Source organism: Pogoniulus pusillus, chromosome 32 (assembly GCF_015220805.1).
Source record: "Pogoniulus pusillus isolate bPogPus1 chromosome 32, bPogPus1.pri, whole genome shotgun sequence".
In the NCBI taxonomy this organism is placed as follows: Eukaryota; Metazoa; Chordata; class Aves; order Piciformes; family Lybiidae; genus Pogoniulus; species Pogoniulus pusillus.
The window spans coordinates 11,463,032-11,602,123 of record NC_087295.1 but is presented as its reverse complement, the minus strand read 5'-3'; the positions used below and the strand labels follow the sequence as shown (position 1 = coordinate 11,602,123).

General features: G+C 47.6%; 2 protein-coding genes across 6 annotated transcripts; one reads left to right on the top strand and one right to left on the bottom strand.

Moving 5' to 3' along the window:
• Window positions 1-29,276: 29,276 nt before the first annotated feature.
• EZH2 (enhancer of zeste 2 polycomb repressive complex 2 subunit) lies at window positions 29,277-73,031 on the top strand. Of its 5 annotated transcripts, none has more exons than XM_064169685.1 (20): window positions 29,277-29,368; window positions 42,772-42,895; window positions 44,136-44,264; window positions 48,256-48,372; window positions 51,405-51,543; window positions 54,459-54,602; window positions 55,126-55,228; window positions 56,846-57,009; window positions 59,690-59,781; window positions 61,398-61,638; window positions 63,079-63,248; window positions 63,657-63,751; window positions 65,034-65,074; window positions 66,193-66,318; window positions 67,430-67,608; window positions 69,649-69,744; window positions 70,705-70,786; window positions 71,726-71,806; window positions 71,893-71,977; window positions 72,685-73,031. In XM_064169685.1, exons 2-20 carry the CDS (start codon window positions 42,779-42,781, stop codon window positions 72,743-72,745), a joined length of 2,262 nt encoding a protein of 753 aa, XP_064025755.1. In that variant the 5' UTR covers window positions 29,277-29,368; window positions 42,772-42,778; the 3' UTR covers window positions 72,746-73,031. The 5 variants fall into 5 exon arrangements, with proteins under 5 accessions (XP_064025755.1, XP_064025758.1, XP_064025757.1 ...); XM_064169688.1 differs by lacking the exon at window positions 29,277-29,368 and adding an exon at window positions 37,801-37,891 and having other exon boundaries at window positions 44,136-44,237; window positions 51,405-51,525; XM_064169687.1 differs by lacking the exon at window positions 29,277-29,368 and adding an exon at window positions 37,801-37,891 and having other exon boundaries at window positions 44,136-44,237.
• Window positions 73,032-75,821: 2,790 nt separating this feature from the next.
• CUL1 (cullin 1) lies at window positions 75,822-133,952 on the bottom strand. The gene is made up of 22 exons (XM_064169681.1): window positions 133,850-133,952; window positions 114,477-114,764; window positions 103,861-104,035; window positions 102,021-102,188; window positions 101,005-101,055; window positions 99,617-99,707; window positions 98,078-98,241; window positions 93,418-93,580; window positions 91,621-91,751; window positions 90,694-90,801; window positions 90,492-90,598; window positions 89,247-89,295; window positions 87,745-87,876; window positions 87,115-87,232; window positions 85,086-85,162; window positions 83,826-83,957; window positions 82,120-82,212; window positions 80,421-80,468; window positions 80,242-80,324; window positions 78,958-79,063; window positions 77,337-77,450; window positions 75,822-76,432 (listed from the first exon to the last, which is right to left on the bottom strand). The coding sequence occupies exons 2-22, from the start codon at window positions 114,614-114,616 to the stop codon at window positions 76,352-76,354; spliced, it is 2,331 nt and encodes a 776-aa protein (XP_064025751.1). The 5' UTR covers window positions 114,617-114,764; window positions 133,850-133,952; the 3' UTR covers window positions 75,822-76,351.
• Between the last annotated feature and the right edge of the window lie 5,140 nt (window positions 133,953-139,092).

Sequence of the window (139,092 nt, the reverse complement as noted above, 5' to 3'; positions counted from 1 at the left end):
ACAACAAGGTGTCCTTGGAGCCTTCTCCTCTCAAGCCTGAACAGCCCCAACTCTCCCTCTGCATAGGAGAGGAGCTCCAGGCCTCTGATCATCCTCATGACCCTTCCCTGGACATGTTCCAGCATGTCCTGATCTTTCTTGTAACAGGGATTCTAGAGCTGGATGCAGTGCTCCAAGGAGGGTCTCAAGACAGTGGTGCAGAGGTGGAGGATCACCTCCCTTGACCTGCTGGACACACTTGAATTGATGCAGCCCAGCATCTGCTTGGCTTTCTGGGCTGCAACTACACACCAGTAGCTCATGTTGAGCTTCTCCACCACCAGCACCCCCAAGTCCTTCTCCCAGGAGGCTGACAGGACGTTGCAGACAGGTGGGCTTTGGACTCTCCTGCCTAGTAAGAAGGTAGGTGGAGAGGATATGGTCCCAGTTTTGGCAGAGGAGGTTTAGGTTGGAAATTAGAACTAGTTCCCTGCTTTTCCTGGAGATCTCGGACCTGGATGCATGGCTCCAGCTGTGGCCTCACCAGGGCAGGGTAGAGGGGGAAAGAGACCCTCCCTTGACCTGCTGGCCACAGTCTTCTTAGTGCACCCCAGGATACTGATGGCCTTCTTGGGCAGGAGGGTACATTGCCCATCCCTTGCCATGTGGTGAAACTTGCTGCAGTTCCTTTCATTTATGCACTCTTTTCTCAGCCACACCCTTGTTAATGCACTCCAGAGCTTTGGCTTTGCTTTTGCACCTACCATAGTGTTCCACACCCAAAGCTTACCTCATACTTGTTAGACAAAACTTATCCCAACACCTGCAGCATCAGCATCTTTGCTGCTGGCCTGGAGACTGGGAGCTGCATCCTGCCTCTCCTTGGGGTGGCCACAGATGTGGCAGGACTTAGTGTATGGCAAAGGGTAAAAGACCTTCAAGCTAGAGGAGCTTGGGGGGGTCAGCAGAAAACCCTCAGCCCTCTCTCCTCCCAGCTGCACAGCAGCACTTTGTGACCCGGCCCTTGTACGTGCCCTGCTCCCCCAGCAGCTCAAGGGACCCTGTGTGTCAGTGGCTTTGCCTGGGGAGACCAGAACAGGCCACAGGAGTCCCCATGCAGGCTCAGAAGTGCCAAATGAGGGAGGAGAGCATTGTCTGGGTTTAAAACATAGGCAAGTACAAACCTTTAATGAAAAGGCTGTGCCCAGCAGCAGCCTGTGGTGCACACTTGTGGAAAACTCATGGAAGGCAATAATATCAGATACATTTTATTGTCCTTAGTTTAATTTGTGGGTTTTTTTTTCTGTTTGGGTTTTTGTTTCTGATAAAAAAGCTGGGGACAGACAGACAGGTTTGAAACTTAAAGAGAGAGATCTAGACTGGAGAGAAGACTTTTTTTATGCTTAGGGTGGTAAGATTCTGTCCAGGGTTGCCCAGAGAGGTGGATGATGCTTCATCCCTGGAACCATTTCAGGACAGGTTGTTTGGGGTTCTGAGCAGCCTGCTGTCGTTACAGGTGTCTCTGATGACTGCAGGGAGGTTGGACTAAATGGCTTTTAGAGTTCACCTCAACCCCAACCATTCTATGATCCCAATATCCACACTTCCAACCAAGTTCTCAGTGGTTTAGTGTCTCTGCTGCTGCCACCAGAACTCCAAAGCACAGAACAGTGCCTGCTAATGTGGACAGCTTGGTGAGGTGCCTGTCTGGGGACCAAGGTGACAGGATGGACAGGTGTTCGGCCACCAAGGTCTCTTGGCTTCTGGCAGTCACTGCTCTGTCTCATGCTGGCTACAGGAGCCCACTCACCTGCTGGCCTTTGCACCCCTTTTCCCAGGTCTGTGCATGAGGAATGGCTGAGAAAAGAAACAACAGAGTGCCAGTGCCAAACCTGTCTGTGCTGCAGGTGAAGGACTTCACAGGTGTCCTGCTGTGAGCCCAACCACTGCTGACTGCTGCGTGCTGTGACAGACAAACTCAGCCTCTGCTCAGCGAGGCACCTTCTGCAGCCCAGGGCAGGTTTGCACAGACACTGGCTGGTGTTAGCAGTGGTGGCACTGACGGGGAGACAGCACCAAGTGTTGGGGTGCAGACAAAGGGCACTGCTACATCTTGCGTGCCACCTCGGGCTGCAGGGAGGAAAAGGCTGCAGCTAGGGGTAGAGAGGGGACAGGACAGGTGACCTCTGCACTATCACCAACAGCAGCTTGCCCAGGCTCATGGTTTTCAAGTGGGTTTGGAATCTCTCCAGAGAAGGAGGCTCCACAACATCTCTGGGGAGCCTGCTCCAGGACTCCAATGTTCTTTTCCTTGTGTTCAGGTGGAATCTCCTAGGTTCGACTTTGTGCCCATTGGCCCTTGTCTTCTCACTGGGCACCATTAAAACAAGTCTGGCCCTATCCTCTTGCCCCCCACCCTTTAACTCTTACTGAGCATTGAGGCACTCAGTGCCATGGTCTGGTTGACTGGATAGGGCTGGGTGCTAGGTTGAACTGGATGATCTTGGAGGTCTCTTCCAACCTGCTTGAATCTATTCTATTCCATTCTATTCTATTCTATTCTCTCAGGCTGCTCTTCCCCAGGCTGTACAACCCTGGGTGTCTCAGCCTTTCCTCCTCACAGAGATGCTCCAGGCACCACAGCAGTTTTTAGCCTCTGCTGGAGTCTCCCGGCACTCTTCCTAGGAGAACACATAGGAATATCTGCAGGGAGCACTGAAGGTAACAGACACTGCATGAAAAGATTTGGAGAATGAAGGTTTGAAAGCATTTACACTTCGCGGGTCTGTCTTTGTGCCGCAGCAGGCTGAGGCGCTGGGGAGAGTAGCTGAGAGCGGCGGCGGGTGCAAAAGACTAGTCAAGTGCAGTAGTGGGAAGGGGGGAAAGAGAGAACGAGGAGATCAATCTGTAACTGACTGTGAACAATCAATTGAGATGCCCCACTACCTTCGGACCAGCCGACAGCTATCGCTCGGCTCGCCGCTATTTATACCTTCACGAGTGTAAAGCTTCCTTGTTGGGGCGAGTCACGGCGTATGGCGCCTTAGCTGTCCCTGGAAATGCACTTCTGCTCCTAACGCTGACAGCGTGCAGAAAGCCACCATCAGAGCACAGCTCTCGAAGACGCTCAGCGAGACCTCCTCCCTCGGGACGGTGCGGCCCCGCGGCATGCTGGGAGGGCGGTATGCAAATAAGCGGGCGTCGCCCCGCCCCCCAGCCGCCCTCCCGCGGCGGTGCCTGTGTGCGGGCTGGGCGTGATGGCTGGGACGGACGAAATAGCTCCAGCGATGAGATGTGGCACGCCCAGGCTGCTTGAGGTTTTAGTGGTGGCTGCAACAGAGACACAGCTTCAGGGTACCAACAGAATCGTTCAGATCGGAAAAGCTCTCCAAGATCACCCAGTCCGGTCTAGCCCGATACTGCCAAGCCCACCGCTAAGCCATGTGCCTCGGTTTACGCATCTTTTAAATCCCTCCAGGGATGGGGACGTCAGTGTTTCCCTGGGCAGCCTGATCCAGTGACTGAGAACCCTCTCGGTGAAGAAGTTTCTTCTAAGATCCAAAATAAACCTCACCTGGTGCAATTCGAGGCCAGCCTAGGAGTGGGGAATTTTTTCAGAGCCCTGTGATGGAGAGTGGGCTGAGTGTCTGCAACCAGCACACCCACTCCTAGGCTGGGGAAGGGAACACAACTATCATCACCTTTAATCAGTGCTGAGTTAAATATTAATGTGTGACAAAACAGGGCTACCGGAAGGTTATCTTTGGCCCTCATTAAGAAAAGGTTCCACACCCTTGGAGAAGGGATGTAGTGAAATACCTCTTAGGGAGGGAACAGACAGCTAAAATCCTGAAAGGGGAAGGAAAAAATTTGTACTGATTTCATTCGATGGCAGCATGCAGGTCTCAACCAGGGTGTTCATGCTGTCTGAGAGGCTGGAAAGGTACCAGCTTCCCTGATTCCTAAAGCTGTGCCTGCTCACAGTGCAGCTGCACCTCATCACCTTTGTGTGCTCAGCCAGTGGACACAGTGAGAGAGCTGTGGTGGAGGTGGTGAAGGGAGTGCACCCTGCAACTTGACCTCTGCAGCCCAGTCCACAAAAGGAACCTTTTGTTCATACTCTGTATCTTTGTGGGGCTGGAAGGCAGCTGAAGGGAAGGCAGTGGAAATAGAGCAGAGGTGAGTGTAAAAGAAAGGTAAACAGGAACAATAATGCCTTAGTTAATTAGAAGGGTTAGGTGATAGGTTGGACTCGATGATCCTAGAGGTCTTTTCCAACCTGGTTAATTCTGTGATTCTGTAACAGTGGTTTAGCCATTGGGCTTCATTAACCGCACAATAGATGCTGATACAAGGAACCTACAAGACATGTAGTGGCTGAGGGTATGCTCCTCTTAGCACAGCTGTCTTCTCACGGCTGACTTAAACCCCCAGTCTAGAAAGAGGGGCTCAAGATGGCTCAAGGCTTTGATCATACCACCACCTGTGAGAAACCATCATCCAAAAGAACCAATGGACTGGGGGCTATTTAGCCTGGAGAAGAGAAGACTGAGAGGGGATGTCCTTAATGTTTACAAATACCTGAAGGGTGGGTGTCAAGAGGAGGCCATTCTCTTTTCAGTGGTGTCCTGTGAGAGGGCAAGGGGAAATGAATACAAACTGGAATACAGGAGGTCCCACTCAACATGAGGAAAAACTTCCCTACTGTAAGGGCACTGGAGACCTGGAACAGGTTGTCCAGAGAGGCTATGGAGTCTCCCTCTCTGAAGACTTTCAAGACCTGTCTGCATGCATTCCTGTGTGATCCTGCTTTGGCAGGGCAGTTGGACCGAGAAGAGGAGGCTCAGGGGTGACCTCACAGATCCTCAAGTCCAACCCTTTACCACAGAGCTCAAGGCCAGACCATGGCACCAAGTGCCACGTCCAGTCCTGCCTTGAACAGCCCCAGGGACGGCGACTCCACCACCTCCCCGGGCAGCCCATTCCAGCGTCCAATGACTCTCTCAGGGAAGAACTTTCTCCTCACCTCCAGCCTAAATTTCCCCTGGCATAGCTTGAGGCTGTGTCCTCTTGTTCTGGTGCTGGCCACCTGAGAGAAGAGAGCAACCTCCTCCTGGCCACAACCACCCCTCAGGTAGTTGTAGACAGCAATAAGGTCACCCCTGAGCCTCCTCTTCTCCAGGCTAACCAATCCCAGCTCCCTCAGCCAGTAGGAAAAGCAGAAGCAGGACTAGACGCAGCGTCAGAAACACCCCTGAACCCAGACGTATCTCTGCCCAAAGGCTCTTCCCTCACGGCCAGCAGCAAAAGACCAGTCAAGTGCAGCAGTGGGAGTGGAGAAAGAACAAAGAAATCTGTAACTGACTGTGATCAATTAATTATAAGTACCACTGCCATCGGACCAGCCAACAAACCAGAGGTGCAGCGCAGCCAATTATAGCTCAGGGAGTCTGACACTATTCAAGTCACGATGTTCACTCCTGCCCTTCAGAACCCAACTGACCGCGATTTTCTCTTCTCGGAACAAGGCAGCCGAATCTCCCTCGAACCCTAGCGGGTACAGTCCTTCCCGCGGATGCCTCGCCTCAGACAGGCACGGAGCACCGCTGCACGCTGGGTAAGAGATATGCAAATCAGCTCCCCCCGCCGCCCGCTCCCGCCAGCCGCGCAGGGCCGTTCTGCCTGCTGCCTTTCCCAGCAGCAAGGCGGTGTAGAGGTCATCGTTGCCAGGAGAAGCTTCCCTGTTTCCAGCTGCTCTTCCCCACCGGCAGTGTGCAGAGTCGGCAGGAGCAGCCCTTGCCCCGGTGCTGCGTTTCAGAGAGGCAGGGTCACCCGCGGAGCCGTGCTGACCGCCTGGCGCTGCTGTGCGCTGGAGCTGCTAGCGCCGCACATGCCTGTGCTCGGCAGCAGCGCGGCACTACCGCAGGGGGGATGTGAGACAGCAGCAGCTGATGAGCGCGGATGGGACCCCAGAATCCATCTCAGTGTGCTGGGGCTTGGAAGGGACCTCTGGAGATCGTCCTGTCCAACTCCCCTGCTAAAGCAGGGGCACCCACAGCAGGTTCCCAGGCCACAACATCCAGATGGATTTGGAATCTCTCCAGAGGAGGAGACATCATAACCTCTCTGGGCAGCCTGCTCCAGGGCTGCAGCACCCTCACAGCAATGAAGTTTCACCTTATGTTTAGGTGGAACCTCCTGGGTTCCATTTTGTGCCCATTGCCCCTTGTCCTATCACTGTGCACCAAGTCCTCAAACAGAAGAGCTTTTTACCTTTCCTGAGGGATGGTTTGCTTGGTTGAGAGTAGCTGAACATGAGGCAGCAGTGTGCCCAGGTGGCCAAGAGAGCCAATGGCATCCTGGCCTGCATCAGGAGCAGTGTGGCCAGCAGGACAAGGGAGGTTATTCTGTCCCTGTGCTCAGCACTGCTCAGGCCACACCTTGAGTGCTGTGTCCAGTTCTGGGCTCCTCAATTCAAGAGAGATGTTGAGGTGCTGGAAGGTGTCCAGAGAAGGGCGACAAAGCTGGTGCAGGGCCTGAGCACAGCCCTGTGAGGAGAGGCTGAGGGAGCTGGGGGTGTGCAGCCTGCAGAAGAGGAGGCTCAGGGCAGAGCTCATTGCTGTCTGCAACTACCTGAAGGGAGGCTGTAGCCAGGTGGGGTTGGGCTCTTCTGCCAGACAACCAGCAACAGAAGAAGGGGACACAGTCTCAAGCTGTGCCAGGGGAGGTCTAGTCTGGATGTTAGGAGGAAGTTGTTGTCAGAGAGAGTGATTGGCATTGGAATGGGCTGCCCAGGGAGGTGGTGGAGTCACCATCCCTGGAGGTGTTGAGGAAAAGACTGGATGAGGCACTTAGTGCCATGGTCTGGTTGATTGGACAGGGCTGGGTGCTAGGTTGGCCTGGATGATCTTGGAGGTCTCTTCCAACCTGTTCTGTTCTGTTCTGTTCTGTTCTGTTCTGTTCTGTTCTGTTCTGTTCTATTCTATTCTATTCTATTCTATTCTATTCTATTCTATTCTATTCTATTCTATTCTATTCTATTCTATTCTATTCTATTTGCTAACAGGACTAGACCTGTAAGAAAAATCCCCTATCCTGATAAAGAAACAGCTTGGGCCATCCCACAGAAGAACATCAGGGTTGTTCCCATGCTCATTACTGCTGGCTTCATCTTTGGCCTTGTTCCAGCCACATCTCCACAGGCCTCAAATTCAGTGTTGTTTCAGTAGCCTTATTAGATGTTCCACAGCACGGGCTGCGTGAAGGACTAAGGCAGGAAATGTGTCTCATCTTTTATACCACCCTCCTCAGCATATCACAGTATTACAGTATCATCAGGGTTGGAACAGACCTCACAGATCATCAAGTCCAACCCTTTACCACAGAGCTCAAGGCCAGACCATGGCACCAAGTGCCACATCCAATCCTGCCTTGAACAGCTCCAGGGACGGCGACTCCACCACCTCCCCGGGCAGCCCATTCCAGTGTCCAATGACTCTCTCAGTGAAGAACTTTCTCCTCATCTCCAGCCTAAATCTCCCCTGGCGCAGCCTGAGGCTGTGTCCTCTTGTTCTGGTGCTGGCCACCTGAGAGAAGAGAGCAACCTCCTCCTGGCCACAACCACCCCTCAGGTAGTTGTAGACAGCAATAAGATCACCCCTGAGCCTCCTCTTCTCCAGGCTAACCAATCCCAGCTCCCTCAGCCTCTCCTCGTAGGGCTGTGCTCAAGGCCTCTCCCCAGCCTCGTCGCCCTTCTCTGGACACGCTCAAGCATCTCAATGTCCCTTCTAAACTGGGGGGCCCAGAACTGAACACAGTACTCAAGGTGTGGTCTAACAGTAAGACAAGCTGGAGGCTTGCTGTCTCTTCCAGAGGATACCATCTGCAGTGCAGACCCACTGTGAACATGCCAGGACAGGTTTCTTTACAAGAGTTCAAGAGATTTGCTTTAGATTGCTTGTGTTAAAGTCTGTTGTGAGCCACTGCTCTCCCAGCTACCTCTGTCAAGTTTAATGCTGTCTTCTTTCTCATTATCCACTGTCTGCATAGCTGAGTCCTTAGAGACTTAAACTACCATCACAATATTTGACATGTTAAGTTCAAAAGTTAATGTTGCTTCAAGAACCTTTATGGTTACCTCTGATTAATTTTGGCAGGCTGGGAAAAAAAAGGTGACAAAGATAGAATCATAGAGTCTGAAAATCACAGAGTTAGAAAATCACTCAGAGGATCACTAACATTGGAAAAGACCTCCAAGACTGAGTCCAGCTGTTAACCCAGCGCTGCCAAGTTCCCCACTAAACCATGTCAGAGTACTCATTTAAAGCACAAGGAGTAAAGCATCCTCAATTTCCACGTGGCTCTCTCCAGGCTGAACAACCCCAGCTCTCTCAGCCTGCCTTTGCAGGAGAGATGCTCCAGCCCTTTGAGATGAAGTAATGAAGTGATCCTTTAGGCCTTGAGCAGCACTGGGCAAGCACATAGACACATACACACACTACTGCATACATTCAAGCATTAGTAATGTTTATGTTGCTACAACAGTCAGAAATGACCTGAGGGATTTGGACTCATTGTACATTTGTAGTAAAGCAGGCTGTGATCCAAGTTCAAGATGGAGATTCTCATTCTGAGGGGCTTCCTTCTAGACTTTCTCTCCTTGTGTTGCAGAGCTTTTTACTTAAAAAGCAGCTGCATGAAAATGGGTGCCAAAAAAAATTTGGAAGTTTCTCCTGAGTTTGGGTTTAAACCACAGCATTTAGGTAGAAAAATCTTATGCCTTTAAGGTCTTCTTCCCCTCTTTTTATTAAGTGTTGCATTCCTGCCTGTGAGAATATATTTAATGACTTCTGTTTGTGCTGAAAACACAGCTTGTGGATTATCAGGTGCAATAGTAGCATTTTCCTAACAGTTGGACTTGATGATCTTAAAGGCCTTTTCCAACCAAAATGATGCTATGAATCTATCTCTGCTTTTTACCCACTAGCTTACAGAAACTGGTGAGAACACTGAAATGTAGAGTCATTCAGGCTGCTTTGCTTATATTCATGGACTTTAGTTTACTTCCAGGCAGAAACCATCTCATATGTTTATAGCATGAGCTTGTGGCTGGTTTCCAGCAGCAGTTTTAGACCTCTTCTGCTGAGAATACTTAAACTGTCCTGTGTGGCCAAAGCTTGGCTGTAGAAAACAGCCCCAGTATCCCCCTAAATGCAACACATACATGGTGAGATGGTGAGAAGCTCAATACAAGCCACTAGTGTGCACTTGCAGCCCAGAAAGCCGTCCTTTATCCTGGGCTGCATCAAGAGAAGTGTGGGCAGCAGGGCGAGGGAGGTGATTCTCCCCCATTCCCCACTCCTGTGAGACTCTACCTGGAGTACTGTGTCCAGCTCTGGAACCCCTTTGACAGGAAAGATATGGAAGTGCTGGAACATGTCCAGAGAAGGGCCATGAGGATGCTCAGAGGGCTGGACCTGCTCTCCTATGGAGACAGACTGAGAGAGTTGAGGCTGTTCAGTCTGGAGAAGAAAAGGCTCTGAGGAGGCCTCTTGTGGCCTCTGAGGAGAGCCTACAGGAAAGCTGGGGAGGGACTTCTTAGGATGTTTAGGTAGTGATAGGACTGTGGGGAATGGATCCAAGCTAGAGGAGGGTAGATTTAGATTAGACGTTAGGAAAAAGTTCTTCACTGTAGGGGTGCTGAGACACTGGCACAGGTTGCCCAGGGAGGTGGTGGAAGCCTCATCCCTGGATGTTTTTAAGGCCAGGCTGGATGTGGCTCTGAGCAACCTGATCTAGTGTGAAGTGTCCCTGTCCATGGCAGGAGGGTTGGAACTAGATGATTCTTGAGGTCCCTTCCAACCCTGACAATTCTGTGAGATGGAGTCTGTGCCTTGGAAAACAATTCTATTTTCTTCTGTAAGCCTTGGCCTTTCCTCCCTTGCAACAAGTGAGAGGACAAGAGGAAATGGCCTCAACTTGCACCAGGGCAGGTTTAGGTTGGATGTTAGATAAAACTTACTGGCTGAAAGGGTTCTCAAACATTGGAATAGGCTGCCAAGGGAGGTGGTTTGAAAGAGGCAGAGATGTGTGCTCAGCAGACAAAGCACCAGACTGTAGAATCACAGAATCATAGAATCAACCAGGTTGGAAGAGACCTCTAAGATCATCCAGGCCAACCTAGCACCCAGCCCTAGACAATCAACCAGACCATGGCACTAAGTGCCCCATCCAGTCTTTTCCTGAACACCTCCAGGGACAGTGACTCCACCACCTCCCTGGGCAGCCCATTCCAATGCCAATCACTCTCTCTGACAACAACTTCCTCCTAACATCCAGCCTAGACCTCCCCTGGCACAACTGGAGACTGTGTCCCCTTGTTCTGTTGCTGGCTGCCTGGCAGAAGAGCCCAACCCCACCTGGCTACAGCCTCCCTTCAGGTAGTTGTAGACAGCAATGAGCTCTGCCCTGAGCCTCCTCTGCTGCAGGCTGCACACCCCCAGCTCCCTCAGCCTCTCCTCATAGGGTTTGTGTTCCAGGCCCCTCACCAGCTTTGTCGCCCTCCTGTGGACACCTTCCAGTACTGCAACATCTCTCTTGAACTGAGGGGCCCAGTTAGAAGATGGTTGGAGTTGATGATCTTAAGGTCTTTCCCAGCCAAAGCCATTCTGAATAGGTGGCAGCACTTACAAATCTCCTTTCTCTCCAATGTCTATCCCATATAACAGACCCATACCTTCACTGCCCTTAGTGTCAGGGAGAATTACATCAAAAAAAGGAAATCACAGAATCACAGAAACATTCAGGTTGGAAATTACTCTTTTCCAGACTAAACAGCCACAGGTCCCTCAGCTTCTCCTCATCAGGCTATGCTCCAGTCCCCTCATCATCCTCATAGCCCTCCACTGGACTCTCTCAAGCAGATTCCTGTTCTTCTTAAACTGGGGAGCCTAAAACTGAAGCAGCACTCAAAAGATATTAGAAGTTTCTTCTACTATCCAATCTAAGCCTTCCCTAGTGCAACCACTTCAGCACTCAGAATCATGGCTTTATTGCTCCTTAAAAAGTCCCAAACAACCCAGACAGTGAGAAACTCAGCACTCCTTACACCATAGAACAGTTACTCCCTCCCAGACAGTGGGAAACTCAGCACTCCTTACACCATAGAACAGTTACTCCCTCCCAGACAGTGGGAAACTCAGCACTCCTTACACCATAGAACAGTTACTCCCTCCCAGACAGTGGGAAACTCAGCACTCCTTACACCATAGAACAGTTACTCCCTCCCAGACAGTGGGAAACTCAGCACTCCTTACACCATAGAACAGTTACTCCCTCCCAGACAGTGGGAAACTCAGCACTCCTTACACCAGACACAGAACAGTTACTCCCAGACAGTAGGAAACTCAGCACTCCTTACACTATAGAACAGTTACTCCCTCCCAGACAGTGGGAAACTCAGCACTCCTTACACCATAGAACAGTTACTCCCTCCCAGACAGTGGGAAACTCAGCACTCCTTACACCATAGAACAGTTACTCCCTCCCAGACAGTGGGAAACTCAGCACTCCTTACACCAGACACAGAGCAGTTAACTCCCTCTGTCAGAGCACCTGGCACTGAACCACGTCCCGGCAAAGTTACAGTAGGTGGTGAGGACCGAAAGATGCAGCAGAAGGAGTCTGTCTGAGAAGCAACAGCATGACTTTAGCTGCAGACTGACAGATGCCACCAGCAGCTGGCAACCTGTTAGGGAAAGCAGGTGCTGGAAAGGCACCCAAAAGACCAGTCAAGGCCAGCAGTGGGGGGGAATATAGAAAGGTTAGTTTAGCTAACAGTAATGATTTCTCTTACCCCCACTACCATCGGACCAGCCGGGGCTGGGGCTGCTTTGGCTGTTATACAAAGATCACCAAGCCCTGTTCCACTCTAGTTAGGATGAGTTCTTTAACTCATCCAAGCAAAGAGGCTGTTTCATGTACAGGAGGAACTCGTGGCAGGCACACCGGTTAACAAGCTAAACAACAGGCATAAACTTGCACACCCTCTGTCCCCTCGCCCCATTTCTTTGCCACTTCGGGCAGTGAGCTGCTTCTTGGACCGCCAGAAATTTGCCTGATGGGAAATAGAAGCAAATGAACGAGCTGAAAACTGCTTTCTGTGCCATCAAAACACCGAGCTGAGCCCCTGGCGAGAGCGGCAGGCAGTTACTGGCCAGAGGCAGCCCCGGGGGCTTTGACACTGGTGCAGGGAGGCAGGGGTTTGCGGGGCTTGTTCTGCTATCTCTTCGCATCCATCGCAGAGGCGAAGCTCACTGCGGGAGCAGCAGGTGGCAGCACCGTACAAAGGAAGCTGCATCCTTTGCTTGGCTCAGGATTACCCTCAGCTTAGCTCAGGACTACCCTCAGCTTAGCTCAGGACTACCCTCAGCCTACCCACTGCACCCTTCCTCACACTGACCCGGCAGCCTGCAGCCCATCCATGGCTCCATTTCACCTGTCTGGATTGCAACTCGCTTTAGTTTCTTCAAGGATTCAACAAAGCAAACTGCCAGGTCCTGCACTTGGATAATGTCATAAATAGCAGGCACAACCTGGCGTTCATGCAGAATAAGGCCAATGGCATCCTGGCCTGCATCAGGAGCAGTGTGGCCAGCAGGACAAGGGAGGTTATTCTGCCCCTGTGCTCAGCACTGCTCAGGCCGCACCTTGAGTGCTGTGTCCAGTTCTGGGCTCCTCAATTCAAGAGAGATGTTGCAGTACTGGAAGGTGTCCACAGGAGGGCGACAAAGCTGGTGAGGGGCCTGGAGCACAGCCCTGTGAGGAGAGGCTGAGGGAGCTGGGGGTGTGCAGCCTGCAGCAGAGGAGGCTCAGGGGTGATCTTATTACTGTCTACAACTACCTGAAGGGAGGCTGTAGCCAGGTGGGTGTTAGTGTCTTCTGCCAGGCAGCCAGCAACAGAACAAGGGGACACAGTCTCAAGTTTTGGCAGGGGAGGTCTAGGCTGGATATTAGGAAGAAGTTCTTCACAGAGAGTGATTGGCATTGGAATGGGCTGCCCAGGGAGGTGGTGGAGGCACCGTCCCTGGGGATCTTCAAGCAAAGCCTGGATGAGGCACTTAGTGCCATGGTCTGGTTGACTGGATAGGGCTGGGTGCTAGGTTGGCCTGGATGATCTTGGAGGTCTCTTCCAACCTGGTTGATTCTATGATTCTATGATTCTAATAGAGTTGCAGGAATCAAGCAATGCACAGGCCTGAGAGCGTGGGGAGGCTCTGCCCTGCCCTATCGCACACCTTTTGTTTTCAGTTGTCTCTTTTTATACCCTATTCTATTACATATTCATTACTACTTCTAAGAAAAGGTTGGGTTGTCCTTATCAGTTCCAAGAACGGGAGGTGTCTCTTCCATGCATGGCTCTTTTTATGCGGTGGTCCCTCTGGTGGTCTTCAGGGATGAAGTAAGTGGTCTTCAGTGATGAAGTAAGGGGTCTGCCTCAAGTGTCCTCTCCATGAACTCCAAACTAGTCCTCTGTTTGCTCATGCACAAGGGCTGTCTCTTCCACCTGCCTCCCTCCTCCACCAATCTTTCTAGTTTCTAATTATTTATTGCTGTTATCTTAAGCCAAGTGTATGCTTTGGTGATGGTTGTGCCAGGAGGAGTGCAGCTCCATTCAAAACCCCCCTTCCTCCCTGTCTGTGGCCTCTTGCCACGAATTGATGTGATCAAACATCTATTTCTCACAGTAACAACAACCTCGTGAATGCTTCCAGGCTCGGGGCAGAGTAGCTGCAAGCAGCCCAGCAGAGAAAGCCAGCTGAAGATGAGCCGGCTTGTGCCCAGGTGGCCAAGAAGGCCAGCAGCAGCCTGGACCAGCAATAGTGTGGCCAGGGCAGTGATTGTCCACCTGGACTCAGCACTGATGAGGCCATACCTTGAGTACTGGGCCTCGTTTGGGCCCCTCACTACAAGAAGGACATTGAGGGGCTGGAGCAGGTCCAGAGAACAGCCACAAAGCTGGTGAAAGGTCTGGAGAACAGGTCTGGTGAGGAGCAGCTGAGGGCACTCGGATTGTTTAGTCTGGAGAAAAGGAGACTGAGAGGTGACCTTGCTCTTTACAGCTCCCAAAAGGAGGCTGCAGTGAGGTGGGAGTTGGTCTCCTCTTCCTAGTAACAAGCAGTGAGATGAGAGGATGTGGTCTCACATGCACCAGCAGGGGTTTAGTTTGGATATTGGAATAAGCTTTTTAACTGATCAAGTTCTCAAAGACTGGCACAAGCTGCCCAGGGAGGTGCTTGAATCCCCATCTCTGGAGGTGTTTCAAAGAGGCAGAGATGTTCTGGCTTAGCCCCAGCCTTGGTAGAGCTAGAGAATGGTTGGACTCAATGATCTGAAAGGTGTTTTCCAACTGAAAACAATTCTATAATTAGTTATTTGTCAGCAAGTGTCTTAAATTAGGAAGCAGGCAGGAAGATCCAAAGCTGAATGTCTTTACATGTTCAAAAGAACACCACTGAGATGCTGTCAGCATAAATAAATAAGCTGAAAGGGAAGAGCTGCTGATATCAAGATGCACCTACTTGACATGAGACCATCATTTTGATTTAATTTGCAGTGTCTTTTTAAAGCACCTGAGCCAGCAATTAAAAGGGTGAACCAGATAAATCCAATTTAATGGCCTTTAAAAAGCAGCATTTGGTGCATTCATGCCTATTTGAGGAAGACAGAGCAGGACAACTCTCCTGAATGTTCTTGGTGCCTGAGTCTTGTCACACATTTGCTGCATAAAGTGTAAAACCTTTCAGCTAAAACAGGGCTCATCTCACTGAGAAACATGAAGTGGTTCAGACATGTTTCAAGAGAAGATGATGTAAGAATAATGTTTGAATAAAAAGGGATGTTACATGCTACTCAGAAGAGCTTTAGGAAGGAGGTGTCCCAAGTGCTTCCAACATTTGGCTTCCATGATGCTCCTGCTCATTCCCTTTTCTGTCAGATCTGTCGCTTTGGACTCCAGCTTGCAGCCTGTGGGGTTTGTGCTGGAGCAGTGCAAGACCTGAGCTCTGCGTTCCAGACAGATGTGGAAGGATTAGCTGGGTCACAACAACCTCCTTAAAGCATCAGGCCTGGGGCAGAGTGGCTGGAAAGCTGCCCAACAGAGAAAGACCAGGAGGTGCTGATCAACAGCTGACTGAAGATGAGCCACCCTGTGCTCAGGTGCCCAAGAAAGCCAATAGGATCCTGTCCTGGATCAGCAAGTGTGGCCAGTGGGACCAGAGAAGTGATTGTCTCCTTGGACTCAGTGCTGGTAAGGCCACATCTCTAGTACTGCCCTTAGTTTTGGGGCCACTCACTCCAAGAAAACATTAAGGTGCTGGAGCAGGCCCAGAGAAGGGCAACAAAGCTGGTGAAGGGTCTGGAGAGCAGGGCTAGTGAGGAGTGCATGTGGGAATTGGAGTTGTTTAGTCTGAAGAAAAGGAGACTGAGGGGAGACCTCATTGCTCTTCACAACTCCTTGCAAGGAGGCTGCAGTGAGCTGAGAGTTGGTTTATGGAGATGCACAGAATCACAGAATCACAGTTGGTCTCCTCTCCCTACTATCACAGAATCATAGAATCATAGAATCAAGCAGGTTGGAAAAGACCTCCAAGCTCATCCAGTCCAACCTAGCACCCAGCCCTAGCCAGTCAACCAGACCATGGCACTAAGTGCCTCAGCCAGGCTTCTCTTGAAGACCTCCAGGGACAGTGCCTCCACCACCCTGGCACAGATTGCCCAGGGAGGTTGTGGCTGCTCCCTCCCTGGAGGTGTTCAAGGCCAGGTTGGATGAGGCCTTGAGCGACCTGTTCTAGTAGGAGGTGTCCCTGCCTATGGCAGAGGGTTGGAACTGGATGATCCTTGAGGTCCTTTCCAACCTAAACCATTCTGTGATCCTATGAACACACTCAGTTGAGAAGAGCAGAATACCAGAAGGACAATGAAAAAAGCCCAAACTGTGAAACAACAGGTGTCAAAAGCAAACAAAACCAAACCCCAGCAAACAACAAGCTGGGTGGTGCTGATGATGAGACTGAAGGACAGGATGGGTGCCATGCAAAGAGAGTTGGGCAGCATGGAGAGGTGGCAATGGGTACAAGTTACTGCTGGGGAGATTCCCATTGGACTCCAGAAGAAAATGTTTCCCCATGAGGACAGTCAGACATTGGAATCATTTCCCAGGGGAAGCAGTGGGTTCCCTTACACTGGGCAGTTTTAAGCCTCATCTTGACAGGGTGCTGGGCCAGCTCTTTTCACCAGGCTCTCACCTAGAAAGGTTGGAGCAGCTGATCTTTGGGGTCCCTTCCAAGCTGGCATGCTGTGATTCTGGGACATTTTATCTGCTCATTTCATTACTGTGTGAACTGCTTCACTTTAAATCATGCCACAGACTATTTATACAGGCTCAAACAGAATATTTATTAGAAGTGACTGTGAAGGCTGAATATAAATCGAGATGTTAAGTGAGTAGTCTCAGTGGACATTTATAATTAGCATGTGAATGTATAAGTAGGCATTAAGTGCAAGCTACCCAAAGAACTGAGGCAAATCCACCTTTTTCAGTAAGAAGGGGGTTGAGGTTTATATGGTTGCATTCACTCAGGCAACACATCTGGGTAAAGATGGATTCTCTGGGCTCTCAAGTCCCCTGAACCCAGAGCACAGAGATTTTCTGGGTGACTGGAGGGCATTCCTTAGTCACAGAGGCAGCTGGCTTCTGTGCCCCCAGGAGATGGCCTTCTTACAAACCCTTCACAGAGAGCAGCCATGTGTATGCCAAGTGGTGTGCAAGCAGCAGGTTTGAACAGCGTTCTGCTGACTGCACTCCCAGAAGACCATAGCATGAGCACCTAAATGGAATCATAGAATCATTGAATCAACCAGGTTGGAAGAGACCTCCAAGCTCATCCAGTCCAACCTATCATCCAGTCCTATCCAGTCAACCAGACCATGGCACTAAGTGCCCCAGCCAGGCTTTTATTGAACACCTCCAGGGACAGTGCCTCCACCACCTCCCTGGGCAGCCCATTCCAATGCCAATCACTCTCTCTGCCAACAACTTCCTCCTAACATCCAGCCTAGACCTCCCCTGCCAAAACTTGAGACTGTGTCCCCTTGTTCTGTTGCTGCTTGCCTGGCAGGTCCTTTCCAACCCAAACCACTCTGTGATTCTATGAGTCTATGATACCCATACCCAGCAGTGTGCAGCATAAAAATCCTTCAGAGAGATTACTGTGTGTGAAAAGCTGTTCAGGTACCAAACTGCCAAATACCTCCCCTTATTTAGCGAAGAACATGCTAATTACTGCAGCCCTTTCAGCAGTCCACATTTTAAAGCTCCCTCAGCAGGGTGGTGCTGGGACTCCTCTCTTTCTGGGTGTTGTTCACTGGAGGATAACCAGTAGAAGACAATTTAAAGAAACAAAATAATCCTACAGTAGGGAATTGTCCTCTAATTCACTAATGCAGGATGTTAGCAACCACAACATGCAACTATTAAGCTCCTACAGCCACATTAATTTGGTCACGGTGCCCATCTGGTTTGTTTTACAGTAGGCATTAAGCAGCAGAAGCACAGCAGTCAATGGATTCTGTTAATTTAATTGCCAAGCTGTATTTTGTTATTATGCAATGGTCTGATTATATTGCTGCAAACAAGCAGGGGCAGTGTGCTTGGGTCCTTCCAGATATTAACCGTGAAGCTGCTGCTGCAGGAGGAGACAGTGGCCACAAACCAATGCACCGGTACAGATTAGAGGTTGGCCTGCTGGAAAGCAGATCCATGGAGGATCTGGGAGTCCTGGTGGACAGTAAGCTGTCCATGGGACAGCAGTGTGCCCTTGTGGCCAAGAAGGGCAATGGTATCCTGGGGTGCATTAAGAGAAGTGTGGTCAGCAGGTCAAGGGATGTTCTCCTTGCTTCTATTCCCTGGTGAGACCACAACTGGAACATTATATCCAGTTATGAGCTCCCCAGCTCAAGAGGGACAGAGATATACTAGAGAGTGTCCAATGGTGGCTACAAGGATGATGAAGGGACTGAAACATCTGTCTGGTGAGGAAAGGCTGAGAGACCTGGGGCTGTTCAGATTGGAGAAGAGAAAACTGAGAGGGGATTTTACTGATGTTTATAAATATCTGAAGATATCTGAAGAAGAAGGTGCCAGGCTCTTTTGCATGGTGTCCTGGGGTGCATTAAGAGAAGTGTGGTCAGCAGGTCAAGGGATGTTCTCCTTGCTTCTATTCCCTGGTGAGACCACAACTGGAGTATTGTGTCCAGTTATGAGCTCTCCAGCTCAAGAGGGACAGAGATATACTAGAGAGTGTCCAATGGTGGCTACAAGGATGATGAAGGGACTGAAACATCTGTCTGGTGAGGAAAGGCTGAGAGATCTGGGGCTGTTCAGATTGGAGAAGAGAAGACTGAGAGGGGATTTTACTGATGTTTATAAATATCTGAAGGGTGGGTGTCAAGAAGGTGCCAGGCTCTTTTCAGTGGTGTCCTGTGATAGCACAAGGGGCAGTGAGTACAATCTGGAACACAGGCAGCTCAACTTCAACATAAGGAAACACTTTCCTATGAGGGTGCTGGAGCCCTGGAACAGGCTGCCCAGAGAGGTTGTTGAGGGGGCTGGTTTTTTTTAGCCTGAAGATGAGGAGGCTCAGGGCTGACCTCATTACTTATCTACAACTACCTGAAGGGAGGCTGTAGCCAGGTGGGGTTGGTCTCTTCTGCCAGGCAACCAGCAACAGAACAAGGGGACACAGTCTCAAGTTGTGCCAGGGCAGGTCCAGAGGAGGCCACCTCCACTATGGGTACATGCTGAGAAGCTGGGGCTGTACAGCCTGAAGAAGAAAAAGCTCCAAGGAGACATTTCAGTGGCCTTCCAGTACCTGAAGTGGCCTACAAGAAAGCTGCAGAGGGGCATATACAAGGGCTTGTAATGATAGGATGAGTGGGAATGGATTGAAGCTGGAAGAGGGGAGATTTAAAATGGAGATTAGGAAGAAATTCTTTACACTGAGGATGGTGAGACACTGGAACAGGTTGCCCTGGGAGGTTACAGATGTCCCCTCCCTGGAAGATGTTCAAGATTGGGTGCTAGGTTGGACTGGATGATCTTGGAGGTCTCTTTCAACCTGGCTGATTCTATGATTCTAACACCAGGTTGGAGGGGGCCTTGGGCAATCTGTTATAGTGGAAGGTGTCCCTGCCCGTGGCATGGAGATTGGAACTAGATGATCTTTAAGATCCCTTCCAACCTGAACTATTCTGTGAAGCTGTAAGTCTATGATCCATAGTAGACAGCAAACTACAGCCAGACTGTGGCCTTTTGAAGATCTGCAAGAACTACACAGAGACAGGCACTTGCTCTCTGTGTGGTGTAACAACCATGGCACACTGCCCTCGCTTATCTGGAGAGTTGATCCAGCTGTGGGCAAGGTTTCTCTCCCTGTGTATTTGGCCACCCAAAACAAACATGACACAATTTAACTCCTAGTTACCTGCTGACCATGCATTTCAATATTGCATGCCAGTCTTACAGTCAAGAGCACACTTGGAAAATGAGGGGAACATGTCACAAGTGTGGATGTCAGTGATAACTTGCTATGGTGTGTTCCCATCTAAGAATGGCATCCTGAGATGCTGGAGCCAGCTTTTCTTCAGGCAGAAAAAGCACTCTATACACAGTCATTAATCCTCTCCTTGGTTTGGAAACGTGAGAATCACAGAATCCCAGCATGGTGGGGCTTGGAAGGGACCTCCTGAGATCATCTCCTTCAACCCCCTCTGCTGAAGCAGGGTTACCCACAGTAGCTTGCCCAGCCTTACAATATTCAGGTGGGTTTGAAATCTCTCCAGAGAAAGAGACTCCACAACCTCTCTGGGCAGCCTGCTCCGGGCCTCCAGCAAAAAAGTTTTTTCTTTATGTTTAGGTGGAACTTTCTGGGTTCTATTTTGTGCCCATTGCCCCATGTGCTGTCACTGGGCACCACTGAAAGGAGCCCAGCCTCATCCCCATGCCACCCCTCTCCCCTTTAGCTCTTGCTGAGCATTGAGAAGATTTCCTCTCAGGCTGCTCTTCTCCAGGCTGAACAGCCTCAGAGCTCTCAGCCTTTCCTCCTCACAGAGACCTTCCAGTCTATTCCCCTGGACTCAGCACTGTTCAGGCCACAGCTTGGGTGCTGTGTCCAGTTCTGAGCCCCTCAATTCAAGAGAGATGTTGCAGTACTGGAAGGTGTCCACAGGAGGGCGACAAAGCTGCTGAGGGGCCTGGAGCACAGCCCTGTGAGGAGAGGCTGAGGGAGCTGGGGGTGTGCAGCCTGCAGCAGAGGAGGCTCAGGGCAGAGCTCATTGCTGTCTACAACTCCCTGAAGGGAGGCTGTAGCCAGATGGGGTTGGTCTCTTCTGCCAGGCAAGCAGCACCAGAACAAGGGGACAGAGTCTCAAGCTGTGGCAGGGGAAGTCTAGGCTGGATGTTAGGAGGAAGTTGTTGTCAGAGAGAGTGATTGGCATTGGAATGGGCTGCCCAGGGAGGTGGTGGAGTCACTGTCCCTGGAAGTGTTGAAGCAAAGCCTGGATGAGGCACTTAGTGCCATGGTCTGGTTGATTGGACAGGGCTTGGAGGTCTCTTCCAACCTGGTTGATTCTATGATTCTATGATCATGCTCATAGCCTCTATTGGACTCTCTCCAGTAGTTAACTGTCTCTCTTGAACTGGAGGTCCCAGAACTGGACACAATACTCCAGCTGTGGCCTCACCAGAGCAGAATAGAGGGGGAGGACAATCTCCCTCTACCTGCTGTCCACATTCTTTATCTCCAGGTTTGATGATTTTTTGTCACAGGACCTGGACAGAATCCCCTGCTACTTTTTCCACTGCATGGATAACTAGAACATACCTACATGAGTTCCATCAGAGCAGAAATCACATTAGCTTTGGGCTTGCACATGCATCAGTGAGTAATTCTACTCAATAAAATCAGAGAGCCCTTTTGGCTTGGCAAACTCATAACAGTCCCCACACCAAAAAGAGTTGACAGTCCCTGGATCAGGCTTTCTGGGGCAGTGGTGGAGTCCTCCTCCCTGGGGGGGGTTTGAAGGTGTGGAGTTGTGGTGCTGAGGAACACAGTTTGGTGGTGACCTGGCAGGATTTGATCATCTTAAAGGTCTCTTCCAACTCCATTGATTCATGGATTCTGTGATTCTGATAAGAGATCAACATCTGCCTCACTCCAACCTCCTTTCAGGGAGCACAAGAAGGTCTCTCAGCCTCCTCTTCTCCAGACTGAACATGACAATAGAGCATGATTTATACATGACAGAACAGAATAAGGTTTTGTTCTGCTCTCTCTATGCTATTTGAAGGAATAAGCTTTTAGGGTGCCAAAATTCTTGCTAGCCTTGTTAACTACTTTGGAAGCAAAAGAGCTGACAATAAGGACAGCCAAATCTGTTCCTTTATGAAAGTGTAGTAAGACAGAAAATCATTTTATTGTCAGCTAATGCTTCAATTTCTATGACACAATTAAACTCACAATAAAATGCAATCAGATTTGGCCATGTCATTCATAACAATCATCCTGGCAGAGGCAATGGTGAACCACCCCACTCCTCAGTGCTCCTGGGCTGAAAGCAGCCTGCTGTGGATTGCCCAGTCCAGTTACAGCAAAACCAGACACAGGCACATCATCCTTCATATCTCTTGTCCCCCAAAACTACATACCAAACTTAGCTCTGGTCCCCACACCTGGCTCATTAGTCTGATCAAATGATGGGAAGAGCACACAAATGCCTGGATTGCTCAGCAAGCCTGACCCTGCTCAGTCACACAGACCTAACATTGCCTGCTGTGTGGAACTGCTCACGAAGCAAACCATGCCCTGCTCACTCATTCATCTCATCACCTAGTCACTGTTTCACTCACTTGGTTGACTCAGCCCTTCCTACTTACCAATCTTGCTTTCCCAGTGAGTAATGCCAATTAAAATTCACTTCAGACCCACACAGATTGAGAAAACTAGAATCACACCCTCAGTCTGTTTGATTCATCAAACAATCCCTCAGCATGACTTGGAAGTATTTTAAGAGCAGCTCTGAGGAGAATGACTTGGGACTGCTGGTGGATGGAAAGCTGGACATGAGCTGGCACTCCCAGCCCGGACGCCCAGCTGAGTCCTCAGCTGATCCCCAGCAGTGTGAGCAGCAGGTGGAGGGAGGAGATTCTGCCCCTCTGCTCTGCTGAGACCTCACAGTGCTGTGGCCAGCTCTGGAGTCCTCAGCACAGGAAAGACATGGAGCTGCTGCAGCAGGGACAAAGGAGGCCACAGCAATGACAGGAGGGCTAGAAGCACTCTGCCGTGGTCAGACCGAGAGAGCTGTTCAGTCTGGAGAAGAGAAGGCTCCAGGGGGACTTTCTGGTGGCCCTTCAGCACTTAAAGGGGTGATCAGAAAGCTAGGGAGAGGCTTCCTAGCAGGGCCTGTTGTGATGGAACAAGGGGTGATGGTTTAAACTAAAAGAGGGAGGTTCAGACTGGAGAGAAGTGAGAGACATTTTACAATGAAAGTGGCAAGACCCAGGTTGGCCAGAGAGGTGGTAGATGCCCCATCCCTGAAACCACTCCAAGCCAGGTTGTTTGGGGCTCTGAGCAACCTGATGTAGCTGGAGATGTCCCCAGTCACTGCATGGGGGTTTGAAATAGATGACTTCTTGGGGTCCCTTCCAGCATTAAGCTTTCTGTGATTCTATGATCCTACAAGTTAGTGAAGCTGCAAAGCAATTACAGAGCAGAGGCAGTAGCTGCAGTCACTCATCAAGACAGCTTTTACACTGAGGGTTTGATGCTAGCTCAGGTTACCCAGACAGGTGGTAGATGCCCCATCCCTGGACCATTCCAGGTCAGGTTGTTGGAGACTCTGAGCAACCTTCTCTAGTTGAAGATGTCCCTGCTCACAGTGTGCATGTGGGATGGACTAGATGACCTTTAGAGGTCCTTCCCACCTCAAGCACTCTGTGGCTCTATGATTCCTAGGTCTTAGGTAGGATTTCAGTACTGCACAGGCCTTGCCTGGTCTTCTCTTTTTTTCTCCTTTTTACCTCACTTGCTTTGAAAGGAAAGGAAGAGATTCTGCCCTGGGTTTTATTTATCTAAGTAAGTGTTATGGAGAGCTAAACATGGCCTTTTGCATGTAAATGAAAGGCAAGGTTTTAACACTTCATAGCTGTCAGCAGCCCATCCTTCATGACACTTCTCAGCATCAGGCTGAGCAGACACTCATTTACTGCAACATTTCCTTGACTAAAGTCCAGTTCCCTTAATTTCTCTTAATCGTACATTTCATATCTAACATGAAGGCTTCCAAGAGGTGCCCTATCTCCAGAACCATTCCAGGATGGATTGCTTCAAGTTATGGGTGGCCTACTCTGGTTGGAGGTGTCCCTGCTGACTGCATGGGCGTTGGACTGGATGACTTTTGGAGGTCCCTTCCAACCCAAACCAGTCTGTGATTCTGAATCTGTGAAAGTGCTGTGTAACACCTTCAAGTTGTAAAACCCAAGACCTCTTTTGTGCCATGATGTGAGTGAATCTAGTGGGTGATCCTTTGCAGCACCATCCCTGACCAGCATAATCATCTGACTCCTAAAATGTTGTGTGGTCTGCCCATCTCGTGGCCAAGTCCTGCATCACTGCACAACAGATTTTAACACACAGGTCTGTCTGTTTCTCTACACAGGCATAAAGGACTGCACTGGTGATCCTGTCTGTCATCAAGCCCAAAACATTCTCATCACCCTCCAGTTTTAGAAAGGGAATGTGATTTTCCCAGTAACAGCTTCCTCAGACCAGCAGCAGAGTGAATTTTGAGTTTACTATTTTGATCTTCAGAGAGATGTGTATGATAAAGAATAACATATTTGGCTGCCAAAAAGACTGCCTAACAATTACAATTCATGGAATCACAGAATGCCTCAGGTTGGAAGGGAAACTCAAAGGTCACCTTGCCCAGCCCTCCCATACAATCAGCAGGGACATCTCCAACTAGATCAGGTTGCTCAAGGCCCCATCGAGTTTGGCCTTAAATGTCTCCAGGATGGGGCCTCCACCACATCTCTGGGCAACCTGTTCCAGTATTTCACCATTCCCATTATCCAGTTATCAGCCTGAGACCACCAGGCCCTAAAGTGCCAGCTCCACATGTTTTCTGAACTCTTCCACCACCTCCCTGGGCAACCTGTTCCAGTGCCTGACCAGTGGGAGCTTATTTAATGGGCAGAGGAGTGTCATCATGGTTTTGCTTTCTCTGTGAAGTCTTTCACCTTCAACTGACTTTCTGGAGAGTGTAATTTCACAGAAGCACAGAATGTTAGGGGTCATCCATCATCCAGTCCAACCCCCTGGCAGAGCAGGATCACCTAGACTAGGTCACACAGGAATGCATCCAGGCAGGTTTTGAATGTCTCCAGAGAAGGAGACTCCACAACCTCTCTGGGCATCCTGCTCCAGTGCTCTGCCACCCTCACAGCAAAAAAAAGATTTTCCTGTGTTCACATAGAATCACAGAATCAAGCAGGTTGGAAGAGACCTCCAAGCTCATCCAGTCCAACCTAGCACCCAGCCCTAGCCAGTCAACCAGACCATTGCACTAAGTGTCTCATCCAGGCTTGGCTTCAACACCTCCAGGGATGGTGCCTCCACCACCTCCCTGAGCAGCCCATTCCAATGCCAATCACTCTCTCTGACAACAACTTCCTCCTAACATCCAGCCTAGACCTCCCCTGGCACAACTTGAAACTGTGTCCCCTTGTTCTGTTGCTGGTTGTGTGGGAGAAGAGCCCAACCCCACCTGGCTACAGCCTCCCTTCAGGGAGTTGTAGACAGCAATGAGCTCTGCCCTGAGCCTCCTCTGCTGCAGGCTGCACACCCCCAGCTCCCTCAGCCTCTCCTCACAGGGCTGTGCTCCAGGCCCCTCACCAGCTTTGTCGCCCTCCTGTGGACACCTTCCAGCACTGCAACATCTCTCTTGAACTGAGGGGCCCAGAACTGGGCACACTATTCAAGGTGTAGCCTTGAACATAGAACCTCCTATGCTCCAGCTTGCACCCGTTGCCTCACCAATGCTGAGCCCAGGGGGACAATCACTTCTCTGGTTCTGCTTGTTATAAAAACAAAACAAGTAATTGTTGGGTTTTATTCTCTTTTAAAAGCAACAGGTTGGATGAGGCCTTGAGCAGACTGGTGCAGTGGAAGGTGACCCTGCCCATGGCTGGGGATCTGGAACTAGGTGATCTTTAAGGTCCCTTCCAACCCATTCTATGAATCTGTGAATTTAACAGAAGGTGCTGAGGGATTAATCCCCATCTACCTTACAGCATAGGAATGTGGCTAACACTTCTTTGATGCTAGCTGCTTTTCTCAGAAGCATTAGTGCACGCTGCCATCACAGAGTCACTCTTCTCAGAGTGACTCTTCTAAACACCAATTTGTCATTATCTCCAAGTCATTTGCCTGAAGATGATGTCTGAATGCCTCTTTGTAAAGCAGATCCGTGTTCAGATGGGTATTCAAAAACACAGCAGGACCAGAAAACCATTTGGGTGGTTCGTTCTCTGAAAACAGAAAGCCTGCAGGCAGCTCACTGCAACATTAAACTGCCCTGTGCAGAAAAGCAACCCAAACTGCTAGAGTTCTCCTGGCTGGTTGAGGCAGCCTGTTGGTTCCATCAGAAAATGGGCAGCTAAGAGAGGAGCACTGAGAAACTTACTGCTTTGAGAGTCTAGAAGGGCGCTGCGGTGGAAAGGTTGTTGTGCTACAGTGTGGAGCAGAAAGAGTAACTCAAAACATGTGTTTAATGTTCCAGTAAGGTTTCAGCTATAATGGGGGAATTAATCCTCTGTGCAAGGGAGTGATGAGGCGATCTGTGCAGAGGGTATTTCACAGGGTGGCTTCTACAGCACAGGTGTTTCCACCCTGTGCCTGCCTGTACCTCTTGCCTTAAGTCACTCTGCACTTATTTAACGATGATTTATTTCTACTGGCTGACTAAAAGCAGACTCCACGAAGTGCAACTCTAACAAGGAATTGCAAGCTCCAAGTTCTGAAGGGGTCTGGGTAGCCATTTCAGTGGTGGCAGAACAGATTCAAGTAGCTGAATATCCAGAAATGCTTTTTTTTTTTTTTGCAGATCTGAGGATTTTAAGAGAGTTGTCAGCCACTCTGCTAGACATAGAGGAAGGATGTGGCAACCTACTGCACCGATATGTAACTGTCAGAGCAAATAATTCCTGCTGCACCCTTTTTTATTCTTAACTCATAAACCTTCACTGATTTAACAATAAAAGTAAGCCACTAGCAGAATTCTGTATTTGAGGCCATAAGGTAACTCAAACCCAAACTGTGTAGGAGTGTCCACTCTTAAGGTCTCATTGAAAGTTTAATATGCATAGGCAGTGAAGTCAGGGAATTTGGAGCACTTACACATAGAATGACAGAGACTATAAAAGCACAGAAGCACATCAGCTTTAGGAGGCACACTGAGCATCACTGCCCATTTAAGACAAGTGCATGAATTGGGAATGAGGTGGTGCTTGAGCGTGTCCAGAGAAGGGCAACGAGGCTGGGGAGAGGCCTTGAGCACAGCCCTACGAGGAGAGGCTGAGGGAGCTGGGATTGGTTAGCCTGGAGAAGAGGAGGCTCAGGGGTGACCTTATTGCTGTCTACAACTACCTGAGGGGAGGTTGTGGCCAGGAGGAGGTTGCTCTCTTCTCTCAGGTGGCCAGCACCAGAATGAGAGGACACAGCCTCAGGCTGCGCCAGGGGAAATTTAGGCTGGAGGTGAGGAGAAAGTTCTTCACTGAGAGAGTCATTGGACACTGGAATGGGCTGCCCGGGGAGGTGGTGGAGTCGCCGTCCCTGGGGCTGTTCAAGGCAGGATTGGACGTGGCACTTGGTGCCATGGTCTGGCCTTGAGCTCTGTGGTGAAGGGTTGGACTTGATGATCTGTGAGGTCTCTTCCAACCCTGATGATACTGGGATACTGTGATACTTCTCCCCCAAGAGGCTTCTGTCACTCAGGACCCTGTTATGGTTGTCTATGCTTGAGTTTGGAGCTTCGCCCCTTTAAGATTCTGGGGCCCCTAACACAAGAAGGATATGGAACTGTTGGAGGCAGTCCAGAGGAGGCCATGAAGATGATCAAAGGGCTGGAGCACCTCCCCTGTAGGGGACAGAGTGCAAGAGCTATGGCTGTTCAGCCTGCAGAAGTCTCAGGGAGACCGTACAGTGGCCTTCCAGTACCTGAAGGGGACTGTGAGAAAGCATTTTACAAGGACTTTTAGTGATAGGACAAGAGGGAATGGATTGAAGATGGAAGAGGAGAGATTTGGACTGGATATTAGGAAGAAAGGTGGTGAGATACTGAAACAGGTTGCCCAGGGAGGTCATAGATGCCTCCTGCCTGGAAGTGCTCACGGTGAAGTTGGATGAAGCCTTGAGCAACCTGGTGTAGTGGAAGGTGTCCTTGCCCGTGGCAGGGAGGTTGGAACTAGATGATCTTTGAGGTCCCTTCCAACCCAAACCATTCTGTGATTTGATGTACAAAGGTAACCACAAGAAAAATGGGAAGGAACAGGGTAGGAGGTAGGACGATGGGAACAGACTTTGGGAACATGGATGCAGCTCATGCTCCAGCACACCTCAGAGAGAGCATTCAGCGTGGGTTACACAGAAAAGGGATATGGCCACGAAGGCAGGCCTGAGCACCCATTAGGGAACTTGGTTTCCATTGCTGCTGCTGAAGAAAGGCTGGAGTGACCAAAGAGCGAGCTGACACCTGACAAAAGGAGGGTGAATCCTCAAGCTTTAAACACAACCTCAGCAACAGGACTGATGAGCACGGCTCACAAGACTAGAAAACAGAGGCTGGAGACGCAACAAACACCAAGATGTCGACATCTTACTGCTGCTGTGATTTCTTACTGCTGCAATGACAGAGTAGAGTGGAATTTCCACAGCAGAGAAACCAAGGGAAATGGCAGGGTGCACAAAAAAACCCAGGGCAGATGCTTGCGAGGTTCTCAAACGACATGAGAAAGACGCAGTGAGGTGGGTGTTGGTCTCTTCTCCCTAGTAACAAGTGATAGATCGGGAGGAAATGGCCTCAAGTTGCACTAGCGGAAGATCAGGTTAAGTATTAGAAGAAGCTTCTTCACTGAAAGGGCTCTCAGAGACTGGAAAAGGCTGCCCGGGGAGGTGATTGAATCCCTGTCCCTAGAGGTGTTTCAGAGGCAGAGATGTGGTGCTTAGGGAGACACGGTTTAGCCTTGGTAGAGTTAGATGCTACCTTGGTAGTTAGATGCTACCTTGGTAGAATCTTGGCAGTTAGATAGTTTGGACGCGACGATCTGAAAGGTCCTTTCCAACCCAAACTGTTGTAAGATGCTATGGTACCACGTAACGTTAGACTCAGACCGCCGACATCCGTCGGGGCCCCGGGGAGCGGCCGGAACGCCGGGCGGGAGCAGGAGTGTGTTTGAGCCCTCTCCCCAGTCCACAGAGCCAGCCGCCTTGCTGTGGCGCCGAGATCCCGGCGGAGACAGGAGCCGGCGGGGAGAGGCCGCCCCTACCCACTGGGGGAAGCAACAGGCGAGGAGAGGCGGCAGTGGCTGAGAGGAGCGAGAGCTCGGCCCCCGCCTCTCCCACGGCGCTTCCACCTCCCGCCCGCGCAGCTGCGGGGCGGTTAAAACCGTTGCGGCTCCCACTTTCGAACTGATTCAAATTCGGCGAGCGCCGAACGAGGCGGCCCCTCCCCGGGCTGAGCCGCACTCCTCGCCCGCTGCCCGCCAATCCTCTCTCCTCCTCTCCTGTCCCCTCCCTCTTCTCCCACACGCTCCACGTGAGGCGGCGCAGAGTTTCAGGCTTGCTCTCAGCCCGCCGCGCCCCGGCCCGCTGCGGGGACGGGGACGCGGGGTCCGGGAAGCGGCGGGCGGGCGGCGGGACGCAGGGGGCGCCAACCCGGGCCCCGGGGCGGCGGCGAGAGAACAAAGGGTCCTGCCCGCCCCCCCGCCCGCCACGCACGTGGGGAGCGAGCGCCCGCCCTCCGGCCCGCCCCTGGCGCCCGATTGGCGCAGACGGGGCCCCCGTCCGCCTCCGTCCAATGGAGGCGGCGCTCGGTGCTCGCCAATGAGCGCGATGCCGATTGGGCCGCCGCGTTTGGCGCTCGGTCCGGGAGGGTGAATCCGGCAGCCGGAGGCTGGAGGGGAGGGACGGAGAGCGGGCGGGCGAGCGGAGCGGAGCTGGCGGTGGCGGCAGCGGCGGCGGCGGGGCGGCAGCGGCGGCGTGAGGCCGGGGGGCGGGTGAGTGAGCAGGCGAGCGACACCTCGCGGGCTTGAGATGTTGGCGCCGGCGGCGGCTATTTATAACCGGCTCCCTTTGTAATGGCGGGAGGGGAGGAGGCGGCAGGGGCGACGGCTCTCTAGGAGTAACCACCTTCCCCTCCAGGAGCAGCCGACCCCCGTCCCGTTCCCGCCGGCGCGGCGGGTGACCGGCGCCCGGTGAGGGGGTGTGGAGGAGAAGCCGGCGGCGAGACAGGCGCGCTGCCGGCCGGTGACAGCTGGAGGGGAGAGACATGGAGTCTGAAGTGTCCTTTGTCTAAGTTGGCTCCGTCTGGCCCGGCCGGCGGTTCCCGTTCCGATCCCCAGCCCGGCGGAGCGTAGCCCCAGGCTCAGGACGAGCTCGTCGTCGGTCCCCCCACTTCCTCTAGGGGTGGTAGGCGGGGTGCTGCGAGGGGAGAAGAGGGGAAAGGGGAAGACCTGGCGCTTTCCTTCCCCTCCTCCCAGTACTGCCGACTGCATGCGGCGGCGGCTCCAGGCACAGTTGGATTCAGGGGCAGCGGGGAGGTGCATGTGTGCCCTCATCGCTGCCGGCCGGGAATTTGGCGTACCCCCGGGACAAAGCTCCCCACTGCCCACGGCGAGCCACGCTCCCGGGAGGCTCGGACAGGTCCGCTCCGGCTCAGGCTCTCGCAGCCTCCCGGAAGCTGGCGCTCGACGGGGCGAGCCGGGCGGGGAGACTTGAGCGCGCCCCGGGCCCTGCAGATCAGTCACGGGCTGGGGGTTGGCCGCCCTTCGGGGACCGCTTCTGGTGAGGGAGGGAGCTGAAAAGGGGGAGGCGGCAAATCAGAGGTGGATCTGGCTAACTTCGTAACGGGGAGAGGCGCCGCGCCATCCTCATCCTCCAGAGCGCCGCAAGAAAGTTCGCAGGGAGCTGGAAATTGTGGCAGTTGGATCTGGTGTCACCAAGGGCGGGTATACAGAGCGCACTCTGAATCTGGGATATCGGGGGGTGGGTTGCTGGGAAGGTGCTGGGCAGAGCTGTCCCCCAGCAACACGTGTGCGGCGGGGGAGAGGTGGAGAAACCGCCGTGCGGTGGCACCACGCAGCGTGCTTGACACCAACAGGTATTCGCTGCGCTCCGGGAGTGGGTATGAGCAGACAAAAGGAGAGCAGGCTGTGCATGGGCTGTGGCAGGGACGGGATAATAAACTTGCTCGTTACTCTGGAGCCTGGTTTCTCAGCTCTTAAGCGCTATATTGGAGCGAGAGAAAAGTTTGGGGTTTTCTTGTTCGCTGCGGAGCTGAAAGTTCAGACCCTCAGCCGCCCTGCTGAGCGCATGAGAGTTTGAACGCGGTCGTTTAATTGTTGCAAGATGGCTTTGTCTTTGTTTAAGCCTCCCAGCTGTAGTTGGGAGATTTCAGATTTCAGTGGAGAGTTTAACTGGGATATTCTCACAGAGAGCTTCACCACATTCTCCTTTTACTTTCCCCCCCGCCCCAGCGATTGGCACAGTCAGATGCTGTGTGTGATTTATAGAAGTTAAAAGGCCATTCTTTGTCCCCAGTATCTCTATCAAACTGGAGAATCTTGTTTGTGGTAACAGTAAAGCATCTTCAGAAGGGTGACTGTTACTTGTACACGGTACACTGCGGCTGGTCTCAGTTAAAATGTGGCTGTGTGAGGTGTGCAGGGTCATTCAGAGGTGGCATCTCCAGCATTTTGGGGGATGGGGCTCAAAAGTTCTGTGTTATTAACTCGGAGAATTAGTGCTTTATCGAGTAGAATCATAGAATCAGTCAGGGTTGGAAGGGACCACAAGCATCAGCCAGTTCCAACCCCCCTGCCATGCCCAGGGACACCCTACCCTAGAGCAGGCTGCACACAGCCTCAGCCAGCCTGGCCTTAAGCACCTCCAGCCATGGGGCCTCAACCACCTCCCTGGGCAACCCATTCCAGCCTCTCACCACTCTCCTGCTCAACAACTTCCTCCTCACCTCCAGGCTGAATCTCCCCACCTCCAGCTTTGCTCCATTCCCCCCACTCCTGTCACTCCCTGAGAGCCTAAAAAGTCCCTCCCCAGCTTTTTTGTAGGCCCCTTTTGGATCCTGGAAGGCCACAAGAAGGTCACCTGGGAACCTCCTCTTCTGCAGCCTGCACAGCCCCAACTCTTTCAGTCTGTGCTCACAGCAGAGCTGCTGCAGCCCTCTGAGCATCCTCCTGGCCCTGCTCTGGACACACTCCAGCATCTCCACATCCCTCTTGCAATGGGGGCTGCAGAGCTGGATGCAGTACTCCAGGTGGGGTCTCAGCAGAGCAGAGTAGAGGGGGAGAATCACCTCCCTGGCCCTGCTGGCCACATTTCTCCTGCTGCAGCCCAGGCTCTGGCTTTTTATCGCATCAAAACAGGCTACATTTCTTGTTGTGGAATTTCCTTCACCAAAAAATGAAAGAAGGAAAATATTCTTTTTTTCTCTTTTGTGTCCCCACCTTCCTCTGTCTCCACTAAGACAAATGGAGGACATGGATGAAAGTATCAGTTAAACAACCTGTGGATAAATCTGCCATAGTAAAATATTCCATGAGATGCTAACAGCTGTTTTTATCTGAAACTTTGGAAGAATTCAAGGTTGTAATTTAGGACAAAGATTAGGGATACCCCTTCCCCTCCCCCCTTTTTTTTTTTTTTTTTGTTTTTTAGAGATTTGGGTTTTTTTTCCCCCTTAATCTGTAATTTCACTATGGAAAGGAACAGACACAGAAAATCCTCATCCTCAAAAGGTCATCCAATGTCATCACTCAGTTTAAACTAAAGCAGGTCATACAATGTCTTTGCTCAGAGGGCTACAAGGGATGGTGAGGGGTCTGGAGGACATGTCTTATGAGGAGAGGCTGAGGGACCTGGGACTGTTTAGTCTGGAGAAGAGAAGACTTCGAGGGGATTTGATCAATGTTTATAAGTATCTGAGGGCTGCCAGGAGTGGGGGGACAGGCTCTGCTCACTGCTGCCTGGGATAGGACAAGGAGCAACAGGTGTAAGTTGCAGAAAAGAGCTTGCCCCCAACACAAGGGGGAACTTGTTGACCATAAGGGTCCCAGAGCACTGGCACAGGCTGCCCAGATAGGTTGTGGAGTCTCCTTCTCTGGAGCCTTTCAAGGCCTGTCTGGATGTGTTCCTCTGTGATCTGTGCTAGATTGTATGGTCCTGCTCTGACAGGGGGGTTGGACTGGATGATCTCCTTGGGTCCCTTCCACCCCCTGACATCTTATGATCACTAAAGCAGTAGCATGTAGACTTAGGCCAGAGACTTGCAATTCAAACTCAGTGTTTTTTTAATTTGCTGTGTTTTTCCCCCCCCCCCCTCTTGCTAGAATTGCAGTGAGCTTAAATCTGGGGATTTTGGTGAAGAGAGGTGTTCAAATGGATTATTCTTTGTCCTGTGCCATTGTGATATCCGTGAGGGCAGTGTAAATATGGTCCTGCACTTTTGCTCACCTGTAGAGAAGCTTTGGCTTGATGAGAAAGGGTTTTTTTTTTTGAGGTGCATTATTGAATGCAGGAACTACTACACAGGGAGAATGGGTGACCTAACTGCTGTAAAACAGTTCACACCAAGAGTAATTCACATCTAATATCCAGTGCAGTCCAGCGCTGCTGCGAGAGAATTCAGTATGCTCCTCCAAAGTGCCTTTTGAAGTTAGTCAGAAGAGTTTGTTCTTGTCACCATTCACAGGACATCTCAGCTTCTTTAGCTGGCTACACCATGCCTGTGTTTCACAGCTGCAATGTTAAAATGGAACGTTTTTACATAGCAGTGCTATGTTCCTGTGACTAAACAGCGAGAGTTACTCCTGGAAGTAACTGCAACACTGATAGAATGCTGTGTGTGCTGTAAGTTGGAGTGCTGTGGGAAACGTTTTAGTGTTGGCTGTAACCTAAAAGCTCTGTAATTCTACAGCTGGCACTTAAAGATACATCTTGGCTGACTTGAGGAGAAGTCTGTGAAACTTCAGGGAGAAGAAGAGATTTCCCCAGCAGGGGACAGAATGTGGCTTTTGCTAAGTGAGGAGGTGTACTGAGTCAAGGAGGTAATTGCAGAATTACCTAGCCAAGCAAAATTCAGCCTACCAGATCTTTTAAGATGTGGAGGACATGGACTGCATGCTGTGAATATGATCCTTAATGATTTGATGAGCTGTTTAGGTAATACATGAGAAAACAAGACTCCTGTTACTAGAGGCAGTAGGGCAGAAATGGGAGATTTATTTTAGTCAGCCTGTCCATACTGTTGGCAAGGCCTTTGGAAATCAGTGCTGGCCTCATTAAAACGATGTCTGTTTGGAGGCAGCACCTAAGCTGTCTGTATCTACACCTTTAACATCTGTGTGTATGACTGATCCAACTGTTTTAGAGTGGCTAAGCCTCTCCTTAAGTGGGTGCGTTACTCCAGTACTGACACAGCTGAAGGAGTAACTTCAGTGGATGATAAAAATACTGGTTCCAAGTTTGCAGAGTGCTTGGACTTGGTTTTTAGCTCCAAGTAGATGCTTGGCACTTGTGTTGAACTAAAGATTAAAAGGCAATCAGTGTACAGAATTATTTAACTAGGTATCATGTCTGTTCTTAACAGAGGTCAGTTAGAGGCTCTGCAACTAAAGTGAAGTTGTTGGAGGGAGTAGGTTCTCCTGAGCTTCAGGCAAGAAACAGGGGAACTCTCTAAAATGCAATAGTGCTGTTACTTTTCTTAACTATATATAAGGAACTAGATGATCCTTGTGGTCCCTTGCAGCCCTGACTGATTCTATATGCATATGATGCCTGCTTTAATGACATAGCATGGCATAGTTCCAATCTCAGTCCATATCCTGGGCTTTTCAAGGTGCTGTTTGCTGGAACTGATACTAGAAGGTGATTTGACTGACACAGGCTTTTTGCACACCAAGATGTCCCTAAAGTGGTGTCAGACTGTAGACTTGAGGTCTGGGTCCTCAGCAATAGGGAGAAAACTCCTTCCAGTGTTACAGTCAGAATACATGTTCTCGATTAAAAGGATAAAGCAACATATGAGTAAAAGTTGGGTTGGTGCAAGCCTGAAAAGGAACAAAAAGTAATATTTGCATATAAAATTGGCAAATAAAGCTTCTTTTAAAAATAATTCAAAAGGGAATTCTCAAATGTCTAAGGAATTATTGAACCACAGATGTGTGATGGTTGCTGCGTGATAAAATATCAGGAGAGAATAGGATGTGTTCAGAAAAGAAAGTAATAAACAAATCCCTCCCAGATGAACATGGTGATAAGATTGCCTTATTTTAGGACTCTTTTGACAGCCTGACAGAAGAATCTCCATAGGATTTTCCAGGAATGGTAGAAGTAAATTTGGGTTTACCTTTGTGAGCGTCGTTGAATCTAATGCCTCTGCTTAATTTCTGATCAACACTATTGCCTTGGAAGGCTTTCTCCTGGTAAAATCAGTAGTACTTCTAAGGTGAGAAGGCCATTTGGAAATCCCAGTGGAGACTGCACATTTTGAGTGCCCTGGGTAAAAAACCAACAGTGTATGGGTGTGAGTGGATCAGGGTGTTATTGTCATCTCTAGTGCTTCCAGAGCTGTGGGTTTGTATATATGCCATTTCATTAACAAGTGAGGAGAAAAATGATGCCTTACTGCATGCAATCAAAGACTTCCTTGATGCATGACTGCAGAAGAACTTCATAACTTGCTGTTACTTTTCTTAACTATATATATGGAACTAGATGATCCTTGTGATCCCTTGCAGCCCTGACTGATTCTATATGCATATGATGCCTGCTTTAATGACATAGCATGTCATAGTTCCAATCTCAGTCCATATCCTGGGCTTTTCAAGGTGTGAATTGAGAAGAGCGTGTGATTTCTTTACACTTTAAAGTGATGGCTTATAACCTAGGAGCAGGCCTGTTTCCCTTGTCAGTGTTTGTTGTATCTGGCTTCTTCCCACATTCTGCCTTTTCCATGATGGGTTCAGTTTTTCCTGCCATGAGTTCCCTTGTTTACAGCCTCTGCGTTCACTTTAAATCCCAAAGCCATCAGATGTTATTTAAAGAAACAAAGTACTTGAATGAAACTTAAACCTTATGACATCTCTCTCTCTCTCTCTCTTTGTATTTATTTATTTATTTTAATTTTTAACTGTTTTCCATGTTTCTAAGAGTGAGTGGCTCTGGCAAGCTTTATGTTCTTGCTGTATCGTTGCCTCATTTAAGATTTTACTAGCAAGATGAAAAATGATAGATGTTACTCATCTTGCTGCTTCAGTCAGAAATCAGGTGGGTAGGTGATACACCTGCAAAACATCCATGGCAGACGGATTAAAGTCATGAAGTTGCTGGCTGAAGATGAACCAGGTGGACAAGAAAGTCACCAGCATCCTGGATCAGCAATAGTAGGACCAGGGAAGTGATTATCCTGCTGTACTCAAGCACTGGTGATACCACACCATGAGTGCTGGGTTAAGTTTTGGGGCCCTCAGTCCAAGAAGGACATTGAAGTGCTGGAGCACATCCATAGAAGGGCAGTGAAGTAGATGAAGGCTCTGGAGAGCAGGGCCTGATGAGGAGTGACTGAGAGAACTGGGTTTGTTTAGCCTGGAGAAGAGGAAGGTGAGGGGAGACCTCATTGCTCTCTACAACTCCCTCAAAGAAGATTGGAGTGAGATGAGGTCAGTCTCTTCTCTGTAGGAGCAAGTGATAAAACAAGAGGCAATGGCCACAAATGACCAGGGCAGATTTAGGGTGGATATGAGAAGAAGCTTCTTCATTGGAAGGGTTCTCAAAGACTAGAACAGGCTGCTCAGGGAGATGGTTGAATCCCCATCCCTGGAGGTGTCGCAAAGAGGCAGAGCTGTGGTGCTGAGTGTCATGGTGTGGCAGTTAGAGAATGGTTGGACTGAGGGATCTGAAAGGTCTTTCCCAACTGAAACGATTCTGTGCTTGTATAATTCTAAGCCATCATTGCCTGGTTTTTAATGACACAACCTATAAAAAAGAGCAGCATAAAATCCATACTTTGTTAGCTTCTCCCAGCTCTATACCCACTGGCTTGTGCTGTGTTTCCATCGAGTGCTTAGTGCAAAGTTGAATCCACTGTTTTTACTAGTGGAAGAAGATTGATGAACGTTGGTTTGCTCTTAAAATAGTTTTACCACTACTGGCTTTCAATCCATCATTTCTATGAAACTGGGTGGCATAACTGGTCTCTTTACATTACTATTTACCCTGCCTATTGGTAAGTCTCTCCACAGCCTAAGGCAGCTGATTTGGATGTGGTTTTGTTTTGGTTTGTTTTTTTTTTCACTAGAGGGTGGTTGAGTCTGTTGGGCTTGTTTGTTATTTTTTTGGTTGGCTTGTTTTGCTTTGGCTTTTTGACTTTGTTTTTAAGATAACTTGACTTACTTTAATTCTGGTAAAGTGGAACCACAAAGTTGTTTTGGTTGGGAAAGGCCTTTAACATCACTGAGCCCAACCATTCTTTGTCTCTGCCAAGGCTGATGCTAAACCATGTTGCTCAGCACCACATCTCTGCCTCTTTGTAACACCTTAATTTCCTCTTGTCTTATCACATCTTCCTAGGAAGAAGAGACCAACATTCACCTCACTCCAGCCTCCATTCAGGGAGCATAGAGGCAGAAATTGTCTCCTCAGCTTCCTTTTCTCCAGACTAAACAACCTCAGTTCCCTCAGCTGTTCCTCACCAGACCTGTTCTGCAAACCCTTCACCAGCTCTGTTGCCCTTCTTTGGACTCGCTCCAGCACCTCAGTGTCTTGGAGTGAGTGACTCAAAACTTAACCCAGTTTTCAAGGCTTGGCCTCACTTGTGCTGAGTCCATGGGGACAATCACTGCCCTGGTTCTGCTTGCCATTAAAAAGAAAGTAATCTCTGAGTTTTTGCATTTCTTAGAATCCTAGAATCAACCAGATTGGAAGAGACCTCCAAGCTCAGCCAGTCCAACCTAGCACCCAGCCCTATCCAGTCAACTAGACCATGGCACTAAGTGCCTCATCCAGGCTTTTCTTCAACACCTCCAGGGACGGTGACTCCACCACCTCCCTGGGCAGCCCATTCCAATGCCAATCACTCTCTCTGCCAACAACTTCCTCCTAACATCCAGCCTAGACCTCCCCTGCCACAACTTCACACTGTGTCCCCTTGTCCTTTTCTGGTTGTCTGGGAGATGAGACCACCCCCCACCTGGCTACAATGTCCCTTCAGGTAGGGAAGCAGGATGTAATCAAAGGAGCTGATGGATTCATGCCCATCTACCGTATAGAATACAGATGCCATACATGAGACCCAGATCTTTTGAGGACTTTAAAGAGTTTTGTAAATAACTCTTCTTGTTGCTTTCATCATTTGAGGCTAATTTTGGACTTTTTCAGACAATTGGCAAACACTGTTTGAGCTCCCAAATCTGCCAGACTGTACTGCAATAAATTCTGCTTCCAGCGAAGTGTGATGCTTTGCAAAGTTTAAGGCTCCTTGCCTCTGCAGGAAAAGAAGGAATGGAGTAAGTTATTGATCTGCTTGACTGAGCTGAATGTGGGTTGGTTTTGTACCTGTGGCTTGAGCTGAAGGACATGTGTGTAATTTAGAGGTTTTGGAGTGAAAAAGGTGCCTCCACAAAACAAGTCTGGGTGGAATAGTCGCCGCACTCCACATTCACACCCTAAATTACTTTGCCTGTGGAGACATGCCTGAAGTGTTCCCAGCAAGTGTTACTTTCTCTGCCAGATTTATCTAGGATATTGAAAAGCTAAATTTTAAGATATGGAGGTGTTAGGTAACAGGGATTATTTGGAATGTGTGTGGGAGTCATCTGAGTCTTCTGGCTGGCTGAATGAATGTGAAAGGAGAAATCTGAAGGTATGCCTCTGAGCAACTCGAAGAGGAAGTTCAAGTTTTGTGCATCAAACTTCAGTTTCTCCTGACAAACAGCCAGGCTTGGTTCTGCTTAAGAAATGTGGGGTGGTTTTAATAGTCACTCGTAAGAAAACGTCATCAAAAGTGGACTTGAAACTTTCTTCCTGCTGTTTGGAGTTCTAAAATGTTTTGTTCTTTGGATCCAGGTCCTCTTAGTCACCCAGGCAAATATACTTAAGTATTTGAACATGCAGATACCCAGCCACAAAGTAAAGAGTTGCCTTACCTACTGCACTGTGTTTTGCTGACGTTGCCCCAACTGAAGGGAGATGTTGGTTGATTTCAGTTACTACCAGTTTTGGCTTTATTTTTAATATGAAGTAGAATCATAGAATGAGTTGGGTTGGAAGGGACCTTAATGATTCTCTAGTTCCAAGTCTCTCAGCCTATCTTTACAGCAGGAGTGCTCCATCCCTCTGGTCATCTTTGTGACCATCCTCTGGACCCGCTGTAACAGTTTAATGTCCTTCTTGTGTGAGAGACTGGAAATAGTATTCCAGATGGTCAGTAGTCTGCATTGCTACAACTTCCAAAGATGTTCTTCCCTCCAAACATTTCCTTTTTGTGTATTACTAGAGCTTCTGGATTTAGAGAAACAACCTGAAATACTCTTTATGGCATTCCATAATTAAGAAGACAAACTTCAAGCTCCCACTCTGGAGCCATCAATGTGAGAATATGGAATTGTTAGTCAGAGAAGGGCCACCGAGATGATCTGAGAGCTGGAGCACCTCTCCTCTGAAGAGAGACTGGGAGAGTTGGGGCTAGGAGAAGAGGAGGAGATCCTAATGGCAGCCTTCTAGTATTTGGCAGAGGCTGCAAAGCTGGATTCTGACAAAGGTGTGGAGTGACAGGGTGAGGAGTGATGACTTCAAACTGGAAGAAGCTGAACTGAGGTGAAACACTGGGAGGAATTCTTACAAGGGTGGTGAGGCACTGGAACAGGCCAGAGGAGTTGTGGAGGCTCCAAGCCTGGAAGTGTTTAGAGCCAGGATGGATGAATTCTTGAGCAACCTGGTCTAGCAGAAGGTGTCCCTGCCCATGGCAAGGGGGCTGGATGATATTCTATGTCCCTTCCAACCCAAACCATTCCATGATTCTATACTGAACCACACTCACTGTGAGGAATTTTCCTTCTATATTGTAGTTAAATCCCTTGCTGAGTCTTGTGTGCTGCCTCTTGTGCTTCACATGGCACAGATTATCATGTCTCAGTAGAAGGACTGGTCTAGGGCTTCTGGGGTGACCCAGATTCAGGTCTGGTTTGCATGCAAAAGCAAACAGTTCAGGGAATTTTGGCTTTTGCACATGGGTGAAACACTTGAAGTGACTCATCCAATTTTGATAAGGCCCAGAGATGAGCAAGAACATGAAACATACTTACAGAGCCTGTTTAGGAGTTCAGGAACCTCCCTATAGAATCCTAGAATGGTAGGGAATGTAAGACACTTCCAGACACCATTGAGTCCAACCTCCTTACCTAAACAGCATCACCCAGGGCAAGTCACATAGGGATGTATCCAGATGGCTCTGGAAATTTCATTTCCACATGCTCCAGGACTCCATCACCCTCACAGGAACGAAGCTTCTGCTCATGTTGAGGTGAAACTTCCTATGTTCCAGTGGGTAGCTGTTGCCCCTCATCCTACCACAGGGCACCATTAAAAGGAGACTGGACTCTTCTTCTTCAACACCCACAATTAGTGTTCTTAAAAATGGTAGTTCCTGGAACATGCCTTGAAGCCTTAGTCTTGTGTTAGTGATGTGAATGGAAAATAACTGTAGTTAAACAGTGACCTGAATCAATGAATAGTTTAGGTTGGAAGGGACATTTAAAGGTCATCTGGTCCAACCCCCCTGCAGTGAGCAGAGACATTTCATGTCATGAAATGGTTTGGGTTGGAAGGGACCTTAAAGATTGTCTAGTTACAACCTGCTGCCACAGACAGGGACACTTTCCACGAGGCCACATTCAGTTTGGCTTGGGACACCTCCAGGTAGAGGGCATCCATGACCTCCCTGGGCAGCCTGCTCCAGTGTCTCACCACCCTCACTGTAACGAATCTCTTTCTAATAGCCAGTCTAAATCTACCCTCCTTGTATCTTTAATTGTTAACATTTTCCAATATTTTAATCAGGTTGCTCAGAGCTCCATTGAATGTTTCTGGAGATGGAGTGTCTGGGCAACCTGGGACAGCTTTTTATCATCCTCACTGTAGTGTCCACAAACTCATCTCGAGGCAAAGTCTCACTCTTTTAGCTTAAATGCTGCACCCCTTGTCCTGTCCATATATGAGTATATGCACTTGGGAATGGCTGCAGGGGGGGAGTATGAGGAGAGCTGAATGGTCCTACACCAGCTTTTCTTCTGTTACAACCTGTTTGTCTTGCACTAGGAGCTAACACAGACAAGCTGGAAATGGTTGCTGCAGCTGCTTAGCTGCTCACTACACCACTGCAGAGCATCCCTCAGTAGATTTGGAGACAGTGCTGTTCAGTATGTTCAGCAGTGATACCAACAGTGAGTGCATGCTTGCCAAATTTGCAGATGGTACCAAGCTGAGTGGTGTGGTTGATAAGGCTGAAGCATGGATGCCATCCAGAAGGACCTGGGCAAGCTGCAGAGGTGGGCTGAGGAGAATCTCATGAGGTTCAGTAAGGCAAAGTGCAAGGTCCTGCACTTGGATTAGGGCAATCCTTGATAGCAGTGCAGGCTGGGGGCTGATGAGATTGAGAGAAGCCCTATGGAAAGGGATTTGGGAGTGCTGGTGGTTGAGAAGCTGGACATAAACCAGTGATGTGCACTTGCAGCCTAGAAGGCTGATGGCATCCCAGGCAGCTCCAGAAAGAAGCATGACCAGCAGGTCAACAGAGGTGATTCTGCTGCTCTGCTCTGCTGAGACCCCACCTGGAGTACTGCACCCAGATCTGCAGCCCCCATTACAAGAGGGATGTGGAGATGCTGGAGTGTGTCCAGAGCAGGGCCAGGAGGATGCTCAGAGGGCTGCAGCTGCTCTGCTGTGAGCACAGACTGAAAGAGTTGGGGCTGTGCAGGCTGGAGCAGAGGAGGCTCCCAGGTGACCTTCTTGTGGCCTTCCAGGATCTGAAGGGGGTCTACAAAAAAGCTGGGGAGGGACTTTTTAGGCTGCCAGGGAGTGCCAGGAGTGGGGGGAATGGAGCAAAGCTGGAGATGGGGAGAGTCAGACTGGATGTGAGGAGGAAGTTGTTGAGCCTGAGAGTGGTGAGAGGCTGGAATGGGTTGCCCAGGGAGGTGGTTGAGGCCAGGCTGGCTGAGGCTGTGTGCAGCCTGCTCTAGGGTAGGGTGTCCCTGGGCATGGCAGGGGGGTTGGAACTGGCTGCTCCTTGTGCTCCCTTCCCGCCCTGACTGATTCTATGATTCTATGAGTGGCAGAGTCACACCATACCTTGACAAACACTCCTGTTGAAGCCTCTCCAATTTCAGTTCTTTGCCTCTGATTCCTACCCAAGTGTTGCCCTCTCTTCACTCGTATTGACTCAACAATTCATGTGGCTGCTGAACAAACCCTCCTGCAGACCTGATTCAGTTGAAATGTTGTGTTTAAATCTAAGTGTTCATTTTCTGGCTTGCTCAGACAGAGATATTTTTTTCCCCTGACCTAGTTTGATTAAGAGAATTGTAAGCACTTAAGCTCTCACAGTAGAGAAGACTGAGTTGAGGTGGAAATGAGTGACCAGGGGCCACTGATGCAGCAGACAGATGATGGCTTAGCTTTTGCAGCTAAGACTGACACCAGATAACATTTGAGGAAAGCAGCTGAACTGGTGGTAGCAGTTGATGGGAGTTTTCTCTCTGGATTTAAACATCCTTTAATGATACAGAAATGCAACATATGGAATAACAAACCTGAATGTAAATTGGAAAGCAGGGATAAGTATTTTCAGGCATTTGTTGGTTAAAAATAGGTCGAACTGCACTGGTAACTCAAAATACCACCAATAGAAGAGTTAAAAAACCCAGACTAGAGTGTAGTAGTCCTGTCTGTATCTCCAAGCCTAGCTCTGTACAAGAGTCAATGAACTGCAGGTGGGTTTATAGTGCAATGTGATTAATAAACCTTGTTTATATCACTCATGTTTCAACAAGGCCAGGTTCTGGGTCCTACACTTGGGTCACAACAACCCCATGAGCACTCCAGGATTGGGGTAGAGTGGATGGAAACTGCCCAGCAGAGAAAGACTTGGGGTGGTGGTTGACAGCTGGCTGAGGATGAGCCAGCAGTGTGGCCAGGTGGGACCACCAGCATCCTGGCCTCCATCAGGAATAATGTAGCCAGCAGGACCAGGGCAGTGGTTGTCCCCATAGACTCAGCACTGGCAAGGCTGCACCTTGAATCCTGTGTTCAGTTGAACTGCTGACAAAGTATGCCTTGACTTCCTCTGTAAGCAGTGGCATCAGATTTGCTAATGTTTAGGTGTCTCTTGCAGGATAATCATGGGTCAAACAGGGAAGAAGTCTGAGAAGGGACCAATCTGCTGGCGAAAACGTGTGAAATCAGAGTACATGAGGCTGAGGCAGCTCAAGAGGTTCCGCCGTGCAGATGAAGTCAAGGTATGCCACCTCTTGGTGCTGGGGCTTAAAAGGGTGATGCAAGACTTGGTTTTCTTCTTCAGTGTGAGTTGTCCTGCAGTAAGAACCAACCTGTTGAAAACTTCTCTTAACTCTGTGAGTTTAGAAACAGGTTTGATACTTTTATGTCTCATTGGATCATAGAATTGTTTTGGTTGGTTCCCTGTCCAAGTGCCCTGTCCACACGTATCTTGAACACCTCCAGGGTTAGAGACTCCACCACCTCCCTTGTGCCAATGCCTGACCTCTCATGCAGCAAAGAAATTTCTCCCAATAGCCAAGCTAAACCTCCCCTGGCACAATCTCTGGCCATTTCATAGAATCATCAAATCAAGCAGGTTGGAAGAGACCTCCAAGCTCATCCAGTCCAACCTAGCACCCAGCCCTAGCCAGTCAACCAGACCATGGCACTAAGTGCCCCATCCAGTCTCTCATGAACACCTCCAGGGATGGTGCCTCCACCACCTCCCTGGGCAGCCCATTCCAATGCCAATCACTTTCTCTGGGAAGATCTTCCTCCTAACATCCAGCTTATACTTCCCCCAGCACAACTTGAGACTGTGTCCCCTTGTTCTATTGCTGGTTGTCTGGGAGAAGAGACCAACCCCACATGGCTACAACCTCCCTTCAGGTAGTTGTAGACAGCAATGAGGTCACCCCTGAGCCTCCTCCTCTCCAAGCTAAACAACCCCAGCTCCCTATGGAGAAGAGACCAACCCCCACCTGGCTACAACCTCCCTTCAGGTAGTTGTAGACAGCAATGAGGTCACCCCTGAGCCTCCTCCTCTCCAGGCTAAAGAACCCCAGCTCCCTATGGAGAAGAGACCACCCCCCACCTAACTCCAGCTTCCTTTGAGGGAGTTGCAGAGAGCATTGAATTCTCCCTTCACCCTCCTCTCCTCCATGCAAGTTAAGCACCAGAAGATAGTGTGGGAGAGCGAAAGTGGCGAATTCTTCAGCCACGTACTCTTTCCTAATTCCATTTAGCATTTAATTCCATGCTAAACCCCTGAGCTTCTAACCACGAGAACGTGGCTTGAGTTAAAGGGATAATGAACTGTTCTAAGCCTGCCATGGAACTAAAATGTGACTGGTTGAGTTGTGAGCACTCGATCCTGTCTGCACGTTACGTAGCTCATCGTTAAGCGTTACAGATGCTAGCAGGCGACCTCGCAGCGTTTGATTTGCTTTGTAACTTCTACACTTGTGGCTTGGTTTTTAGAGTATGTTTAACTCTAACCGTCAGAAGATACTGGAGAGAACAGAAATCTTAAATCAAGAGTGGAAACAACGTAGGATACAGCCTGTTCACATCATGACTTCTGTGAGCTCATTGCGCGGGACCAGGGAGGTTGGTTAACATGCGTTGTGGTAATTCCCCTTGCGAGGTCGTTAGCACGCTTTTGGTTTTAACCCTGGAAAGCTGCCTGTTCTTGGTTCTGGGTTTTTTGTCTTTTTCAGTGTGGGGTGACTGCAGATATTTAGTAGGAGTCCTTGAAAGAGTTTATTTACTGCTCATTTTGAGCGTGTCGCTTTTGGAACGCGATAAATGCGCAGCAGGCTACCTAGCTTCGAATGACACACGCAACAGTGAGGCTCCTTTGCTGCTGTCAGCAGCCTTCATCAAACTGGTTTTGTATCCCTCATGTTGGGGATTTATATTACTGTGCTAATTTGAAGCAGGGTAGAATGTTTTGGTGAGAAGAACTAGATTGCAGGCTGTGGAAAGAAAACAAGGGTGATGTCTGCTGCACTCATAGGCTTGCTGAGATGTACAGGAACAAGAAATAAAAACACAGATAAGCACTCTCACTCGAGCTGCTGGCTGAGCTGCATCTCACTCTCTAACCTCACCCTCCATTTTGGACTATTCCACTTTGCTTCCTAAGCTCCTGGCTGAACCTCCATTCTTGCTTGGCACTGGGGTAAGGTTGAGAGGAGTAGGGGGGAGGTGAAGGGGTGGTTGAGAGCCCCTTCTGGGGTCTCAGGTTTCTGGGAGGGCTGCTGTGTTTCTGTATTAACTTTTACCTTGCCTATTTCTATCTATAACTGTATATACTCTTAACTGTCTGCTTGTATATTGTGCCAGCTGTAAATAATAAGCTTCATTCATATTTCCAGAGCTGGCTGAGTCTAGTCAGGGTGATTTCCAAAATGTGGGGGGGGCAGGGAACACCCAAACCATCACAATTACTCCTATTAGAGTTGATCCCTGCAGGGGTACAAATGAGTTGTTAACTTTGTTTCTTACTGAGCTAAAGCACATGAAAGCTGTCAACTCATTGACTTGACCAAGTTGTCTTTATATTAATTGAACTCACTTAACCACAGAGGTTCTTAAAGGAGTTAGCTGAGATCACAGTATCACCAAGGTTGGAAGAGACCTCCAAGATCATCCAGTCCAACCTAGCACCCAGCCCTAGCCAGTCAACCAGACCATGGCACTAAGTGCCTCATCCAGGCTTTTCTTGAAGACCTCCAGGGATGGTGACTCCACCACCTCCCTGGGCAGCCCATTCCAAAAGTCTTTTCCAACCAAAGTAATTCTCTGATTCTCTTCCCAGCTTGGATCTGTGCTTGAGATTGCCCTGGCCCACATGCAGGTCCTTGCACTTGGCCTTGTTGAACTTCCTGAGGCTGGCCTGTGCTCACTTCTTAATCCTGTCCAGGTCTCTCTGGCTGGCATCTCTTTCCTCCAGTGTATCAACTGCACCACACAGTCTTGCTGAGGGCACCTCAGTCCCACAGTCCATGTCTGACAAAGATGCTAAGCAGCAGTTCCAGCACCCCATACCCTAAGGAACACCACTTGTTACTGGTCTCCACTTAGACTTCGACTATCACTCTTTGAGTACAGTACAGTCACGATCCCAAAAGTGAGCTCCTTTCAGTAGGATGAGAGGGAAAAGACTTTCCTATGAACAGGTTAAAACCAAAACACAACACTTGCTCTTCAACTTCCCAGACTTTCCTTTTCCATCTGGGGAGCTTGCAGAGGGTGTGTGTGCCCTAGAGGTGTGTTTGTCTGTCTGCATCTTCAAACTCAAAGGGCCTTTAAGTGTGTTTTGAAACATGACTGAATAGGTAGCCACCCACCTACAGCTCTGATAGGGAACTTCTGGTAATGGTGAACATGGGTACACATCCAGTGTAGGTGTTTTTGTTAGTAAAAGATATTTTTGATGGTTTGTTTGAGCTTGATTCACTCAATTTCAGATGCTAATTTCCTGTCTGAATTGACAGAGCACACTAATTGCTAAATTCAAATCCAATCTCTGCCTCCTGAATCAGATCTCTAATGTTTGATTTAAGATTGCTGTAATTTATTAGTGAGAGAAGTGAGACAAAGCAATGATGAGGCTTTTAAAAGATCACTTTAAAAATCTGTCTTGCCTGACATGTTAAATTCCTTTGGAGCTGCACAGGACACTGGCTAGAAGTTTAGTGACCTGATGGAAAGGTTTTGAAGAGAGCCTTTATGTGCCTAGTGAGGTTTCCTCCTCTGATCCAGCCAGAATCAACCAGAGAGCACAAAACAATCCTGTGCTAGGCTCAAGCTGAGCTCCACACCAAAACAATCATAGAATCAACCAGGTTGGAAGAGACCTCCAAGAGGCTTCATGTGCCTAGTGAGGTTTTTCTCCTCTGATCCAGCCAGAATCAACCAGAGAGCACAAGACAATCATGTGGTGGCCTCACACTGAGCTCCACACCAAAACAATCATAGAATCAGCCAGGTTGGAAGAGACCTCCAAGCTCATCCAGTCCAACCTAGCACCCAGCCCTGCCCAATCAAACAGACCATGGCACTAAGTGCCTCATCCAGGCTTTTCTTCAACACCCCAGGAACAGTGATTCCACCACATCCCTGGGCATAAAAATGGTTTGGGTTGGAAGGGACCTTAAATGTCATCCAGTTCCAAGCCCTTGCAATGGACAGGGACACTTTCTACTAGACCAGGTTGCTTGAGGCAACAGAACTCAGAATTAATACCAAACAGTCTGAGTCAGTGTAGAATGCTAGAATAGTTTGGGTTGGAAAACTTTAAAGATCATCATTTGCTATCATCAGACTTCTAGTTCCAAAGATAAAAGTCAATATTTTCTTTCACTGTTAGCATTTTCTCCTTGGAAACACCTGAAAGCTTTGGTCAGTGGCTGCTGGCTAGAAAATGAAACATGAACCTGAAATGAGAATAAAGCTCTAGCATAGGATAGTGTCTTTGAGTATTGATACACTCAGCAGAAATCTTAATTTCATTTGGCACAGATGAAAAAGGCAAGAAATCACTCTGGCTTGTGTCACTCTGGCAGGGTGCTGTCTGTGTTTGCTGTTTGTTGCATTACTTTGTGTATTTCTTTAGAAATGTGAAGCTCTGTTCAGCTTTCCCTTCTGGAAGGGAGAAAGATCTTTTGCCTCCACTTTTTTCCTTTCAGGTAGCTGTGATAGCTGTTCTGAACTTTGTTTTAACCTGCCTCCAAATCCTCTCTGTTGCACTCTCCCTGCCTTTTGTATGTTCCTGCCTGCTTTTGTTTGTGACCTTTTTCTTTTTGTCTTCAGAATTCTTCATGCTGCTGTCTAAATATTTGAGAGAAGTCCATCTGTGTCTGTGAACTGATGCAAGAATAACCCAGTTGTCTTTTTTTTCTATAGCAAGTTTATATTCTGGAGGCTACAGAAACCTCTGAATCTCAAACTCCTTCCCCTGCCAATTGCTGTAGCTGAAAATCTCACTTGACGCATCCAGAGTTGTGTATTAAGAGTTAATGTTCATTTCTCTGTTGTAGCAGTGAGGCTTGAGGCTTGGATAAAGATAAAGAGCTGATAATGGGAAAAGGGGAAGGAATTAACAGGAGATATGGGGGGGTTTGTTTACTCAAGATGTCTTGCTGGCATGGAAGCAGGAAAATAGAAATAAAACATGGTATCTGTGCTGCTGTATTGGTCTGAAGCCAGGGGAATTCAGTTGCCTCTCTGGTGGCCTGAGTAAATCCTCAAACCTAGTGCAGCAGCAACAGGTACTGAATCAGTTTTGAGATGCCCAACATAATTTGAACCATCTGAACAAAATGCTACCACAGCCACTTAACTCCTAAGTGGAGAAAAAACCCTCACAAGCTATTAGCAGATTGTGTGACACAGGAATAATTCTTGCCTCCTCTTTTTAATTCCTGCTTAAACCTGTTCTTGTTGTTGTGCCCTAAAGACCTGATGCATTTCTCAAAGGCTGATATGGCTCATTTTGACAAACACTGAGTTTTGTGTGCTGTAGACTGTCCTCTGATTTTGGTTTTGCTTCTGCTGTTGCTGTGTGAGTTCTAACTTCAGCCTCTTGTTGCAGTGCTCCGTTACCAGCGACATAGATTTTCCCAAACAAGTCATCCCACTGAAGACTCTCAATGCTGTTGCCTCTGTGCCTATAATGTATTCCTGGTCTCCCCTTCAGCAGAATTTTATGGTAAGTTTAAACAAGTGCTGGGAGGAGAACTGGGTGCAGAAAAGGGAAATAAACTAACAAAAATCTGGTGCTGGTTACCCTCCCTGTCTTTGTGCTATTGCTAGTAAGGCAGCGATAATCACAGACTCCCAGCATGGGGTGGGTTGGAAGGGACCTCTGGAGCTCATCTGGTCCAACCCCTCCTCTAAAGCAGAAGCACCCACAGCAGGTTGCCCAGGATGACAGTGTCCAGGAGGGTTTGGAATCTCTCCAGAGAAGGAGACTCCACAACCTGTCTGGGCAGCCTGCTCTAGGGCTCCAGCACCCTCACAGCAAAGAATTTTCTCCTCATGTCTTGATGGAATCTCCTAGGTTTCAGTTCGTGGCCATTGTCACTTGTCCTGCAGCTAGACACTGAGAGGAGTCTGTCTCTATCCTCCTAACACCCTTTAGATATTGATAGCCATTAATGGTATCCCACCCTCAGTTTACTCTTCTCCAGGCTAACCAGCCCCAGGTCTTTCAGCCATTCCTTGTAAGTTGTCAAGCTTCCAGTCCCTTCAGCATCTTTGTAGCTCTCCATTAGACTCTTTCCAGTAGTTCCCTGTCTCTCTGGAACTGGGGATCCCAGAACTGGAAGCAGTGTTCCAGATGAGGCCTCAGAAATCAGAAATAGGCTCCCTCAAAGAACAGAAAGTAACTGGTTGTAAACAGAACCTCTACCCTCAGTGAACCAAAGTCACAGTATCACCAAGGTTGGAAGAGACCTCACAGATCAAGTCCAACCCTTTACCACAGAGCTCAAGGCCAGACCATGGCACCAAGTGCCACGTCCAATCCTGCCTTGAACAGCTCCAGGGACGGCGACTCCACCACCTCCCCGGGCAGCCCATTCCAGTGTCCAATGACTCTCTCAGGGAAGAACTTTCTCCTCACCTCCAGCCTAAATTTCCCCTGGCACAGCCTGAGGCTGTGTCCTCTTGTTCTGGTGCTGGCCACCTGAGAGAAGAGAGCAACCTCCTCCTGGCCACAACCACCCCTCAGGTAGTTGTAGACAGCAAAAAGGTCTCCCCTGAGCCTCCTCTTCTCCAGGCTAACCAATCCCAGCTCCCTCAGCCTCTCCTCGTAGGGCTGTGCTCAAGGCCTCTCCCCAGCCTCGTCGCCCTTATCTGGACACGCTCAAGCATCTCAACGTCCCTCCTAAACTGGGGGGCCCAGAACTGAACACAGGACTCAAGGTGTGGTCTGACCAGTGCAGAGTCTTGCTAAAACGTTACTGTAAAGAGACCCTGAGTCAGCTGAATTCAGGAGCCTGCTTGTATGGCATTTACCAAAAGTAGATCCTCTTGAAGTCATGCAATGAGTGTAAAGAGAACTGTTTTCTGAGGAATATCCATGTCCTTAAGACAATTGATCAGCATCCCTGTGGCAGAATAATAATTTCTAGGGAATGAAGAGATCATCATCCTGAAAGGGTCTCTTCACAGACTGGTCATTCTTACAGCAGCTGAGCAGCACCCTTCAGCATCATAGAATGCCAGGTTGGAAGGGACCCCAAGGATCATCTGGTCCAACCATCTGCACAGCTTCACTGTGTGCAGAACCTGCAGCGTTAGAGCGAAGCGCTGTGAATCCTCAGTTTGTTTCAGCAGATGCAGTTTGTCTGCCTGATTTTCTACTTTGCTTTCAGTGTTTGGATATCTTTTACTTCTGCAGATCCCTGAGCAGCAGGGAAGTTTACATTTCTTAACAGTAGAAGGTTCTCCTGTCCTCCAGGAAGATACAGAGTGAAAATTCTCTGATAAAACATGGGAGTATTAAATGCAATTAGTCTACCTGCAGATGAAAAAGGAAGATGGTGGAGCTCAGGTGTAAATTGTGAGGCATGTTTCTGTGCTTGTCATTTAGACAACTTGAATTTGAAGTCTTTTATCTCTGACAAAGCAGTGGTTTCCATTGCATAGTACTGTGGAAGAGAACCAAGGAAGGGAGAATGAATTTGCCCCGCGGAAGCTTCCCCACGCTAGGTAGTTCCTGTGATTCAGTAGCAGAAGCTTTGTGGAAACACCCTGGAAACCTTAGTGTTAGGAGGTAGTGTCAGTGTCTTAAGCCAATCACCACTAGTGCAGAAAAAAAACTGTTGAATCATAGAATGGTTTGGGTTGAAAGGGACCTTAAAGCCTATCTTGATTCTGACCTGCCTGCCATGAGAATGGGCACTTCCTGCTGGACCAGGTTGCTCAAAACCCCATCCAAGCCTGGCTTGGAATGCTTCCAGGGGCAGAATTTCCTGCTGATGTCTCATCTAAATCCAGCTTCTTCCAGTTTGAAGCCTTTACCCTTTGTCCTGTCACTCCATGCCATTGTGAAAAGTTCCACTCCAACTCTCCCTTCAGATACTGGAAGGCCACTCTGAGGTGTCCTCAGAGCCTTTTCTTCAGGCCTCAACTCCCCAGCCTGTCGTCATGGCAGAGATGCTCCAGCCCTCTGATCACATTCGTGGCCTCCTCTGGACCTTCTAAACCAGTCCTATGTTTTTGTGTTGGGAGCCCCCCAGAACTGGAGGCAGAGCTCCAGGTGGGGCCTCAGCAGAACAGAGCTGACATGCAGAATCCTCCCTTCCACCTGCCACCCATGCTGCTTTTGATGCAGCCCAGGACATGCTTGCCTTCTGGGCTCTAGGTTTACATTGCTGTCTCTTGTTGAGCTTCTCATCCACTGACACCCCCAAGTCCTTCTCCTCAGCACTGCTCTCTATCTGTTCTCCATCCAGTTTGTGTTTGGGGGTGTTCTCACTTAGGTTCAGGACCTTGCACTTGGCATCATTGGCATGGGCCCACCTCTCAAGCCTGTCCAAGTCACTCTGGGCAGCAAGATGAACAAAGATAGCAGGGTTTTGTTTTATTGACCTGCTAATGGTTCATGTGCCAAAGCAGTGAAGCCAGTTGGTAAACCTTGACAGCAAGACACTTGCAGGTTGTGGAAAGAGCAAAGCAGGGATGGTCACCTGACAAGGCAATTCCAAATGGTTTGATGATAACTGTTGTTACCAGGTAGAGGATGAAACTGTGTTACATAACATTCCATACATGGGAGATGAGGTGCTTGACCAGGATGGTACTTTTATTGAAGAACTGATCAAGAACTATGATGGGAAAGTGCATGGAGACAGAGGTGAGCCCAAACACTCAGGTATACTAATCACTTCTTCCTACTTAAATAATTGTTGTCAGTGTTGCTTAATTGTTACAGTAGAATCTCTAGAAACCTTAAATTGTCTGAGCATCAGAGACTTCCTTAGTTCATGGATTACTTTGTATTGCAAGGCTGCAAAGTGTGGTAGCACCGGGAAATTAAATGCATTAACTTCTTCCCTGCGACCATACATTGATTCCTCTTAAGGTCTAAGTGTAACCTTGGTCTTCATTTTCATGGTCAGAGCTTGAAATCTAATATTGTAATTTCTCTACCTCTTCTGCCTAGCAGAAAGTGGCAGGAGAAATATGCCAGGACCCTGAAAAATGACACCACTTGCAACTGTGATTTGATTTTGACGGAGCAACCTCTTGTGGGTTTTGCTTTGTTGCTTGGTGGTGGCATTTTATTTTGCTTGGGGGTTTAGTTTGCTTTGGTTTTGGAGCTTGGGGTTTGTTTCTTGTTTTTTGGTTGCTTGGTTTGGGGCTTGTTTGGGTTATTTTTTGGTGTGGCTTTTTGTTTGGTTGGGTTTTTTGGTTGTTATTTTGTTCTGTGGGTTTTTTTTTTTTGCTGGATTGGTTGTTTTGATTTGTTTGGGTGTTGGTTTTGGTTTTTTTTCCCCTCTAAGGAAATTATTGTCTGTTTAAAAACCTTTCTATAAGTCAACTCTACAAGATGGTATCCTTCTGTTGATACACCATAGCTATGTGTTATTAGGTGTAGTTTACTCTGTGTAGGAGCTGGACTAGGTGTCTTTTGGTTTGCTGAAGTCTCAGTCACCCATCAACATTCCATGTCCTCACTCAGAACTGGCTTCCACAAGCCTGAGCTTTACAGTTGCTTTTCTGGGCTCTCTGTGTCCCACTTCACAGAAACACTCCTCACCCCACCTCAAAATGGGCACTCCTTTCCTAAAGCTCATTACACTCCTGTTCATGCTGAAGTGACTGAGACAGAGAACTGCATTTGCTGAGTCCATCATGTGCCATGCATGAAGCTTCAGCCTGCAGTTCAGTAAGAAATGCTTGCCCAGTCCTATACTGCTTTGTTAATGTCCTCAGGGCAGTTGGTGTCTTTCCATTTCATCAACAACATAAAGTGTTCCACAGAGGTTATTTTTACAGGTATGCTGAGATTTGACATCCTGGACAGAAATCTGGTTGTGTCAAAATGGTGACATCTAATTTAGTATTAAATGAGGCTGATTTCACTGGCAGAGTCAGAGGATTGTGACAGCAATTGCTGTTCTTGTGGCTCCTTCAAAAGCATGGATTGCAAATAGGAGGATGTTGTGTACTGTTTGCTCTCCCAGTAACTGGTGTTCTTGAGTGACTGTAATTAAATGTAAAGGCTGTGAGTCTGTAATCCAGAGAGGCATGCCCATGTAAGAGTCAGAATTGTGAACTACCTCTGGAATTGCATTTTTGGGGGAAAAACTCATTTTAACATCTCTGTGTGTGTGTGTTAAATGAGATACTTGGCTAGTGTGTTAAATGAGATACCTGCCTAGGGATAGATCCATTGCTGCCCTTCAGGTTATGCTTTGGCTTCCAGCACCACAGTTCTACATAACTCACAGTTTAGTGAAAAGTCACAGAATTCCAGCATGAGGGAGCTTGGAAAGGACCTCTGGGGATCATCTAGTCCAAGCCTGCTGCTGAAGCAGGGTCACCCCAAGCAGGATGCCCAGAATGCTAATGTCCAGGTGGATTTGGAATCTCTTCAGAGAAGGAGACTCCACAACCTCTTTGGGCAGCCTGCTCCAGAGCTTCAGCACCCTCACAGCAAATAATTTTTTTGTGTCTCTAAGAACCACTGAAAAGAGCCCAGCTCCATCCTATCGGTCCCCACCCTTTAGCTCTTGCTGAGCATTGAGGTCCCCTCTCAGGCTGCTCTTCTCCAGGCTAGGTAGTCCTAGGGCTCTCAAGCCTCTCTTTCTCCAGTGCCTTCAGCATCTTTGTAGTCCCCACTGGACTCTCTGCAGTGGTTCCCTGTCTCTCTTGAACTGGGGAGCCCACAACAGCAGACAGTACTCCAGATGTGGCCTCACTAAGATGGAGTAGATGTGAAAGAGTCTTTCTCAACCTGCTGGTCACACTCTTAATGCACTCCAGGAGACTGTTGGCCTTCTTGGCCACAGGAGCACACTACTGGCTCATGGTTGACAGCAGTCTCCATCAGTTCCAACTCTGTTTTTCCCCTTTGCAGCAGTGCTTTAGGGATCTGTGCTGCCCTCTGAATGTCACAGCAGAGTAGAAGCCAAGAAGCAGATCTGTGCAGCTTTGTGTCTTTAGTTTGCTCTTGAGTTGTTTGTAAGATAACTTGATTCTTTTCTAGCACCCTGCCAGTGGGGTCTGTCATGGCAATGTGGATGTCCTGGAGCTACCAACCAAAAATTTCTCTTCCCTAGCTCTGCAGAGGACCTGCCAGTCCTCTAGCACCCTGCCAGTGGGGTCTGTCATGGCAATGTGGATGTCCTGGAGCTACCAACCAAAAATTTCTCTTCCCTAGCTCTGCAGAGGACAGCTTCATAGACTGTTTGCATGGCTGTCCAACCACGTTGGAATTGGGATTCTGGCATAAAACCTCTTCAGTAGCCTGGCTAGGAAGTTACTCTTATATCTTCCAAAGAAGAGATCTTTTTATCTTTACTGGTATTGAAGCACAGGGAGTCAGGGAAAGAATAACTTCACCAAGCTTCCTTCACCCTTTCCCAGCCTAAGAAACAGACACTGAGTGTTTTTTAACCTCTCCCCAGTTCATCCATGGAGACAAAGAGGGGAAAAATCCCAAGCTGTATTCCATAGATGACAACATCTGTGCCACAGTTGAATTCAGATGTAAGCAGGGCTGAAAGTACTTCACCTGCACCTCCTGCTTGCCTCTTCACTCCAGTTGTTGTTGCATTTCAGAATGTGGATTTATCAACGACGAAATCTTTGTTGAGCTGGTCAATGCGCTTGGTCAGTATAGTGATGATGAAGATGATGATGATGGAGATGATAACCCTGAGGAAAGAGATGACAAGCAAAAAGACCGGGAAGGTACCAGGATGGGTATGTCTGTCTGTATTCTGTAAACCCCAAAAAACCCTTTTTTCTTTAGTCACTCACTGCATTTGTTCACCTCTTCCTGCTTGATAGTTCCCAGGTCTATAGTAGCATCAGCCTTTCTTTTGGCATCAAGAGTTGGCCAGAGAACATGCCAGAAGGTGCTTTTGCCAGCTTCTGGTTTATCTGCCTACTGAGGCAGTCAGATGCACCCCAAATTAGTCATCTTTCTGTCTGATAAATGCTTTGGGACTTCTCAGTAATGAAAATGAAGTAGGTAGAGCTCTGCGCTGCCGTCTCCACCTGCTGGCAGAAGGGTGGCTTCTCAGAAGTTCACTAGCAGAGTTCTCTCAGCAGGAGGGATCCTGTAATGCAGGTTCTGGCTGAGATTTAGAAAGAGAACCCCCTTCTGCTTCCTCCTGGGTTTATTTTGCTGTCAGTATTTTGGTGAAGTCACCTTTTCCCTGAGGCAGCAGGGGAGAAGAAACATCATTGGGTTTGCTTTCCAAATGCTGTGCTTCTTTGGCAGAGAAAGAAAGTCACCCACCCCGAAGGTTTCCCTCAGACAAGATCTTTGAAGCCATTTCCTCCATGTTTCCAGACAAGGGTACAGCAGAAGAACTGAAAGAGAAGTAAGTATGTCTCAGGAGTTATTTCTGCATAGGTTTGTGAAGCTTGGCTCTGAGCTATTTTGTTGATGGGGAATGGTTCACCTTCCAGCCAGGTGCTGCAGCGGTTTTGCAGCTTGAAGGTTGGAATTGATGAGCTTTAGAGGTCTTTTCCAGCCTTAATGATTCTGTGAAGTGATACTTGAAGGGAACTGGCTGTGGGAACCTAGTCAGATAGCTTCACAATGTGTGTTATGTTTTTGAGGTGGTAGAATTAGGGATATGGTTTAGTGGTGGACTTGACAGCGTTGGGTTAATGGTTAAACTTGCTGAGTTTGGAGATCTTTTCCAACCTTAATGACTATGAATTAAAGCTTAATAAAAAGTCACCTCTCTGGAATTGGTGATCCTGGGCTGCATCGAGAGAACTATGGGCAGCAGGTCGAGGGAGGTGATCCTCCTTCTCTGCTCCACACTGGTGAGACCCCACCTGGAGTACTGCATCCAGTTCTGGAGCCCCTGTTACAAGAGGGATATGGATGTACTGGAAGTACAGGGGTGATCTTATTACTGTCTACAACTACCTGAGGGGGCATTGTAGCCAGGTGGGGGGTGGCCTCTTCTCCCAGGCAACCAGCAATAGAACAAGGGGACACAGTCTCAAGTTGTGCCAGGGTAGGTATAGGCTGGATATTAGGAAGAAGTTCTTCACAGAGAGAGTGATTTCCCATTGGAATGGGCTGCCCAGGGAGGTGGTGGAGGCACCGTCCTTGGGGGTCTTCAAGAAAAGCCTGGCTGAGGCACTTAGTGCCATGGTCTGGTTGATTGGATAGGGCTGGGTGATAGGTTGGACTGGATGATCTTGGAGGTCTCTTCCAACCTGGTTGATTCTATGATCTATGAAGGTGTCCAGAGAAGGGCCACAAGTATGATCAGAGGGCTGGAACACCTCTCCTGTGAGGACAGACTGAGGGAGTTGGGGCTGTTCAGTCTGGGGAAGATAAGGCTCCAAAGTGACTTTATTGTGGCCTTTCAATGTCTTAAGGGAGCCTATAAGAAAGCTGGGGAGAGACTTTTTATGCTGTCAGGTAGTGATAGGACTGGGAGGAATGGAACAAAGCCAGAAATGGGTAGCTTCAGAATGGATGTTAGGAAGAAGTTCTTCAGCATGAGGGTGATGAGACCCTGGAATGGGTTGCCCAAGGAGGTGGTGGAAGCCTCATGCCTGGAGGTGTTTAAGGCCAGGCTGGGTGAGGCCCTAGACAACCTGATCTAGTGTGAGGTGTCCCTGCCCGTGGCAGGGGGGTTGGATCTAGATGATCCTTGTGTTGCCTTCCAACCCTGACTGATTCTATGAAACCCCAAATCCCTGCCTGTGGCGAGGCCATGATTCTATATATGAGGAGGTGATGGTCCAGGAAAAAAATGCATTCTTTGCTAACCAATGTTATACTTGTGTGAATGAGCAAGGAATTCATACCTTGTCATGTTACTGACACAGTGACCTTTCTACCTGGCACCTCCTTCTTACATCTCTTCTACTTTGTCACCCAAAACGCAGAGTGGTGCTGCAATCAAAGCCACCTTTTTGTTGTTATGATTCTTAAACTGAAGAAATAACCCCTATTTCTTTCTTCTCAGATACAAAGAACTCACTGAGCAGCAGCTTCCTGGAGCTCTTCCTCCTGAATGCACACCAAACATAGATGGACCAAATGCCAAATCTGTTCAGAGGGAGCAGAGCCTGCACTCCTTTCACACACTCTTCTGCAGACGCTGTTTCAAGTACGACTGCTTCCTACATCGTAAGTACAGTTGGTCTGCCTGTCTAGCTCTGATTTTCTTGCAAGCCAGGAACACTTCAGAGAATCATAGAGTCAGCCAGGGTGGAAGAGACCTCCAAGATCATCCAGGCCAACCTAGCACCCAGCTCTATCCAGTCAACCAGACCATGGCACTAAGTGCCTCATCCAGGCTTTGCTTCAACACCTCCAGGGACAGTGACTCCGCCACCACCCTGGGTAGCCCATTCCAATGTCAATCACTCTCTCTGCCAACAACTTCCTCCTAACATCCAGCCTAGACCTCCCCTGGCACAACTTGAGACTGTGTCCCCTTGTTCTGTTGCTGGTTGTCTGCAAGGGGCCATGCAGAATGAAAGAAAGGGCAGGGGGGAAAAATAAAGCAGTAATAATGCTGAAACTCATGAAAACAACTTACAGAAGCATGGAATTGTTTTGGTTGGAAAAGACCTCTAAGATCATTTCAGTCCAGCCATCAACCTATGTACAAGGTTAACTCTCCTGGGGGAGTGGTCTTGAACCTGACCCCAGGTGGTCTTGACCCCTCTCCAGGGGTGGGTGTGAACACTACCAGGTGATGGTGGTTAGCCCACTCCCACTTCCTATCTAAGATCCATAAAAGCAGAGGGATTTCCTCTTTGTCTCTCTCTCCCTGCTTGCCAGCAGTCAACCACCATCCTATTTCCTGCTGCTTTTTGTTGTGCCATCACCCAGGAGGTGGACAAGGACAAACCCATTGCCATCAAATCTGGTTGTATACTGACATGTTTTGTATCTTGTTTGCCCTTCCCTATATCTTTCTAACTTCCCTACCTCATATACCTTGTATTTATTGTTAAACCTTTCTTCTTTTAACTCCCAAATGACAGGGAGATTATTTATTTGGGTCTGCATACCTTACAACTACCTGAAGGGAGGTTGTAGCCAGATGGGAGTTGGTCTCAGGCAACCAGCAATAGAACAAGGGGACACAGTCTCAAGCTGTGCCAGGGCAGGTGTAGGCTGGATGTTAGGAGGGAGTTGTTGGCAGAGAGAGTGATTGGCATTGGAATGGGCTGCCCAGGGAGGTGGTGGAGTCACCGTGCCTGGAGGTGTTGAAGCAAAGCCTGGATGAGGCACTTAGTGCCATAGTCTGGTTGATTGGACAGGGCTGGGTGCTAAGTTGGCCTGGATGATCTTGGAGGTCTCTTCCAACCTGGCTGATTCTGTGATTCTATGAGGTAGGTGATTCTGTATGGTCCCATTGTTTATGTAGATTTGCCTTTCACAGTAATGTTTGCAGGTTGTTAGAAGTAGAACTGAAAGGGTCCACAGGCCACATTTTGGTACCTAATCCTCTGCTGAGTTCTTGCCATTGCTACCACTCCACAGCTCTGAGGCACCAGCTGTGTGAGGCTTCTTGTCTTTCAGTGCTGTGAAGGACATAGTGTTACTCACCTTGACACGTTATCAAGTGCCTGATTCAGCCAAACTCCAGACTCATGTCATTGATGGACTGCAGGACCTCAGTTCTCACACTAGCAGCATCCTCTGAGCTGAACGTGTTGTGCCTCCTTTCTCTATGCTCATAACCTCCAGATAGAAGGAAAAATGTTTCTAGTAAAAATTGGCTAAGTTCTTGTTGCTGGTGACTTCTGGTAAGTCTCTTGAAGGCAAGTGCCTGGTCCTCTGTTTGGGTAACAACAGCCCCATGAATGTTCCAGGCTTGGAGCAGAATGGCTGGAAGCTGCCCTCCAGAGGCAGGCCTGGAGTTGTTGGTCAACAGCCAGCTGAAGATGAGCCAATATGTGGCCAGGTGACCAGTAAAGCTAACAGCATCCTGGCCTGGGTCAGGAATAGTGTGGCCAGAAAGACCAGGGAGGAGACCGTCCCCTTGGACTCAGCCCTCTTGAGTACTGGATTCAGTTTAGGGCCTCTCAACCCAGGAAGGATATTGAGGTGCTGGAGTGTACCCAGAGAAAGGCAGTGAAGCTGGTGATGGGTCTGGAGAGCAGGTCTGGTGAGGAGCAGCAGAGGGACCTGCTATTGTTTATTCTGGAAAAGAGGAGGCTGAGGGAAGTCTTCAGAGCTCTCTACAATTCCCTGAGAGGAAGCTGGAGTCAGGTGGGGCTTGGTCTGTGAGAGGAAATGGTCTCCAGTTGCACCAGGGGAGCCTTAAGTTAGATATCAGGAAAATTTTCTTCCCTGCAAGAGTGTTCAGGCATTGGAACAGGCTGCCCAAGGAGAAACTGTGGACATATTTCAGTGGTGGAGTTGGTGATGATCTCAGAGATATTTCCCAACTTACTGAGCCTATGATTCCATCTGAGTTTGTTGAGAGCCTGGCTGCAACTCTTCCAGATTTGAGCTAAGGGAGCTGTGTAGAAGAGTTCTGAAGCCTTCCAGCACAACCAGGCAGGGCAGGGCAGTCTCTGAAAACATGCTGCTAGGAGGCAGGGACTGCATGGGATCTGGAGAGCTGGTAGAGCTGAGCTCTGGCCGGTTGAGTGGCTAGGAAGCTGCCATTCTCTGTGTCTTTAAGTGGCAAGTCTGGTGTCACTAGATAGGGCTGGGCTGGGTTTTCTTCTCTTTGCCATCACTTCTACTCTGGAGGAGGCAGAGGCTTGGCACACCTTGTGTTCTGGGCACTCTTGGTGTATGTTTTTCCCTCCAGCCTTAGAAATGTGATGTTTTGATCCAACAGCATTCCATGCAACTCCTAACACCTACAAACGGAAGAATACAGAGACAGCCTTAGACAACAAGCCCTGTGGACCTCACTGCTATCAGCATCTGGTAAGATAATGGCATCTGGTGGAATTCCAGGAGTGCTGGCTCCAGTGTAGCAAGCTGTGCTTAGAGCAAGGACATGATGCATCTGTCGTGTGCCCAGGTGGCCCAGAAGACCTGTGGCAGAGTGGGCTGTGTTAGAAGGGGAGTCTTTAGGAGGTTGAGAGAGGTTCTCCTCCCCTTGTGCCCTGCCCTGGTGAGGCCACTTCTGGAATACTGTGTCCAATTCTGAGCCTCTCAATTCAAGAAGGACCTCAGGGAACTGCTTGAAAGAGTCCAGCGCAGAGCCACAAGGATGGTGACAGGAGTGGAACATCTGCCTTGTGAGGGAGGGCTGGGGGAGCTGGGGCTCAGCTGGGAGAGGAGGGGACTGAGAGTGACCTCTCACAGGTTTATAAATACGTGAGGAGCAAGTGTCAGGAGGACAGAGCCAGGCTCTGCTCGGTGATGTCCAGCAGGTGCAAGCTGGAGCATGGGAGCTTCCATGTGAGCATAGCAACAACGTTTCTGCTGTGAGGGTGGCAGAGCACTGGAACAGGCTGCCCACAGAGGTTGTGGAGTCTCCTTCTCTGGAGACATTCAAAACCTGCCTGGATGCATTCCTGTGTGACCTACTCTAGGTGATCCTGCTCTGCCAGGGGGTTGGACTGGATGATGGATGACCCCTAACATTCTGTGCTTCTGTGAAATTACACTCTCCAGAAAGTCAGTTGAAGATGAAAGACTTCACAGAGAAAGCACAACCATAATGACACTCCTCTGCCCATTAAATAAGCTCCCACTGGTCAGGCACTGGAACAGGTTGCCCAGGGAGGTGGGCAAGTGATACTGCACTTGTGAGCCCTATGTGCTCAAACATGTCAAATTCCAGTCATCAAATCAAAGTCTGAAGTAGAAATAATTTGTAGCTCTTCTAGATGTAGCCTGAGAGATGTGTAGGAAAGAAAGATGATCCTGGGCTGTGTCAAAAGCAGCATGCTCAGCAGGTTGAGGGAGGTGATTCTGCCTCTCTATTCCACTCTCCTGAGATCCTACCTGGACTACTGTGTCCAATTCTGGAAGCCCCAGGACGAGATGATACCAAACTGTTAGAGTGGGTCCAGAGAAGGCCATGAAGATGATCAGAGGGCTGGAGCATGAGGATAGGCTGAGTTGGAGGGAAAGCTCTGGAGAGACCTTAGAGCAGCCTTCCAGTATTTGAAGGGGGCTCTCCTGTAGGAGAGCTGGAGAGGGCCTTTTGACAAAGGCATGGAGTGCAGGATGAGGGTAATGGCTTTGAACTGGAAGAATCTGGACTGACATGAGACACTGGGAGGAAATTCTTCCCCATGAAGGTGGTGAGGCACTGGAACAGGTTGCCCAGAGAAGTTGTGGAGGCTTCAAGTCTGGAGGTGTTGGACAGCAGGTTGGATGGGGTCTTGAGCAACCCGAGCTAGTGAAAGGTGTCCCTGCCATGGACTAGATGATCATTGAGGTCCCTCCCAGCCCAAACCTGTGGTTTGTGGGGTAGTGCAAGGTTAGCGAGAGGTATGCAGGCAGAGCATGCTCTCCACCTAGTGCCTGACCACAGGTAAAAACACACTGTCATCCTTCTGCTGACGACGCTGCTGCCTTGTGTCCAGGAAGGGGCAAAGGAGTTCGCAGCTGCCTTGACTGCTGAGCGCATCAAGACACCGCCAAAGCGCCCTGGTGGCCGCCGGAGGGGAAGGCTTCCAAATAACACCAGCAGACCCAGCACCCCAACAATTAATGTCTTGGAGTCTAAGGACACAGACAGCGACAGGGAAGCTGGAACTGAAACTGGAGGAGAGAACAACGACAAGGAAGAAGAGGAGAAGAAGGATGAAACGTCCAGTTCATCCGGTAAGGCCAGGCGGTGCTGCTTTGGGCAGGTAGCTGCAGTGCCTGAGGGGACAGCAGAAACCCAAACCCCAGAGCAGTCAGATCCTGGCAGCCATGTGTTGGAATGTTGGGAATGGAGTGAAAGCCAGAGTGTTGCTGTGGGTTACATCAGACAGAGCCCTGGAGGGAGATTTCCACATTGTCTGCATGTCTGTGTAAAGAGCAGATCTAGCAAGCAAAGAGGCTCTGCCACACTTCTGTGACCTAATTCTTCCCTTCTTTAAGAGGGATGTGATAAAGTTAGAGGCTGACCTGCTGGGAAACTGCTCCATGCAGAAGGACTTGGTGATGCTGGTGGAGAAGTTCACCATAAGGCAGCAGTGTGCTCTGGTGGCCAAGAAGGCAAATGGTCTCCTGGGGTGCATTGAAAGGACTGTGGCCAGCAGATCAAGGGAGGTTCTCCTACCTCTGCTCTGCCCTAGTCAGGCCACGTCTGGAGTATTGTGTCCAGCTGTGGGCTTCCCACTTCAAGACAGAACCATTGGAGAGAGTTCAGTGAAGGCTCCAAAGATGCTGAAGTGACTGAAGCATCTCTGTGAGATGGAAAGGCTGAGAGCTCTGGGGCTGTTTAACTTGGAGAAGAGAAGCCTGAGAGGAGATCTCAATGCTCAGCAAGAGCTAAAGGGATGGGGGACAAGAGGATGGGGCTGGGCTCTTCAGTGGTGCCCAGCAACAGGACAAGGGATGGTGGGCACAAATGGGAACGCAGGAGGTTCCATCTGAGCAGGAGGAGAGACTTCTTTGCTGTGAGGATGCTGGAGCCCTGAATTAAGCCACCTAGAGAGGTTGTGGAGTCTTCTTTGGAGAGATCCTGGGCAATCTGCTGTGGGTGCCCCTGCTTTAGCAGGGGAGTTGGACTGGATGACCTTATTGTGGCCTTCCAGTATCTGAAGGGGGACTACAAAAAAGCTGGGGAGGGACTTTTTAGGCTCTCAGGGAGTGACAGGAGTGGGGGGAATGGAGCAAAGATGGAGGTGGGGAGATTCAGAGTGGAGGTGAGGAGGAAGTTGTTGAGCATGAGAGTGCTGAGAGGCTGGAATGGGTTGCCCAGGGAGTTGGTTGAGGCCCCATGGCTGGAGGTGTTTAAGGCCAGGCTGGATGAGGCTGTAGGCAGCCTGCTCTAGGGTAGGGTGTCCCTGGGCATGACAGGGGGGTTGGAACTGGCTGATCCTTGTGGTCCCTTCTAACCCTGACTGATTCTGTGACCTCCAGATGTCCCTTCCAACCCCTACCATGCTGGGATTCTGTGAAAGTGCTGTTCTCTTATGAGATAGAGATGAGGAAACAACAACAAAAGCCTGGGCCTTTTTTGACTGCAGTTGATAATTTGACAGTTTATGGTCTGTGTAGCCCCCCTGAATCAGCCTCAGACTGACCCAGGCTCTCAATTGCTTTTCACAGAAGCCAATTCTAGGTGTCAAACACCAATAAAGATGAAGCCAAATATTGAGCCTCCAGAGAATGTGGAGTGGAGTGGTGCAGAAGCCTCCATGTTTCGAGTTCTTATTGGCACTTACTATGACAACTTCTGTGCAATTGCCAGACTGATTGGGACCAAAACATGCAGGCAGGTAAGAAGGGAAGCTGCTTACTGAGGGTTTGACTTTTAAATCTGTAGTGTTTGACTTTTGAATCTGTAGTGTTTGACTTTTAAATCTGAAGTAGAGAGATACTGGTATTGATTAGTACAAAGGACAACGATGCCATTGTCTTGGTTTGCCCAAGAATGAATGCTGTGATCCAGAATTTGTGCCACAAACCTCTAAGAGTTGGCTTTAAAGTGTACTTTAAAATCAAATTTAGAGGAACTTTAAGAAACTGTTCTTAAATGACAATAAAGAACCCTACTGGGAAGAGCCTATGACTGGGTATGGTCTGGGAGTTGTTGGTTGGAGGAAGCCATACTAACTTAGCAAATGAGCAGCTGTCTACTGGTGAGAGATGTATTGTGGATGTATGATGGTATCTCTTGTTGTTAGGTGTATGAGTTTAGAGTAAAGGAATCTAGTATTATTGCTCCAGTCCCTGCTGAAGATGTTGATACTCCTCCCAGAAAGAAGAAAAGGAAACACAGGTAAATCTGTTGCTCAATTACCTCAGCCTAACATTAAACTGGAGATACAGGGGATCAAAACAGAAAGTCATGCAACCCTTTTCCTTTTTGCTTCCAACAACACAAATTGCAGCAAAGAAAAGAAGATGATGTTTGGTCACTTTTCTTCCTCTGTCCTTTAGTTTGTTTCCCACCCCTTTAGCAGCCAGGTTCTTGTAGGAGTCTTGCTGCAAGTAGTCAAACTAAGTTAAGATTAGAAATACTCTCACACAGCCTGCTGTGACATTCAAGGCTTTGTGGTCTCATTCTGTTTGCAGCAGTAAAGATGAAGTCTGCAAGCATCAGAATGGGATTCAATAAGGATCAAGTAGTGTTTTGGACATTAAAATTGCTGGGGTCTTCATAGTGAAGTATGTTCCATTCATAGCAGTAAGCTCAAAATGTAGCAAACCAGTGGCATTGCCTGGGTTTAATTTAAGAGAGACTGTTTGTATGTAGCAGCCCAAGTTCCATTACCAGCTAGAACTTTAACAAATGAGCTCAGCAATTTATTGTTTGAATTTGCTGCAGTGAAGAACAAATTCAAGCTGGTTTTGCTGGAGACCCAAAGTCCACCTGAAACAATTTCTGTTGAAACTTTGGTGGCTACCATCTGTCAGTGAAAGGCATTTTGCTCTGAGCATCCTGAAGGTTGAAAAGTGTGACTCTGCACTGACTGTTTTTATCCCTAGGGATAGGAGACAAAAAACTGACTGAGAATTAGCAAGAAGAGTTTGGGCTTTTTTTCCTTCTGCAAGCTACAAATACACTTTTTTGGCCATCATGTTTCCTATTTCTGCCTTTATATTTCCTTATCTCCCTCCCAAGTTTGTTCTTCTCACATCAGTTTTTGCTTCTCTCAAGTATATTACTGTTTCCAGGCTTAGTGACATTCCTGATGCAGGCTCCAAGATACTGCTGACATGAAGTAGAATGTTTCAGCTTTGTGGTACAAAGGCAGCCAGCATGAGCTAGGAAGAGGCTCTGTGAGCATCTGGAAGTGATTCTGTTTCTAGCAAAACCTGATGATTTTTAATGCTTTTGGCAGAGTTTTGAAGTTGGTTTTGGGCATGGGGCAAGTTTGGCTGCTTAGATCTGCAATTATTAGCCACGGTGCAGGTTTGGAACATGCAGATGAGGGATCAGCTCCAGCAGATAGCCACAAAAATGGTGCCACCGTTTTGGGTCAGTGTGGGTGCCAGGCGCGCAGCCCCGCTGCAGGAGGAGTTGCTGTCAACCTTCTTCTGTTCTGTGTTTCTTGCAGGTTGTGGGCTGCTCATTGCAGAAAGATACAGCTGAAAAAGGGTTAGCATCTTTCCATTCCATTTATGTTCCTCAACTTCTAAGATCCTACTATTGCTTTCCTTGGTTCGTTTTCTGGTTTGGGGTTTTTGTTTGGTAACGTCAGGGCATGCTCTGCTTGCCTTGGGGAGCTTGAAATGAGAGGGGGAACAAAAAGAAGCAAAGGAAGCTCTCACTGGAGGTGCTGCAGGGACAAAAGATGCTGTTTGATTTCCCTGGCTGGATGAGCTCCTCATAATGCAATGAAAAGAGAAGGAGATTGGATTTGCAGTGTTCTCAGTGTGGCCTCATGGAAGTACAGCACAAAACTGCATTAACAACAGGAGCTGCAGTGAAAAAAATAGCATCTGAGTGCATTTAAAACCAGCTTATTTTAGCCTATGGTCATCTGAAAGTTGGTTGAGGGTGCCTGGGACTCGTAGCAGCATCAATAGTTGGTCAGTTGGTGTCTCTCTCCTGTTTTGGTTGCCCACTGCTGACTTGCATTGAAGCCAAGCACACCCAACGTGAGCTCAGGAGGCTTAGCAGCAAACACGATGCACACACCACCAAATTCTCCTAGCTGCTCTTGCAGGGCAAGCTCCAAGCTTGTCTGCCAGAGTCTCTCCTTGCCTACAAGATGCTGGTGTTGTCCATGCTGGAAAATTGACCCAGGGAAGCGCAGTGGTATAATGACCAGCTGTTATTTTGCCAGCCTCATCTGCCTGAAAGCTGCCTGTTGCCCCAGAGTGCAGATGACTTGGAGTGTTTGAGCAGATGCAACGTTGCTGACTGACACCAGTGATGCTCCAGAGGATGCTGAGGCAGGAAATTATACCATTGCTGTTCCATTCCTGTTTTCCACAGCAAAGAAAGTGTCCAGCTCTGAATACTCTGAACAGTGAAGCAGGCTAGAGAGGAGGCAGCTCTTGCTGACCAACACCTAACTGATGTTACAGCCCTGCCTTGGTGCCCGTGGGGTTTCCCCCCCCCAACTCATCATCGGCCTGGGGTCTCCTTTAAGTTTGTTCTGTGGGGTTTCTTAGTTGAAGAGCAGCAAGGCAATTCCTGATGTAAAGAGGGACCTGGCTGTGGTTTGCCTGTGCCTTTCAGCCTCACCAAACGTTGCTCTTCTCACTCAGATGGGTCATCCAATCACGTTTACAACTACCAGCCATGCGATCACCCCCGCCAGCCTTGTGACAGCTCCTGCCCCTGCGTCATTGCCCAGAACTTCTGTGAGAAGTTCTGCCAGTGCAGCTCAGAATGTAAGTAAAACACTTCACAGCTATCTCTGGAGCTTCTTTCGCTGTCCCAGCCCCGAGCTCTGTGCTAGCAGCCTGCCTGTGCTGCTGGCAGTGTTTGCAGGAGGAGCAAGTGGTGTCGGGAGGGAGCGCACATGCAGTTTAAGTGCTGGAACCAAGAAGGCCACCAGCATCCTAGCTGGTATCAGCAGTAGCGTGGCCAGCAGCAGTAAGTTAGGGATTGTCCCCCTGAACTCAGCACTGGTGAGGCCTCAGCTTGAGTACTGGGGTCAGGTCTGGGGCCCTTCATCCAGGAAAGACATAGAGGTGCTGAAGAAGGTTCAGAGAAGGGCAACGAAGCTGGCAAAGGGTCTGGAGAACAGGTCTGGTGAGGAGCAGCTGAGGGAACTGGGGTTGTTTAGTCAGGAGAAGAGGAGGCTGAAGGGAGACCTCATTGCTCTCTCCAGTTTCCTGAAAGGAGGCTGGAGCCAGGTGGAGGCTGGTCTCTTCCCCTAGTAAAAAGTGATGGGATGAGAAGAAATAACCTCAGGTTGCACCAGGGCAGGTTTTAGGTTGGATAGAATCACAGAATGGTTTAGGTTGGAAGGGACCTCAAGGATCATCCAGTTCCAACCCCCTGCCATAGGCAGGGACACCTCCCACTAGAACAGGTTGCTCAAGGCCTCATCCAGCCTGGCCTTGCTCCTGCAGGGAGGGAGCATGTTAGAATAAAAGTGTTGACTGGAAGGAAAGGTTCTCAAAGGCTGGAACAGGCTGCCCAGGGGGGTGGCTGAATCCCCATCCCTGGAGGCCTTTAGTGGTTTAGACCCAGACTAGGCAGAGTTGGGTAACAGTTGGACTGGATGATCTTAAAGGCCTTTTCCAACCAAAACAAGTCCATGAGCAAGGAGAACATGCTCAGCTGAGGTTTTGACTCTTGAGTAGCCACTAAATGAAGCCAGGCACACTGCTCAGGCTTGAAGCTGAGGAAGGAAGACCAAAGTCAAACTGGGGGAGAACTCACACGCAGTACTCCAAACCTGTTCCACGGATTGCAGGGGCTCTGCTGTGCTACAAGCTGCACTGCCTCAGTTTTCACCCTTGCCTTTTGTGTTCCCCACCTGTGCCTGTGCAGGCCAGAACAGGTTTCCTGGCTGCCGCTGTAAGGCGCAGTGCAACACTAAGCAGTGTCCCTGCTACCTGGCCGTGCGCGAGTGCGACCCTGACCTCTGCCTGACGTGTGGGGCAGCTGACCACTGGGACAGCAAAAACGTCTCTTGCAAGAACTGCAGCATTCAGAGAGGATCCAAAAAGGTAGGTGGGCAGTTACACCATCACATGCCTGCTGCCTTGGGTGTGAGGTGGGATTGCATTTTCCCTTGGCCCTGGTGCTGTGGAACAGCAGAAGAGCAGAAAGGGAGGACATTGTCAGGCCAGCTGTGTCTAGGTGCTGCTGGCTCTGTGTCCAAGTAGCTGGTGTTTGCTGTGGAGCACTGCAGTAGAATAGCTCTTTTCACAGTATCACCAAGGTTGGAAGAGACCTCATAGATCATCAAGTCCAACCCTTTACCACAGAGCTCAAGGCTAGACCATGGCACCAAGTGCCACGTCCAATCCTGCCTTGAACAGCTCCAGGGACGGCGACTCCACCACCTCCCCGGGCAGCCCATTCCAGTATCCAATGACTCTCTCAGTGAAGAACTTTCCTACTCTGCTCAGTGCTGGTTAGCCCACTCCTGCAGCACTGTGTGCAGTTTTGGTCCTTGCTGTACCATAAAGATGCAGATAGGTTGGAAAGTATCTGGAGAAGGGCCACAAGGCCATCAGAGGGCTGGAAGAGCTACTGTATGAAGGCAGGCTGAGGGAGCTGGGTCTGTTCAGCCTTCACAAAAAAAAAGACTTAGTGAGGGAGACCTTATCACCATGGCCAGTACAAAGAGGGTGGCTACCAGGAGGATGGAGACTCCCTCTTGAGAAAGGGTCCCATGTAAAAGACAAGGCATGATGGGTGCAAGTTACTGACAGGGTGCTGGGCCAGCTCCTTCAACTGTCACCTAGAAAGGTTGGACTAGAGGGGTCCCTACCAAGGGTTTCCCCTGGTCAGGCTTTGCTTCTGATCTGCACACAGGCTGCTCTTTCAGAGTGTTAGCTCCTCAGCCTTCCCCTGCATCAGCATAAGCAAGTCTGGCTCAGGCACAGGCACTCTTCTTCCCTTCAGGTGTTGATTGTAGCACACAAACCTGCACAGGGTCTGCTGAAGGCATCTCCACAGCCTGTCCAACTGTTAGATGAACAAGGCAACCTACCAAGGGTTATTTCAGCTCCAGAATCTCTGCTGCCTGACTGTTCTCACTGCTGATTAGCAGTGGTCTGCAGGCCCTTCAGGTCTGAAATCCCCAGTGTGTGTTTTATAGAACACCTTGCCCTGCTTTCAGCTGGGGCAGAGTTAAATGTTCTCCCTGGCAGCTGGTTCAGAGCCGTGTTTTGGGTTTCGTGTGAGAGGAACATTGATAACACGCTGATGTTTGGGTTGTTGCTGAGCAGCACTTATCCCAAGCTAAGGGGGGGGTTCAGTTTTCCATGCTCTGCCAGCCAAGAGGTGCCCAGGAAGCTGAGAGGGAGCATGGCCAAGACAGCTGTCCCCAGCTAGCAAAGGGGATATTCCATACTGTAGGGCATCATGCCCAGTACGTAAACTGGGAGGTGCAGATCAGTGGGTGGTGAGAACTGCTTCTCTTGTCTTGGGTTTTACTTCTCTCGCTCTTTGTTCTCTTCATTATGATGATGATTGTGTTTTACTGCAGTTATGAAACTGTGCTTAGGAAGAAATTCTTTACAGTGAGGGTGGTGAGACACTGAACAGGTTGGTCAGGGAAGCTGCAGACACCCCCTCCCTGCAGGTGTTCAAGGCTAGGTTGGATGAGGCCTTGAGCAAGTTGGTTCAATGGAAGGTGTCCCTATCCATAGCAGGGGAGTTGGAACTAGATGATCTTTAGGGTCCCTTCCAACCCAAACCATTCTGTGATTCTTATCTGGACTTGTTTTGGATTCTCCTCCCCTTCCCACGGGGAGCAGAGGAGCTCACAGCTGCGTGGTGCTAGGCCGTGGGCTGGGGTTAAACCAGGGCACACTCTCATTTCAAAGCTCAACTGAACTCTGTGTTGGGCTGCAAGTGCTTGGCCTGGATTGTCTCTCCTATACAACTCTTGGCCACCAGCTGGGGTTTGAGTGTGTGTTTGAGCATGAGAGGAGTTGGTGTGTGCACATTTCATTAAGTGAGACAACCAAACAGCAAAACAACCCACCCCAAATCTAAGCCAGCTATGCCTCAATGGTTCTTTTTCTCTCCCCCAGCACTTGCTCTTGGCCCCTTCAGATGTGGCAGGCTGGGGAATTTTCATCAAAGATCCTGTGCAGAAGAATGAATTCATCTCCGAGTACTGTGGTGAGGTAAGGGTGGAGGGCACTGGTCAGCTGAACTGGTGAAGTTGTGTGTTGGGGCCAAGAGCTTGTCTGGAACCCGGTGTCATGTTTAGACAGAGAGATATGACCAACTAAGCTGCTGGCAGAGGCCCCAGACCCAGCAGGCAGATGGCTGAAGTGCCACCAGAGAGCTGCCATAGGGTCTTAGTGAGAGCAAGGGGCTGGAATGGTCCTTTTGTCCCAGAGCTGACTTCAGTGCAAACAGTTCTGTGCAGAACCATTTAGGAGAGCACTGAAATTCAGTAGGCTTCCACCAAGTTAGATCCTGTCACAGGAGCCCGAGTTAGGTGTGCAGCCTCCCTTGTGAGAAGTGACTCTGCCTTCCTTCTGCCCTCGGAGACCTGCTGTATGCTCAGAGCAAACCAGGGTCAGCTGAGGAGCACAGGAGCCTCCCTGACAATGGGACTTTACCTTGCACGTTTCCAGTCCCAGGGAACAAAAGCCCAACCCTGCTTTCAGAGTTCATAGAACCATAGAGGCATTTGGGTTGGAGAAGTCCCCTAAGATCCTCAAGTCCAGCCATCAACCTAAGGTCACTGTGGCCATTAAACCATGGCCCATGCCCAGGTGCCATGTCCACACATTTCTTGGAACACCTCCAGGGATGGTGACTCCACTGCCTCCCTGGGCAGCCTGTTCCAATGCCTGACCACACTCACAGGGAAGAAGTATTTCCTGATCTCCAACCTAAGCCTGTCCTGACACAATTTCAGGCCATTCCCTCTCACTCTATCACTGGTACTAGAGAGGAGATCCCAACCCCCCCACCTCATGCTGACCTCCTGTCAGGGATTCCAACGTGGTTGATTCTATGACTGTAGCGAGCAGTGAGGTCTCCACTGGGGTCTGGAAGCTGAAGCTGCTGTGGACAGAAGTGGGAAGAGCTGCTGCCCTCTTGCCCTCTTTCACAAATGCTCTTTCTTTCAGATTATCTCTCAGGATGAGGCAGACAGAAGAGGCAAAGTGTACGACAAGTACATGTGCAGCTTTCTCTTTAACTTGAATAACGGTATGGACCCACACAGCCCTGCCCCCCACAGCACACGACCCAGGGCAGGTGGAAGGGACCTCTGGGCATCAGCCACGCCAGCCCCTTTGCTGAAGCAGGGGCACCCACAGCAGATTGCCCAGGATCACAGTATCCAGATGGGTTTGGAATCTCTCCTGAGAAAGAGACTCCACAGCCTCTCTGGGCAGCCTGCTCCAGGACTCTGTCAGTTTTGGGCAGCCCTTTTCATTTGCAGGCTGCAGGGAAAGGTTAGGAATTTTCCTTTGCACAGCCTTTCCCAGCAGCCTGTGGAGTCCCAGGCGTGAGAGTTGCTGCTTTTTTCCTTCCCTAAGTGCCAGCCAGCTAGAGAGCAGCCACACAGCCTGTGACACAAGCCATGATGAGTTGAGCAGAAGTAGAAGTAATGGAGTAAAATGCTGAGCAAGCATCGAGTAAAGCAGCCCAAAGAATGTAAAAGGCTCACTGGGACTTGTCTGGAATAGTTATACTGTGACTTCAATTAGACCTGCTGGGAGTTTTGTGGCAGGGGGGGGGAAATGCACACACAGAGCTGTGGCAAAGAGAAAAACCCAAGCTGCAGCATGTCAGGTGTGGAACATAAGGAAAGAGGGAAAATGAGTTAAAAAGGCAGTTCTGTCCTTGCCCTTGGTGTGTTTATGGAGCTTGTCCCTGGGAAATAAAGGCTGGGAAGCTCCAAAGGAGAAGGCAGGGCAGTGCTGCTGTAGCAGCAGCTCAATGAAAGGTCAGAGGAGGGCAGCAGGACTCCTCCAGAAAGTCAAGCCACTCTCTGATGCTGTGCCAGCCCTTCCCTGGGTGGGAGCTGGGCAGTTATCTTTGGCAGCCACTGCAAGCCAAGCACGGTGGGGGTTAAAGCGGGTTAAGCTGTTTCCTGGGTGTCCTCTCCGTCACTTGCGGGGTTTGGCTTTTTCTCCCCTTCAGATTTTGTGGTTGATGCGACACGCAAGGGCAACAAAATCAGATTTGCAAACCATTCAGTCAATCCCAACTGCTATGCAAAAGGTAAGCTGTGCACTGATGGGTTGGGTGGGCACGAGGTGGTGCAGGACTGGCACAGGCACGCAGCTAACACAGGTTCTTCCCAACAGTGATGATGGTTAACGGCGACCACAGAATAGGAATCTTTGCTAAAAGAGCCATTCAGACTGGTGAAGAACTGTTCTTTGACTACAGGTGGGCAAATGGCTTTTGTCACTTCTCCCTAGCATGGGCTGGGTAGCTGTCAGCTCGGGGCTGTGCCTGTCTCCTTCACACCAGCTCAGAGCATTTGGGCTTTAAGCCATACTCAGACTGAGCTGAGCAAAGCAGCTGGGTAAAGCCTCTGCAAACTTGGAACTGCAGCTCGTAGAGAGAAGGTATAGTGACAACTGGGGCCAGACCTGCATGTTAAACTTTCAGCTGGTAGGGTGCCCTAGGAGCAGGGTGGGTTATCTCACCCCTCACTCAGAAATGAGCAAGAAGTGGTCTTGTGTTACTATAAAGAGGGACCTGCTAAGGCCATGTTGATGCTGTTGTCTCAAATCAGAAAGGCTGAGTTGATGCTGTTGTCTCAACTCAATCTTTTACCTCATGTGAATAAAGGCAGCTGGCTGCTGAGGACACTGCCTCAGCCAGCCCTGAGAAGTGCAGCTGCTTTCCTCTACTTCAGCACTGAGAGAGCCAAGGCTAAACAAGGGAGCTGTCAACATTTTGCTCCCTCTTGGTCACTTCCCCCCAAGCAGGTTTTTGGGCAGTCATTGTTCTAGGATCCCCACAAGGACTAATGGCCCCAGCTTGTAAGGAAACACTGGGGAAAGCAGTCTGAGTGCTGTTCTGTCAGAGCAGGCTGCCAGGGCCAGAGGCACCGCTTCTCACTTGTGCTCTGATGTTCTGAATTTCAGATATAGCCAAGCTGATGCCCTCAAGTATGTGGGCATTGAAAGAGAAATGGAAATCCCTTGACACCAGCTACCTCCTCTTTTAAAGAAACAAACAAACAGCTGCCTTATCTTCAGGAATCTCTAGTACTGTGGGCAAGTTCAGAGAGACAAGCGATGCAAGCTGAAATCCTGTCTTTGCAAAGTACTGTAACAGTTAATTTATAGTAACAAGTTTGACAAGAGACAAACCAACTTTTTATTGCCTTCTCACCAGCTGCAAAGTGTTTTTGTACCGATGAACTTTTGCAATAAGGGTGTGGTACATTTTTCAACCTTGAATAAAGGATACTTGAACTTGGTCATTTTTACTGTGAGCAAGCTGGGGGTTTGTGTCAGTCAGGGGAGGAAGCGAGGGGAAGGTTTCTTGTAAATTCCACACTCATCCACTTCTGGTTAGCTCAGGTCACATCTAAGAGTGGTGTAAAGAGGGTAGGAGACCTCAGGCTGAGTGTGAACTTCAGCGTAAGGCACCAAAGTAAACGTTGGGCTTGCAGCTCTCATGAATCATAGAACAGAACCACAGTATTGTTTAGGTTGGAAAAGGCCTTTAAGGATCAGGGAGTCCAACTGTCCACCCAGCACACCATGGCCATTAGCCAGGTCTCCAGGTGCCATGTCCACACCTTTCTTGAACACCCCTAGGGATGGTGACTCCACCACCCCCCTTGGCAGCCTGGTCCAATGCCTGAGCACTCTTGCAGGGAAGAAAGTTTTCCTAGTAAAGGCATGAGGCTACAGGCACATTCTCTAAAGTCATGGCTACAGTTTAGAACCTCTGCAGCCACCCTCATGCCACTATCAAATGCACTGAAGTTCTCAGTATTTCTCTCACCACTCAAAGGTTCTGATCTTTAAGGTACCTTCCAACCCAAACCATTCTGTGAAGCTGTAAGATTTGCTTCTAGCTGCCTGCTAGCTTCAGGTGCCAGACATCTCTTCACTCACTGTGGAAATAACACAGACAAGGACAGAAACTCAGCATGGTGGGTGGCAGAAGGGACCTCTGGAGAGCATCCAGTCCAACCTCCCTGCTAAAGCAGTCACCCACAGCACCTTGCTCAGAATCACAACATCCAGGTGGGTTTGGAATCTCTACAGAGACAACTCCACAACCTCTCTGACTGCCTTGTTCCAGCACCCTCACAGCAAAGTTCTTATGTTGAGCTGGAACCTCCTGGGTTCTAGTTTGTGCCTATTGCCCCTTGTCCTGCCACTGAAAAGACTCTGGCCCCATCCTCTTGGTCCCTGCTCTTTAGACACTGATCAGCACCTATGGACAAAGGACACATTTGAAACTAGCACTGGTAGCCTGATGAACTGGAACCTTCAACAGCAGCTTCTCTGAAGCGATGAACTGCCCCGTGACCACACAGAAACATTTCTCTCCTGCATCTCCTCTCTGTAAGCCATCATCACTCTGCTTATTGGTGCCAGTTACTGTTCTCACCACAAAATTTGCTAGCTGAGGGTGAACTCTGCAGCCCACTGCTCATAGAACAGTCAAAACCCACTGGGCAGGAGAGCAGGCACAGGGGACACTACTGCAACCTGATCTCCAGCAATCCTGTCAAGCACTGACTCCACCTTCCACAGGCTCCAGCTCACCCTCAAAAGCCAAAGCAGCACTGGCTGCTGCTACAAGCCTGAGTAGGAACTAAAGCTTCATCCTGCTCAGAGTCCAAGCCAAAACTTGGGGAGTGCCTCTGGCCTTCCAGCAGATGGGGTTTAGAAGAGAGAGCAAGAAAGCAACAGCAACGGGTTAAGGCTTTGAAGCACCCTTTGCACATGTCCATTCAGCCTGCTTCTCTCTTAACCCCACCACTTACATCCTGCAAGAAGGGTTTACAAACACAACACACAAAGCAACATCTTAACACACAAAGCAGCATCTTAACACCCAAACTTGCCACAAGCTCCATTCCTCTAAAACTTCAGAAGCAATCTGCTGCTCACAGCAGCCTTTGCTACAATCAAAGGTCTTTCAGCATAGCCCCCTGAGTCAGGCTGAGACCTTCCCCCATCTTTGCCAGACCAGCTGGGATCACATCTACATCACTCTATCAGTCTTTATGGGTTTACTTTAAACCCAGACCTTTGTGTAGATCAGAGTTCAAGTGTAATCACAAGAACTCAGTTTCTCTCAGAAGCAGTAGCAGCATAAAACCTGGCTCCCTCTTCATGCCAGACAAAACACTGAACAAATCACAAATTCTAAGGAGAAAAAAGGGGCTCTGAGTGCCAAAGATGGGTTCTTCTCACTGTCAAGACCAGACAGTATCCCTTTCCAGAGGTGACATAAGGACACTGCTTTGCCTGTACCATGTGGAAAGCCAAGGCTCATTTCACACACATGTAACAAACACCAAACACCCTGAGAACAACAGAACTAAACCTGTTCAAGCCATATATACATAGAAACTCTCAAAGAGCTTTAATTGCCATCATAGGTCTCATTTCCTAGCAGTTCACCTTTAGGAACACACTCTATTTTCTGTTTCAGTCAAAGAAAGAGGCAGCCTGAGCCCAGAGAGGCAGCTGGGGCAGCCCGAGCCCTGGAGAGGCAGCTGGGGCAGCCCTCAGGTAAAGGTGATGCATTTTATGGTGCTCCAGTTTGAGCTCATTAAGCACTGCCAGGCATGTTCCAAGTATTTTGTAACATGCCTCCTGTGCCACAGAATAGAATCAGTCAGGGTTGGAAGGGACCACAAGGATCATCTAGTTCAGACACCCTACCCTAGATCAGGCTGCCCAGAGCCCTATCCAGCCTGAAACACCTCCAGGGACAGGGCTCCAACCACCTCCCTGGGCAACCCATTCCAGGCTCTCGCCACCCTCATGCTCAACAACTTCTTCCTCACATCCAGTCTGAAGCTACCCCTATCCAGCTTTGCTCCATTCCCCCTAGTCCTGACATCCTAAAAAGTCCCTCCCCAGCTTTTTTGTAGGCCCCCTTCAGCCACTGCCTCCTACCAAGGCAGTAACCTGCACTCACCGTGGCGACGCTCAACTCGCTCAGTGTCACAGGGCCGAGCTCTTCAGCCTGCTGAAGCCCCTAGAAGGCAGGGAGAAAGAGGCAAAGCAAAAGCAGTTTCTCTGGCTCTCATAACCATTATACCTTTTTTATTTACATTTAGAAAGGTTAAAGTCCTGAAACTCAAAACGATAAAACCAGATGCGACTTGTACAGAAACCTTTTGAATTCCTTTTGTTTTTATTTCTCACACATTAAAAAATGAAACACACTATACAAATGGGTTTTCATAGCAGAGTACACATGGCTCCATTCAGACTCGCTCTCCAAGTGCTGCCAAACATTTCAGCTCTAGCCAATGTATTGATTTAGATGCAGTAGCATGCAACCCTGGGAGGAGAAGGGTTTGGTTCCTCTCTCTTCTTAAATTAGGTTAAATGGCATCGGTGTCCGTATTTACATACTTGAAATGTATCAATCCTGAGCAGTTCTGATGTAAAGCCTGAGACTGGCTGATGGGAGTCCTGGTCTCAGTCAGTAAAAAGGGAGGTCCAAATGGCAGCAGGGTGGCTGCTATGAAGTTCCGTCGCGCTCGCTCTTCCCGTCACATACCTAGTTGCTGGGTGTCACACAGTCAGGTCATTGCTAAGGAAAACGTTAAGCCAGGTAACTGTAGGTGTCCTTCTCCCCATCCACACGCTCCAAGTACTCCTTCTCAATCAGAATGTCGATGCATTTCTGTGGGACAAGCACAGGTGAGCGAGAGGATGCTGGCACAAAGGCCCCCTCTGTGCCTGCCACCGACCTGGAAGCATTTTGGTCAGCCAAGATCCAGGGCAGGCAGAGGATGAGATCGGGTGAAGGGCACAGACCGCTGCAGTTGGCTCTCCCGTTTCTGATCACATCCCAGCAGAGGACCTCACCACTCACCTGGATGTGTTCCTGTGTGGCCTGCCCTAGATGATCCTGCTCTGACAGGGGAGGTTGGACTAGATGATCTCCAGAGGCCCCTTCCAGCTCCTAACGTTCTATGATACCACACCAAACTGCACCATATGTGATGCCATTCCAGGGCAGAGGCTGAGGAGGTAACTGCTCACCAGTATGCTAAGCAGCTCCAGACAAAGAATTAAACCAAGCTGTAAGGTTACTGAAGACAGCAACCAGCTGCCTGCTCCACAGCCTGACTGGGAGCATTGCTTCCAGCACTGCTGCCACTTCTATTGGCTGGTGGATGTAAAAATCACTGATAGGACCACTTAGGAAGTGATGACTTCTGTATAATGTTCCCATCCCAACACTACTATTCCAGAAGAGAGGAGGAAACTGCTCTATGGAGGCTACCCACAGGCAGTGGTACACCCACAACTGGGAATGCAGGAACAAGCTTGGAGGCTGGAGCAGAGGCTGCTGTGAGCTGTCACTGATGTGACAAGATACCATCAAGGTACTATTTTACCACTGCCAACAACACGAAACACGCACATTGCCCTACAGCAGTTCTGCTTATTAAAGTACTTCCTCCTTATTTACAACCCCTGCTTACCCATCCCATCTCCTCAGCTCCCCCTCTGAATTCAGAAGTGTGTCTTTTGTCTGTCACCCCCTGGAACACAGGTGCAGAGCTGTGGTTCTCACGTACCTTAATGACTGGGACTCGTGGCTTGAACCTGGAGGACAGCTGCGTTAGCACTTCTCCGAGCAGTTGCTGGTGTTTTAGAACCTTCCTCATTTTCATGATTCTGACAATAGCAGCCTGCAGAGCAAAGCCAGAGAGCTGTGCTTTAGGAGCTGACTCCTTGCCCTTCCAGATAAAGCCATTTTATTGCCCCGGCAGATGAGGCCTGCTGGTGCAAAAGCTTCATTGCAGCAGACTTGAGGAGCAGGTGGGGAGGAGCCTGCCCACCAAATGCCAGCTACTGCAAAGCTCTCAGAGCTCCAGCTTCAGGTAGCAGCAAAGAGACAGCAGAAGGGGTTAGGCCACAAATATGGAGACACATGAATATGCTTACAAGCAGCACTAATGATAGCACCCACTGGGACCAAGAGCTACGTGAAACCACTCAGACAGCAGACCACCTGCTACACATTTCACTGTGTTCTCACATTCCCCTGGTAGCACATTTGTATCTCCTTCCATGCTCCTCCTCAAATGGATTTGAAATGACATCATTAAGACACTTGGTCATAAAACTCTCCTAAAGCCTTCAACACGTGAAAAGGGCTGACCAGCACTTGAGGGAGCTTCTCCTCCCACACTCCTCTGCCCTAAGTGAGGCTACGTCTGAAGTATTGTATCCAATTCTGGGCTCCCCAGTTCAAAAGGGACAGGGAACTACTGGTGACAGTCAAGGAGAGACCACAAAGAGCATCACTGTGAGAAATAAAGGTGAGAGGCCTGGGGCTGTCTAGCCTGGAGAAGAGCAGCCTGAGAGGGAATCTTCTCAACACTCAGCGAGAGCTAAAGGGTGGGGGGCAAGAGGATGGGGCCAAACTCTTCTCAGCATTGCCCAGTGACAGGACAAATGGGCACAAAGCAGAACCCAGAAGATCCACCTCAACACGAGGAAGTACTTCTTTGGTATGAGGGTGCTGGAGCCCTGGAGCAGGCTGCCTAGATTGGTTGTGGAGTCTCCTCTGGAGAGATTCTAAACTTGCCTGGACATTGTGATCCTGGGCAACCTGCTATGGGTGACCATGCCCACAGCAGGGAGTTGGAACTAGATCACAGAATCACAGTACCAACCAGATGATCCCCAGAGTTCCTTTTAACCCTAGTCTGTGATTCTGTGTAAGCACTATTACATTTCACACTACCTGGTTTTCACTCAAGGTCTGCTGAGTTGTGCATCCATGAAATACAAATGGGCATCTGCACAAGGTTAGAACAGGGTGAACTGTGTCACAGACTCAGAGAATGGTTTGAGTTGGAAGGGACCTTAAAGATCATCTAGATCCAGCCCCCTGCCACGGGCAGGGACATATTCCACTAGACCAGGCTGCTATAGGCTCCATCCAACCTGGCACTGAGCACTTCTCCAGACTTGCACAGCTCCAGAACCTAACACACCTTTCTCCTTGCTCTGTTTCAGAATCCAAACACCTTCAAGAATGCAGTAAACAGATTTTTAGCTCTCCCACAGCACGCTGCAATGGCATGTTGACTTCTGGTAGAAATAAAGACAGCCCCAGGGAAAGCTTAAAAGGTCACAAAGCTGCAGGCCTAAGTTGATAGCCCAGCAGCATTCTGCAAGGCAAGTCACCTGGATCAGTAGTTTCCTATCTTCCTCTATATTTTTATGTGTAGTTTCCTGCTCCTGCTTCTGTTCAGTCTTCATTGGCACATTGATGTTTACCCTTAATTTTTTGCTGTAAAGAGAAACAGAAAATATCTTTCATGAATTATTTATTAACAAAGCAATTAGCCTGATCCAAAAAACAACCAACAAACCTTCCTCCCCCAACAACCACCAACCAAAACCCAAGGCCAAAGTAAATTCCACCCCACCACAGGCATTTAACAGCTAGCATAGAATCATAGAATGAAGCAGGTTGGAAGAGACCTCCTCCAAGATCATCCAGTCCAACCTAGCACCCAGCCCTATCCAGCCAACCAGACCATGGCACTAAATGCCTCATCCAGTGAATGCTTCAAGAGCAGGCACTGTGTCACAGGCTGAATGAGCCTGCTGGCCCCACTGGGAAACACTGCAGTGGAGAGGGGATCTGTTACATTCTTGATCAGAGACCTGCATGTCACAAACTGGAACCCATCGAGCCACACAGCGCGGTGACGCTGAGCTCCTTCCACCTCCACCTTAACCTCACCAACCACACATTCACAAAGCTCTAACTATTGCTGAAAGAGGGGAGAAGCAGTTAAAGAGGAAAGGTTTTAAAAGGTTGCTTGTGCTTGAGATGCTATCTTCAGGAAGCACTGAGCTCCTGACTGGATTTGTGTGTGTTTATGTCCGTGCTCTGGTAAGCTTGATGAAGAGCTACCTCAGCTTGAAACACACAAGTGCTGAGATCAGTGCTGGTTAAAGCAGGCAACAAAAGCTACTGAAAATCATGCTGAGCAAGTTTTCCAATGCCCACACACTCTGAAGTGCTAAAATGAGCCTGCTGATCTTCTCCATGCTGTCTCCAGTGGATGAACATTTAAAGCTTTGACCTTTACTGGCCACTCAGCACTCCTGTAGCCTTATAAAACGTGCCTTCTGCTGAGCTTAAGTCTCACACCTCAGTCAAGACCAGCACAAATTCTTACCAGAAATAAGCCATAAAAGAATAAAACACAAATCAAGGAACAAAGGGACCCAAAAAATTATGTCCAGGCCTTAACAGACTTCATGACACAGTCAGAATGCTGACCAGTAAGCAACCCACTCCTTTAAAGCTGGGACACGACAGATCTGCATTTGAACTGGCAGTGAAACCCTGGAGCTTTCACAGCAGATAGAGCAGATTTTACCCCAATTCTGAGAGCAGAGGAGGCTGCTACCCATCAGACACAAGTGATGTATGTTGCTGAAGGGTCTCCTTACTTTTTATAACCCAGATACAGTTTTATTAAGGTATCTGGTTTTAACTCCACCTCATCAACATTTGCATTTTCATCTTCCAAAACCTGCAAGAAACGAAACAGACACAACAATAAATATTCACTGACATTTTTTGCTGAGGGTGATGCAGGCCATAAAAAAAAAAAGAAGAGAGTACTCACAAGCAACTTTGATTTCAGCAGTATCTGTAGAACTTGTGCCAAGATATCCTACAAAGCAGAGAAAACATGATCAGCACAGGCAGATAGCAAGCACCTTTCTCCACCTTCAAAGACCTCACCAAGAATGCACTCATTAGTTCAGACTAAGAACTAGGAAGTTGTGCTAGTTTGGAGCTAGCTAAAATGTTTTGGTGAGAAAGATTAGATCACAGGCTGTGAAAGAGAAACAATGGTGATGTCTGTTTCACTCATAGGCTTGCTGAGATGGATAAGAACAAGAGTATAAGCATAGATAAGGTATTCGCACTTTGGGCACTGCCTGAGCTCTGGGCTGCACTTTTCTCTCTAACCTCACCCTCTGTCTCTCTGATTAATCCATCTGCTTCCTAATCCCCCTGGCCAACCTCCATTCTTTCTTGGGGCACAAGGCAATGTCTGGGGTAAGGTAGAGGGGAGGGAGAGGGTGGAAGGGTGGTTGGGAGCCCCTCCTAGGGACTCAGGTTTCTGGGAGGGCTGCTGTGTTTCTGTATTACCTTTTACCTTGTATATTTCTGCCTACAACTGTATATACTGTAACTATCTGCTTGTATATTGAGCTAAGCTGTAAACAATAAGCTTCATTCAATTTCCAGAGCTGGCTGAGTCTAGTCTGGGTGATTTCCAACGTGGGGGGGGGCAGGGAACACCCAAACCACCACAGAAGTGCAAAACACTACAAAAACAGAGGGGGAAAAAAATAAAGGGCAGTAAAAAGAGAGTTGACAAATGGATCTTTTTGGGTGCTAGGTAGGACCTTGTGGTTGGTCTAACAACATCAAACTCAGAAAGACCAATTCCAAAGAAGAGACCTTCCCATCTGCTGTTTTAGGAGCCATCTTGCAAGCAGATTTAGAGGTGTAGGAAATAATTTTTCCCAAACCATGGTGAGCACCTACTGCCTTCCAACTGATGTTTCTCTCCTCATGCTCACAGCAGGTATCTGCTCTACTCACTGCTGTCAGTGGCCAATGGTCACTATTATATCATAGAATCAAGCAAGTTGGAAGAGGCCTCCAAGCTCAGGCAGTCCAACCTAGCACCCAGCCCTATTCAATCAACCAGACCATGGCACTAAGTGCCTCATCCAGGCTTTGCTTCAACACCTCCAGGGATGGCAACTCCACCACCTCCCTGGGCAGCCCATTCCAATGCCAATCACTCTCTCTGACAACAACTTCCTCCCAATATCCAGCCTAGACCTCCCCTGGCACAACTTCACACTGTGTCCCCTTGTTCTGTTGCTGGTTGCCTGGCAGAAGAGCCCAACCCCACCTGGCTACAGCCTCCCTTCAGGTAGTTTTAGACAAATACTGTCAATGTTCTGTGCAAGCCTGCACAGCTGCTCTCTGCCAAGCTGGAGATCTTCTGGGTTCCGTGCAGTTAGTTTTCAGCTGTATGAAGAAATTTCTTCTGGGCCAAGTATTTATGTTACATGAATAAATCATAAGACTCATCTGGTTGGAAAAGAACTTTAAGGTCATTGAGTCCAACCATTAGCTAACCAGGAGAGGGAGTTGACCAAAAGCTGTTCTTCAGAACAGAAATGAACTCTGGCTACTCTGGCTGTCTAACATCAATTTCTTTTGTCAGCATGAAGAGCCCTGAAGACCAACAGCCTTAAGGGCTCCTGAGAAGGTGGTAAAATGTGCCATGCCAGTACCATTTTGATTTGAGTGCTGTCTGTCAGCTGCTGCACGGTGTAGGCATCTTCTGTGTTGTACTGCAGCAAAATTGCCATCTGGAATGTGGATGCCTAATGGACCACAAAAAAAGAAAAGGAAGAGAAAGGAGGGGAGAAGGAAATGAGAATGAACAACCTGAGTTAAATGAGAATGAGCTAAACACATACATCAGAGTATTGGGACAACAGAGAGTACCCAGCTGGTGGTGATCATGACATAACACAGAAAAACCTGATGCTCCTTATACAACCAGAGCTTGACCTTCCAGCATTAGCTAAACATAAACCCTGAGGTGATGACCATTTAAGACACTTCATCAAGTTTTCCATTATGGTGTCAAAGCCTCAGCTTTCTACTTAATCATGTAATGTAAATTATTTTCCTCTGTCACCTCCTGATTCTCACTCATTTAATCTTCATTAAACCCTACACAGACTGCTGACATTATCCTCCCAACTTCAGCAGAATAATGAACTCCCATTTACAAGCTGAACAGCTAGCAGTGGCTTATTCATGTCTGCCAGCAGATGGCTAACATCTGCTGATGACAAGTTCAGAGTCTGAGATGAACTTGTTTCTTCTCCCTGCTGTGAACTTCCCTCCTCTATTCATTTTACAAGGGAAAGCAGACAAGAAAGCCTCAAGATGTTAATGAATGCTCTGACATACAAATAACATCACAGAATCATGGAACACTTTGGGTTGGAAGATAGCTTAAACTTCCAGCCTCCCTGCCATGCAACTCTTCCACAAGACCTCCTAGAACACTTGCTTGCTACCAGAACATGCTGCTCAGTGCCCCATCCAACCTGCCTTTCAACACTTCCAGGTCTGAAGCCTTCACAAATTCCCTAGGCAACCTATTTCAGTGCCTCACCACCCCCATGGGGAAGAATTTCTTCTAAATGTCTCACCTAAATCCAGTTTCTTCCAGTTTGAAGCCATTGCCCCTTGTCCTGTCACTCCATGCCTCTGTCAAAAGTCCCTCTTCAGCTCTCCTGTAGTGCACTTCAGGTACTGATAGGATGCTCTAAGGTCTCCCTGGAGTCTTCTCTAGGCCTGAACAACCCCAACTCCCTTAAGCCTGTCTCCATAGCAAGGTTCTCAAGCCTTTATGGCCTCCTCTTGACCCACTCAACCAGTTTCATGTTCGTGTTGGGGGTTCCAAAGCTGGACAGTACTCCAGATGAGGTCTCACCAGAGGAGCAGGATTCTTTCCCTCCACCTGCCAGCCACAACGATTTTGATGCAGCCCACGACATGGTTGAGTCTGGGCTGCAGACTCACATTGCTGGCTCATGTTGAGTTTCTCATCACCCAGCACCCCCAAGTCCTTCTCCTTCATCACTGCTCTGTACCAATGGATTCATCCAGTCTGGATTTGGGCTTGGGATTGCCCCAAGCCAGGATCAGTAACTTGTACTTGGCCTTATTGAACTTGGTGAGGTTGGCATGAGCCCACCTCTCAAGCCTGTTCAGTTTCCTCTGGATGGCCAAACCTTCTCTCCAGCCACAGATCTTGGTGTTGTTGGCAAACATGGGCCCTTTCAGTGTGTTATTGATGAAAACCAGGTTGTGTGGGGGCAGAGGTATTCCCGTGAACTCCACTGCAACACAGACACAGCATTCACCCTCTGAATGCAGCCCTCAGCCAGTGTGTGTCCTGGCACCACAGCCAGCTCACCTGCAAGGTGTATCTGTTTTTGAAGCAGTTGGTAACCAATTCCCCTTTGGACAGCTGGTACAACCATGTCAGTTTTCTTCCACTGTGACGACTGGCATAAAATGCAGTAAACCTCTGATAGCTGCGCTCTAGCTGTATGGAAGCAACAACAACAGAAGTTATTTACCATGCTCTGGAAGCCAGAATTACATCTGATCACCTTTACTTGTCAAACAGTATTCAAACTCTTCAAACCAAGTGAAAATGTCTCTTCACTGCAAATTGTCCTCTCTTAGAAGTGGCATTGACAGCAGAAACTTAATGCTTGTTTAGGTTCCATCCTTCCTTTCATGACATCATACAATTACAGAATGATTTAGGTGGGAAGGCACCTTAAAAATCATCTAGTTCCAATTTCCCTCCATGGACAGGTACACTTTCAACTAGACAAAGCAGGTGAAGAGAGCCTACAAGAAAGCTGGAGAGGGAATTTTTACAAGGGCTTGTAGTGACAGGATGAGAGGGAATGGAATGAAGCTGGAAAAGGTGAGATTTGGACTGGATGTTAGAAAGAAATTCTTTACAGTTGAGGGTAGTGAGACACTGGAACAGGCTGCCCAGGAAAGTTGTGGATGCCTCCTCCCAGGAGCTGTTCTAGGCCAGGCTGGATGGGACCTTGAGCAACCTGGTCTAGTGGGAGGTGTCCCTGCTCACAGTAAGGGGGTCGGAACTAGATGATCTTTAAGGTCCCTTCCAACACAAACATTCTGTGACTTTAGGACAGAGCAGTCATTTATTAAGCAGTAACAGAAAGGCAATTTCTTTCAACCACCTTCATCCTCCAGGTAAGACCAATTAAAACTTCATTCCCCTATGAAGTGTTCATGGCTTTTCTATTCTGGTTAAACACTCGACAGAAAACGAGTTACTACAACATCTAAAGATTTTGCTGGACAGAGCTGAAGTGACAGCAAGAGAAACATTTCTTCAATAAAAGCACACACAGAAAAATACACTGGCAAAGATTTGTTTCAGCTACTGTTGAATGTTCCATTATCCAGGCTCTCTCCAGGAGAAAATAGTTCTGTGTTTGACCCAATTCCCTTCTACCGCCTTACTCACTGATCTTGCTCTGAACATCCTCCAATCAAACAGGCAAACACCAGAGACTGTTTCCGACCTCCCGGACACAGGAAAGAACAGGAGGAGACACCAGCCTTGTAAAACAAACTTCTCACATGATCATTCCATGCTGGGATGAAGCAAGTGCAAACTCCTCACCTCAGATGGCAAAGCAAATGTGCAGGACTGCTGGAACGGCCACGATCCAGAACTCAGCACCTGGATGCTGAAATCCACTGTAAGAGAGGTGGAGAGGCTGAGCTGCATTATTCCACATGCAGCCATCCCCCCACTTCAAACACTCAGTCCCAGTTCTAAACACAGACAAGAAAAGGCTCTGTATAGGCTGGATGTTAGGAGGAAGTTCTTCACAGAGAGAGTGATTTGCCATTGGAATGGGCTGCCCAGGGAGGTGGTGGAGGCACCATCCCTTGAGGTCTTCAAGAAAAGCCTGGATGAGGCACTTAGTGCCATGGTCTGGCTGACTGGCTAGGGCTGGGTGCTAGGTTGGACTGGATGATCTTGGAGGTCTCTTCCAACCTGCTTGATTCTGTGATCGTGAAGCAATCTGTACTTTTGTCACCCAGACTATAAACCAAAGAAATTAATGCAAGATGTTGCTGTAAGTGGAAGGCTTCAGACTGACAGCAACAGTCACTCCACTTTCTCCTGTTTGTAGAAGTTACTGCCTGCTTTTCTATCTCCACAGGCAATTTCTCTTTTAACATGCAAGTTAAAAAGTGAAAAGCAAAAAGCAAGTGGTCATTTTCATGTGGATCTAAAACTCATCACTCCACAGCACACAACTGCAGGAGTAAGCATTTCTTGTTTAGTTTTAGTGACCCCAGCCCGAAAGGTCTTACAAGCATATGACAAAACTAAGTAAAAACACAGCCTGACAATTGATAATTCTACCTCCAATCCAACAAACCAATAACTCTTTAAAGACTTTGCTTCAGCTTGGTTCAATGTAAAAACTCTCTCTTTATCAAGAAGGGATGGGGCTGTGTAACAACCTCAAACACAACACAGATGTGTGTCTCAGTTCTAATTCATATTTCCCAGAGACTCAAATATAGTTGATAGAACCAATAACAATTTATAGGATGCCCTTCCCTCTTCCCCCTGCTTTCCCAAAAGAAAAGGAATTAGGTGGAGAGAGAGGAAAGGTGAAGCAGACCCAAACAGATAATCTCACTGCCATCTGCAAGTTAAAAGAAGTTTAACAATAAATACAAGGTATATGAGGTAGGGAAGTTACAAAGGTACAGGGAAGGCAAAACAAGATACAAAACATGTCAATATACAACCAGATTTGATGGCAATGGGTTTGTCCACCTTGTGGGTGATGGCCACATGGTGAAACAAAGAGAACCAGGAACAGGATGGTGGTTGCTGTTGAGCAGGGATGCAGGGAGAGAGCAAACAGGAAGTCTCCCTGCTTTTATGGATCTTAGACAGGAAAGGGGAGTGGGCTAACCACCATCTCCTGGTAGTGTTCAGACCCACCCCTGGAAAGGGGTCAAGATCACCTGGGGTCAGGCCAAGATCACTCCTCCAGGAGGGTTAAGTCTGTACAATGTGCTGCTGAGGTTTAGCAACAGATTTGGTAGTGTTAGGTTATGGTTGGGCTTGAAGATCTTGAAGGTTTTTTCCAACCAGAACAATTTTATGATTCTCTTCTGTTTTTCTTTAATGTTCTACACATACATGAACTTGAACCACAGAATCATTAAGGTTGGAAAAGACCTCTAAGATCATCAAGTCCAACCTTCTATCCAACCCTTGCATGACACTGGAGACCACATCCCAAAGTGCCACACCTACTCACTGCTTTTTTTTCAACCCTTGCAGGGACAGTGACTCCATCATGTTGTGCTCAAAATCAAAACTGTTTAAATGAGAACTGTCTTTTCAGTCACACACACACAAAAAAGAATAAAGAAAGGATAGATTTCAAATTATTATAGTTCCAAAGATTTGAGATGCAAATTCAGGAGGAGGCTACTCAGAGGATATAAATTGGTATCAGAAGACAAAATCAAGAGCTAAAAGGTTAATTTAAAAATCCCAGCTATCTTGGTCAAAATAATACTAACTCCTGGGGGTACAACGTCTAAATTGGGCATTTCTTTCATTCAGCTGGATCTGTAGAAGAGGAAGCAACTCAGGTTAAGGTCTTACTTACAATCTAAGGGTTCTGAGTTGGTCAGGTGCTTTTTGAATTGCTCGTTCAAGTCCTTGCTTACACCAATATCTTGGAACATCCGCTGCAGCTTGGAGGTGTACTCAAAACCACAAGCTTGCTGCATTTTAAAAGCACAGAGATGTCAGTAAGACACATTTCTGACAACGGAGACTGAGAAAAAAAACACAAAACCCCAAAATATGGGAGTCTATTTATGTAAAAGATGACATAAAAAGTTCAGTATTTCCCTTAGTCAAAGCGTTGATCCTTGAGACAGGTCACCAAAATAGGCAAGAAAATTTTGGCTACAAAATGAGAAGAGAAAACCAAGCATTTTGCTTGACCCTGAATGAAGAAGGGCTAATGAAATCAAGCAGCTTTCCAGCAGCCACTCCATTGGATAATTACATCCAACTCATTCCATGGGATGAGAATAATGAAGCCCAACTCCTTCAGACAGACCTGGAGTACGAGCTCCAGGGAGGTAAAATAAAAGGGCGAGATGTAGGTTTTGTGGTTTTCTACTGGACACAAACCCAGGATATGAAAGAAGCTCCCCCTCAATGCTTATCCAGGGTAGACTGAAGGCCTGCAACATGGTAGGTGATGGACCACTCCTGGAATACTCACTTTCAGCTTAGAGATCATGCTTGCCTCAGCATCATCACTGGCACTGTTCTGATGCACGAGTCGTTTGGCCAGCATTTTGGCGTAGAACTTTTGAAAGACATCTTTATCCTCAATGTACTTAAAGACAACCATCTGGAAAAGACCAGAGAATTTGTAAGGGAAAAAAACAACTCTCAACTTAAGCATTTAACTACATTGATCTCCAAATCAGAAAGGTAGAGATGTGATGGGTGGACCACTCGATGGATACGAATTGGCCGCGTGGCCACACTCAAGAGAGTAGCGGTCAACGTCTCAATGTCCACACAGAGGTGAGTGACAATTGGTGTCCCTCAGGGTTAGGTACTTAGACCAGTGCTGTTCAACATCTTTGTCAGCAACATGGACAGTGGGATTGAGGCAGCCTCAGTAAGTTTGCTGATAACAAGGAGCTGTGTGTGGTTACTACTGAAAAACCGATACTAGAAGTGACATAGAAAACACCAACATACAAAAGGTTTGCTCTTGTCTGACCTCTGTGACAGTTGAAATTGTGTCCTGATCTGCATAAAGAGCAGTGTGGTCAGCAGGTCTAGAGAGGCAATTCAGCCCCTTCACTCTGCTCTTGTGAGACCCCACCTCTGGGGTCCCCATCACAAGAAGGGCGCATAGCTGCTGGAGTGAGTCCAGAGGAGGGCCACAAGGATGACCCAAGGGCTGCTATGAGGATAGGCTGAGGGACATGGGGCTGTTCAGCCTGGAGAAGACTCCAGGGGGACCTTACAGCTGCCTTCTAGTACTTGAAGGGAAGCCTACAGGAAGGCTGGAGAGAGACTGTCCATATGTGTGCCTAGCACTAAGGCATGGGGGAATGGTTTTAGGCTAAGGAACAGTAGGTTTAGGATGGATCTTAGGAAGATTTCTTCACAGTACCACAGTATCATCAGGGTTGGAAGAGACCTCATAGATCATCAAGTCCAACCCTTTACCACAGAGCCCAAGGCTAGACCATGGCACCAAGTGCCACGTCCAATCCTGCCTTGAACAGCTCCAGGGACGGCGACTCCACCACCTCCCCGGGCAGCCCATTCCAGTGTCCAATGACTCTCTCAGTGAAGAACTTTCTCCTCACCTCCAGCCTAAATCTCCCCTGGTGCAGCCTGAGGCTGTGTCCTCTCGTTCTGGTGCTGGCCACCTGAGAGAAGAGAGCAACCTCCTCCTGGCCACAACCACCCTTCAGGTAGTTGTAGACCTTCAGGACAAAGGTGGTGAGAATCTGGAATAGGATGCCCAGAGTGACTGTGGAAGCCCCCTCTTTGGAGGTGTTGAAGGCCAGACTGGATGAGGCCTTGGGCAACCAAGTCTAGTTGGAGAGGCAAACCTGCCCATGACAGGAGAGATGGAGTAGATGATCTTGAAGATCCCTTCCAACTAGGTATCTTCCAACCTAAGTCATTCTATGACTCTATGAACACTCCTGACTTGTCAAAGCTCACAGAGAACTCTATGCATAGACATCTTACCACTTGATTGAGGGTATCTTCCAATTCTGCTTCTTCTGGATTCTTCGAGCTGCAATTCAAGAAGGGTATTTTTAACAAGCTCTAAAACTGCTGAATGAAAACAACATATGGATGTAAATGCAGAACTTTATAAATAGAAGGGACAAAGATTGAGTAGTTCTGGGATCAAAGACTCTTTGGAACGAAAAACAGAGTAATGAAATGAACACTTCACATATAAAGCAATTCTGATGTATGGTATTTTGGGACAAGAAGTTGAAATTCTGGACCACGACCACCAGCCTTGGCAGAGTTAGATAATGGTTGGACTCAGTGATCTTAAAGGTCTTTTCCAACCAGAAAGATTCTGAGAATTGTTCAGGTTCTCCTGCCAGCTTGACACTTCTGAGGATTTATGGGCTTGAGCACAGGTGTCTCTCTGTTTCCTGCCTTTTTTCCTGCTATCTTTATTTCTTATCTTAGACAATACAGTGAAAACAGCTCAGAGAGCTGTTCAGGGAGTGTCACACAGTTTTGCTCCATACCAAGCTCATCCATAAGGCATGCCTCAAATCTCCCCCCCCAAATCTGCCCCTTTGTGTAAGGAAACAGGGAATGGGGAGGGGAAAAAGAAGCAAGTTCTCCTGGTTTTGGGTAGTTTGGTGGTGAGTTGTTTCCTCCCCTAAAGCAGCTAGATAAGTTGCCAGTGACAAAGCTGACACCAATCCAGTAGCAACTGAACTGATGCCAACACCAACTCCACATGCAAGCTGCTCACTCATTTGAAACCATACATCTTGGGTTGGAATCAAGATGATCTTTAAGGTCTCTTCCAAACCAAGCCATTCTATGATCTTCCCAGTTTTTGTCCTCCTAAATTGCTGCCCAGATGGAGGAAGAACACAATAGAAGGAAAGGAAGAGATTTCAAGAAGGGAATGTGTATCTCCTCTTCACCACATAGCTCAAATCTTTGGGGAAAAACCAAACCAAACTAAAATCCTCTTCTGTTTTAATAGAAACAGAGAATTTAGCTTCCAAGACCTTTTATTATCTCCCCTCTATTACTCAAGAAAGAAAAAGTAGCCTCCATATAGCCTTTAGGAACAGTCCTACTGAATTTTTTTTGCAATCAGAATTTGGCATAAATGATTTTTCTTGGAAGGTTAAGTTCTGTTTCTGAAGGCTTCAACACAACACCCTGTGCTTAAAGACTTTTAAAGACAAAAGCCAAGCTAAATCACTGCCTTTGTCTTTGAGGACATACCTTTTCTTTAGTAAAGAGTCACAGTATCGTGCCAGTAGCTCTGGGGATTTGCTAGATGACTGAGCCATTTTTGTCACTGCATTGTTATTGATAAATCGTCCACAAGCCTACAAATCACAAAACACAGTGAAATTTTAAGAGACAAAACACTGAGTAGAGGGGGGAAAAAAAGTGCTCTCCTTATGCCACTACATGTACTTACTTTGTCTAGTGCAGCTACAAAGCCAGCATCATTGTTGAATGCAGACATGACTAAAGCATTGTATTTCTTATGGACATCCAACACTGTCTGTACATACATTTTTGGATCCTGCAAGAGAAAAAAAGATTGCATTGGGAACCCATCAACATTCTGCCTCCTGTTGCCTCTAAAATGAAGCTACTCACTGTCTCTTAAGTGTTTATGAGCAGGTTCTCCTCCCCCTCTACTCTGCCCTGCTGAGATCCCATCTTGAGTACTGCCCTCAGTTTTGGGCTCCCCAGTTGAAGAGGGACAGGGATCTGCTGCAGAGGGTCCAGCAGAGGGAGAGGAGGATGATGAGGGGACTGGAGGGCATGGCTGATGAGGAGAGGCTGAGGGACCTGGGGCTGTTTAGTCTGGAGAAGAGAAGACTGAGAGGGGATTTGATCAATGTTTGTAAGTATCTGAGGGCTGCCAGGAGTGGGGGGACAGGCTCTAATCACTGCTGCCTGGGATAGGACAAGGAGCAATGGGTGTAAGTTGCAGCAAAAGAGGTTCTGCCTCAACACAAGGGGGAACTTCTTGACTTTAAAGAGCACTGGCACAGGCTGCCCAGAGAGGTTGTGGAGTCTCCTTCTCTGGAGCCTTTCAAAGCCTGTCTGGATGTGTTCCTCTGTGATCTGTGTTAGATAGGACTGTCCTGCTCTGGCAGGGGGGTAGGACTGGATGATCTCTTTGGGTCCCTTCCAACCCCTAACATCCTGTGAGCCTGTGCATCTGTGGAACCATCCAAGTCAGAAGTTGAAAATGATGAAGGCCACTGCAGATAACAGTGGACATCCAGGTGAGAGGAAAATATAAGTACACTGGAAATGGGATCAGGAAGTATTCACACTTATGTAACACTGGCAGCAACCACACAGAGCCTTATTTTGGTGGGATACTTGCATTTAGAGCAGCTTCTCCACACTTCTCAATTGCAGCTAGACCCTGATTGTGAATGTGGGTTTCCAAAAGCTTTTTCAGCTCTCCAAGGCCATCCTGGATTCGAGATACAAGGTTATACATGCGTCCCAAGTCTGAAATAAAAACAGAAGAGGAAAGCCAACATCTCCAGTCTGAAAAAAAACCAGAACAGCCAGCACCTCCCATTTGTACTAGGTACAACTCCAATTTCTTGTTTACCACTTGTCAACAGGAGTTAAACTTCCATCACCTACAAAAACATATCTGCAGCTGCTCCCTTAACAACTCAGAAAACACTGCAGGAGAAAAATACACAAACAAACCAACCCCACAGCAGCAGAGCAAGTTTGTGCAGTAAGCTTGAAAGGTAAGAATGGTTAGAGAGGAAACAAGTTGTTAAATGCTGATATGTGATTTACCTTCACAGTGCTCCATAAATCTCAAAAAAAAACCCAAATTGACTACAGAAATTTATTTACTTTTGATTTCTGTTGAGCCTGGGGAACAGCAGCCTGAGAGGGGATATTATCAGTGCTCAGCAAGAGCTAAAGGGTGTGGAGCAAGAGGATGGAGCCAGACTCTTTTCAGTGGTGCCCAGCAGTAAGACAAGGGTCAGTGGGCACAGACTGGAACCTAGGAGGTTCCATTTGAATACAAGGAAAAGTTTTTTTTGCTGGGAGGGTGCCAGAGCACAAGTGCAGGTTGCCCAGAGATCATCTTTACTCATTTTAGAGCAACCACTGTGTTCTCTATGAAGGTCTAATCATAGAATCATAGAATCAACCAGGTTGGAAGAGACCTCCAAGAGCATCTAGTCCAACCTAGCACCCAGCCCTAGCCAATCAACCAGACCATGGCACTAAGTGCCTCATCCAGGCTTTTCTTCAACACCTCCAGGGATGGCGACTCCACCACCTCCCTGGGCAGCAAAATTCCAATGCCAATCACTCTCTCTGCCAACAACTTCCTCCTAACATCCAGCCTGTACTTCCCCCGCCACATCTTGAGACTGTCCCCCCTTGTTCTGTTGCTGGTTGCCTGAGAGAAGAGACCAACCCCACCTGGCTACAGCCTCCCTTCAGGTAGTTGTAGAGAGCAATGAGGTCACCCCTGAGTCTCCTCTTCTCTAGGCTGCACACCCCCAGCTCCCTCAGCCTCTTCTCATAGGGTTTGTGTTCCAGGCCCCTCACCAGCTTTGTCGCCCTTCTCTGGACACTGATCCATTAGTTGCACTTCAGACTCATTTCTAAAGACAAAATTACCTTAGCAATCAGTAAATTGCACCCTTTCCTTGTGCTCTAGATGCAGTTTTGTCTATATTTTAAATATTTTGATTCAGAAGCTCCTTATTTGCTTCTACTCATCCTTTAACACTCCCTATACACACTTGTGGAAAACTGAGACTTGAAAATTCTCACTGCTGACTCAGAAAGAACCAAGGATGAAACTGAAACAGATGGTCTGGTTTTTGTCTCACACCTCTCACACAAACTTCAGCTCCTGTGGGAAGGATGGCTCTTGGAAGTTCCTCCAGCCATGCACAGAGAAATCCAAGTTGGTGCTGTTTTACCTTTATTTTTGGGATAAGAATACAGTTCCTGAGAACAATATCCTCAACTATCTCAAATGTGATCAAAAGCTACTTGTCAGTTTAGTGTCTATCTTCTCTTCTCATTTAATTTCTGAACAAATCATGTTTAGGCATCACCAGAATTTCCAGCAGTCACCAACTACCACGGAGGAGCTCTAAGCCTAAACCCAAGGTTTGAGTCTCCTTACCTTCATTTTTGTCAGCATCCAGCAAATTCTGGAACTCTGTGTGAAATATCTCCAGGTGCTTTTCAATAAGTACTTGCTCACATTTTCGTGCTAACTCATCTTGTGTGCTCTCGTGGAGATAGACCTGAACTCTACGCTGCTCCTCAAGCAGGCGAGCTTCAGCCTACAGAAGAGAGAGATAGAAACATGTAACCTGGGTGGAAGGCACAGGAGAAACCCAGCAGCAGCAAACAGGTGAGGTCAGCCAGAAAACAACAACCACCACCTCTCACTAATGTGCCCTTAGGGTTCACCTCCCTAAGCAGCAAGTTTTCTGGGAATTGTAGTGCATATATGGAGCCACTGATTATGTTGATGCTTAACAGTGCAGGATGTTTGAATGGAGGGGAGAATCACAGCATGCCTGTTTTTCTCCCATTCATAGCATCATAGAATCAGCCAGGTTGGAAGAGACCTCCAAGATCATCCAGTCCAATCTAGCACCCAGCCCTAGCCAGTCAACCAGACATGGCACTAAGTGCCTCATCCAGGCTTTGCTTCAACACCTCCAGGGACAGTGACTCCACCACCTCCCTGGGCAGCCCATTCCAATGCCAATCACTCTCTCTGGGAAGAAATTCCTCCTAACATCCAGCCTATACTTCCCCCTTGAGACTGTGTCCCCTTGTTCTATTGCTGGTTGCCTGGGAGAAGAGGCCACCCCCCACCTGGCTACAATGTCCCTTCAGGTTGGAAGAGACCTCCAAGACCTTCCAGTCCAACTTACCACCCAGCCCTACCTGATCAACTAGAGCATGGCATTGCTTCTGAACAAGAACTTTACAGGTGGAAATCACAGAATCACACAGTATCACAGTATCACCAAGGTTGGAAGAGACCTCACAGATCATCAAGTCCAACCCTTTACCACAGAGCTCAAGGCCAGACCATGGCACCAAGTGCCACGTCCAATCCTGCCTTGAACAGCTCCAGGGACGGCGACTCCACCACCTCCCCGGGCAGCCCATTCCAGTGTCCAATGACTCTCTCAGGGAAGAACTTTCTCCTCACCTCCAGCCTAAATTTCCCCTGGCATAGCTTGAGGCTGTGTCCTCTTGTTCTGGTGCTGGCCACCTGAGAGAAGAGAGCAACCTCCTCCTGGCCACAACCACCCCTCAGGTAGTTGTAGACAGCAATAAGGTCTGCCCTGAGCTTCCTCTTCTCCAGGCTAACCAATCCCAGCTCCCTCAGCCTCTCCTCGTAGGGCTGTGCTCAAGGCCTCTCCCCAGCCTCGTTGCCCTTCTCTGGACACGCTCAAGCATCTCAATGTCCCTCCTAAACTGGGAGGCCCAGAACTGGACACAGTACTCAAGGTGAGGTCTAACCAGTGCAGAGTACAGGGGCAGAATGACCTCCCTGCTCCTGCTGACCACCTCACCATAGAAGGAGATCAGGTTTGTGAAGAAGGACCTGCCCTTCGTGACTTCATGGTGAGCAGGTCTGATCTCCTGCTTGTCCTGCATGTGTTATGACACTGAGGATGACATTTTCACTGCTCATACCCTATGTGACTGCTGGACAAACTGCAACTTCTCACATCAGTCTCATTTAAGGCATTTCATAGCAGAAAAGAATTCTAATTCCAGCATTCTTTGAGTAATAATTATAGGGAGTGCTACTTTGTTCCAGGAAAGTGCCACACAAGACTACAATATCCAACCCCACCCTCCCCCCTCCAAAAATCCCTCACTTTATAAAGCTGCCTTGCCAGTTTAAGGTAAAAAACACCAAAGATTCCTTACACATAATGAAGAGAAAAAAAAAGAAGGACAAACCTATCTGAATTTTAAACTAACAGGTATGAAGACTTGCACAGCCTCTCCTGATGTCTCAAGCAGAGCATGCAGACTAGAATCACAGAACCATTTCAGTTGAAAAAGACCTCTGAGATAATTGAGTGCAATTGTCAACTCAGCACCACCATGACCATTAAACCACAACCCAAAGTGCCATGTCCAGACAGTTCTTGGACACCTCCAGTGATGGTGACTCCGAGCAGCTCGTTCCAGTGCCTGGCCACTCTTTCAGCAAAGAATTTTTTCCTAATATCCAAATTAAATCCAGCCTGGTGCAACTTCAGGCTGTCTCCTCTCATTCTGTCTTCTGGTAATACAGAGAACAGATCAAGCCTCACCTCGCTCCAACCTGCTTTCAGGGAGTTGCAGAAAGCAATGAGGTCTCTCCCCTCAGTCCCCCAGTTCCCTGACTAACAACCCCAATACCCTCAGCTGCTCCTCACCAGACCTGTTCTCCAGACCCTTCACCAGCTTCCTTGCCCTTCTCTGGACCTGCTCCAGCACCTCAATGTCTGTCTTGTAGTGAGGGACCCAAAACTGAACCCAGTGCTCAAGGTGTTGCCTCCAGTGCCCAGCAGAGGGACATGATCACTCCTCTGGTCCTGCTGACCAGGCTATTCCTGATGCAGGCCAGGATGCTGTTGGCCATTTAGGCCACCTGAGCAGATCAGACAGTTTGTTTCAGTGAATGAGCTTTTCACTTCAATTAATTAAAGTCTCTCATTTCCCTTATGTCACATTCTTTAAGTCTGTACCATTTTGCAAGCTAGGGTCATAGTTATTGTATATTCTAATGCACATCTTTGCCAGTTTCACCTGCTGGATCCCAGGAAATGAGTAACAAAACCATTTCTTGTTCAGTTTGATTTTCACATCTCCACATTATCCACGAGGAGATGCCAAGACAGCCCAAACAGCTCACATACACCTCTAGTATATTAACTGGAGCAGAAGGCTACATCCTTTGTTGATGAAAATCCCCTCTGCCTTCTGCTAGCTTTAGATGTGTTTTCAGCTTCAGCATCAGGCTCAAGTTGTGGATTTCTGACATCGTGAGGACTGTTTAGGGTAAAAAGCTCTTTCCAGTCACCTCTAATCTCTAGTTCTTGAAATAGCAATGACCTTCAGACAGCTTTTTACTGTCCTGTACCAAGGAAGCTTAGATTAGCCCAGTCATTCAGGTTATGAATGACTGAAATTTCCTTACTCTAGTTTTAGACACATTTTAGGACTAAAGACAAGAAATTGAAAGAGAAGAGGCAAGATTCCAGAAGTCATTAATTCAATAACAGAAAAGCAAACAGATAGATCTGGGCACTACTGGACAACTACCTCAATGCAGGATTTATTTCACTGTGCAATTTCTGGGACAGTTTTTTTTGTGGTCAATCAGACTCATTTCAAGATTCAAAGAGGATGTGTTCTGTGGCAAAAAGAGCTCCCCAAAATAAGCCCAGAGATAGTGAAGGGAGGGATGTATATATGCACACTTGAAAAGCTTTCTCTCTCTTTTTATGTTTTAATTGAACTGGAAGTCAAAAAAAAAGCAGGAGGAATTCAGAAAGTGAGGAAATATGCTGAGAAAGATACATAAAGCAGTACTTGCCCAGGGTAGAAGCTGACCTCTCTGTTGCACATTAGTAAGATTGACCCAATAACAAGGCTAGAAATAGTCAGTGTTTATCCAGCTTACTCTTATATTGCCCTTTCTAGGACCCCCCCAAATCCAAAGACTGCCTAAGAATTTAAATCTGGCCTCTGTTGATCAAAACCATTGTGTGGGACTCATTACATTAAAATATTCTGAGGGAATGAAAGCTAATTAATGATCTGGAATGGGTTGCCCAGAGAGGTGGTTGAGGCCCCATCCCTGGAGGTAAGGCCAGGTTGGATGGGGCTCTGGCCGGTCTGATCTAGGGTAGGGTGTCCCTGGGCATGGCAGTGGGGCTGGAACTAGGTGATCCTTGTGGTCCCTTCCAACTCTGACTGATTCTGTGATCTATTTCTTTGGCCAGCTTGATCAGGAAGAGATTTCAACAAATGTGCTGACATACAGTTCCTTGTACAGGAAAAGTAAACTTGTAGGTCAGAATTAGAACAATTAATTTGGTTTCTTGAAGTCCAATCAAATCTGAATTCATTTTAACATTCTATTTTTATCAAGAGAAAGTCTTGAATTTTCATCCTACTTCCTCAAACAAAATCATAGAACTGTTTGGGTTGGAAGAGACCTTAAAGATCATCTACTTCCAACCCCACTGATATGGGGGGGGACACCTCCTACCAGACCAGGTTGCTCAAGGGCCCGTCCAACTTGACAACAGGTTGCCCAGAGAAGCTGCAGAGGCTTCAAGTCTTACCACTTCCAGACTTGAAGCCTCTGCAGCTTCTCCAGGCAACCTGTTCCATTGCCTCTACACCCTCATAGGGAAGTATTTCCTCCTCATGTCTCATCTAAACTGAGCTTCTTCCAGTTTGAAGCCATTACCCCTTGCCCTATCACTCTAAACCTTTGTGAGAAGTCCCTCTCCAGCTCTTCTGGAGGACCCCTTCCAATGACAGAAGGCTGCTCTAAAGCCTTCTTTGAGTCTTCTCCAGGTTGAACAACCCCAACTCTCTCTGCCCATCAACACACTAAGATGTCAAGTATCAGAGCAGCTTAACACAGAATCAAATCACCACAGGGAGGAAGAGGTACTTGTCTCTGTAAAATTATCAGCATTTTAAGAAATTGATAATATAAACCAAAGAGTTTTTTCACTACTTTACCTCTAAAAAAACATCTGTATCCATAAAACAGTTACAAAGCTTACTAAGTAACTCACCTTCTTCATGTACTCTGTGACTGGGTTCTGTTGCAAGAATTCAGTACTTTCTCGTGTATAAAATCTCTCTGTGTCAGCCAGAAACTGAGATTCAAAGGATTCTTTATAGACTGTTAGTGTAGGACCTTTTGCAAAGGCATCATCTTCATTCAGCCCCAGTTCCACTACAAAAAGAACAAGTAATGACACAGTTATCTTTTATCATAGAATGGTTTGGGTTGCAAGGAACCTTAAAGTTTGAACTTCCCTGCCATGGGCAGGGACAACTTCCACCAGACCAGGCTGCTCAAAGTCTCATCCATGTCCCATTCCAGCCTGGCCAAGAACACTTCCAAGAAGGGGGCATTTATGAAGTGCAAATAAACAGGTACCCTCCTCCTAAATTACACAAAGGTAATTGTGACAGCATGAGCACCACTTCTTTAAAGCTCTGAGAAGAACACATTTATTTGGCAGTTAAAGAGATAAGCAGCACAAGACATATCTCCTGTCAACTGCACTTTTTGATACACCAAATAGATGAGAGGACATGGAAAACCTCACTCAAAACTGTTAGTTCAAATTGCACTTCCATTACTATTTTCACAGATTCACAGAATGTACTGGGTTGAAAGGGACCCTCAAAGGTCATCTTGTCCAACCCCACTGCAGACAGCAGGGACATCTGTAACTACATCAGGCTGCACAGGGCCACATCAAGTCTGACCTTGAATGTTGCCAGGGACGTGGCCTCGACCACATCCCTGGGCAACCTGTTCCAGTATTTCACCACTCTCATTGTGAAGAATTCCCCCTGTTGTCCAACCTAAATCTACCCTGCTCCTGTTTCAAACCACTGCCCCTCATTCTAGAAGTCCTCCTCTAGTCTTCTTGTATGTCTCCTTCAGGTCTTCTTGTAGGTCTCCTTCAGATATTGAAATGCAGCTCTAAGGTCTGCCAGGAGTCTTCTCTTCTCCATGCTTAACAGTCCCAATTCTCTCAGCCTATCTTGACAACAGAGGTGCTCCAGCCCCTCTCATCATCTCTGGACCTGCTCCAGCAGGTCCATGTCTCTCTTATGCTGGCTGCCCCACAGCTGGACACAGTACTCCAGGTGAGGTTTCATCAGAGCTGAGTAGAATTTTCCTCCTGCAGTTTTACATTAAATGCTGCCTCTTATTATGATTTTTAATGACCAATTTCAACAACAGTAACAGCAATCTGAGTGTCAAACTATCAATTCCATATAAATGAGAGAAAACAATCCCACTCCACTTTAAAAACTGCTATGCTTTCCCTCTTCCAGATTTAGCTCCTTATGATGGATTCCTACACAATAAAGGCTTGTCAGTTGTACACTCAAGCCTTATGTGACATAATCAACTAACTGTGTCCAGTTTCTCTACAAACATGAAGTCAAAACAGCATGTTAAAGTGTTTATTTTACTGTAAATTTTTACTGGGCATCCAGGGATGTGCTCTGATAGAGGATCTGGTGTTACTTACTTTTAAGAAAGTCACAAAACTTTGCAGAAGGTTTGATTTATTTATCACACTTACCATAAGATTGTACAACTCCACTGATCAGTCTTGTATTGATAGTTTCCCCATTCCTCTCCTTTTCAATCAGTTTCAAAACAGCATTTGTTACCTTAGAAAACAGGGATCAAAAGCAAATCAGGCATAGAGAAAGCAACAGGTAGTCAAGCAGGACTGTGCTCCTCTATTCAAAGCCATTCAATACCCCTGAGGACAAAACTGAAGGACAACTGAGCCTACAAAAACTCTTATGAAGCACGCTGCACCTTTAAGTTCTACAATGTAATTCCAGTCCAATTAATGGTGAGCTGTAAAAGACTATGAAATTGCTTGGGTTTTTTTCTTGCTTGCTTGGTTGTTTTAATCTCAAAAAGCAACTTCTAAACCAAATTTGGTTTACACCTGAAATACAAGACAATTTTTGCAGTGAGAGCTGTGTACTTCACACAAATAAACCTACTGGTTTATGCATCTCTTGCTCCTCCTCACTGCAATCTAGCTTTGTAATCCAATAGTGTTTTCAGCAGGAAGTACTCATAAATAATGAGTGAAGTCAACACACATGAATAGATTCTTCTGTTGTGATGGAATCTCTTATTTTCAATTAGCAAATCAGCACAACATAAAACATTTGTGCTGAATATGCAAGGTATTGGCATCAAAATTCACAGTAATATTAGAAGAGACCAAAATCCTAGGCCTTCCACCATCTGTTCCCACACAGTCTTAACCCTCAAACCTTAAGACATGACCTGTAACTCCTGTCTGGCTTGCAAACAGCTGAGGCTGTAAATAGGTAACAGAACAGTTTTGGTATTGAGGTTCAATCACGTTCCCAGAGAAAACTCCATTCCCCCTGTGGCTGTTTGAGCTGATTTTTCCAGCTCAGACACTGGGGAGAGGTGAACATTCCAGGGATAGACCATATAATGGCAATAATAGATAAGTCAATATAATTTCACTGGAGCATCAAGAGCTTTATGTCTGGAAGCACAGCTTGTTCTTCCCCCCCTTGCTGGCTTCTGCTGCTTGAGCTGTGCCTGGCTGCTGCTGCTTTTTGCTGCTTTGCCACCACTTGACCCCTTCCTCACCTTCCTTAAGGTTATTATATTTTTTTTTCTCTAGTAGTTACTTTCTCTTTATACTGTTATACTTACAGCATAAGAAACACAATTTCATCTTTCTCTGACTTTAAAAAAAAATATCTGTGTTGTGGTGAGTTTATTCTACCAGGGGAGGGATCCACTCTAACCCCAGACACCCCCAAGCAGTTATCCCTTTAATATCACAAAAGAACAGGCCTGCTTCTTTGATGGGTCTTCTCCTGCCAGCCTCCACCCTCTCCCTGGAACAATTACTAACAATATACAAAATTAACCTTATAAAACAACACCATAGCTGTAACATACCTGCTTATTTAATGGCCTGAATAAGCAGTCTCTCCAGGTCACCAAGGCAAGCTGGAGATAAAGGAAGAAGAGATGAAAGAGGGAATAAAAATATTTATATATATATATATATACATATTTATGCAGATAGCTTCTTAAGGAAAGCTCATATAGTATGCTAAATGATCAGAAATCCTTTAGTGATTATGTTTTGGCACGCACATTTCTCATGTAACAAGACTGCTTCACAAGAAGATCACCATTTACTACCTCTACCTAAGGTAACAGAGTCAGCTCTACTACCCTTTTCTAACTGTGATCCACTGCCAACTCTGAAAATTAACAAACCCTGTGACAGCATAAAGCTTTGTTTTGTTGTCCATTCTCAGCCTAACACAGATCCTTAGCATTAGGCAGTGAAGTTAAGAGGGAAGAAAGGGAAGGAAGTTTATTTTAGTGCAGTGGTAAAATAGTAGATCATTTTCCTACAGCTTCATCATTAAGGACAGTAATTATCCTTTATTGAAAAAAAAAACAAGTGCTTTTAGTCATGAGACACACAACTTTTGCTATCCTTCTGTTTACATCATGCATCAACCTTTCACAACTGTACCAAAGTAACTTCTCCTGCCAAACAAATGGCAAAGGAATCTCAGCAGCTTGCACACTGAAAAGCATGCAGAGATGTAGTGTTGATTGAAAAATACAATGTAGTTTACTTCTCTGAAACACCTGACTGAACTCTAAGTGGGATGACAAGACCAGACTGATGCATGCAAACACCCAGAAAGAGATCACCTTCTCCAGTCTGACACTGGGAGTCCCAGAACAAGGCAGAATGAATACCTGACAAGTTTAGACCCATGGGAATTTTGTCAATACACTGGAGTGTAAGCATGGAAAAGTTGGAAGGTGTCCATTTTGCCCACTCTTTCAAAACCTCTGGGAGCAACCCACAAGTGTCAAGGAGCAATCTGCAGGATGAGAGTGCAAACATGAGAGAAGGGAAGGATAAAGCACTTGCAAAAGCTACTTACTGAATAAATTTCGTAGATTCCTTTACGACCTTCATCGCACTCACGCCGCACCCAGTGTCGATTGAGGTAGGCACATATCCCATTCAATACTTTGCTTGAAAACCTATAATCTTCCCACTGCTGAGTGTAGAACTTCAGCACACTCTCATCCATCAAATCTTCACCATCCTGCAATGACAACAGCTTGCCAGTACTGCTCGGTAGTTGTAACGTACACAGAGGTAGGTAAGGGTGTGCAAAGTGGTTGTGTAATCAATCTCCACCAGGCAATGTACAACCAAGGTAGGTAAAGGTGTGCAAAGTGATTGTGTAATCAATCTCCAACAGGCAATGTACAACCAAGGTAGGTAAGGGTGTGCAAAGTGATTGTGTCATCAATCTCCACCAGGCAATGTACAACCAAGGTAGGTAAGGGTGTGCAAAGTGATTGTGTCATCAATCTCCACCAGGCAATGTACAACCAAGGTAGGTAAGGGTGTGCAAAGTGATTGTGTCATCAATCTCCAACAGGCAATGTACAACCAAGGTAGGTAAGGGTGTGCAAAGTGATTGTGTCATCAATCTCCACCAGGCAATGTACAACCAAGGTAGGTAAGGGTGTGCAAAGTGGTTGTGTAATCAATCTCCAACAGGCAATGCACAACCAAGGTAGGTAAGGGTGTGCAAAGTGATTGTGTCATCAATCTCCACCAGGCAATGTACAACCAAGGTAGGTAAGGGCGTGCAAAGTGATTGTGTAATCAATCTCCACCAGGCAATGTACAACCAAGGTAGGTAAAGGTGTGCAAAGTGATTGTGTAATCAATCTCCACCAGGCAATGTACAACCAAGGTAGGTAAGGGTGTGCAAAGTGATTGTGTCATCAATCTCCAACAGGCAATGTACAACCAAGGTAGGTAAGGGTGTGCAAAATGGTTGTGTAATCAATCTCCACCAGGTCACTGGTGGAAAAGCAGTGTTGCTACATCTTCCTCTACATTAAGAGAGCACAAGGCCATGAGAGCTTGGACACTAAAACCTGGTCTAGTGGAAGCTATCCCTGCCCACAGCATGGAGGTTGGAACTAGATGATCTTTAAGGCCCCTTCCAACCCAAAACATTCTATGATTCTGTGATTCAAAAACTGAAACACTGCTGAAATAGAAATGTACAGCGTGGACTAAGCTCCAGAAGACAAGACATCCCAAGATGACTGCCCCAGTACAGAAAGGCAGCCAACACTGAGCAGTGTGCTAGGTAAAACATGCTGGTGCAATCATAGAATCAATGGCAGTGCATCCAACAGGATGATCTTCCTGAAACATATCAGCTGCTCCCACTGCTGCTGCCTGGGAAGCTGAAACATGGCAGCACAGATGGGATCCTCTCTAGGAGCCCATCATGTAGGAAATGGAACCCTGTGCTGTTGGAAGTATTGGAATGGTATTACAGAATCACAGCATAGTTTAGATTGAAAGGGACTTTAAAGATGATCTAGTTCCAACCTCTCTGCCATGGGCAGGGACACCTCCCACTAGACCAGGTTGCTCAAGGCCTCATCCAACCTGGCCTTGAACACTTTCCAGGGAGGGAGCATCCACAATGTCCCTGTTCCAGTGTCTCACTACCCTCACTGGAAAGAATTTATTCCTAATCTCCAGTCTAACTCTTCCCTCTTCTAGCCCAAAGCCATTCCCTCTCATCCTATCGCTACAAGCTATGGTAAAGAGTCCCTCCCCAGCTCTCCTTCTGGTTCTGGAAGGCTGAGCTAAGGTCTCCCCAGAGCCTTCTCTTCTCCCAGCTGAACAACCCCAGCTCCCTCAGCCTGTGCCCACAGGGGAGGAGCTCCAGCCCTTCTTACCTTAAGGAGATTTGTCAAGTAGTTCTTCAGGAATTCTTTTAGCCGTTTGTACAACTCCAAGCCAACAAACTGAGCACCCCCAGGTGTCTGGCCCTTTTTGGATTTGGAAGGGGGCACTCCAGCTCCCCGTGCTTGGTTAGACTGGTGGACGCTAGTACAGTAGTTATAAACATGACTGATGGGGGAGTTAAGGAACACATCAGCTTGAGAGGTGAAAAATACAACACAGAAGAGTTTCATTCCTGTCCTCGACCTTTGTATTACTGCAAGCGACTGAGCCACAACACAAGATGCATTAGAAAACCACAGAAGCATTTCACATGCAAAAGACTTAAGATCATCAAGTCCAACAATTCTCTAACTCTAGCAAGTCTGATGCTAAATCATGTCCTTCAGCACTATATCTCTGCCTCTTGGAAACACCTCCAGGGATGAGGAGTCAATCATCTCCCTCAAGAGCCTGTTCCAGTCTTTGAGAACCCTTTTAGTGAAGAAGTTTCTTATAGTAGCCAACCTAAACCTCCCCTGGTGCAGCTTCAGGCCATTTCCTCCTGTCCCACCACTTGTTATCTAGAAGTGATTGTTTTCCCCCTGGCCACAACCTCCTTTCAAAGTGCTGCAGAGAGCAGTAAGGTCTCCCCTCAGAATCTTCTCCAGACTAAACAAGCCCAGGTCCCTCTGCAGCTCCTCACCAGACCTGTTCTCCAGACCTTTCAACAGCATCCTCACCCTTCTCTGGATCCACTCCAGAACCCTGAAATATCCTTCTTTGGGTGAAGGGCCCAAATACAAACCCAATACCTAAGAGGTGGCTTTACCAGTGCACTGTACAATCACTTCCCAGATCCTGAGGGTCACACTTGCTGATCTAGGCCAAGATGCTGTTGGCCTTCTCAGCCACTTGGGCACACACTGGCTCATCTTCAGCTGGCTGTCTACCAGCACCCCCAGGTGCTTCTCTGCTGGGCAGTATCCAGCCACTCTATCCCAAGCCTGGAGCATCCATGGCACTGTTGTGACCCAAGTGCAGGACTTTGCACTTGGCTCTGTTGAATCTCATTGGCTTCAGCCCATAAATCCAGCCTGTCCAGCTCCCTCTGCAGAGCCTTCCTGCCCTTAACACTCCCTCTAGCCTAGCATCATTTCCAAACTCACTGAGAGTGCCTCCAATCCTCCCTTCCAGATCACTGACAAAGACAGTAAAAGGAACTAAACCACAACCCAAGCTAAGTAAACGAAGTGATTCCCAGCACAGTTCTCTGCAGCACAAATGTGTCAGACTGCCAAGCACACTGCAAATACTGTCACCAACAGATTTACCTAGCACCTCACAAAGTCACAGAGAAAACAAAGCAGTGGAGTTTGCTGGGAAGATAATTTTCAGTGTTGCAATGGAATTACTCGATGGGTTCAATTGGCCTTCCACACATCCAACAGCTTTCACTTCAAAGGGGAGAAATTCAACCCTAACCTCTAGCAACATACAGCAGTTGTAAAAACAGAGGACAGGACTTGTGCAGACTTCCAAACAGTCGTGGTAGCAGTATTTTTTACCTCTCACAAGACATCCTGTGTCTGCTAATGCAACACTTGAAGAAAACTCTCTGATTTCTGATCGTAAACTTCCAAACGTTCAGAACTCTTCCAAAGCAGTCAGTGGAGGTCACACTGCTTGAAACACTTCAAATGAGAAAACATCCTGAACAAAACTGCAGTCCATAAACAAAGAAAATAAACTGGCTTGGCAGAACTTGAGTTCAACTTAATGAAGACTGAGATCTGACGCAAAACATACCCTGATGACTCACCGGGCAAAGAATTAGCTAACAGCAGTGATGACAGTGAGCACTCAAGCTTCTACTAACAGTACAAGGGTAGGCTTCCAAGTCACATCCCTGGTTAGAAGGCATCATATTAAGCAATCCAGAAGGTTTACTTTGCTTTCAGCTTGTGCTTTAACTAATGGGCCAAGCTTTAGCCATAAGACAGTCTTCCTCCATGCCACCCCAGGTATTAGGAAATGCATACGTTGCTGAGATGTGACTTTTGGAATCACAGAACAACAGAATCATTTTGCTTGAAAAAGACCCTCAAGATCATCAAGTCTAACCATCCTAGAACTCTGCCAAGGCTGGTGATAAACCATCTCTGCCTCTTGGAAACAACCCCAGGCACGGGGACTCAATCATCTTCCTCGGGAGCCTGTTCCAGTCTTTGGGAACCCTTTCAGGGAAGAAATGTCTTCTCAAACCTCCCCTGGTGCAACGTAAGGCTTCTCCTGTTGCAGAATCATAGAATCAGTCCGGGTTGGAAGGGACCACAAGGATCATCTAGTTCCAACCATCCTACCCTAGAGCAGGCTGCCCACAGCCTCAGCCAGCCTGGCCTTAAACACCTCCAGGGATGGGGCCTCAACCACCTCTCTGAGCAACCCCTTCCAGGCTCCCACCACTCTCACAGTAAAGAGTGGTGACTTGTCCTGTCATTTGCTCACTTGGAGAAGAGACTCAGGCCCACTTGGCTACAACCTCCACTCAGGGAATTGTAGAGAGCAATGAAGTCTCTCTCAGCCTCCTCTCCTCCAGACTAAACAATCCCAGCTCCCTCAGCTGCTCCTTCCTGCAGTCCCTTTGTCAGCTTTGCTGCCCCTCTCTGCAAACACTCCTGCACTTCAACATCTATGTTGTAGTGAGGGCCCCAAAACTGAACCCACTATTCAAACTGTGGCCTTACCAGTGCTGAATACAGGAGGACAAACACTTCCCTACTCCAGGGTACTGATGGCTTTCTTGGCCACCTGGACACTTCTTATCAGCCTGTTGTTTCTATCAGACACTTATTTCCTGGCAGTTAATGACTTCTTTCAGCTCCAGGTCATTTGTTTGTTCAATTTTCCTGGCACTGTGCTACTTCAGCCACCTACACTTCTGTTTCAGAACTCCCTGGTCAGGTAGGGAAAGCCACAGGGCAGAAACATTTTTCTCTGGAGACACAAGTTTCTTTCACAAACAGTTTCACCTTAAAATAGTTATTAGAAGGTCCTCTGAATTGTGTAGGGAGAAGTCTCTCCATCACAATAAAAGGATTTTAGGGCAAATTCAGAAACACCCAGTTAGTAGCCTTGCCTCCTCCTTCACCTATCTATCCTACCCCAAGGGGCTTTGAGCCAACCTGAAAACATAAGGCTTGTCCAGATCAGGGATAACAACTGCCCTTCTGGGACTATCTGTCTGGTTACAGTATCACTGGAGAAGAACAGAAAGAATAATCCCAACAGAGCTCAGGAAAACAAAAACCCAGAATTGGAAGACAGAAGCCTGTTAAAAGCAGGATTCCTTGTAATCACTGAGAGAGACTGAGACCTTTTGTCACAGGCTCACAGGATGTTAGGGGTTGGAAGGGACCCAATGAGATCATTGAGTCCACCCCCCCTGCCAGAGCAGGACAATCCTATCCAACACAGATCCTTTTGGAAAGGGGGAACATGCAACTACAACAGATGAACAATTAGAACAGAACTTCTCTCACCTCACTTCCAGCCTCTATAACAACCATCAGTTATAGGCACAAATTTTCTGTTCCACAGATCACACAATGGGTAAAGGTTGGAAGGGACCTCAGAAGATCATCCAGTCCAACCCTCCTGTTAAAGCAGAATCACCTGAGGCAGGTCCACACAGGAACGTGTCCAGGCAGGTTTTGACAGTCTCCAGAGAAGCAGATTCCACAACCTCTCTGAGCAGCCTGCTCCAAGGCTCCAGCACCCCTACACCAAAGATGTTTCTCCTCATGTTGAGGTGGAACCTCCTGTGCTCCAGCACGTACCCATTGCTTCTTGCCCTATCACTGGGCACTGCTGAAAAGAGGCTGGGCCTTTCTTCACACCCACCCCTCAGACACTTACAAACTTTAGTAAGCTCTCTTCTCAGTCTTTCTTCATCAGACAGATGTTCAAGTCCCTTAATCATCCTCACTGCTTTCCATTAGACACTCTCCAGTGTATGCCTGTCCCTCTTGAACTGGGGAGGCCAGAACTGGACACAGTACTTCAGACGTGGTCTCACCAGACCACAGTAGAGGAAGAAAATCTCCCTTGACCTGCAAGCCACACTTTTCTTAATGCACCCCAGGAGACCTTTTTGGCCACAAGGTCACCTTGCTGTCCCATAAATAATCTTCTGTCCATCAGGACTCCAAGGCCCTTCTTTGTGGTGCTGCTTCCCAGGAATGTCAACCTCTAATCTGTAGTGGCACAGGGAGTTAATCCTCCCCAGGTGCAGGACTCCACACTTGCCCTTGTTCAACTCTATAGATTCCCAGATCTTCAGCAGTAAACAACTCTGTATGCTGAGCGCTCTGTCACCTCAAATGCTGGCCTGAAGGAACAAGCTGAGATGAGTTCCTGTGCTCTCACAGATTGGTATATTCCCAGATTACACCAAAGGCAAGGAACAAGACAGAGAAACTCACTGAATATACTGATAAGAAAACTGCCAGGCTGGAGTATGGAAGCTTTGTACTCTTGCAACACCACTTGTAACAGAAACAATACAGCTTACTCTATTTGCTGGAGAGCAGCAAATTTTCTTCCATACCATCAAAACCATTTCAGCTCCTGTGTCATCCAGAAGGTTAGGCTGTGTGAACCTCACAAATCCACCTCATGCCTAAGCAAAGCTGCTAAGAGAAGCAGATGTGCCTCCATGACTTTAACCTTTCACAAGCCTTTCACAGGTGAAAGGCTTTCACACAGGTTTTTTGAAATGATGAGGTTGACAAAACACAATCACTTTTCAGAACAAATGCTTTAAACACTCCCTTCAGCTTCCTAAGTAGCAATAGCAAAATAAAAGCCCAGATACCTTCAGTCCTTTCAGGGAGGTATCAGGAAGAGTCTATTTTAAATTAAGTATATCCTGCACCAAAAGAAAGCAGTTCAAATGAAAACAAACAAGACAAGACCCTGCCCTCACCCTCAACCCCACACTCTCCATTTGTGTTTCAATCCTAAAATCAATCACACATTTGAATATTCAGATTAGATCCAACTGCTCTGTTAACACCCCCCCCCCCCCCCATTTTAGTCAGGGAAGGACTGAAGGAGCTATTCCATCATCAGCCACACACCTGCTATGAGAATCCAGGCATAACTGGGACCAGATACATTTCTGCAAGTCTGACACTAGGGAAGCTTCCAGCAAAAGTCATCAAAAGACTAATAGGTTAACATTCTGTTCCCTCTTGGTGCTATGAACTGCAAAAGCCTGGCAGAGAGGCACTGAGGGACAAGGAAAACACCATTTGCCTACAGGCAGATGCATGCACAAAGTGTACACTCTTTATCCCAGGAGAGCAAGAGCCACCATAACCGAGGCTACTTTTGAGTTTAAAAAGGGCAGGACAGAATTTGGGTTTGCAGAGAACATTCTTAGTTACTGCAAGCAGAGCAGCAGGTGATCACAGAATCAGAGTGGGTTGGGTTGGAAGGGACCTTCTAAGGTCATCGAGTCAGTAGGGACATCTGCAACTAGAGAAAGTAGCTCAAAGCCCCAAACAATCTGACCTGGAATGGTTCCAGGCATGGGGCATCTACCATCTCCCTGGACAACTAGGGGCTAAGCAGGATCACCTAAGGCAGGCCACACAGGCCTCCCTGTCATGCCAAGGCTGATTTTAGAAGTGTCCAGAGAAAAAGATTCCACAACCTCCCTGCAGCCTGTTCCAGGGCTCCAGCATCCTCATGCTGAGGTGGAACCACCTGTGTTTCAGGTTATAACACAGTATTCCAGGTGTGGTCGCAGCAGGGCAGAGCAGAGGGGGAGGTGAACCCCCTAGACCTGCTAGATACACTTTTCTTGATGCACCCCCAGGAAGCCAATGGCCCTCCTGGCCACCAGGGCACACTGCTGTCCTCTGGATGCCTTGGTGTTCACTTGTGTCCATAGGAAACACAGGAAAGCCACAAGGACAAGGATTACAATAGAAGCAATGACAACAGACCTCTGCAAACGGGTACCAAGAGAAAGCCTTCAAAGTTTTGCTGGGCAATGTGTGCTATTGGTGCTGAACTGATGGGCAGGCAAAAAAAAAGGTTGACTGTATTTATACATCCTACTTTATGGAACTGTCAACCCTGAGTCACCCAGTATCTGAAACACACAAGCATACTACACTTGATGCCTAACACAGGCTTTTGCCTCACCACTTGCTAACACCCGAGGGGGAAAAAAAAACAATCACAGACTACAAACCAGATCACAGTAACCTTTTTGTTGTGTGCAGTTACACCATCTGCCATGGGTAAGCTAATTTTGCACCAGTAGAGATTAGAGGATGACCTGCTGGAAAGAAGCTCTGCAGAGAAGTAGCTAGGAATGCTGGTGGACAAGATCAGCATCAGCAAGCAGTGTGCTTCTCTGGCCAAGAAGTGGGACCAGCAGGTTCTCCTCTCCCTCTACTCTGTGAGGCTACATCTGGAGTTTTGGGTCTGGTTCTGGGATCTTCAGCTCAAAAGAGACAGTGAACTGCTACAAAGAGGCCAATGGCAACTACAAAAAGGCCTGGAGCATCTCTCTGAAGAGGACAGGCTGAGCACCATGCAGCTTTTTAGCCTGGAGAACAGCAGCCTGAGGGGATTCTCAGCAAGAGCTAAAGGGTGGGGGACAAAAGGATGGGGTCAGATTCTTGCAGTGTTTCCCAGTGACAGGACAAGCAGCAAAAAGCACAAACTGGAACACAGAAATGTTCATCTCAAACCTTCTTTGCTGTGAGGGTGCTGGGGTCCTAAAACAGGCTATGCAGAGAGGTTGTGGATTTTCTTCCTCTGGAGATATTCCAAACCCACCTGCACATTGTGATCTGAGCAACCTGCTCTGGGTGACACTGCTTCAGCAGAGGTGCTGAGTGGATGATCTCCAGAGGTCCCTTCCACCCCCCAGTATGCTGGAATTCCATGATTATCTTCATCAAAACAAGTTAACAAGACTGAGTCACAAGAAGCAAATTCAGGGACAAGGTTTTCCATAAAATGAGAAAATGTGACAGAACATCCTAGCTAGGCAATGGCTGGACTCAACGATCTTGAAGGCCTTCTCCAACTAAAGCAATTCCATGATCCTCTAGGAAATGTACTTGTAAAATCCACTTTGTGGGCATAAGAGCTGAGGAAATCTGAAGGCACAGTAATTCAGCCATTGTGCTGCTAAATTTCAATTAAGAGCTCCACAGTGATTATGCCAAACACAACTATTCAAACCTACTGCAGAAAGTGCTGAAAGCAACACTACAGTTTTCAGACACACAACATCAGGGGGACAAAGCAGGAGTGATGCCTTATGAAGGAGGCTGAAGGAAGTGGGGGTGTTTAGTATGGAAAAGAGGAGGCTCGGGGTGACCTCATTGCTGTCTACAACTACCTGAAGGGAGGTTGTAGCCAGGTGGGGTTGGGCTCTTCTGCCAGGCAACCAGCGACAGAACAAGGGGACACAGTCTCCAGTTGTGTCGGGGGAGGTCTAGGCTGGATGTTAGGAGGAAATTGTTGCCAGAGAGAGTGACTGGCATTGGAATGGGCTGCCCAGGGAGGTGGTGGAGTTGCCATCCCTAAGTGCCTGGATGAGGCACTTAGTGCCATGGTCTGGTTGACTGGCTAGAGCTGGGTGCTAGGTTGGACTGGATGATCTCGGAGGTCTCTTCCAACCTGGCTGATTCTATGATCAGGAAGCCAACGTGGACACTGCAGATGCAGTTCTTAATAAAACAACCACACCTTCTACAGTACTGTTTCATCTTCTTGCCAATAAAAACATTTTAAGATATCTTCACATAGATGAAAACCTTTTTTGTTATTTAATCATACTTGGAATCTTGGAACAGGGATTTGTGGAGAGACAGAAGTTCTCCTCTCAGCCTTCTTTTCTCCAGAGTAAACAACCCCAGTTCTTCAGCTGCTCCTCACCACACCTATTCTTCAGACCCTTCACCAGCAACACTGCCCTCATCTGCACATACTCCAGTATCTCCATGTTTTTCCTGTAGTAGAATGAAAGGCATTGACCTTCATAATTAGACAAAGAGTGGTAAATAAAAATATCACAACTTCCACAAAGGACTCTTTTTCTGGTTAGGTGGCTTGGTCTTGCTTACAGGGCACAAGGGATCACAGAAGTATATGCAATGCTGAAAGATACTGGGCGATGATATGACCTGACAAAAAAAGTACCTTACAATCATAGAATCAGTCAGGGTTGGAAGGGGCCACAAGGATCACCTAGTTCCACCCCCCCTGCCATGCCCAGGGACACCCTACCCTAGAGCAGGCTGCCCACAGTCTCAGCCAGCCTGGCCTTAAACACCTTCAGCGATGAGGCACCAACCATGGGGGCAATCCATTGCAGCCTCTCACCACTCTCATGCCCAACAACTTCCTCCTCACATCCAGTCTCAATCTCCCCACCTCCAGCTTTGCTCCATTTCCTCCAGCCCTGTCACTACCTTATAGCCTAAAAAGTCCCTCCCCAGCTTTTCTGTAGGCCCCCTTCAGATCCTGGAAGGCCACAAAAAGGCCACCTGGGAGCCTCCTCTTCTGCAGACTGCACAGCCCCAACTCTTTCAGTCTGTCCTCAGAGGAGAGGTGGTGTAGCCCTCTGAGCATCTTCGTGGCCCTTCTCTGGACATGCTCCAGCATCTCCACATCCCTCTTGTAATAGCAGCATCAGAGCTGGATGCAGTACTCCAGGTGGGGTCTCAGCAGAGCTGAGTAGAGGGGAAGAATCATCGCCCTCGATCGACTCCAGAGATGGGACCTCGACCACCTCCCTAGACACCCCGTTCCAGGTTCTCACTACCCTCATGGTGAAGAACAATCAAAAGCATAAATGAACCTTAATTAGAAAAGGCAAGGATAAGGATCTTGATGCCCACCATTCAGAAAAAGAGATTTCTTGGGGCAGCTCTTCAGTATTCTCAGACCCTGAGAGCCCCTGGAATAATCAACCTCCTATGAAATGAAGGGAACAAACCCACACATCGCAAGTACAAGCTCTGACCCATGCTCAGAGACTGCATCTAGTGTCTCATGGAAAGTCAAAACTGATAAAATGAGTGAAGCTATAACAAAAGTTCAAAGCCTCTGAGTTGCATAACTCTTCCCATTCTTTTCCAAATTCACTTGAACAAAGCACAACAAAAACTTCCACATCCCAAATCAATTTTAACTGAAAATTCAATACCAGATAGAGAACTGAGGGACATAGTTCAGCACCAGTCCTGGCAGGATTAAAGAATGGTTGGACTCAAAGGGTTTTTTCCCAACCAAAATGATTCTATGGTTCTATAGGTGCCAGAAAAAGAACATTTCTTAAGTTAACCCAAACTAAAGCAAATCAAAACCTACAAATGTATGAAGAAAAATAGCAGAACTACTTAAAGACAGATAGGAAGTGTATTCAGTTACCACTGCTTTAATCATGTGCCTGCACCCTCTGCTGTACCACCATGCTCTTAAGCAGTGCTAAGGAGCAATGCAGTGTTACAGAAGTGAACACAGACACAAACCAGAAGTGACTCCTCACCAAAGCCATTTACATGCCACTTGATAGGTACAACAAGAAGGAAAGGTCTTTCTGTTTCCACACTAAGCCTTGAAGTCAAACACTGAAGCCATAGTACTGAAAGTGGTTCATGTCTCTTTCAAATTAGCTGCAAATCCTCATCAGAATGTTGAAGTTCAACTGCCTTGAAGTTCTCAAGCCTGAATTATCAGGCTTTCAGAAAACTTCTTATATCTTCTGTGCCAACTGATTGGAAAACCCAATTATACCAGCACAAATTTAAAGACAGAGAGATTACTTTTTATACAATAAAGTGCAAAGAGCAATGCTGCATAAAAGCTATATTGCCATGTTTTTTCATCACTCTTGGCTTACACTACATGTGACAGTATCTGCAATACCTGTTTAAGGCTTTGCCTCTCTCTTCCAAGAGAGAATCTTTATGCATTACCTGACACAAGCAAGTTTCCTAGACTCTTCCAACCAGCACTTCAGCACACCTACATGGGTGAACACAAGCTCAGCACCTTGTAACAACTTGCTGAGAGAGGAGATGCTGGAAGATTTTAATAGCTCTCTGATGCAAAACAGGATTTCAAGAGAAATCCACCAGGAGTATTCCATTCCAGCTGGAAAAGCATAAACACAACTCACAAGTACTAGCCTGAGACTGACAAAGAGAAAAAACTTCCAGTGAGACCTGCAGCATAGTGCCCAAGACTATCACACAAAAGGAAAAAATCAGTTTTGTGTTCTTTTGGTGTGCTGTGGACTCAAAATTGACCCCATCAATAAAATCACCTTAAATATCTGCTCTGTCAATAGCAATCCAACCTCAACTCAGGGGTAGCCATAATTACAAAGACAGTTCTTCAGAAAACAGAACGTTCCTGTTTCTCTGCCAGCAAAATTAAGCAGAAAAAGCTACTCTTCAAAAATAAAGATACATTCTTAAAAGCCACCTAGCCAAAAAAAAATGGTGAAGCAGTTCTGAGTTTAATAAAAAGTAAAAAGCTATCTCTAAGCTACCAACAGCAAAAGTACTAACTGGCTTAGGCATGAGGATACGTGTAGAGTTCCATGTATCTGGATTTTGCCATGCTTTGTCTGGTGTAAACCTGCTGAATTCCAGCTCTTAGGTCATCCCATATCTGGTCGAGACCAATCTGTTTAAGTCCATGTGGGTTCTGACTTCTATTTGATGACATTTTGTCCTTCCTGTAAAGTCTCCCAGCGCAGCAGTCCCAGGTCTGGTTATTCCTCCATCAGAATCACCAGGAACATTCTAAACTCGGTTGCGGCAACGCAGCAAGATATTCTCTACATAGGAAGAGTGATGCTTCCTAGGGAGGTAATCTGCAAAAAGGAAAAGAAAACATATCAGAGAGCAGTGCAAACTCATTCCCATCAGAGAAAATAAGGAGAAAATGAATGACCTCACTGGAATATTTTCATTTACACATTTATTAAGCAGTCTTTCCTTACCATACAAGAGTGAAACTCCAGTATTTCCAACCAGATCAGGGTTCTGTGCTAACTCATTGCTCCTCAAGCATCCTCTTGGATATTCAAAATTAACCAGAAGATACTAAAAATAACTACTGTTCTTTGGTTACCAACAATTCTTCCAGACCTGAGATTCTATTCCAGGTAACCTGAAAGCTCAAAGGACTTTGGAGCAGAGAATTTTTATCTCTGAAAACACATGCTGACAGTTCATAGAATCAGCCAGGTTGGAAGAGACATCCAGGATCATCCAGGCCAACCTAGCACCCAGTACTATCTAGTCAACTAGACCATGGCACTAAGTGCCTCAGCCAGGCTTTGCTTCAACACCTCCAACGACAGTGACTCCACCACCTCCCTGGGCAGCCCATTCCAATGCCAATCACTCTCTCTGGGAAGAACTTCCTCCTAACATCCAGCCTAGACCTCCCCTGCCACAACTTGAGACTGTGTCCCCTTGTTCTGTTGCTGGTTGCCTGGCAGAAGAGACCAACCCCACCTGGCTACAATCTCCTTTCAGGTAGTTGTAGACAGCAACGAGGTCACCTCTCAGCCTCCTCTTCTCTAGGCTAAACAACCCCAGCTCCCTCAGCCTCTCCTCATAAGAGTTGGGACTCTTCAGCCTGGAGAAGGCTCCAGGAATGTCTTACAGTGATCTTTCAGTACCTGAAAGGCACAGGAGAGCTGGAGAGGGACTTTTCACAAGGACTTACAGTGACAGGACCAGAGGCAATGGCTTTGAGTTGGAAGAACAGAGATTCAGGCTGGATGTTAGGGAGAAGTTCTTTACAGTGAGTGGTGAGATGCCCAGGGAAGCTGTGGATGCCTCCTCCCTGGAAAGTGTTCAAGGCCAGGTTGAATGAGGCCTTGAGTAACCTGTTCTAGTGGAATGTATTCCTGCCCATGGTAGAGGAGCTGAAATTTGACAACCTTTAAGATCCCTTCCAACCCAAACCATTCCATGGTTCTATGCATTTCTTTATTAAATAGGTGGACACCATTTTCTTCAACATCATCTTACCAGCAAGAGCTCATGCAGCCAGTGATGGCAGGGAGAAAGAACCACTAATGGAGCACAGAAAAGAAATTGTGTGTGAATTGTGAATGAAAGAATAAAAAAAAAACCTAACAACATTTCCTTCCTCCTCTCTCACACAATGTTTGGCAGTGAAAAGATGGGTTTTAACTCATCAGTCCTGTGAAATGGCAGAAAAGAGCCACCTGCAAAGGAACATGGAGAACAGCAAGCTGAGGAGACCAGTTTGTACATAAGCTCTTAAAAAACACTTGGCAACTTTGAAATGGATCATCCACTGTAGCAACAATATCAAGATAACCCAAAATGATAAAGGAGGTAAGAGAATTTTGACAATCACCAAATTGTTGTAGTAAGTCAAACTAAACTTAATCTTACTACAGTCTTCTAATATATAATGGGAGCTTCTATGAAATACAGAGACATTTTAACCAGGAGCAAAGAGGGGTCCATGGTTTTAAACTGGAAGAGAGGAGATTTAGACTGGTTGTAAGAAGTTCTTTACTGGAAGAGGCTGCCCAGAGAAGTTGTGGATGACCACACTCCTTCTCCCCAAAAGTACTGATGCTCAGACTGGATGGGTCTTTGAGCAACTTGGCCTAGCACAAAATATGCCTACCTAAGGCAAGAAGGTTGGACTGGCTGATCTCTAAAAGGTGCCTTCTGTCCCAAACCATCCTGTGGTTCTGAATCCTAGAGGCAAGTCACTGAAATATTCATAACACAGTGAGACATGATGACTTCTTCTCATGCTTCTATAGAAAAGAACACATCTTAATGATAAACCTGCTCTCCACTGGAGCCTGCCAACCAAAGCTCTTATGAACCTTTCCATAACTTCAACAACAGTACAGGCAGAGACCTGATAAATCCTACTATTTGGTTTTGACCTTTGAGCAGTGGAAAATAAAGGTAGTCCTTTAGGATTTAAAGGATGTTAGAGACTTTATCACAACTACTTCTAGCCTACTGCAAGCTCCATTCCAGGTTTCACCCAGTTTTAAAGATGAAGTCTTGTGTTACATCCTGCTCAGTTATTTGCAGAACTTCTCTTCTGCCTTTTATCCTTGACTGTAAGAAGGCCAGCAGAGATATAGATATTATCTTAAGTTCTTGTAGTCAATCATTTAGTCTCACTGCAGTAACTTAGAGGTTACCACTGCTCATGGCCTATCCCCTATTCATCCATACATAATCCATCTACTATTCCTCACTCATAAGCATTTCAATCTAGAATCTCTTAAGTACTTTGATTATGTCAGCCTGAGCAGCAAGGACAGCCACATTTCATTCAAGCAAACTGCTTCTGTAGTTGATTTTTCTTTTCTCATGAGCAACAACTTGCACGACCAGGTGGAAAAACAAGAATTCAAAACATACCTTACAAAAGGCACTTAAAATTCAACCTTTCCATTCTATTCCTATAATTACAGCAAGCTGGTGACTAAAGATACACAGGAGTGAGGCATCACGGTGCTGAAGTGCAATACAGATCATACTTTGGTTGTAATTAAACTTCTGTCATTCCTGGAAACCAAACCTGCTGCAGCACTGATGGTGACAGACTTTCATGACTGAGCAACAAAATGCAGAAGGAACAAAGATTCACCAGCAGCCTTCACTCTGGGCAACACTTCGTGCAGGTTACACACCCACGATCTTGGACTATGATCTTAAGTTAGCACTGCAGTACAAAGCAAGAAAATCCATTCCATGTCAACAATCCAGAAGGGAAAGAATCTTCTAGTTCCTTAAATCAGCTGCTATTAGAATGTTCCACAGAAGCAAAAGACTACACTGGAATCTACGATTCCACTACACCTGAAATAGATGTTAGAAGTGAAATGTTACTATCTTATTAAGCTGCAAAAAGCAAGGAGCCTAGAATTAGCACACCCCTTAGTGCTTGGTGTAACTACAACAAACTTCTTCACAGCTCTGCAGAAGGTCCTAACAAAAGACTAAGCCTGTGCTAGCTGGCAGAAAGCACAGACATGACAATAGCTCACAACTGGGCCAAGGTCTCTTCCCTGGCACCCCACAGAGAGGAGAAAGAGCATGGGCTTTTACTCAGTCAGCCCTCCGTGTGCCACAGTAAGAGGCATGAACCCTTCCAGAGTAGTATAATTTTCATTGGAAAAGACTTTTAAGATGATCAAGTCCAACCATTCCCTAAGTTTACCATGGCTGGTGCTAAACTATGTCCCTTAGCACATCTCTGCCTCTTAAGATGATCAAGTCCAACCATTCCCTAACTTTACCAAGGCTGGTGCTAAACCATGTCCCTTAGCACATCTCTGCCTCTTAAGATGATCAAGTCCAACCATTCCCTAACTTTACCATGGCTGGTGCTAAACCATGTCCCTTAGCACATCTCTGCCTCTTAAGATGATCAAGTCCAACCATTCCCTAACTTTACCATGGCTGGTGCTAAACCATGTCCCTCAGCACATCTCTGTCTCTTGGAAATACCTCCAGGGATGGAGATTCAACACCTCTCTGGGCAGCTTGTTCCGAGTCTTTAAGAACCCTTTCAGTCACAAAGGTTCTTCCCATGTCCAATCTAAATCTCTCCTGGTGCAACCTGGGGCCATTTCATCTCATCCTATCCCTTGTTACTAGGGAGAAGAAACCAACACCCACCTCAGTCCAACCTCCGAACAAGGAGTTGTAAAGAATGAGGTCTTCCCCTTCAGCCTCCTCTCTTCTCCAGACTAAACCACCCCAGGTTCCCCGGCTGCTCCTCACCAGACCTGTTGTCTAGACCCTTTGCCAGCTTCACTGCCATTCTCTGGACACACTCCAGTCCCTCAATGTCTTTCTTGTAGTGAAGGACCCCAAAACTGACCCCAGTACTCAATGTGTGACCTCACCAGTGCTGAGCCCAGGGGGACAATCTTGAACTGTCACTCAGCTTTCTCACCTAACCAGATGAAACCTGCTGGTGACCTGCTTCACAGTCAGGACTACCTGTCTGAATTGCAACATCCACTCTAGCTCTGGACCAAAGAACGCAGACTTCATTTTATCTTCAGAGCCAGTTATATTTTCATGAAGTAAGCTGGAAACTGCAGGTCTAACTGATAGGCAATTTGATGCAGTGTGCAATACTACCCTCTTGTAACCCTGCAATTAAAACTGTCAAGCAAAACAGTAATTTCAGCCCACATCAATTGTTAATGGGAGGTAATAAACCTTAAAACAGCCTTAAATGACAGTGGGAAGTACTGTAGTGAGGAGGACATGCCATGACACACCTCATATGCAAAGAAACACATCACATTGGAAAGCAGTGGCTTTGGGTTTACTGACTGTCTAATAAAAAAAAATGGGGTTTGCTTTTGGTATCCACTTCAAGGACAATTATGTGTATCACAGAATGGTCTGGGAGGGAAGTGACCTTAAATTTCATCTAGTTCCCATAAGGAGGGACACATTCCACTAGACCAGACTGCTCAAGGCCCCATCCAACCTGCCTTTAAACACTTCCAGGCTTGGAGCCTCCACTTCTCCTGGCAGCTCATCCCAGTGCCTCCAGTGCATGTCAAATCAGGCCTATAAGAAAATCTGAAAGTTTACTCTAATGAAAGTTAACTAAACCCACTGGATTTACAACATCTCTGCTGAAGCCCCCATCAGATCATTTCATGCTCTAACACAACATCACTGTCAGCTTCAGAGCTCCCAGGCATCATCTGTTGCTTGCTCTTCAACAACCACTACTGTTTGTAACTAGATTTCAGGACAGCTGACTTCAAATTCCCTCCGTTATTAAATTTGTCAGCTTCTTGGCCCAGTAAGAACTTACAGGTTCAGATCAAGGCTCTCCAGATGACCCAAAAGCCATTTTTCATACACCTACTTTTTTATATTCAAGATATCATTTTTTAAAAGCCATAATAGAGAGGCACAAGACCTCACCACAGAAATTTCCATGTATTTTATGCCTTGTCTAACTTCAAACACTAGGAAAACATTCTTGTCACTCCCACAAGCATGAGCTAAAGTGACCATATTTAATCATACTGAAAGCAAACATGTTAGGAAAGAGAAGGAAGTTTCATTAACAAGCTATGGTGAAGTGAATGCCATTTAAAATAAGCTTGAAGACCTTTAGTGATTTGCCACTGGAATGGGCTGTCCAGGGAGGTGGTGGAGTTGCCATCCCTGGAGGTGTTCAAGAATAAAATGGATGAGGCACTTAGTGCCATGGTCAAGTTGATTGGCTAGGGCTAGGTTGGACTGGATGAGCTTGGAGGTCACTTCCAACCTGGCTGTTTCTAAGGTTTCCAAAGTTTATAAGTGAGTATTTAAAGTCAGAATTTCACCTCTGTATTCTGCCTCAAATCCTTTTTTTTTACAACTGAATCCAGGTTTTCTACTACACAGAAGAAAAAAGCAGCACAAAAGTTCATTTGGACACTGTCTGCAGTTTGACATCTGTAAAAACTGTTGCAGGGACCACGTTCATTTAGATGGGCACTACAAGCAAAGTATCAGCCCCTCTGTGCTGAAAGGATAAAGCAGAAAAAGATCAAGGTTTAGAGATCAGGTCTTATGAGGAGTGGCTTGAGGGAACTGGGATTGTTCCCAGCCTGGTGAATAGTAGGCTGAGGTGAGACCTCACTGCTCTCTACAACTCCCTGAAAGAAGGGTGGTGTGAGGAGGGGTTGGTCTCTTCTACCTAGTGTCATAGAATCATAGAATCAACCAGGTTGGAAGAGACCTCCAAGGTCATCCAGGCCAACCTATACCCCAGCACTAGATAGTCAACCAGACCATGGCACTAAGTGCCTCATCCAGGCTTTTCTTGAACACCTCCAGGGACAGTGACTCCACCACCTCCCTGGGCAGCCCATTCCAATGCCAATCACTCTCTCTGTGAAGAACTTCTCCTAACATCCAGCCTATACTTTCCCCAGCACAGCTTGAGACTGTGTCCCCTTGTTCTGTAGCTGGTTGCCTGGGAGAAGAGACCAACCCCACGTGTCTGTCACCTGTCAGATACAAACTAATCTCAAATTAAGTCATGGGAGGTTTAGGTTGGATATTAGGAAAATTTTCTTTCCTACAAGAGTGATCAGGCACTGCAACAGGCTGCCCAGGGAGGTGGTGGAGTCGCCACTCCTGGAGGTGTTGAAGAAAAGTGTGGACATAGTCTAATGGCTATGGGGGTGTTAAGTTGACAGTTGAGCTTGATAATCTTAGAGGTATTTTCCAACCCAAACATATTTATGATTCTACAGCAAACATTTAATCTTTGAAAGGCAAGAACAAGGAATAAGTTTCATATAGCCACAGGTTTTAAAATGAGAGATGAAATTCCCTCTTGCCAAACTCTTCCCTCTCCATCTTTTCAGCTTGGCTCTTCTAATTTACTTCCTCCTCTTGCCGTATTTCAGGAAGCTCAATCCAGGAAATGAACAGATGCTCTTTCATTCAGCAAACAGCAACACTCAGTAAGGTTCTCACCCAATTTTACTCCCTCAAAGTCACTGCTACCTCCACACTGAGCCAAGGCAACTATGAAGGTTGTTCACTCAAGATACGCCACGGTGAATGAACCGACACCACGCAACACAAGCACACAACAAGTGTTTCCAGAGAACTAAAACCAGAAGCAGATAAAATGCTACCTTCCTCTCACACAATCTGCTTGCTTGCTTTTATACTATTTTTAAAACCAATTAAGATAGTGGATGCTGGTTTATATTCTAGCTCACTGACACTTCCAAATCGGTGTAGCTGAAGCCACCCTCAAGTCCTGTCAGATCAAAACCTGTGACAAACTTTGGTCCCACAATATGCATCCTAAGGCTCATCCATCATATTGATAGGCTTACTACAAAACACATAAAAAAATACATAGCCCAAACCTCTCTCCTAACCAAATATTCAATTTATTATTCATATATTATCTTTCACCAAGCATGGATAGTTTCACAGATGATGCATCCTACAAGCCAAGCTTCAGACCACTCTTGAAGTCATGTGTTCAAACAGCTCTTGAGCAGATGTGAGGACATAGCTGCCTCCACTGCTGCTTAATCTGGACAAAAGCACTGGGGCAGTTAAAAACTCTCTTTGCTTCCACTTGACAATTTATATGCTGTTTCTTGGAAATGTTTATTGCAGGTCAAAAACCACCTCTTGAATTCTGAAGGACACAACCTCCATTGCAATACACACTTATGTTCGATGGAGTGGAAAGAGACCAGAGAAACAGTTCTACTTTGTCCCTATTATCACTTGCACTCACAATTTATGATTTCAAAGGGACTTTATAGCCATGCTTCCACAAATAATCTGTGCTTACTTGACTTTGGTTGAGGTTACCACTGTGAGCTCAAAAACACAACATAGCTGAGCCACTGTCCTGCACCCAACATTTTATACTGACATTTCTGTCCAGAAGTATTTTAGGTCACTAAATCCACAGACTATAAACTAGGCAGACAATTCATGGATGTAAACTCATCCAATCCTTAGAGCAAGCATGAGGTAGCATTCTTCACATTCCAAATGTGTAATTGATCATCACCTGGAGAATCTCTCCACAGTAGGTATTTCTACTGTGGCCCAGAAAATGAAATGGTCAGGTTGTCACAGAGGTGTCGGGTAGAAGGTTGTACTTGATGATTTCAGAGGTCTTCCCCAACCTCAGTGATCTTATGATTCTGTTGTAAGACAGTTATTCCAAAAAGCTTATCAGAACCTGGAGAGAAATATTTCAATATTGCCTCCTCTTTTTTAAAGAGGCAAATTATGCAAATTACAATGTTCACTACTTCTGTATTCCTACAATGTACTGACTTCCATGAAGCACAAAAAGCTTTATTTCCCAGAGTTAAATTCAGCTCATTTCATGATTAAAAGGCAGATGTACACATGCATACACTCCTCCCTTCCAAGTTGTCTCCTTGTAGCACCTACCTTCCCTCCCAGACAATGCCTTCATTGAGAGCTTTAGTGCTCTTCCCACACTTCATCTTTAGTGTACTACAGCTCTGATCAATACCCACAGCACTGCAAGGAGCACATCCCTAAATTACCTCATGTGCCAATGACACAGTTGCCAGCTACAAAAAAAAGGAAGCCTGGATGGAGAGTTGCATGAAGTTCAGCAAGGGCAAGTGTAAGGTCCTGCATCTGGGGAGGAGCAACCCCCAACACCAGGACAGGAAAGGGATGGACCTGCTGGGTAGCAGCTCCACAGAGGACCTTGAAGTGTTGGTGAAGAACAAGTTCACCATGAGCTAGCAGTGGGCTCTCATGGACAAGAAAGCAAATGATATCCTGGGGTGCACAAAGAAGAGTGTGACCAGCAGGTCGAAAGGGGTCTCTTCCCTCTCTACTCTGCTCAAGTGAGGCTGTATTTGGAGCACTTTGTCCAGTTCTGGACTGCCCAGGTGAAGAGGGAAAGGGAACTACTGGAGAGAGTCCAATGGAAACTACAAAGATGCTGAGGGGTCCAGAGCATCTCTGCAAGGAGCAAGAGTCAAGAGGCCTGGGGCTGTTCAGCCTGGAAAAGAGCAGCCTTAGAGGGAATCCTCTCAATGCTAAGCAAGAGATAAAGGGAGAGGGGTGGAAGAGGACAGAGCTGGGCTCTTTTCAGTGGTACTCAGAAAGGACACGTGGCAATGGGCACAAACTGGAACTCATGAGGTTCCACCTAAACATAAACTTTGCTGTGAGGGTGCTGGAGCCCTGGAGCAGGACACCCAGAGAGGTGAGATTCTGTGGTGTGCTCTTCACAGCTAGAACAACACTTTAAACTCAGCCTCATTTTGCAATTTAGATAGAAGTAGCCTGGAACTGCAGTTTCTGTACCTTCACCTAAATGATGCACGTCCATGTTCACTAAAAGCCTTTTTAACTGACATAGGTTTAATTTGGATGCCCAATCACAAAACATGAATGACTTCCTGAGAAAAGCACTAAGCAAGTCTGACTGTGCCACTTCTGTGCTTCCCTTCACCCATTAACATTCTCCCTTCACTTCTTGATTCCAGCTTTATCCTCACCTTCCTCCAGCAAACAGTTCCTGCCACTTCTGACAGAGATCTCACTACACTAACACCAACAGTTAATACATAAACAACTAAAATAATCATATCCCCAAGGCTAGGTTTGAACTAGACAAGGTTTGCTGATATGGCTGTACAACAACCTCTCCTTTCTGCACTGACACCAACACTGAGAGTGATGCCAACAAGAAAAGTTTCAATGTTCTCACTGCATCAACATCAGCCTCACAAATAATCACAGAATTCTTCTGGTTGGAAAAGACCCCTAAGATTGAGACACTCCATCACCCTAAGAGCACTGTAGCCATTAAACCACATCCCCACCATAGCCATTAAACCACATCCCAAAGTGCACATCCCAGATGTTTCTTGAATGCCTCCAGGGATGGTGACTCCACACACTAAGTTGGAGATGACACTGAAATGGGTGGAAGCATCAATCTCCTTGAGGATAGGAAGGCTCTGCAAGGGGATTTGGACAGGCTGGATCAATGGCCTGAGGTCAGCTGTATGAGGTTTAACAAGGTCACCTGCTGGGTCCTGAACCTGAGTCACAACAATCCCATGAACACCTCAGGCGTGGGGCAGTGGCTGGAAAGCTGCTCAGCAGAAAAACACCTGGAAGTGCTGGTTGACAGCCACCTGAACATGAGCCAGTGTGTGCCAGGTGGTCAAGAGTATCCTGGCCTGGATCAGGAATAGTGTGGTCAGCAGGACCAGGGCAATTATTGTTCCCCCAGACTTGGTACTGGTGAAGCTGCACATTGAATACTAGGTTCAATTTTGGACCCCTCACTCCAAGAAAGGCACTGAGGTGCTGGAGTAGGTCCAAAGAAGGGCAACAAAGCTGGTGAACAGGTCTGATGAGAAGCAGATGAGGGAGCTGGGTTTTTTTTTCTTTTGGAGAAGAGCAGGCTGAGGGAAGACTTCAGCGCTCTCTACAACTCCCTGAAAGGAGGTTGGAGTGAGGTGGGAGTTAGTCTCTTACTAGTATCAGATGATAGAACGAGAAGAAATGGCCTGAAATTGCACCAGGGGAGGTTTAGGTTCAGTATTAGGAGAATACCTTTCCTGCAAAAAGTGCTCAGGCATTGGCATAAGCTGCCCAGGGAGGTGGTGGAGTCATGTCCCTGGAGGTGTGTAAAGGAATCACATCCTTAAGTCTACTGTACAGGTAAAACTTTGCAGGTTTTGTTGAGTTGTCTTTAAGGGAGTTCACTTTTCTTGATGTTCTGGTAATCCTTATATAAAAAGCTTGTAGACTACTCCTGAACTGAAGTGTCCTGATCTGAGCTCTCCAGTTTTCCTGTAGTGGATGCAGATCCCAGCGTGTATTTTAGCTAAGTCTGAAGTAATAAGCTTCCCATTTTCTTAGAACACTGATTATACTCAACTCTTACACCTGGGAAGAGGAAGGGGCAAAGTAGGAAATGAGCAACACTGTTGGCAGAAAGAAGCAAGTCTAGGTAGGAGTGCACTGAAGAGGAGGAAGAAAGGTTTACAGAAGACAAAGGACCTTGAGTGTTCTCCCTCTGGCTTACAACATACAGAGCTAGAACCTGCACTCAAAGCCTCAAAACAACAATAAAAACCAAATACACATATGAAGATGCATTTCTTGAATCAGGCAACAAAATGAAAGTGAGAGAGGACAAACCATGAAATCACAATGCCAGGCACCCAACATGCCAAGTAGAATACAGACCAACACAACTATTTGGTAGTGGCAGGGGGGAGTCAAACCAAATACAATTCAGCAAGAACAAACACAGAAGGCTCAAAACCACCTTGGGCCAGCATAGAGACCTTGATGATCTTAGAAGGACAAGTCTTAAAGGTAATTGCTTTCTAAAAAGCTCTTAACCACCATCAAAACTGTAAGTAAATCCAACTTAGCAAGCTGAACTGCTGTGATCCTACTGATTTCCAACAAGAAAATCCTGGTATGGTCTTCACAGCCTGTGTCAGACACAGCGTGATCTTCACCAGAACCCACATGGCAAGCCTCTCAGGTTTGACACAGATTCTCTGAGGAGAAGGTGCTGCACAATGAGATGTTCAAGATGAGCCAACAATGTATGCTTGCAGCCCAGAAAGCCAACTATATGCTGGGCTGCATCAAAAGCAGCACAGGAAGCAGGTCAAGAGAGGGGATTCTGCCCCTCTGCTCTCCTGAGACCCCACCTGGAGTACTATGTCTAGCCCTGGAGCCCCCATCTACCCCCAGCTATGTCCAGCCCATGTCCCCAACTAAGGGCATGGAATGGCTAAAGCAGGACCACAGGAGGGCCACAAAGATGATCAGAAGGCTGGAGCACCTCTCCCCTAAAGGTCTCCCCTAAAGAATGGCTGTTGAGCATGGAGAAGACTCCAGGGAGACCTCAGAGCAGCCTTCCAGCATTTGAAAGGGGCTGCAGGACATTTTACAAAAGCAGGCAGTCACAGGACAAGGGGTAATGGCTTCAAACCAGAAGAAGATGGATTTAGATGAGTTATTAGGAGGAAATTCTTCCCATGAGGGTGGTGAGGCACTGAAACAGGTGGCCCAGAGAAATTGTTGAGGCTCTGAGCCTGGAAATGGTCAAAGCCAGATTGCATGAGGCCTTGAGCAACCTGGCCTAGTGAAAGGTATCCCTGCCCATGGCAGGGAGGTTTAGAATTAGATGATCTTTAGAGTCCTTTTCAACCCAAACCATTTCATGTTTTTGTAAAAGATGAAGTTGATGCACATCCCTAAGAGCCACACTTAAATCCTGCTTCTTGCTTGATTTGGCTTGCACCATTCAGCTTTAAAGCTAAGCTTCCACCAAAATCTCATAAATTTCATTCCTTAAGCATATACATTTGATATTGTTAGTGGTGGCACCCTTGCAAAGGCACACTTTCAGAGAGAATGCAGCTTTTCCAAAGGTATCTTTGAAAGAAACACACTGAGGGAACAGTTTGTTTTCTTCAGCACATAGGGACATTCTCAAAAAGCACTTTTAATTTTACAGTGAAAACCTTTTCCTTTGGCTACCCAGAAGCAAACAGAACATTTGACCAAGACATTATTAGAAGATGGAAAGAAAAACAGCTAACAAAACAAGAACTACTTCCTATAACCCCCTTTTTTCCCCTCAAAAATTTTTCAGTCCTCCAAACTTAAGTTAAGACTTGCAGAAGACAAGTCTCCACTCCAGCCAGCCTAGAGGACCTTGCAAATCTACATATAAAATTAAGTTTAAATTACAGAGCTGAACAGGGTGAACTAAGGTCACAGCAGCAGCCTTGCTTCTGAACTCTTAATCCACATTAAGATATTGTCCCAATTTAAACAGAGAGTAAGGAAAAGCCAGGTTACATCAGATGCAAACTGAAAATACAAAGACATTTCCAAGTGCAACTATGGCTGAAATTGCATTTCCAGTAACCCAGATTCTTGTGGCTCCATGCTTTAACTCAAAAAATTAACTTGGGTTTACTTAGTAATACATCTGGGTCCCACCAGCACCTCCATGAAAATGGGAGAAGTGTATACATGTCTTCAAAAGAGCTGTAAGTAGCCAGATCAGAGCAAGGAGCTCCTTACACTGCAAAATCAGCCAACAGTATTGAACCCATATTTAACTCTAGTGCAGAATGACAAAGACCTCAGATCATCCTTTATTTACAGCACTGATGTCCTACCTGCTAGGTCAGGATACAGCAGGGAACCTTTTGACTCCAAAACCAGAACAGTCAAAAGATAGATAAAGAAGAAGCTAACTCATCCAACTACCCAACTTCTCCAGCTATCAGGATAGTCAGAGATTTTTTCACAAAGACATGGAGCTATTGAATGAGGAGCAATGACTTCAGACTGGAAGAAGCTGTATTGAGATGAGACATCATGAAAAAATTCTCTGTGAGACTGGTGAGACACTGGAACAGGTTGACCAGAAGTGCTGTGCAGATTCCAAGCCTGAATCTGTTCAAAGGTGCCCTGAGCAATCCGATCTAGTAGGAGGTATCCCTTCCTATGGCAGAGGAGTTGAAACTAGGTACCCTCCAACCCAAACCATTCCATGATTCTATGAACATTATTTTTTCCTAAGTTTCTGGAAGAACATCACAACAAAGTTATACTGTTTACTCAAGAAGCACAGAATAGTTTGGGCTGGAAGTGACCTTTAAAGATCACCCAGTTCCAATCCATCTGCCAAGAGCAGATGCACCTTGCAGTAAATTAGGCTGCTCAAAGCCCCATCCAATCTGACCTTGAGCACTTCCCAGGGATCAGCTATCCAGAATTTCTCTGGGCAACCTCCACAAGCATCTCAGTGCCTTCATAATAAAAAACACTGTCCTTATATCCTACCTAAATCTACCCTCTTTCAGTTTCCCCTTGTCCTGCTACCACATACCCTAGAAAAAAAGTCTCTCAGCATCATTCTCATAAATCCACCTTTGAGCACTGAAAACCCCCAGTATGGTCTCCCTGAAGCCTTCTCTTTGACAGGCTGAACAATCTCAATTCCCCCAGCCTGTGCCAATGAAGGAGGTGCTCCAACCCTCTGATCATTTTTGCAGACTCTTCTGCACCCCCTTCCAAAACGACAGGTCCATGTCCTTCTTGTGCTGGGGGACTCAGAACTGAATACTAAATTCCACATGGAGTCTGAGCAGAGCAGAGGGCAAAACCCACCTCCTTATATCTGCAAGTCATGCTCATTTTTGCAAGTACAGGACACAACTGTCAAAAGTAGTGTATCCTTGAGGAGAAAGCAGAAGAGATCCCAGCTCTGGCAAGAATTTACATATGACTTTATCCCAGTGTCCTGAAGTGCAAGGTTAGCACATGAAGAAGGACTTTTAAAATGTTGCATTAAATAAAGTGGAATGCAAGAAAACACAGAATTGTTTCAATTGGACCTCCAAGAGCATCAAGTCCAAGCATCAAACTAAGACCACCGTGGCCATGAAACCATATCCCAAAGTGCCATGTCCATACATTTCTTCAACACCTCTGGGTGGTGACTCCATCACCTCCCTGGGCAGCCTGTTCCCCACACGTGGCCACTCTTGCAGAAGATAATTCTTCCTAATAATTGTAGAGAACAACAAGGTGTACCCTTAGCCTCCTCTTCAGTGTTTGGGTTAGCTTATAAAACATGTATTGGATTTTGACCTGTATCATTCATAAGAAGCAGTGAGGTAGCAACATGAAGCAGTTCACTGCTGAAGGTCAAAAGAAGACTATCAGATAAATCACCTACTGGGACACACATTGCTTAACCCAGTGGTTTTTTCCCAGCAGCTGTACAGCAACTGTTCCTTGACTTAACTCCCTCATGTTGGACAAAGCAACATGTCTTTAACTCTGACAGTGCTCCATCTCCATAGTTACATTAAAGTCTACCAGTTACAGCACTACAGGGGAGGTACACTGCAGAATCACAGAATGGTGGGGGTTGGAAGGGATTTTTGGGCATCATCTAGTCCAAGCCCACTGCTAAAGCAGGATCATCCACTGCAGGCTGCCCAGGAGGGTTTGGAATGTCTCCAGAGGAGGAGACTCCACAACCTCTCTGGGCAGCCTGCTCCACAGCTCCTACATTCTCTCAACAAAGAAGTTTCTCTAAGTTCAAGTGAAACCTCCTGTCTTCTATTTCATGCCCATTGTCCTTCATCCTACTACTGGGCACCACTGAAAAGAGCCCAGATCAATCCCCCTGCCCCTCACCCTTTAGCTGTTGACCTGCATTGAGAAGATTCTCTCTCGGGCTGCTCTTCTCCAGGCTAAACAGTCCCAGGGCTCTCAACTTCTCCTCCCAGAGATGCCTCAGGTCCAGCATTTCTGCAGCCTCTGCTGGACTCTTTGCAGTAATTCCTGTCCCTCTTGAACTGGGGAGCCCACAACTGGACCTAATACTCCAGATGTGGCCTCCCTAGGCCTGCAGAGAGTGAGAGGATAACCTCCTTAGACCTGCTGGTCACATTCTTCCTAATGCACCTGAGGAGACCATTGGCCTTCATACCAGTTCAGGACAATTTCCTTATCCAGTCATATCTACAAGAGGTGAGAACTGCAGTGTTGTAGAAACACCACTAGTCAACCTGTAGTGGTTCTTCCATTGAAAAGCAACTCTTCTAATACAATAACAAATTATTTATGTAGACAAGCTCAACAGCCCTCTGCTCCCTCCCTGGAGGTGTTCAAGGCCAAGATGGATGAGGCCTTGAGTGACCTGTTCTGGTGGGAGGTGTCCCTGCCTATGGCACAGGGTTGGAACTGGATGATCTTTGAGGGTCCTTCCAACTTAAACCATTTTATGATTCTAATTTTACAGTAATTAAATTTAAAAAAGCAATAATTGTTTGTTTGTACACTGTATAGGTGATAACTTTTACCTGGACTTATAAATGTTATTTCCAAGAAACAGTTTTTTACATGGAGACTACCTCAAAAGATGTAAGAATAGCAAAGCTTTTATTAGCTCACTTAAGAAGTGAACCCTAGCTTTTAAGTACTCCCTTTAAAGCAAGGTCATGCATTCCTAAAGCATAGGCAGGGCTTTCCAAGACCAGATTTTCCATGTTCTTCCTGCTGCATAGAGCTGGAAGAAAGAAGACTGTATCAGCCTACAGGCTGTTGGGACTGCCTGAGCATGTCCTCTTCGCATGCCCAGCCAAGTGCGCCACCTTCTCTTGTCTTCTTCTCTGCTGGACAGCCATCCCGATGTGGCCACCTTACACAATCATCTGACTGTGCCCTCAGCAAGGCAGAAAATCCTGGTTGCAAAGTGTAATACACATGACATTGGTACCCACCTGTGACAGACTGACAAGCCCCTCATTTCACAGTGATGCCACCAATTTTTCACGTGGAGAGAAATACAAGATCAAAGCTGTTTCATCCACCAGGACAAAAAAATCCCCAACATCACAAACCTCAATGTCAAGAGAGAAGACTTCAGGTATTCCCAATTCAGGCAACCTCTGACACCCAAGATGAGACTCAAGATGAAGCTGGGCTGTACTGGAAAAACTGTGACTGCACAAAACTATGCACTACTGGAGACACACATGAAAAGATCTTAACATCATTAACGCAAAGATCTTAATGTGTAAGTTGTAAGAAAATGTTTTTAAAGCTTTCTGAAAGTTACCTCAGGCTCTACTGTTTTCAAAACAAAACAGAGTGGTAGAGGCTGAAAGGGACTCCAGAGTCTATTAAGGTTAACCCTCCTGCCAAGTCAGGTTCATCTAGAGAAGGTCACCAGGAACATGTCCAGGCAGGTTTAGGATCCCTCCAGAGACAGAGGCTCAACCACCTCTCTGGGCAGTCTGCTCCAGGGTTCTGTCACTCTTAAATTAAAGTTCCTCATGTTTAGATGGAGCTTCTTATACTCAAGTTTGTGCCTCTCCCTTGTCCTGTGTCACTGGGCACCTCTGAAAACACATAAGACTGTGCATAAAAACTAAGCCTGATTCCAAAAGGGCCACACACCCCCAAAATCAATATCCAAATCAGGGGATGCATCAAGTTAAACAATGTAAAGTAAAGCAATGTGATTTTCTCATGCCAACAGCCTAAGTAAAAGGCCCAAGTTACAATGCAAGCTCAAACCAGTGCAAAAACAACTAAGACAGAGGAATCATTTAGTTAGCACAGCTATTTTGTCATCCACTCCAGCAGGGTGCATATGTCTAGTTTAGGTACACAAGCTAGGGAACTGTTCTCTATGTGATCCCTGGATAAGCTGGAAAGTTTCCTTCCAGAGCGACACTTCAGAGCAGAAGCCTAGTTCTGCTGCCCTTAGCTGTTGCTGAGTTGTTAGGATTTGTGTGCAGTCAGCTGAGAAAATAAGAAGCTGTTAACACCAGGCACAAACCTGAATTCTAAAGTCGGGCACATAAATCTCTTCCGAGATCGAACAACTCCATATTCAACTCTATATCCAACTACACCTCAAGCACCCAGCGATGGTATGACTCTGAAATGTTCTTAAGAACAAAAACAAACAAAAGCATAAAATAAGAAGTTGAGCAACAAGTACTGAGACACAAGGGAAGTGGCAAAGCAGAGGGAAAAGACTTCTTCCTAGTAAAACCACCAGCAGACAGACAGTGCCAGGGCAACACAGCCACCTAACAACATCACGGCAGCCCACTGTGAGCATCTCTGGAGTGAAAACCACACGCTGCAGTACCTATGAAGTACCTTACTACATCCCCAAACTCATCCATATCAACCAAGTACTACCTCAACATGGTTTTACAAACAATATTTGACCTAATTGAAGTGATGCAGCTGCGTGGTGTTTCTGGCCTCCACAGACCATTCCTCCTCCTCCTGCCAAAAGACTTTGAAGACAGACTTTTGTTTCCTCCCTCCCATAGCATGTACATTAAGGGGAACGTATAAGGTTATATAAACACATATGGGAGGGGAAAAGTTGTTGAGGAAGTTGATAAGAAAAGAAAGAAAGGTAAACCAAGTAGTTTTTGTCCCTTTCACACTGACTGGTCAGCATATAGGGTTAAATTCCTTTCTCCTCAAAGGCACAGCTGGAGGATTTAGAGACAAAGTAGGGGGGGACAGCATGTGAGCCTACAAAGGAAAGAAGGACGGGGAAAGAGTATTAGGTGAGCTCACGAGGTTTTAAAGGTTTTAAAGACAGGAAAAGAAGGGCAAAAAAATCATAGTTACCGCGAGGAAAACTGGAAAGAGGAAAGGTAACAGGAGGATAATGATAGTGATGGAATATAACTTGAAAAATCAAGGATGAGTAAAGGATCTCTGTAAGGACACAGCTTGCAGTAGCAAAGTTACTGGGGAACGAATGAGGCGATAATTTGCAATGACAAAGAACTGCAGGAGCAATCCTAAGGATGGGAGCGATAAAGGCACAAACAGATAAAAGGTTACAGGGGGCACCTTCTCTGGTAAGGCCACCACAGTAGGTGGTAACTGCCGTACAGTCCTTGACAGCGAGAGAAACCTGGAGAAGGTGACAAGAAGGATCTGGGGGAAACATCCCCCAGCAGTCACGGCAGCGCTGGGGACACAGGGGGATTCCTCCAAGTACAGCCAGGCAGTTCCCAGACAGCCGTGAGTGCCACTATTGCTCCGGGCTCGGCTGGAACACAGGAGGGTGAAAAGAGGCAGCAGAGAGATGGGCAAGGAGGCCATAAAGCAGGTGAATGCCCAAACCCAGTGCCAAGTGAGGCTACGCAAAAAACCTCACGGGGAGACAAGAGCGGCGGCCTAGGAGGATGAGGGTCGGCGGGGGTGGGCAGTCCCGAGGACGGGGGCGGTAAGCAGAGCGAGGGCCCGGGAGGGCGGGACGGAGGCACCCGTGCGGGAGGGGCGGGGGGAAGGCAGGAGCGGCCACCGAGACGGCCCCGGCCACGCGAGGGCCGCGGTCACGGAGGAGGGCAGCGCAGCGGAAGGGAAGGCCGGGCCGGGCCGGGCCACCCCGGGGAGGGAGTGGGCAGGCCGGTGGAGAGGCAGATCCGGCAGCGCCGGAGTAGCCGGACAGCCGGCGGGGCGTGCTCCAGCGCCCCGAAAGGGGCGATGCGCTCTGAGTGCGCACTTCAGCGGCCTCCCGACTCCGCCTCGCGTTCCTGGGGCAGGAGCTGCGAGCGGGTCCCACAGTGGCTCCCGCTGCCTCCTCTGCTCGCAGCCAGGTGCGCGCCCGGCAGAAGAAAGGCAGGCGGGCGGGCGGGCGGCAGGCCGGGGCCCGGCCTCCCCTTCCCCCGCTCCCCACGGCGTGACTCGGTTGCCGGGCCTTGCTCCGCCAGGCCCACGCAGCCTCGGCCCAGTGGGGCCCGCACCACCGCCGGCTCCCGGGCCGAGCCCAGCCCGGCCTCACTGCGACACAACGCCGCGGCCTCCCCGCACTCACCAGCATCGCGCGTCCCGCAGAGTCAGGCCGCGTCCGCCCGCCCCTTCCGCCTCCGCCAGGCCCGGATCTGCCGCCGCCGGCGCCTCCCGCCCCTCGCCCGGCGCGGCCCGAGGAGTGCGGACGCGCCGCCCCTTCGCTGCCCGCCCCGCCCTGCCTTCGGAGCGGGCGTCTGGGAGATCGCCTGCGCCTTGCTTCTGACCTGGCGGCGCGCCGGGCCTGTCCTCAGCCGCTCCGCTGACAGAACGCGTGGTCACCCGGGCCTGGCCGGCTGCGCTCTCCCCTCTGCTCCCCCTGGAGAAGAGCTGGTGCGGGTCGGGGCCTGGCCCTGCCACCACTTCTGCTTAGGCTACCGAGGGCCCTGGGCTCCGGGTCCCGCGGGTGTTAGCGGGGCTGGGGGTTCCGTGCTAAGCGGCCGCTTTTCTGCTGAGAAGCCTGCGTTCCCAGCGTGTTCTGCATGGACCGAGCTGCACCGTGCCCGGGCGAGTGGCGCAGCGCTCTGCTACACCGCCTTGTCCGCCTCCAGCAAGCGCTAAACCAAACTGGGAAGCTCCCCTTGGAAGCCTTCTCCCAACTGGATTGTTTAGATTGGATGTTTGAAGAAACTTCCTGACTGAAGAACCCACCAGGAAGGTGACTGAATCGCCATCCCCTGAGGTGTTCCCAAGATCAGAGATGTGCTGCTGACCGACATGGTTTAGCCCCAGCCTTGGTAGGCTTAGAGAAGGGTTGAGCTGGATGATCCTAAGGGCCTTTACCCGCCCAAACCGTTCTATGATTTCATGAATGATTCCCATCAAGAGGCATTATCTCAGAGTAAGCATTGCATTTAAAACCTGTGATAGCAATCAAAATGTGGCTGTTGTGAGAACCTAGGTATAAGTGTGTTTGTAATTGTGAATTTCAGGTTAATAAGGAAACAGCTTGGACAACACCACTGAAGAGAGACCCAGATAGAAATGGAATGGATTTTCATTCTTCATCTGTGAGCTGGTTAGGAGGTGTGTGAAGGTACTTGGTCTAACTGATTTGGGGATATGCAGTTACACGAAACTTTTGGCAATCTAGGAACAAATGTAAGCCAAAATACCTAGTGCAGGTAGTTCTATAATCATCAAATCAGTCAGGTTGGAAGAGACCTCCAAGATCATCCAGTCCAACCTAGCACCCAGCCCCATCCACTCAACAAATAAAATCTAAACTTCCTGGCATGTTTACATTGCTTTCCTGTGGGTTGCAGGTGGGCAATGGATTTTTTTCGTTGTACCAGTATGAAATTGATGATAGAAAGTCCTACCAAAATTGAGACAGGTTTCAGAAAAAGAATGTTTTGCCATCAGCCCTGTCTTATTTGCTCCTGAGGAGTCTGGGATTTATTGCTGGAGCTGTGCTGCAAAGGAAAAGAAGGTTTGCATGTCCTTGATACTCTGCTCTCGCAAACCATGCCGATTTTCCCTGCTGAGAGAAATAATTCAGGTTCTGATCCAAGTTATACCAGATGATGTTTAAAGTAACACAAATGAGGTCATTAAAAAGTTCTTTATGTCATATGTAGAGTTAAACACTGAAAATGCAGAAGCTTCACGGGAAAGGGAAGAGAAAGAGGGAAGCAATAGGAAGAAACAGGGTGTTTTTCTCTCCAAAATTCACTTGCATTCTGGTTCTACCAGCTCTACACCACGCTAGAAAGTTGCCCTTCTCAAAGCTAATGGTCCTTAGTCATCTAAGTGCTTGGAAAATGGTTTCCCTGTGTAATAATGCCTTACCGTGGCATAGCCTGCTGAAGTGAACACAAGCAAAGCCAGTGACAGAGCTCTTCTTAGGGAACAGTGACAGCTAATCACCCAAAACTCCTAGAATGGTCGGGGTTTGAAGTGACCTCCAGAGATCACAGTATCACAGTATCATCAGGGTTGGAAGAGACCTCGCAGATCATCAAGTCCAACCCTTTACCACAGAGCTCAAGGCTAGACCATGGCACCAAGTGCCACGTCCAACCTTGCCTTGAACTGCCCCAGATCAGATCTCCAAGGCAGGTTCACCTAGAGAAAGTCACACAGGAACATGTCCAGGTCAGTTTTGGATGTCTCAAGAGATAGCAGCTCCACCACTTCTTTGGGCTGCCTGTTTCAAGGCTCCATCACCCTTAAAGAAGTTCCTCCTTGTGTTTAGATGGAACTTCCTATGTTCAAGTTAGTGCCTGTTACCCCTTGTCCCATTCCTGGGCACCATTGAAAAAAAACTGATCCCATCCTTCTGGCACCCACCCTTTATTGATCAGTGTTGTTGAGATCTCCCTTGGTCTGCTCTTTGCCAGATTAAAAAGCCTAAATTCTTTCTGTCTTTCCTCATAAGAGAGGTGTTCTAATACCCCCCACACCTTTGTGGCCCTTTTCTGTACACTCTCCATCATGCCCCTGTCCTCCTCAAACTGGAGACTTGCTGGGTTGCTCGAAGGCCATGCAGGAGACTGGAAAGACATGAGCTTATACCAATATGATACATAGAAGGTCAATCCATTTATTGAAGCTAAGATACTTATATAGTGCATTTGGTACATATGTATGTAATTTTGCTAGGCTCTGCTAACAGCAACATTTTGCTTGTTCCCAGGGCTGACCAGCCTGCCTCCCTTCAAGCCCCCCTTGCACAGCTCAGCTGCAGATAGCAGTTAACTTTCTCAGCTTCTCTGCTAGCCTCCCCAAGGCCACTTCCCTGCAGCTGTGCTTCTTATCAGGGTGACCTTAGCCTTACCCTGCCTGTTCTCCTTATTTTTCAGACTGCTCAGTTCTGCTCAATTCTGCTCAATCCTGCTCAAACTCCGACAGGGACCCAGGAAATGCATACAGTATTCTAGATGTGGCCACACAGGGAAGAGCAGAGGGGGAGGAGAGCCTCCCTCCACCTACTGGCCACACTCTTCTTGATGCACCCCAGGATGCCATTGGCCTTCTTGACCACACGGGCACACTGCTGGCTAATGGTCATCCCATTGCTCACCAGAAGTCCCAGGTCCTTTTACCCAGAGCTGCTCTCCAACAGATCAGCCCCCAACCTGTACTGGTCTGTGGGGTTGTTCTTCCCCAGATGCAGGACTCTTGGTGAATTTTATTAGATTTCTTCCTGCCCAGCTTTTCAGCCTGTCTAGGTCAAGAAGCACTGTCAGATGAGCTGGTTAATATGTAGCAGCGCCACTGACTCAGTCGGCTGGTAGGCATCACAGCCCTTGCATTAATATTGCCCCTGTAGATGTGCTTTGTAAATACCATTCCTAGGCATGACTGAATTCCTGGCTGGCTAAAGTACATGAGTTGTGCTAGAGAAGGCTTTGTATTAGTCATGCTAGATGCTGCATCAGCATGGCCAGTTCTGCCTGGTGTGTTAAAGCCAGGGCAGAGTAAGGGCAAATAAAAGAGTCTCTGGGAGACAGTAACCCAAAGGAGGGTGAACAGATCATAAAAAACAAGGATTGATTTTTTTTTTTCAGTAACTTTTAATGCTCTGTGTAGTAGTTTAAGGTCTACTGGAATATTCCAATAAGAGAAATCAGGACTTTCCTGAAAGTTCAGTGCAGAATATAAGTAAATTGTAGCATTGGTTGTAACAGAATATTAATGATAAAGTCTATATCATTCATTGGTTTGCTAATTGGTATAAAAAGCCAACATAGAAACAGTTTTGCTCTCTTAGCTCTTGGGCACCAGCTCTGGTGCTGTTCCTTCACTCCTCTCTGACTCCTCCAAACTAACATTTTCCAGATAACACTTGAGCCTTGCTGGTTTATTTATCTGGGAAGAAAGGAAGCCCCTTCTAGGGCTTTCTTTGACAAGGTAAGGGGAGGGAGAAGACTGGATTTCTGTGTTTCTGAATTGTATATAATTGTAAGTATATGTAAATATATTTTGCATATATGCTTGTAAATTCAGCTCACTATAATATGCAGCTTTATCTTACATCCAAGCCATCTGAGCTGGTCTGGTAAATTAGAATTGGCAGGGGGTTTGATTTCCTAAACCCACCACACTGTTTTACAGCACTTGTATTTACACAGCCATCATTGCTTTTAAAGCCTAAGCTAAGAGGACAATACAGCCATGGATAAGCAAGGAAAATGGAAGATAAATGACAGGAAGGGAAGGAAGTATGGGGAGAAAGAAGGTCTAAATTAGCATCATCCAGGATGAGGCACTTAGTGCCATGGTCTAGTTGATTGGTTAGGGCTGGGTGATAGTTTGGACTGGATGATCTTGGAGGTCTCTTCCAACCTGGTTGATTCTATGATTCTATGATTCTATGATGGGGTTTTCATTGGTTTTGTAATTTACTGTGGTACAAGTTTGAGATCTCAATTTGGGACGTTGAAAGGGTTTTTTGGTTGGGTTTTGGTTGGTTGATTGGTGGTTTGAGGGGGTTGTTTGATTGGTTGGTTTGTGATTTTTTTTTTTGTTTGTTTGTTTATTTGTTTTGGTTTGTTTTGTTTTCTCCTAAGAATGATTTGTATGGACTTAAAAAAGGCAAAGCACAGAATGGTGGGTGTTAGAAGGGTCCTCTGAGCGTCATCTAGTCTAACCCTCCTGCTAAAGCAGGGTCACCCACAGCAGGATGCCCAGGATCACAATGCCCAGCCCAGTTTGGAATCTCCCCAGGGAAGGCAACTCTATAACCTGTCTGGGCAGCCTGCTCAACAGCTCCACATCCTCCCAACAAAGTTGTTTCTCCTTAAGTTCAAGTGAAAGCTTTTGTGTTTCAATTTGTGCTCGTTGCTTCTGATCCTGTCACTGAGCACCGCTGAAAAGAGCCTGGCCCCATCCTTTTGCCTCCCACCCTTTAGCTCTTGCTGAGCATTGAGAAGATCTCCCCTTGGGCTGCTCTTCTCCAGGCTAAACAGCCCCAGGGTTCTCAGCCTCTCCTTGTCAGAGAAATGCTTCAGGCCCTTCAGCATCTTTGGAGCTTCTGTCAGACCCTCTCCAGTAGTTCCCACAGTTGGACACTATACTCCAGATGTGGCCCCACTAGGACAGAGTAGAGCAGGATAACCTACCTTAACCTGCTGACCACACTCTTCTTCATGTGCCCCAAGATATAATTGGCCTTCTTGGCCATAAGAGCACATTGCTGGCTCATGGTGACCTTATCCACCAACATTCCCAAGTCAGCCTCTAGATTATTTAAAGTGATGACAGTAGCTTAGTTGGCACTCTCAGAAGGCAGGCCTTGAAGAAATGCTGACCAGACAATGTAGACAT

Excerpts from the sequence above, each read along its gene's own strand:
- CUL1 (XM_064169681.1), bottom strand. The coding sequence starts at position 114,616 with ATGTCATCAAATAGAAGTCAGAACCCACATGGACTTAAACAGATTGGT. Across the intron at positions 102,189-103,860 it reads ACTTGACAAATCTCCTTAAG|GATGGTGAAGATTTGATGGA; the intron begins GTAAGAAGGGCT and ends TTGTCATTGCAG. Across the intron at positions 77,451-78,957 it reads ATAGGAAACTACTGATCCAG|GCTGCTATTGTCAGAATCAT; the intron begins GTGACTTGCCTT and ends TTTGCTCTGCAG.
- EZH2 (XM_064169684.1), top strand. Across the intron at positions 55,229-56,845 it reads GCAGAAGAACTGAAAGAGAA|ATACAAAGAACTCACTGAGC; the intron begins GTAAGTATGTCT and ends CTTTCTTCTCAG. Across the intron at positions 63,249-63,656 it reads GGACCAAAACATGCAGGCAG|GTGTATGAGTTTAGAGTAAA; the intron begins GTAAGAAGGGAA and ends TCTTGTTGTTAG.